We start from the raw sequence: 144,179 nt of genomic DNA, 5'->3' as shown, positions 1-144,179 counted from the left end.
TCTGATTCACAGTAAGTACATTCAATGTTTTTATGTTCTGATCGAATGGTCATACATTTTATATTTCCATTCGTCACACCGGCTAATTTTATGATTTCGTTGGCGAGTCATAACGTGTTTCAGCAACTTCAGTTGTTACTGTTACTGTAAGTTAACCTATTATTACTGCTCTTGGTAGTGGTAGCGTTACGCCTATGTGTATGTGCTTCAGTAGCACAGTGTAATATTATTACATGATGAAGAGTGGTGTGGTCCCTTTAAGGGGTGGAGCAGTGCGTGTGTGTGTAGAGTCTGTGTGTGTGTAGTGAAGCGAGCAGCAGGTGAAGTTGGAGCAGACATTAGCAGAGCAGAGAAAGAGTTTAGCCGTGCATGTACAGTTCAGTATGTGGCCAAATAAACGCACAAGCTTCTCCAGACCAATAATGTCTCTCCTATTGTTTTACCAACTGCTGTCTGGCAGCGAAGTGAAGTGAAGGGTGTTAGCCCTGAAGCTAACCGGCTTCAGCCCAGGAGGAAAACGTACTCCCCTGCCCTCTCCCACTACGGTCTGGGAGCCGAACAGGAAAGGTTAACACGTGTTTACCTGTTCACGTTCAGTGTTCATTTGTTTTGCTCAGTACACTTGTACAGTCTACTGATTTAGCCTACTGTACATGTTAACCGGTCGTCAAGAATCTGACCATGGACTGTACACTGAGTGTCTCATTCCAGGCTGAATAGATTTCAGATTGAGAAATGCCCCATGCAGGCCCGTGGACAGACCACCCTCTTTAGAGGGTCCATGGCGTCTAGTTGTGGATTTTACACTGTTAAGGTGAGCTTTAGAAAAATTACATCTCACATGTCTGTTTACATTGCTGTTATGCTGTTGCTGTTACAGCACATACCCCAAAACTCACCAAACTTGAAATATACGTCACACTTGGCGAAAAATTTTATAATCTGTCGTCGTTGTGAATTTCCACCACTAGGTGGCGCTATAATCAAGGAAAGTGCGTTTTGCCTTGTAACTCCCATATACTTTGTCGCACATTCAAAAACCTTATATCCACACGTTCAGTGCATTGTGCTGAATCTCCTGATATAGGCCATTTCTGCCTACCATGTTTTTTTGCAAATTCAAGAAATGTCACAAACCTACTTTTTCGAACTCCTCCCAGGCAATTTCACCAATTTGCACGAAACTTTGCACACATTATCTGTGGGCCATCCGGACTAAAAGTTATTAAAAGAATTTTGACATGCCAAACAATACTGAAGTTATTAAATAACAACTTCCTGTAGATTCGGGTCAAAACAGGAAGTGTTGAATATCTCCACATTGGTGTGTCCAAATGACATGAAACTCATGAGCCCCTAAGGCTCTGTGCTAAACTTTGGCCGATGACCACTAGGTGGCGGCCTTTAAATTGAAGTAGTTTATGTCTCGACATTCTTTGGTCAGATTAACACAAAATTTGGTACATTCATTGCCAGTGCCCTCCGGAGGCTAGTTGACGAAGGTCTTACCGATCCCACACTAGGTGGCGCTCTGGTGGCATTCTAATTTTATATTTGGCACTGTGCCCACACCATAACACTTATGGATATGAAATTCATAGGGGTGGTATAGACTGGCCCCTGTAACTCACACACCAAAAATGACCAACAGGTGGCGCTATTATCAACACAAAACCATTTTTGGCTGATAACTTTCACATAAAATGGAGCACATGGTTAAACCTTATATCTATGTGTTCCCTGCAATCAGCTGAATTGTGTGACTTTTGCGCTAAATTTCCTTTCACAAATTCACAGAATGTCACAAACCTACTTTTTCAATCTCCTCCTAGGCAATTTCTCCCATTTGCACCAAACTTTGCACACAGCATGTGCACTCTCCTGACAAAAACTTATTAAAAGAATTTTGATAGTCTAAAGAACGCCCAAAATATAAAACAACTATTTCCTGCACATTATGGTCAAACAGACAGTCTTGCATATTTTGACCAAATGCAGTCCGGTTAACACACGGACAGTTAAGACACGCATACACAATAATCGGCCAATGGGGCCAGATAAGCGCCACAACCCGACAGCAGCACGCCCCGACGCGCGTGGACTGCGAGGGCCCGTTCATCACTACTTGCAGTTTTATTTATTATTATTATTTGTTGTCTGCCGCTTGAGCTCAAATTCCCGTGAGCTGGTATGGGCCAGAAACTTGAAACTTGGCCCAATGATTGGAAATGATGTGCATCAACTTTTATTAAAATATGAGCCCAGTCGGCCAGATGGTGGCGCTACAATTAAGGCTTGAAAATGCGTTTTTCTGAAGGCCATGCCCCTCACACCGTAAGTCTGATTGACTTGAAATTTGACACACTAGTCCAGCTCAATGTGCTGTACAAAAAAGCCTCTTGGAGCATAAAGGTCGCCCTGACTAGATTTTTTGCTAATTTGCATAATGTGAAAAAAAGTAAAATGAATAAAACTTTTGAAAGATTGACCCTATCAACACTAAATTTGGTATACAGCCTCGGGGGATGAAAATACAAGTTTCTATCATAAATGAGCCAGATTGGTCAAAAGACATGGCCACCACGGACCAATGAATTTCCACAATGGGCGGAGCTTAGAAATGATTGGCCATAACTCCTACACCCTTTGCCCTATCATCACAAAACTTGGTGGGCACACAACGGGACTGGGAATCTGCCTACCAAAGCATTTTGAGCTCAACCTATAGGTGGCGCTATAAATGCCACACATGCGTATCTCAAAGACCATTGGACGGAATTTCACCAAATTTGGTATGTATGCTCTAGGGGTGACTATTAACTAATATCTTGGTGCCATGTTGATAGGTGAAAGTGGACGTGGCCTGTTTGTCATTAACCGTCATTGTTTGCGTTTTAATAATTTATGGCGAGCCGGAAGGACCTAGAGACACGAAACTTGGTACGTCAAGTATAAATGACATCCAAATAGGTAAAATTTGAATTTATATTTGAATGTTCAAATGGAGTCTCTATGTGAAAGTATAACACAAATGCCATTAGCATGTAGCTGAAAACCCAATTTGGAGAAATCTGGGGCTTATCATGGGTATGTGTTGCACAGATCTTTGAGGAACACGGCGGCCGATGTCATCAACTGCGGGGGATGAGGGTCAGGGTGGCTGGTTTGGGACGAAAGAGGCTAGAACCTGCAGAGAATAATGAGAATAATGTAATGTTCTATATTACAGACTGATAAATTCACATTAAAACACTATATACATATATGGTATACTAGTATGGTAGGACATTTCAATGTCATGTGGGTCTTTAACACGTCTTTCTTTGAAGTCTATACAACGTCCAGAAAAGACGTAATTTTTTGACATCCAAAGACAGCCAGAATGAAAGGTTTTTATACATCTTTAACACATCTTCAATTGACGTCTATACAATGTCCAGGTAAGATGTATAAAAAACTTTAATTCTGGCTCCTCGGAGGACGTCTTCTGGATGTCCATAAATGACGTCTTTTAGACGTCTTTAATTGACGTCTATACAACGTCCAGAAAAGATGTATAAAAAACTTTAATTCTGGCTCCCTGGAGGACGTCTTCTGGATGTCCATAAATGACGTCTTTTAGACGTCTTCTGGACGTTGTATAGACGTCAATCAAAAAGACGTATAAAAAACTTTCATTCTGGCTCCCCGGAGGACGTCTTTGGATGTCCATAAATGACGTCTAAAAGTTGTGATCTAGACCACTTTTTGCTCACTGCGACATTACAGATGGCAAGCATAGCTTCTCAGCTGTTAAACACACATTCATCCATGTATCCATCAAGCCAGCCAGCCAGCCAGCCTATCTGTCTGTCTGTCTGCCCCTTTCCACTACTTATTTGGATCTTGGTTGAAGAAATGGATTAAAACCATTCAAAAAAGCACAGCTTCAAACTGAGGCAGTGGGAACTTAAAGTGGATGCAAATTACATGTGGAAACATCAACCATCAGAGCAATAGTGGTAGTTTTTTTTTGTCATGGTTATGGACTTTGTGCAGTATTTTCTCTGTGTTTGGTTTTGGTCTGTGTGTCTGAGTTCCCTTGCAGAGGCTGGGCGTGGCTTCCTTGATTGATGGGAGCTCCTGCTGTTCACACACCTGCAGCTCATCTTCTCATCAGTGCCAGCTCAGAAGCCCTGGTCTTCTATGCACTGGCTGCCAGATTTTTTCACTCCACGTCGAGGTACTGATGGTTTCACTCTCTGCGTTATTTCTAGCAAACTTTCTTGTGATTAACTTTGTTCTTTCTGAGTCTAACATGTACCTCTCTTCGCCATTCCTAGAGCCTGCTTACTCCGAGCTCTAGCACCTCCACCAGCCTGCCACCAGCCTCTCTCAACTCAGCCAAACCATCTCACGGATCCCCCCTCGACTCACGCTCCCTCGAGCCTCCACCCGAGCTTCCACCTTAGTCTCCTTCTTCCAACACTTGTATCCCCAGCTAAGTCTGCAGCCAAGCCTAACACCAGCCTCTGCTACCCCTGATATCTGTGCTACAGTAATAAAATCCTTCTAACCTTATCCCTGCCTTTGGTCTTGGCTTTTGGGTCCTACTACAAACATTGCAAATTGTAACAGTCAAGTTGTAGCAGGAGGCCTTTCGAGCTTGGTTAGCCCCGGGAAGCCACAAAGCAACAGAGGTACTGGGAGACAACAAGGGCTGCAATTTCAGTGATTGTCAAACCAAAAGTTGGTTGTGTAAACAGTTTGGGAAGGAGGTGAACTGCTGCTGGTCTAATAGAGTTTCAGGAGAATTGCTGAGCTTGATTTGTGGTATTAGTAGACAGTGGAACACTTTGAGGAACTTCTGAACTGAGGTGAAACATCCTCTGGAAGGAAGGCAGGCAGAGTTGGGTGACTTGGGTAAGTCTTAGCCCTCTCCCTGGCAGAGGTTACAGAGCTGTGGTTACCTTGGTATGCTGACGGCTCTAGATGTCGTGTGGAGATAATACAGGGACACTACTTAAGTGGGCAGATAGAGTTGGTGCTTCATAATTTTTAAAAAGGGATCAGGATCCTGTCAGGATCAGGGTATCATTCTGCTCAGCTCACCCTGGAAAAGCCTTCAGGGCTCTGGAAAGAAGGATGTGGCTGTCAAATGTTAGATTCAGGGGAAAAAACTGGAGCAGATCGTTTCTCTTACAGAGATGCTTGAGGATTTGACCATGTGTTTTGTAGATTTGGGAATATGTGGTGTGATTATTACGAGGCATCCAGTCCTTGTATGATCAAAGTTCTTGGTAGGAAGTCGATCATGGTCTTGATAGGTGCCATGTCAGGATTCTGTTACTGACGTTCATGAACAGAATCTGTAAATGCAGCAGGTGGGTGGACAATGTCTAGTACAGTGGCTGTCTGAGGGCATGGCTCTGTGCTGGAAGATTGATTGCTCTCTCCAGGTTGAGATGGAGTTGCTGCCCCAAATGAAGGAGTTCAAGTGTCTTGGGGCCTTAAAGAGAAACTTTAAGCCACTATGTGTAAGAGGTTCCTCTGACCGGTGCCCTCAGTGGTAGCATCAGCAATGCAGCCTGCGTAAATCCAGCAACTTTCAAATGGTGTTAATTTGCACTTTATGTACTTGTGTTAGAAGCACATGACACCCTCAAAGTCACGATTAACTGGACTATGTCATAGTTTCCAAATTGTGACAGCTACTAAGAGTCAAGCTGGAAGCTCATTCTATCAGTGACCAAAGTGTGCTTGAAGGTATGATTAATGTTCAAGGGTTAAATGGACAGTTTTCTACACCAGTTTACTGACCGCTTAAACTTGTCACATTTACCCATTCGCACACTGATGGCAGTGGCTGCCAACTGTTCATCAGGAGCAATTTGGGGATCAGTATCTCGCTCAAAGATGCGTCAGCATGTAGCTGGGGGAGCCAGGGAATCGAACCAGCGACCTTTCAATTACTAGACAACCCGATCTCCTCCTGAGCTACAGCCGCCTCAGCCACTCAGCCTTACTGGCTCCACTTTCTTCCTTCAGCTTCTCTTTCAGAATGCCACCAACAACACAAACTGTTTAAATGTCCAACCAACCTCTGTCGCAAATATGAGGCTTACCTTAAACCTCAATGTTTAAAACAGTGCACCATATTGTTTAATCTATTTGTTAGAGAAGTGAGATGTGTGTGTGAGGTCGTCTTAGTGTTTTCCTGGTCAGCTAGTTAACTGGTGACTAACAATAACTGGTGACTAACTGGTAACAAATCTAATTTTAAATTGAGATAAAAAAAAAGTTGACATGGACCGGTTCTGTTGTCGAAGAGTGACAACAGAACCGGCTATAAACCTTACTGTAATCTAGACTAATCTTAAAACACACACAAGGACAAAACACAAAAAAGGCAAAACCAAACACAACAGAAAATTGCTCCAAAAGGGAGGAAAAAGAAAAAGGCTGAAACTAATCTACTATAACAAATTTACCAAATGAAAGCGCTCCAAAGGAGGGAAAAAAGCAGAGGCTATAAAATTAAACTACACTACACGACTGAGCTGTGAAAAATTATGAACAAAAAATCACTCCAACAGAGGGAGGACAAAAAGGCTATGGAATTAAACTTAAACTTCAAAAACTGAGCTGAGAAAACTTACAACAAAAAATCACTCTTCTTAAGAGGAAACAAGGAATCAGAAATACAAACGTGGAAGCTCTGGACAAGATCAGGACAAGGGCTGTGGTCATAGGGCTGGAGGTACACGCACAAACGAAATACTGTGGCACAGGACAAAGGGAGACGCGGACTATAAGACACATGAGGGTAATGGGAAACAGGTGGAAACAGTCAGGGATCAGGGGAGACGTCAGACCGGTGACACAAGAGGAAGGGCAAGTGACCTGAAACGAGAGGAGAGTTACTTTTCAAAATAAAACATGAAATTCACAAGACAAAAAATCCCAGGACGAGACACCCCTCACCGCGGTGTGACACTGATATGTCTCTTCGATCGTACAATATGCCTACAGCTCTGCAAACAGGAAGATGCTTCGAGAGTAAAATGTAATCATGTCTGCAGGGAACATAGCAGCAGATATGTGTAATTCAGGCTCTGATAAGATGCTGGCTTTAACAACAGTGGTAAATTCAGAGCCATACCTGAAGGACTTCAGCCCTAAATCATTGGCAGAGCAGCCAGTCACGCCTGGGGAGCCTGCCAGTGTGGGCCATTACTCAGCTGTCATCTCACCTGGAAAATGGATGACCTTTCCAGAGCCGAGACTGCTGAGGTGATTTTGCATCATCATAAAACTGCCAACATTCAGAAACGTCTGCAGTTTAAGCATCGGGGAAAGATTCAGTCCATTTGCAGACATCCTGTTGACCTTTAAATGGTCAGATTCCATCTTTGAAATTCAGTAATTTGACCCAATCTGCGGTGAAGTCACAATGCTGAACATAACACTGTAGAGAAGAGTAGAAATTAATGAAGATAAAAGAGCAAAATGAAAAGATAAAGTCAGAGGGTGCTGGCATTCATATGGCAAAATATGGACCAAACAGCACGATGGAGTGATGAAGAGAGAGTAGACTGATGAAAGGATGGGTCACATACAGCTCCACTTCATTTCACATCCAATTAGATGTTTGACAAGCAGCTATCACTGACACTGCATCTTCATCATCGAGTCATCTGTGACACAATGGATCATGGGAGAAAACAACCTTTACTTCCCAGGAAGTCTCTTGAAAAGCACCATGTAATTTTTAAGTGCATATAGAGAGACACTTCCAGTTAATTAAATAAAATTAAAGCAACATTATGTGACTGTTTTACTTTGTAATAACAGAATCATTTTGATGGTACAGTGTCTTGTAACAAGGTGACTGGTGTCTGTCACTTGTTTCTGCACTATGTCACTTCAATGAAAAGGTAGGATCACAGAGCTAACACTTCACAGCAGAACACACACACACACACACACACACACACACACACACACACACAGAATCAGTGATTCTGGTGAAACAGGACCATGTTTTATGTCCTCTGGCTGCTCTGCCTCAACTCTTTATGGAGCTCTGCAATCCCAGTGGACTGGAGCCCTCGAGTCAGACAAGCATGACAGAGGTGAAGAGACCAGAGAGGACACTGATGGAGGATGCTACGGAGGAAAAAAGAGACAGTGACCGAGCGAGAGGCAAGAGACGTGTTAAATCTCAAGCAAATGATGCTTGAGATCCTTTATCATAGATAAATTAAGCTTTTATCATTAAAAAAGAGATTTTATGATTTTCTTGCTCTGTGGCTTTAGCATGGTGTTCTTCATTAGTGATATTGGTCGATTTTAAAGCTGCACTACACAATAGGTTTATATTAAAAATTCTCTTGTTGTGACAAACCCACAGACAATGATCGCAGTTCCTCTGTGAAGCTTTTACTCAGCTCTGTGGTTCATTGTGTGGGGAAGAGGACCCTGGAGAGAGCTCCAGGCAGAGAATAATGTCTCACACTCTTTCAATTTGTCAGTTAGACAGTGACTGACCGGTGCTTTCAGGATGTAATTGGCACTGTGATGGATGTCTCTCAGCAAAGTCAGCTGCCAAGGCCACCAGAAATGTTAGAAACTGCAGGAGAGGAATTGTGACATGCTTTCATTTAGGTGTTGTCTCAGCTCACATCATGTAACCGGTAGATTAACTTGATCGAAGTTTGATTTGTGTTTCTTTTTTGACAGTGCCCCACACATTGACATGAAACAATGCAGATAAACATGTAGCAGTGAGCAGAGGCAGCATATGTGGCATGGCAGTGAAAGAAGCATAAATCTCTCTCTTTTTTAATAGTTTTTAAAAAATTCTTTGTTATCTGCACAAAGACGACAACTTCAATATAGGCTGTGCTCCTGAAATGACAAATCTGGCATCTCCCTTCAGTCACAAAGGGATGTCACTTTAATCCGCAGGCAGTTCTCTCGGTTTTTGTGCATCAGCTGATTTCTCTCAAGTGTTTTTATGGCATTGATTGATGAGAAGGTCGACTCACATGTATAGGTGGAAGGGAACATTTTCAGTACATAAGACGCCAGTCTCTTGATCAAACTGTACTCCTCTGAGCATGCCACCCAAAAGTCATCCACAGACTGCACACTTTGGAGCCCATTGCTGGTCAGGGAAGCTGTTTGGAAATCAATAAACTCAAGTGCATGTGTAGGAGCCAAATTGAGCATTATGTTGATTATTATATTTTCTTTCTTCTTAGCAGTCTGTGAGTGTGTGTGTGTGTGTGTGCGTGTGTGTATGCGTGGGTGTGTGTATTTGTATATGAGAATGTGTGAGTGAATGGCAGTGCCGGCCCTGACCAATTTGGTGCCCTAGGCAAGATTTTGACTGGCGCCCCCTTGCATCGCAGTCAATTTTATAATTAATTTTCATACACTCACACAGAAACTACATGTATGTATTCTATTCGATTTTATTTCTTTTAAGTCAAAAATATCACACCAAATAAAAACTGAAAAAAGAAACAAGTGATAAATTAAGAATACAATATAAATAAGGTATTGCACAAACATATTAAAGAATATTCTATTTACATACAAAATAAAAACAGTCTGTATTCTTTGAGAGGAAACCTTTTGCAGCAGAAGCAGTGCAAGCTATCATTCTTTTTTGAGTACATCAGCCAGCTTCTTTTGATTTTTCCCCACTGACTCTGGTAAAAAAGTCATGTGGACACTTTCTCCCATCTTTGTTTTTGGGAAATGTGTAACTGTTTTTTATTTGAAATGGTCCTCTGTGAACTAACTCCTTTCTTACTTTGTCAGTTAGAAGAGATGGCCAGTCAGCAGGGTCTATTGGTGCAGCCTTTAGTCCTGATGCTGTGTCACTCTGGTGTGCTGAGGTAGAGGGGACAGGAGCACCTGATGCTCACTGGGGGTGGTGGTGAAATATTTTAAAAGTGCATCTGAAGAGAGAAGAGAAGTATAAGTGACCACTGGATGTTACAGTTTAATAAAAAACAGATGCTTGGTGTGTGCTATACATAAGACTAATATAGACTAATAATGAAAATACGATGAGATTCATTCAACTTTATCGTCATTGCAATGCAATTCAGTCTAACCAGAGTGCAAAAAGCAGTAAAGTGCAGTGCAGTGATATATATATACATACATATATATATATATATATATATATATATATATATGTACACACACACATACATATATATACATATACACACACATATGTATATATATATACACATATATGTACACATATATATACACACACACACACACATATATATATATATATATACACATATATACACATATATACACACACACATATATATATATATATATATATATATATATATATATATATATATATATATATATATATATATATATACATACACATATGTAGCCTATGAATGATATGGGAAAGTAGTATTAGCATTAATACACTTTAACAAACATAAACTGTGAGACAATAAACCAAAGGCTTACAACTGCCCTATTACTTATACAGTGGATGGAAATCTAATAGCATTTTAACTGATATACAAGCAGGAAAACACAGCCAACAGGTTAAAATAACACCTGAACAGGCCTAACGTTAACTTTCCAAATGTCCCTGATGAATTTAAGGTGGAGTAACATTAACTTACATCGACTCAGCTATTTACTGATTATTAAACAATGCTACCGAATTGTCCGAAGTAAGCTAGCAAGTTAACACTCTGCTCCAACAACGTAACTACGATCATTAAACTATTAATTTCATTCACTTCATCACATTGACGTTACTGTACCTCTTTCTTTTTCATGTTTTGCTTCCTCTGCTTTCCTTCTTCTCCTTCCCTGGGCGCCGGATGGTTTTAGCCTTTTGGACATTGTGGTTCCGCTACGGTACTGATAAACCTCTCTTGGTCTTTGGGTCACGGTCCGGTCAGATTCAGGCAGCTCGCCTCTCGACCCCGCCCCCACCCTCACAGAGGGGCACAGTGCAACGAGCCAGGAACCCAGAAAAAAGGCCTCTCCATTATTTAATAGGCTTTGCAATAAGGTTATGTTGCTGTGGGCTTATATAATATTTCGAAATAATATTAGTAATAGCACTGGTAAAAAATAGTTTTTTTTTTTTTTTTTTTCTTCCCCGTTTGCGGCGCCCCCCGTGGATGACGGCGCCCTTAGCATTCGCCTATACTGCCTATGCCCAGGGCCGGCCCTGGTGAATGGTTGAGTGAGTGATTGTGTGACCACAGGTCTGTCCCCACATAGAGGTCGCTTGGGAGGCAAATGATCAGAATATTGTTGGCACATACCTTCATGTTTTTTGGGAATGCCCCTCTGTGTCTGGCCTCTGGTCCAAGGTGCGTAGTTGCCTTGAAAATATTTTGGGATTTCTTAGTGGCAATACCAGATTGGCACATAGGAAAGTCATATTTGCAGGATTGACTGCTGCTAAAAAGACTATAATACATTCTTGGTTTTCCCCAGACATTCCATCGGCAAAAGAATGGCTAAACCATTTTAGAGACATTGCTCTTTTAGAAAGGTCATTGGCTGTTATACATAAAGCGCGAGCATCTACTGTGCAGGCCTGGGATGATCTTATCGGTTCTCTTTCTGACATAACTTTGCTTGCTCGCATATAAGGTGTTACTGTGAAATATGTTGTCTGACTGCAAGACTCTTCTCACATAGGTCATCTAATGCAATGGGCTCCCACTGGTGGGTCAGGAATTTTTTTTTTTTTTTTTTGCTTACTTTATCTTTGATGGATTTGAATCTTTGATGGCAGGGCGATGGCACTATGTTTTGTAATTTAATGTTCAAAATGTTCAATAAAAAGTTTGTCACAAAAAAAAAAAAAATGCATTCAATCTGCCAGGTTCTTCTTTTTTCTTTTACTTACATATAAGATCAGCACTTAAGGCACATGGTGTCCCTTGGCAAAACCGTTTACCTACTCACCCTGTCCAGAACTTGTTAACAGTTCAGACTAAGACTAAGGGTATGGTCTCTAAGATCTATCAGTTTTTGGTTATCCCTGACCTCTTCTCACTCCCTGTGGAGCAGGTCTGAGAGCAAGTCTGCCCAGAACTAGACCAGGAATTTGATTGGCATGAGGTGTGGTCTGACGTTTCCCTAGTTTCGCGTTATCCAGACCACAAGCAAATCCATTATAACTTTATACATTGATTGATTACATTCACTGTTGCAGATCTCCTCACCTCTGGATCATCTTCAAAAAGTTTCACCCTGTCATTGTGATGTTATCTGCTTTGAAAGGTAAGTTGATGCAGTAGTGACCCTCTTTTACTTTAACAGATTCATTGGCAATGTTCAGGAATTTCTTGTCCTCCACTGACATTTCACTTTTTTCTTCATAGGCTTTCTCGTTGAAATAAGTGTTATATTGACTCACCAGAAGTTCTTGCAGGTTGACCAAGGAGATCCTATTTGCTGTCACTGTAGCCATTTCCACACCTTTGCCGCATCCTCCTAATGGTCCGTTTATCACCCAGCCTAACAGGGTTCTTACAGCATAGGGTCCATGTTCTTGTGAGTTGATCACCTGCCAGGGTTCCATCACGTTTGCTGCATTCATTCCAATGAGTAGGTCAATGTCAGAATCTATCTGAGCTATATGGACTTCACACTTAGGTAAGGCCATTCCTTTAAATCCTCCTGTGTTGGGATGTTGTCTTTTGTCACTGGCATGGACTTTTGTGTGTAGTCTTCAGGTATAGGCATGAATTTGCTACTTTTCAGCTCACTCACTTCTAGTCCTGACAGCAGCACACTCGACAGGTCTTTCATACGACAATGTTCTCAGCAACACAGTGGTTGGTTTCTCTTCCAGGCTCAACTTCTGCACCAGCCTTTCAGTGCAGAATGTGGTTGAATTGCCTGGATCAAGAAAAGCATAAGTTTGAATAATCTTGTTTCCTTTGACAGACTTAACTTGAACAGGTAAGATTGATAGTGTACATTTAGAGTTCCCTGCCCTGTTATGCCTACAGACATTTGATGACACAGTTGGGATGGACTGTGCTGGCTCTGCTGAATTGGAGGTCTCACCTTTGACCTGAAAGTTGATGTGAAGCACACTGGGATGCTTTCGGTTCTAGATGTTGCATGACAGACGGTCCTTGCAGTCTTTGCTTATGTGCCTTTTACACAAACAACCAAAGCGAGTCCTTTTTCTTTTAAAAGGTTTAAAGGGATAGTTCGGATTTTTTGACATGAAGTTGTATGACATCCTCACCATCAGTGTCTTGCATCAGCAGTGACTTTCCCCCCACTGCGTCCTGTGAGCCGAGGTCTGTCCCGCTGTTGTTGCTGAAGAAAGTAATTACGGCTAGTTTGCGGGGTCACTAAGATAAAGCGTTTTGCTTCAAAAAACAATATCCGTTCAAAAGAGTAAAACATTTGCATCACAAAATCGTTTACGACAAAAAAGTCAGACCTCACGATCACCTGGCACTATTTCCCCTCCCTTCGTATCACTGCGCGCTTCCGCCTGTTGACACACAGCACTGCTCCATCAGCTGTTTCACGGTGTTTACATGCTCGGATGGTAAACGTAAATATGTCTGACTACGTAACGAGTGATGAAGACATTCCTTTTACCACAGAGCCAAAGGGATATCTTTATGAACCCGAATACACAGACACCGAGCTTCGTCAAATGGAGTTAGAACGGGCAGAGAGAGAGGAGAGAGACAGAGAAGCGGTCCAAGCTGAAGTTGGACCTGTACAGACAGTACATAGTTGCTGACAATAATAATAACAGTCATCATATAAAAAGGCACTGTCTTTAGCTTGTAGATAGTTGTTCTTACCTGGGGTCGTGGCACAGCAGCGCTCTTCAAAACATGTTTCTTCCTCTTTCCTGGGCGTGTAGGAACATAATCGTCCTTGCTGAAGTGTGCACTACACACACGAAGCTTTTTCACCCTTGGCAGTCTCGCTTCAATGTTCAAGCCTATGGCAAGAAGCCAAAGTTGCCTAATAGCAATGTCCGTGACAGGAAAGCGGTGAAATATATACGGCGACTTGGTGTGATCTTTGTTGTTGCAACCCGGATAATCGCAAATCCGCACCATTTTTATATATCCTCTTGTCTAATAATCTCGCTAGTACTCACGTTAGCTCTCTCGCACATCCGAGCATGTAAACACCGTGAAACAGCTGACGGAGCGGTGCCGTGTGTCAACAGGCGGAAGCGCGCAGTGATACGAAGGGAGGGGAAATAGTGCCAGGTGATCGTGAGGTCTGACTTTTTTGTCATAAACGATTTTGTGATGCAAATGTTTTACTCTTTTGAACGGATATTGTTTTTTGAAGCAAAATGCTTTATCTTTGTGACCCCGCAAACTAGCCGTAACTACTTTCTTCAGCAACAACAGCGGGACAGACCTCGGCTCACAGGACGCAGTGGGGGGAAAGTCACTGCTGATGCACGACACTGATGGTGAGGATGTCATACAACTTCATGTCAAAAAATCCGAACTATCCCTTTAACTTCTCCCTGTGTGTTTTCTTCTTGAGGTCAGAGCAGTGCTCCAAACTGTGAGCACCTTCACAGCAGATGCATTTGGGCATCGGATCATCGCTGTTCATGCTTTAAGCCACTAGAGTGTTCAGTGTTGACACAATAGTTGCATAAGACGACTTGGGCCTAGAGATGGACTTACTAACATTGGGCCTTTTCCTGCTTGCAACTAACTCTTGTATGTCTCCAAATATTGGGTTGGAACATATCTTTGCCTGTTTCTCAATGAACTGAACTAGATCTGTGAATGTGATACTGCTGTTGCCCTCCTCCAACTTTTCTTGAGCTTTAGTCCGCCATTTATCCCGCATCTTGTAAGGCAATTTCATGATGGTAGCTTTCAAGGCAGAGGCTACATTCAGTTCTTTCATGTAATCCAGCTTTGCCATGGCATTACAGCATCCTTTGAGATACAAGGCATAGTCATTTAAGGCTTTTGAGTCTTCAGACTTTATGGTATGCCAATTAAGTGCTTTCTCCATGTAAGCAGTGGAAATCTTATACTCATTGCCAAAATGTTCATGCAACAAGCATTTGGCTCTGAGATAGCCTTGATTTCCATCCATATGCTGGCAACTTCTTACTAACTGTCTAGCTTGGCCCTTTGTGTATTGCTCAAGGTAAAACAATCTGTTGTGAGCATTATCTGTTTTCATCTCAATGCTGTGCTCAAAAGATGTCATAAATGACCTAAACTGTAAGATGTCCCCATCAAAGATGGTAACACCTTTAGGTGGCAATAAAGACAATCATTGCTGCTTGACTAGCAAAGATATGATTTCATTTGTCTATTCAATATGGTAATCAGATTACTAGAAGCTGCACTGTCTTGTACTGGCCTGCACTGTTCCTGTCCTTGTTGTGTTATCACAGGACCTGCTGTGTCTGCATGTGATTTTAAAATAACATCATCAGCCAGCTGTCTGTATTCTGTACTGAGCTCAATTCTTTCTGTGTGATCCTGAGATTTCTCTACAATAGGTTGCAACAGAACATTACCTCTTTGAGTTGCCTGCACTGACTGTGGCCTTTGAGCTGCACCTATAGCCTCTTGGGTGCCTGGAGTAGCCAGTGTCCTTTGTGGTCACCCTGGGAATCTGCTTGCCTGCTGCGTGGTTGGAACAAGGATATATGCTGCACTCCATGCCTGGGTCGAACAGTCCTTCCCTCAAGCATGTTGGTTGGTTGAGATCCTGCGTACAAAGTATCCATACTGGCGAGATCCAAGTTGCTCTCCTCTAGGTACTTGTTCATGCCATCAACCGGAGTGGAAGCCACTTGCTCTTCAGCACCACCCAACACTGCAAGCTTGGCATTTGCAGCAGCTAGCTCAGCTTCAAAGTCCAGAGTCTCCTTTTGCCTCCTTAATTCCTCTTTTTCTTTTGTTAAACTCTCTTCCTTTTCTTCTAAAGCATGTCTTTCTTTCAAAGCAGCAGCCTTGGCTAAAAGAGCGGCCTTCTCAGCCTCTGCCACCAGACGAGCTGATGCTGTGCTTACGTGTGTGACTTTGCTTGACACCTGAGTTACAACAGAGATGCTGTCTTGAGGACAAACTTCCTCTTCTCTCACAGGCAATGGTAAAACTGGACAAGATTTAATCCACTTTTCGACCTTGGTCTTAAAATGTTCAGTGTTTATCCTCTCCGGCTCGTACCACTGCTCTGTGTCTGTAACACACTCATCCTTTGACAATAAAGCTTGATAGTGTTTGTGCAAGTTGTTAAATTCCTCCAGCATTTTTATGTATTTCTGTAGATTTTCCATTACTTTCTCCATGTTTGCTTGATCAGACATGAGTTCATTCATCTTATTCATTTTACGAGTCAATGTACCACTTTTATTCTTTCTAGCAGCTTTTGCATCTCAGTTGCTCTAATAACTTGGACGGTTCAACCAGCTCTTCTGTTTCAACAGGTGAAGAAGCTGTGGCATTGATATCCATATTGATAACTGAAGCTCTTTGTTCAAATTGACAAACTTAGAAGTTCTGTTTCTCTCAAAAATATTACTCAGTATTCCTCAAAACTAATTCTTCTTAAGATACTAAACAAGATTCCTTTCAAAGTTTCTTCATTAACATACCGATTGATTGGATTCACTTTGGGCCTTTAAACAATCCAGAGTGGCACTCATACTTCCTTTGTTCCAGTTTCCAGTTCCATGCATCCAATGTCATCGAATGTTCCTTTGTTCCAAGAATCCATCCATCCAGAGCAGTTTTTTGACTAAAATGTAGTAGCGTTTTCTGCTCTCTTTTTGTTCCCTGAAAGCTACCACTTTGTGGCTGAGTTGTTTTTTTGATGCGTGCAAGTTAAAGATGAGGAGAGGAGTGGTTCAGGTTGGTCCCTATGACCATTTATTGTAACCAGTTTGTTTTACAAAAAACTTGTAAATAGAAATAAAATAAACTGAGAAAGGCCTTCAATATCACAGTTCACACGGTATCACACATGGTCAAAAAACTGTACGCTCTCTCAGCCATGCCCAGATGCTGTGGCTTCCAGTTCTTAAGACCTTCCCCCTGTTGGGATCATCTGTCAGTTTCATTATAAAGCGTCTGTATGGTGTGGCATAAAATTTGTGCACAAACTTGTAATGAATAAGTTGATGTGCTGGATTCTTTGATGAGATGGGTATGTTGGTCCAAATATTGTCCCAGTCCAGGTCATAACCCTGACCCTCAAGTTCACGGTTCCAAGAACTGATCACTCCCAAAGGTTTAACACCTTTAGAGAGCAGGTCATTGTAGATAACGGACACTAATCCAGTAGAGGGTGTTCGAGAGGAAATCCAAGTCTCCAACGGGTGAGAGGGTAAAGGTGAATCCCATGGGACTCCATGGGCACGGATTGCAGATCTCAGCTGGAAATACAAAAACCAAGGAAATGCAGGGAGAGAATAACGTTCTTTGAGCTCCTGGAGTGAAATCATGCCATTTCTGTCATACAAGTCTTGGAGAGTGTGAATTCCTCCAGAAGCCCAACTGTCATTAAAATAGGGACCAGAATGCTGTAATAAATTGTTGTTATACCAAACAGGAGAACGGTCACAGAGCTTTATGTTACATCCAATATGTTTCTGAACAGCAAACCAAATTTTCAAGGAATTGCCTATGATTGGCCCAAACTTTCTACACACAAATCTAGATTTTAACCCACAAAATAGTATATCTGTCATCCTATGTGGTTTTACCATCTCTTTCTCTATCTGACACCAGGGTGTGACAACATTCTCATTGCACCAAGTTGTCAATTGCTTTATTTGAAATGCCCAGTAGTATAATTTAAAATCAGGTACTGCCAAGCCTCCAGAACGCCTTGGTTGCTGTAATGTGCGTAGGCGAATACGAGCTCTTTTATCATTCCATATGAATTTAGTGGTCAGGGACTGTAGTTCCTCAAAGTACTTAGGTGGCGGAGGCATAGGGATCATAGAGAACAGGAAATTCAGTCAGCCGAGTACATTCATTTTCAGTATTGCGATTCTGTCTTGCAGTGACATCTTGAGATCAGACCACATCTGAATGTCCGATGCAATCTCTGTTTTAAGTTTATTGTAATTTGCTTGTGATATATCTGAGAAATTGGTTACAATTATGCCTAGATATGTAAATGCGGAGTTATGCCATTGAATATGTTGAATGACTGGTAAAGTGAGGTGTTTTGCAGGGGCATTTAAAGGATTGAGCAGGGATTTATCCCAATTAATTTTATAACCAGAAAATAGACTGAACCGCATGAAGACTTTGAGTATTTGAGGTAGAGAATCAGAAATGTTGGTAAAAAAGAGTAATACATCGTCCGCGTAAAGCGAAATTTTATGTTGTGTACCTTGTACACTGACGGGTGAGATGTACGGGTCTAATCTAATTATCTGGGCTAACGGTTCGAGTGACAAAGCAAAAAGGAGCGGGGACAGTGGGCAACCTTGCCGAGTTCTACGCTGCAGAGGGAATGTTTTAGACAGAATATTGTTTGTTTGTACAACTGCACAAGGGTTGGTGTATAATGTTTTGATCATTGATATAAAATTTTTGCCAATTCCAAAATTCTCCAAAACCTGCCACAGATATATCCAGCTCACTCGATCGAAGGCTTTTAGCGCATCCAAGCTGAATATAGCTGCGGGGTGTGTATCCGATTCTGACGCATGTATTATATGCAAAAGGCGTTGGACATTGTCTGATGCAAGTCTCCCCTTTAAAAACCCTGTTTGGTCACGGTGAATTAATTTACCTACACATGGCTCCAGTCTTCTGACTAACACTTTGGCAAAAAGCTTCAGTTCTGTTGTGATAAGTGATATTGGCCTGTAACTGCCGCATCTCAAAGGTGGTTTACCTTTTTTGAGTAGGACTGATATGAGAGATGTATTCTGGTCACGATGGAAGAAACCAATGTCTAAAGCATAGTTAAGAGAACTTAAAAGCAATGGCCCAACGATATCCCACAGTTCCAAAAACAGCTCTGGAGGCAGCCCGTCAAGGCCAGGCGATTTCCCTTTTTGCATTGATCTCAGTGCCTCTTTAAGTTCTAGAAGAGTCAGTGGTGTTTCAAGGGATTCTGCATCATTGTCAGTCAGTGACGGTAATGTAAGCTCTGACAGATACAATTTAAGGTCAGCCAAGTCAGGAGCTGGGTCTGCTGTATAGAGATGGGAATAAAAGTCTGCAAAAGTATTATTTATTTCACCTGGGTCATAGGTAATAGATCCAGATGATGTTTGGATTGCGCTAATAGTGGAAAAGGATTCATTTTGTTTTAATCTGGCAGCTAAAAGCTTGCTTGATCTTTCGCTCTGATCATAATATGTGATTCTCGTACGATGAATTATAAACTCAGCTTTAGCCTTGAGCAAATTATTCAGTTCAAATTTCAGGGCAGAGAGAGCTGAATGGTTTTGTTCAGAAAACTGCTGTTTTAGGCCAGATTCCAAAGTTTGTATCTCATCTTCTAATTGCGTAACCCTGCGCCTCCTGGTCGCCTTCAGATGGGAGGCAAAGACAAGGCCTCTCCCCTTATAAAGCATTTAGTTTTTCCCAAAGTATTTGGGGTGAGGCTGCTGTCTCTTAATTTCTAAAAACACTTTCAAATTATTTCTCAGTTTTTTCAAAAAATCTGCATTCTGGAGTAATGTTGTATTGAAACGCCCACCTGTGTGTATCTTTACTGTGGGTCCGTAGGAATTTAAAGTTATATAGTACAGGGGCATGATCTGATATTACAATAGGAAGGATATCAGTGGAATTGATACAATGATTCAGGGAGGCAGAAATAATAATAATAATAATAATACATTTTATTTGCACAGCGCTTTTAAAAACTCTCAAAGACACTTTACAAGAATAGAATACATACAAGAATACATAAAATCAAGTGCATGGTGCATAAACTCAGTGCATGGTGCGATAGAGGAGAAATATGTAGTAAAAAGAACAGTGTATGAGGATATGGATCTGTGTAGGTTTTTTGGGAGAACAGGTTGAGTACAGCAAACAGGTGCAGATGAAAAGCGAGTTTGAAGAGGTGGGTTTTGAGTAATGACTTGAAGGTGGATGAGTCTGGCAGTCACGGATGTGTTTGGGGAGGGAGTTCCAGAGGGAGGGGGCAGCAATGGAGAAGGCTCTATCCCCCCAGGTACGGTGCTTGGGCCTGAGGGGGGGTGAGAGAAGGTTAGCGTCTGAGGATCTGAGGTTTCGAGAAGGAGTGTGGTGGTGGAGCATGTCTGTGAGGTAGGGAGGGGCCTGGTTGTGGAGGGCTTTATGGGTGAGTAGGAGGAGCTTGAAGTTGATTCGGTGTGGGACAGGGAGCCAGTGAAGGTTTTGGAGTACGGGGGTGATATGTTCACGGGAGTGGGTGTGGGTGAGGAGGCGGGCAGCAGAGTTTTGGATGTATTGAAGTTTATTGAGGACTTTGAAAGATGAGCCATAGAGGATGCTGTTGCAGTAGTCCAGTCTTGAAGTGATAAATGCGTGGATGAGAGTCTCAGCTGCAGAGAAGGAGAGTAGTGGGCGGAGGCGGGCAATGTTTTTTAGATGGAAGAAAGCAGTTTGGGTGAGGCGGCTGATGTGCTGTTCGAATGAAAGAGTACTGTCCAGGATGATGCCAAGGTTACGGATGGAGGGAGAGGGAGACAGGTTGATGTTGTCAAAGCTGAGGGTGAAGTTCTGGGTCGATGTGGTGAGATGTTTTGGGCCAATGAGTATGATTTCAGATTTGTCACTGTTTAGTTTGAGAAAGTTTTTTTGCAGCCATGATTGTAGTTCTGACAGGCAGTTTGTGAGGGTAGAGTGGGTGGCAGGGGTGATGGATTTTGTGGAGATGTGGAGTTGGATGTCGTCGGCATAGCAGTGAAAACGGAGACCATGCCGACGGATGATGGAGCCAAGGGGGAGTAGATAGATGATGAAGAGGAGTGGACCAAGCACTGAGCCCTGGGGGACGCCTTGAAGCAGGGGGGCAGTGGAGGAGGAGCAGTTGTTGACATGGATGAACTGTTGTCTGTCTGAGAGGTAGGATTTGAGCCAGGAAAGAGCGGAGCCGGTGATGTTGAGAAATGTTTGTAGGCGGGACAGGAGGATGGAGTGGTTGATGGTGTCGAAGGCTGCAGTGAGGTCAAGGAGGATGAGTATACTGAGGTGGCCGGAGTCTGCAGAGAGGAGGAGGTCGTTGGTAATTTTCAGGAGAGCGGTTTCGGTGCTGTGTTTGGGGCGAAATCCAGATTGAAAAGGTTTGTACAGTTCATGAGAGTGGAGGTGGGTTTGGATTTGTGAGGCGACAACACGTTCCAGAATCTTTGACAGGAAAGGGAGGTTTGAGATAGGACGGAAGTTTGAGATGATGTCAGGATCCAGGCCGGGTTTTTTGAGGATGGGGGTGACAGCGGCCAGTTTGAGGGATTCGGGACAGAGCCAGAGGAGAGGGAGGAGTTAATAATGATGGCGATTAATGGGGAGATTGTAGGGAGGCAGGATTTCACGATGGAGGATGGGATAGGGTCCAGAACAGAAGTCGAGTTTTTTATCTTGGTGATAATGGGGAGGAGTTCCAGGGGAGAGACAGGGGTAAACTGTGACAGAGGTTGAGTAGTGGTGGTGGGTGATGGGGGGGGGGGGGGGGGGGGGGGGGGCGGGGGGGGGGGGGGGGGGGGGGGAGAGGTGGAGAGGCTGTAATGGGGGGGGAAGTGCTTAGTTGATTGTAGATAGTGTCGATCTTAGACTGAAAGGATGCCAGGAAGGAGTTGCATTTGTTGACTGTGAAGGAGGTGAGGGTGTTGTCGCAGGGTTTGAGGAGTTTGTTGATGGTGGAGAAGAGAGTCTTGGGGTTGTTGGAGCCAGAGTGAATAAGCTGAGAGTAGTAGGTGGACCGTGCATCGGTGAGGGCGTTTTTGTAGTCTGAGAGGTGGTCTGTGTAAATGTTGAGATGGACTGTGAGACCGGTTTTCTTGTAGAGTCTTTCAAGCTGGCGCTTACAGATTTTCATTTGAGTTGGGGAGTGTACCAGGGAGCTGAGTGGGTGAAAGAGACTGATTTGGTTTTGAGGGGGGCCAGGTTATTGAGGCAGAGGGACAGTGTGTCATTGTAATGGTTGACCAGGTCAGTGGGGTTAAAAGTTAAAGGGGGGGTGGACAGTGTGTTGGCCAGCAAGTCAGAAAAAGCTGAGGGGGAGATGGATTTAATGTTCCTGAAGGTAATGTTGCGTTTGAGTTTTGGGGGACGCCGGGGGGTGATGAAATCCATGATGATGGCCAGGTGATCAGAGATCTGTAGGTTGAGGCTGGAGAGTTTATGAAGGGTGAAACCGGCAGAGCAGACTAGGTCCAGGATGTGGCCGTGACAGTGGGTGGGGAAGTTGACATGCTGGGTGAATTGAAGGCAATGAAGCAGTTCCAGGAGGTCTGTTGCACTTTTGGAGTTAGGGTCATCGATATGGATATTGAAATCACCCAGCAGCAGAATTGAGGGGGATATGGCGGATAGCTGGGTGAGGAATTCGGCGAGGTCTGAGAGGAAGGAGTGGTTTGGTTTGGGGGGACGGTAGATGATGGTGATGACCAGGGGGGTGGGACCAGGCAGTTTGAGGGCAATATGTTCGAAAGACTGAGCAGGAGGGATGGAGATAGTGGATGCAAGGAAATTTTTCTTGAAGATGGCAGCAACGCCACCACCCCGTCCGTCAGGGCGTGGTTTGTCAATGTAGGTGTAGCCAGTGGGTGTGGTCTGATTTAGGGAGAGGTAATCTAGAGGTTTGTGCCAGGTTTCGGTTAGACAGAGGAGGTCGAGTTTATTGTCAGTGATTAGTTCATGTAGGATGGCACTTTTGTTGGTCAGAGAGCGGGTGTTGAGTAGGACCAGTTTGAGGTGTTTTTGGATCTGAGTCGAGGAGGGGGTGGCAGGAGTGCAGTGTATGGGGAGCAAGTTGTTTTTCTTCATAGTCCTGGATGTACAGCATGGGCGGGGTGGTCTCTGTGTTATGATGGATTGTATGGGGAATGTTTCAGGTGGGAGGGATAATGACTGGTTGGGTCGTACGGGGGCGCTAGTGAGCTGGACAGTGGTCTGTGCCTCTGCTGGCGAGGGATGAGGAATAGTGTCGGTGAAGGGGGTGTGTGGTGTAAATAGTCAGTCTCGTGGAGCAAAATGTACAGTGTGTTGTATGTTGGCTGCAAGCATGCGACTACCTGTGGTGTTTGGGTGAATGCCGTTGGGCTTGAAGAAGGAGGGGCGGTTCCAAAACAGATTAAAATTGTCCGCGAAGTTGAAACCTCGAGCGTAGCAGGCATGCTTGAGCCAGGAGTCCAGCTGGAGCAATCTGGAGAAGCGCGCGTCCCCGCGACCAAGTGAAGATGAAGATGTAATCAATTCTCGAATATGTCTTGTGTCTGGCCGTGAAAAAGGTATAATTCTTAACTAGAGGGTTCCTTAAGCGCCATGGATCAATAATATTAAGCTCAGAAATAAAGGTGTTAATCCCACGAGGGGAGTCCTGAGTTGAACTTGAATTTACCGATCTGTCTAAGTTCGTGTCACACACCTGGTTAAAGTCACCCCCGACTATAAGCTGATGACCTGGAAAGTCTAAGAGAATATTAGAAATTGTGCTTAAGAAGTTTGGGCCATATATTGATGCAAGACAAATTTTAGTATTGTTAATCGTAACACAGGCGTAAGTCAGTCTGCCAATATCATCACTGCCGGATTTTTCCACCTTCACCCCTAACTTCCTACTGAATAACATAGCCACTCCCCTTGTCCTACTTGTCGCAGAAGAGTGAGAAACACACTTATAAAATTTATTCTGAAACCTATGAATATCAATTGTTTTCAGATGTGTTTCTTGGATCAGAGCAATGGAGATCTCTTTACGTTTAAGGAATTCTAGGCATTTGGTGCGTTTTACTGGAGAATTTAGGCCCCGTACATTCCACAACATTACATTAAAGGAGTTATTCGTATTCAAGTTTGTGCGATCTTATCAACTAGAGGATATCACATGTAGGTCTGCACAAAATAGTACTCCTCAATCGTGAAGCAGACAAATAAAAAGAAAATGTATAATAATCTCTACATAAATGGCAAGGCTTTGGCAGCAAACACAGAACAATTACAACAAAACATTCCATCCGCAAGAGATGATAAATGGTCTCTTAGGATGGAGAAGAAAATAATTTAAAAAAAAGAGAAATAAAAAGGGACTTTCTTATTGACTAACTGTGGCTTTCAACAGTGATATATGTCCCTGTCCGAGTCCGTATGGGTATCAGAAACATTATCCTTCCGCTTGTAAAGCAAAATTGGAGTCTCTAATCAGGTTATCTCAAAACTATAGTTTATCACAGTGTCCACAGTGTCCTGTAATGGCATTTATAAAACATCAATTATACGGCCATAAACCTGTAAAGTCCTGTACACATTACCTCTTAAGTAAACGTAGGTCAAATACTCCAGTGCAGTCCAGAAGAGGGTAAGCAGCATGACACCTTCAGTAATCCTCTGTTTGGGTCAAGTTGGAGCGGGAGAAGTATCCGCCGAGGGTTCCTCGTCGTCCGGTATGATGGGGAAAGAGACGTGGTATCGTTGCTGTAGTCAGGAAAAAACAGCAGTCTGGATGTCGATGTCCGCCCCTCGCTGGAAATCTGGTGTATAGGCGCGGTGTTTAGGGCTCTGGCTCCGTTGAGAATTTTCTCCCTGTCCTGGTAACGAAGTAGCTGGAAGATGAGTGTCCGCGGACGGTTGGTCCTGTCCTTGGTGGTGAATATACGATGAGCCCGTTGAATTTCAATCTTCTCCCCGGCCAGGGAGGGGATCCACACGGACAAGTTATCTTGTAAGAATTGGATGGCATTTTCACCCTCCGCTGACTCTGGCAGGCCGACAAGTCGGAGGTTAGACCTCCGTGATCTGTCCTCCATCTCAGTGACTTTCTGGCGGAGGTTTAGCAGCTCTTTCTGGAGGTCACCGACATTGTGTTTCACCGCTCTGATGTTAGCCGATGTAGCGTCTAGCCTCCCCTGCAGCTTCTTACCGACCTCTGCTTGTTGTGTGATCTCCTCGCTGAGTTTTTTCACTGCCGAGTTGGAGGCTTCCTGTTAGCCTTTCTTCTTGCTCACGCAATGCTAACAAGATGGCTGCGTTTGAAGTATCCTCCGGTTCTTGGTCCGAACCTTTCTTTTTGCCCGCTGTCTCGTCTGTGGACGATTTATTCCTCGCTCCTCTCCCGCTCGACATATTGTAGTGATACTTAGACGTAATTTAAACTAGAGTAGTTTCTGAATTGTAGGATATTTCGTGTATTATCGGACTTGTGAGACGGAGCTCAGAACTACACACGCATCACGCTTGGGCAGCCACCGGAAGTCCTTCATTGAATGCATTTTTGATATCAGAGAAAGAAAGTAGTCCATAATTATTAAAAATGTCCTGTAAATAATGGACTCCCCTTTGTTCCCACTGTGGAGCTGATATAGGCCTCCCACCTATCAGAAGAGCTTTATTATTGCATATTGGAGAAAAGGTATGCCATTTGCATGTGATCTTACAGCGTGCTTCAATGATTCTCCAAGTTCTGATTAGATGAGAAGTGATGGGGCCAAAGCGTAGTTGGCACTGTTTTTTAGAGATATTGACAAAAAGCACATCATGGAGAGACCAAGGCTCTACTATGCTGCTCTCTAAAGAACGCCAGGAAACTGAGATGGACAGGTTAAACCAGGTAAGCAGAGGCCTCAGAACAAATGACAAACAGTAGTAGTACCAAAAGTTTAAAATTGGGAACAGAAAGGCCGCCGTCTTTCCTCCGTCTTTGAAGAATGGACATCTTTAAATGGGGCCGCTTTCTTTTCCACACAAATTTAGAGACTGCAGATTGAAGATTACTCCAATAATCAGATGGAGGAGAGAGAGGGATCATGGAACTGACAAAATTTATCCTAGGCAAGATATTCATTTTTATGATAGAAATACAGGCTTGAATAGACATAGGAAGACTGGTCCATCCGTCCATATCCTTCAAAACATTAGTAAGAGCGACTGAATAGTTGTGCTTAAAAATCTGGTTTAAGGTGGGGAAGATCTCAATTCCTAAATATTTAAACTGCCCAACTAGGGGTACATTAACAGGGATGACTGATTTCTTGGCGTTTTCATTTAAGTGCAGGAGCACAGACTCGGACCAGTTAATTTTAAACCCTGATAAATCCTCATACTCCTCACAGATAGATAAGAGGTGAGGTAGACACTGGGCAGAATTTTCTAGAAACACCATCACATCATCTGCAAATAATGAAAGCTGATGTTGTGTATCACGAATACATACAGGTGAGACCATGTTGGAGAGACGAATAGCCTGGGCTAAGGGCTCAAGAGATAGGACAAATAGTGCAGGGCTCAATGGACATCCCTGGCGTGAGGACCTACAAACTGGAAGTAAAGAGGAAAGAGTTCGACCTGTTAACACCCGTGCTGAGGGGTTTGAGTATAGAACTTTTCCAATTCTTTCCATTCCAATGAAAGTGGGGCCAAAGCCCATTACTTCCAGGACAGACCAGAGGAATGGCCATTCCAATCCGTCAAAGGCTTTCATTGCGTCAAGTGATAGGAGTGACATTGGCGTCTTGCTGTCTGTTGCAGCATCAATAATATGCAGGAGACGTCTGACATTATCAGCAGCTATCCTTGATTTTATAAAGCCTGTTTGGTCAGAGCTCACTAATTCTGGCATGTGAGGCTCAAGGCAAAGTGCAAGGAGATTTGCGAAGATCTTTACGTCAGAGTTTAGAAGACTAAGGGGGCGATAGCTAGAACAGTCAGTGGGACTCTTGTCCTTTTTCAGAAGTAAAGAAATCAGAGCAGTGTGAACATCCCTAGAGAATCCACCATTTTCAATAGAGAAAATAATCATGTGAAGAAGGAAAGGACTCAGCTGCTCCCAAAAAGCTACATAAAACTCCAGCAGGGGCTGGCTCAATTTGTGGCAGCGGCACCTAGCTGCGGCATCTCTTGTGGCACCCTCAGATGCCGCAGCTAGGTGCCGCTAGCAGTCGCGGCGGGTGCCACTTTTTGGTGGAGGTGCCACTGCGGGTGCCACTGTTTGGTGGAGGTGCCACGGCGGGTGCCACGGCGGGTGCCACTGCGTGTGCCACTGTTTGGTGGAGGTGCCACTGCGGGTGCCACTGTTTGGTGGAGGTGCCACTGCGTGTGCCACTGTTTGGTGGAGGTGCCACTGTGTGTGCCACTGTTTGGTGGAGGTGCCACTGCGGGTGCCACTGTTTGGTGGAGGTGCCACTGCGTGTGCCACTGTTTGGTGGAGGTGCCACTGCGAGTGCCACTGCGTGTGCCACTGTTTGGTGGAGGTGCCACTGCTTATTCATGCCGCTGTTCGGCGGAGGTGTCACTGTTTATGCTGCTGCAGCAAGACAAGAGGGTCTGGCTGCAGACCTCCAGCGTGGGGTTGCTTCCGGGCTACTGCAGTAATCTCAGCACACATAGAGGGCAGGAGTACTATAGCCTACTTGAAACCATCAATCAACTTAACATAATTAATCCAAGCTTTTTCTCATAGCCTCAGCAACTCATGTATACCATTTATGTAGGCTTAGTTAAATATATTATTTTGCATTGCATTAGATGATTCCACCTAAGTCTTTTACATGATATAGCCTAGTCTACTTGACGTCTGAAGATCTTTAGAAGACATAGCGGCCAATCAGAATTTTAACTATGTTTAAATAACAGTTTGAGCAAGTGTGGAGGAGAGAAATAATGGGAAACAAAATCATCTTCAATTCTCTCCACAAAAAAAGAGTTTATTTTTATTTTCATTAACTGACTAAAACTATACTTTGCAACTTATTTTGTTGTCTGTGTACTTGCTTGTATGATTATCACAGCCTTTACCAAGAGTGGGTTACAACTGCCACAGATGCCTGATGACGCTGTTTGGGGGAGATGCCAAGGCAGATGTCGCTCTTTGGGAAGGCTGCTATTGAGATGCCGAGGTTTAGTTTATGAATGTTAACAATTGTCAAAGCTGAATTAGACTAGCTACAGGTAGCATTTCCATGACATGTTTTTCATTACTTTGCAAGGTTTCCTTGATTAATCTCTCAATATTTCGTATTGATTCATATCACCGTTTGTTCATTAATTTCATTGCCATTTATGATTTTATTTCGAACATGTAAATAGGATTACGTGAACAAAACCTACATAAATAATATGTTATGTAGCAATGCTGTGGAAAGAAAGAAAATGAATAGCTTACATTTAGGTTAGGCTATTATCTTTCTTTATATTTAAAATGATGTCTAATACGACTGTGTTGCAGGTTTTCCATCTTCATATTGTTTTTTTCTTTCTTTCTTTTTTTTTTAGAGGAATATGAAGTCGTTACTGCTTCCACTTAGTCTGACTATAGGCTACTGTATATTTTCTTGTACAGTTTATCTTAAATATCTGTCAGTTATGCACTTTCCCCCAGAAGAGACATCAGATCGAGAGACGTAGGATACTGCTCACAATGTCAATACATCGGACCAACTTGGAACCCACCCTCTGTGTTTTTGGACTCAAACTGTTCAATACTGTATAATCCGTCTGGATCTGAAGACAGAAACATCATATGACGCTTTTAACCACTGATTTGCAACTCAACAGATAAAGACTTTTAACTTTTTTCCCGATTTTTAAAAAAAAATCCAGATCCATAATATACTACATGGATTTCATTTGATTGTGAAAGACCTACTTATTTTTGACTGTCACACCGCGGTGAGGTTTGTCTTGTCTTGGGGTTTTGTCTCGTAACTTCCTGTTTTATTTTGAAACCTAACTCTCCTCTCGTTTCAGGTCACTTGCCCTTCCTCATGTGTCACCGGTCTGATTGTCTCACCTGATCCCTGATTGTTTCCACCTGCTCCCCATTTCCCTCATGTGCTTATAGTCTGCGTTCCCCCTTTGTCTTGTGCCAGAGTGTTTGTGTTCGTCCCGCACCCCAGCCCTCGTCCACAGCCTAGATCCAAGCCACAAATTAAGAGTTTGTATTACTTGACTTTTGCCTCTTAAATGAGTGATTTTTTTGTTTGATAATTATTTTTCTGAATAGTCCAAGATAATTTCATAGCCTGTTGTTTGCCTCCGGTGGAGTGCCTCTTTTGTTTCCTTCGTTTTTATAGATAGTCGCTAGAGTAGTTTGTGTTTATAGCCTTTTTTCTTTTCCTCCTATTGGAGTGATTTTTTGTTACAAGTTTTTATAGCCGTTTGTGCCAGAGTAGTTTAGTTCTTTGTACTTTATCTGCGCCTCGTTTAGAGTGATTTTTGGTTTCATTAGTCCTTTTCTTTGGGGTCGTTTTTGCCTCGAGTTATTGTAGTCTTGTTTCCCGTTTTCATAGCCTATAGATAATATCGTTTCATAGCCTGTTTGTTTGTCACATGATTTAAGAGCTTAAGTGGAGAAATCAAATCTCTAATAAAAACCTGCTTGTATTGCTCTAATTCTGCTCCTGAGTCCTCCTTCCTTGTCCAGGCCTGACATTGGCATTTTGCATGTCAACCAGCATCAATTTTGCTGATGTTGGTGTGTTCTCTGATATTGTTTATATCTTCAGAGAGGATTGTATATTGCACAAAATCTTCATGACATATCTGTTATTCCAAATCTTTTGATTGCATTTTAATGATTCATGTTATGTATATTTGTAGTTGGTTTAATGCATAAGTGCTTTGCGTTGCCCTGTTGTGCCACATAGGCCTACATTACTTTTCCATTGGGTTACAATAAATCATCTGAATACAGTATCTTACATAAGACTGCATTTAAAATCATTTATATATGAATGTGAAGTGGTTTCAGACTTAAGATGGCAACCATTTACAGACATGTCAGCAGATGGCTGCTGGTCCACGAGGTAGAAAAAAAATCAAATGATGTTTTGATGTCACTTAAAGAATAAATATGTAGCTTAAATGGTTGCCATGTTTGTGTTTTTCCTGTCACTTTGGGTAATAAAATGCTCATCTGTGATTAAAACACTCAGGCGACATTGTTTTGTGTTGTTTGAAAGGTGATGTTTCCCCCCCCTTACTTTATCCATTACAACTTGAACGAAAATGCCAATTGGAAGTGTACAGAGGCAACACTTATGATAGGGTTTATGACACTTTATGACACAAGGGGACTGCGGGGAATGGTCATTCTAAAGGTCACATTTTGAAAGTCGGCTTTATATTAGGCGATAATTACTCATAACCCCATTGGAATAGCGCTACAGAGGAAAATATGCAGATTTTTCTTTAACCTCCTATTTTGTTATCGCTTGAGAGAGAGATGCGGCAGGAGAGAAGGATGATGAATGGCAAGGTAGCCTACTAAATTAGCCTACTTAATCTTTGTCAGAGATGTTTTCAAATTATGGGAAATAGTTAGGCTACCACATCACGATGTAAATAACATAACCCACTTTTGGATTGAAGCTCCAATACTTGAAGTGACCTCTCACACCTGGCAACCCGACAGAGCGTCAAATCAGAGTGATGACTGCCCACCTATTTGTCACTACAACTTACGACACGCTGGTCCTGTGGATGTGTAAACTCAAAAGTGATTAAAACACTGGATGACTGGAGAAACATTGGTAGGTAATCAAATTTAGTCACACACACACACACACACACACACAACCAAATCTCATATTAAAATTTTAAAATGTTATAAAATGTTTGTTTACTTTTATTCTGTCCATCTTGAATGGTTGCATTTGTCAATAAATGTTGATGAAAACTATTTCAATGGAAAGCTGGAAATAAGAAAATTATGCAAAATAGAAAAATACATTTTATAGCAATTTTTTCAAGGATATTTTTGCTCCCAATCAATTTGAGTGTTGGTAAAATTAAGATGGTCCCTGGTTGGTGGTTAATCAAGAAAACCTTGCAAAATAATGGTAAAATCCCGATAGCATATAGTGACACCTCCGCCCAGTGGCACTGGTAGCGGCACCCGCAGTTGCACCTCCACCAAACAGTGGCACCCGCAGTGGCACCTCCACCAAACAGTGGCACCCGCAGTGGCACCTCCACCAAACAGTGGCACCTGCAGTGGCACCTCCACTAAACAGTGGCACACGCAGTGGCACCCGCAGTTGCACCTCCACCAAACAGTGGCACCCGCAGTGGCACCTCCACCAAACAGTGGCACACGCAGTGGCACCTCCACTAAACAGTGGCACACGCAGTGGCACCCGCAGTGGCACCTCCACCAAACAGTGGCACACGCAGTGGCACCTCCACCAAACAGTGGCACCCGCAGTGGCACCTCCACCAAACAGTGGCACCTGCAGTGGCACCTCCACCAAACAGTGGCACACGCAGTGGCACCCGCAGTGGCACCTCCACCAAACAGTGGCACCCACAGTGGCACCTCCACCAAACAGTGGCACCCGCAGTGGCACCTCCACCAAACAGTGGCACCCGCCGTGACTGCTAGCGGCACCTAGCTGCGGCATCTGAGGGTGCCACAAGAGATGCCGCAGCTAGGTGCCGCTGCCACAAATTGAGCTTGCTCTTTCTCCAAAACTCTGGGGGGATCCCATCAATGCCTGGCGATTTACCCCTCTGCATGCACTGCCCCTCTCAACTCCTCTAAGGAGATCGATTTATCTAGGTTGGTTGAGTCCCTACTGTCATGGTTCGGTCTGTTTTCAGTTCCCTTATGTGTTGCATCCTACTTGTCACTTCCTCCTGTGTGTTTTACCGTTAATTCCCTCACCTGTCCGTGTCCGTCATCACTCCACCTGTACCTCATCCCGTCATTAGTGTCTCTGTGTATATAGCCTTTGTTCTCCCTCCTGTTTTTTTGTCAGATCGTTTCGTTTCCCCGTGTTGGTCCATCTCCCTCTTTGATGTCCTGTTCCCGACCCTACCTGCATTAGCCCGTGTTAGCCTAGCCTGTGTTGTCCTGGTCTGTCTTGCTCCGTGTTTCGTCCGTGTTCCCCCATGAAGTTTCTCTTTGTTCTCCACCAGCTTCCTCCCTTGTGTCTCCTCCTGTGACTCCTCATGTCTTCCGGTTTTGGTTTGTTTGTAGTTTGGTTTCTCTTTTGATTTGTACTTTGCTTAGCCCTTTGTTGCTACTTTGGTTTTTGTCTTCTTTTGTCCTCTTTTAGTTTTTCTGCATTTTTCCTTGTGTAGTTCAGCTTGTTAATTAAAAGCTCGCTTTTAGTTTCCCCCTATAAACTGCCTCCTGTGTGTGTTTGCCTACCAGAGAGCTGGGGTAGGTCCAGTCGGTTTAGCCATGAGTCACATCTACTTTTGACTGCAGTGACTTCTGATTGGTACAGGTCAGACTAAAAGGTTTGAAATGTTTTATTTATCTCTTTAGGATCAGTGGTGATGTTACCATCCACAGCTTTGATGGCAGGTATATCTGAGAAATACTCACTAGACCTAATCCTCATGGCAAGTAGATGGCTAGGTCTAGCGCCATGGAAATAGTATTGCTGTCTTGTCCTGTGAATTTGAAATTCAGATTTTTGCTTCAGGATGTTGTTAATTTCTTTTCGGACCAATGCATGCTCCAAAGCTACTTGTTCTGAGAATTTAAGTTGCAAAGCAGAATCTAGCCTGGTGAATTTTGCTTCCAGGTTATTTAATTGTAGAGACCTGGCTTTCCGTGTATTAGAACAGAACAGTATAGCATTACTCCTTATGAAACCCTTTAATGCATCCCATAAAATTCTGGGGTCATTTACCAAACCATTATTCATGTCTATAGAAATCTTGAATTCTGAAATAAATTGAGTGATAAAGGATTAATTTTTCAATAAAGATGCATTAAAGCGCCATCTGGCTGCACATTGGGACAAACTACCAAGTGTAGCTGAGCAGAGCACACCTTTATGGTCAGATAATGCAATTGGGAGCAGGGCTGCCTTATCAATACTATGAAAAAGTTGCGGGGATGCAAAAAGAAAATCAATTCTAGAGAAAGATTTGTGTCTTTCTGAAAAAAAAGGTAAAATCTTTCAAGGAGGGGTTGACTGTTCGCCAGATGTCCACAAGTCCCACTGGCCCACGATTTAAGAGCATTTGTGGTCTGGCGTTGCTCCCCTGAAGCTGTTGCATTCAATCTATCAACAACTGGGTCCCACACAGCATTGAAAGCCGCGCCAACGATTAAAGAGTAATCAGTTTATTCTAACATTTTGGTTGTGAGGGTGTTATAGAAAATACCATTAAAAAAACATTAGGGGCAAATGCTGAGACAAGCGCAATTTTTCTAGCATGAAACTCTATTTTAGTGACCACAATCCTGCCTGCATCATCTGCCCAGGATGACAATTCCTTAAAAGGAAGAGTCTGTTTGGCTACAATGGACACACCCTTCGTTTTTGTAGTGGCAGAAGAAAATGCTATTGTATGATAGAATCTATTTGCTAGCTGCCAGTATCTGCACATAAGAGGTGCGTTTCCTGCAGCAACGCAATGTCAACTTTCCTACTCTTCAGTAAACTCAGAGTGCTTGCTTGTTTATGTGGAGCATTCAATCCGCCACAGTTCCAAACTAAAAATGTAAGCTCACCCATTATCAAAAACGGTTGATTCTGCATGTTGGCATATTAATGAAAATATGTCATGATCGCCTTCCACTTAATTAAAATTTAACAAAGTTGCATCCAAAGTTAAGTCCCTCATTACACAAAAAAACATGTAAGACGTAGACACAGTACACACTAAAATGACAATACGTAATAGGGAGGGGAGGGGAAAGAACATAGCCAGAGGCAAAAACACGCATAGGTCTGTGATCAAAGATAGATATGGGGCAGTGAAAGGCACAGACCAGCCCAAAGTAATACTGCAAGCAGAAATTAGTTTTGGTTCATGAATCGGTTAACAAATTATGAAGATCAAAACACTATGTCAAAAATCTATATAAAGTATTAGGAAATAAGGGGCAAATCACTTTTTACGCAGTCAAACGTAACAGACAAGCTCTTCACCTAGTGAACAGCACTGTAAATATTAGAACAGGCTTACCGCTATAGGATAGCAACTCTTGGGCAAAAGGCCCTCTGAGCAGGACCAATTTCCAAACAACCAGAAGATCCTGAGTTCGGTGGGAAGCAAAAGAAAAAAACCCTTAAGTGGGTGGCAATAGAGAACAAACCAGTGGCCCACATAGGTAGAGGTCCCAAACAAGCAATCAATGCGAGGTGTTGTCATCAAGCTCAGCGGATCTCAGAGAGATCCACTCGAGCCTTGTTGTGGGGGGATCCGACGTGCCGGTGACTGCCGCTGGGGCCACTGGGCGGGCAGTAGCAGAATTCACGTAGTCTTCCACATCCTTGGGTGATAAGAATGATCTGTATTGTGTGCCCTCCTTGATTTTCAATGTTGCTGGATAAAGTAGGAAAAAGTCCAAACATTTATCCCGGGCTGTATCCATGGCTTGATGGAGAGCTTGACGGCGCTTGACTGTAAAGTTGCTGTAATCCGGGGAGAAATGGACTTTCCGACCCTCAATGGAGAGAGGGGAGTTTTTTGCAGCACGCAAAATAGCTTGCTTGGTTGTGTAGTGGAGAACATTGAAGATCAGTGTGCGGTTAGCACCCTGCTTAGTGTCACTGTAGACTCGATGAGCTGTCATTATTTCAATGCGGACGTCTGCGAGGGTAGGAAACCATTCAGGGAGAGAGCGTGTGAGATATTGGATGGCGTTGGATCCTTCTAGCCCCTCTATTAAACCAATGACATGGATATTGCATCTTCTGCTTCTATCCTCCATATCTGCCAGCTTCAACTCTATTTCCCAAAAAGCATGCTCATGGTTATCAAGAGTGCTGGAGTTACTCTCCACTTTAGTTTTAAGTTCCTCCACCTTCAATCTAACAGTGCCGACGTTAGCAGCCAGTGAGGCTAGCTCTGCTTGAATAGCACTTAGCTTCTTGTTGTTCTCCATCCCAACCTGTTGAATCTGGGCAAGGCGTGGCTCAGTAGCTTCGTTGTTTCTCCTTTAAAGTTTTGGCGATAGAATCCGGTTTAGAAATTTTGCCCTTCGTAGCCATTGTGAGTTTAGTGACTTTGCTAAGCACAGAAAGGTTTAATCCTGAAACTATTTACTTAAATAAATCAACAATTGGCAAGGTTGGGCTAGGAGCTAGGGACCTAGGTTGCCATCTTGTCCAGCTGATCATGTGACTCCTTCAGGTTGTCATCTTGTAATTTTAAAACCAATGTCTGTTTGTCTCAACACATCTGGCTGTCTGACTGTAGGTCAGAGCTCAGTGTGTGTTTGGGTCTGTTCGTTGGGCCTGGAGAACCCCTCACGCTGACTTTATCAACAGACATCATTGGTTCATCTTTTTCTTGTTTTGTGGCGAATTGGACAGCATTGGTCGAGTGCAGTGACGCTATTATCGTCATTGTTGTTGTGTGGAACAAAGTGTCGGCTGTTTGGGCTGAATTTTCTACTTGCACACATGCTCCTGGTGCCATTTTGTTCACACACATCTAGTTTTAGTAAAGCAAATGTGAGTAAACGCATCAAGGCCTGAAATGTCTAAGAACGAGCGGACCTTCATTATGTATGTTGATGAATGTTATCACGTTGTTGAGTTGTGTATGTACATTATCCTGAATGTCTCTAATGTTCAACTAGGACTGTCAGATTTTCACTGATTTTCACAAAACCTAGTTGCTCCGATTTGCTTTTCCATCACCAGACCTCCTCCAGAGTCGGGCCAAGCCACGGCCATGACCATGAGTCGGGCGCGTGCATGCAGGCCGCAGTGACGTGTCACAACTGTGGCCAACCCGTCACAAGCACTCGCCTCCCCCTCAAATGTGTGTGTTGCAAATCCATACTTGACTCATGTCTGTGCAGGAAACCTGAGAGAAAGACGTTTTTAAAAGTCAGTGTGTTCAGCAGTCAATCAGTACTTCTAAGTTTCTAGCTTCTTCTAGCTTCTTCTAGCTTCTAAGTGAATCTCTTTAGTTTCTCTCGTCCAGTTTGTTTCAAACATCTGCTGTGTTTAACTGTTTCATCATGTTCACAGCTGTTTCAGGAGTCATGTTTAGTTACTGCTGCTGAAAACACATTTCCTGTGATGCTGCTTCATAATAAAAGCTTTAAATGACTAAATGATGGGGGGCTCTTATTGTGAAGAGGCGGTGATTCTTCGATAGTACTGTGGGGATCGGGAAGTGTGTCATTGGGTTTAGACACACCTTTAAGCAGTCAGCCCAGTTGTGGTGGAAATGCCGAGTCGAAACAAGTAAAGCCAAGCCGGCAGATGTGTTTAAGTTGGTCACCTGCTGCTGTAACTTCTGGTAAAACATCTGATGGTACGTCAGAGAGTGAAGAAGGAAGGCTACATGTTATGTTAATTTTTCTTTTGGAGAACTTATTGCCTGACTCTTGTCACATAAATTTTCATCAGCAAGAGTGGTTGTTTAACAATGAAGACAGCAACCCCCATGATTCCACACTACTTCAAGACATCAACTGCTTAAGTTTTGAATAAGGGGGAGCCCTGGTTGCAGAAGTTACATCATGTGTGTTTAATGAACCTTTCACAGACTTCAGGTAAATCATCAATACCATTACCAATAAGTCTGACAGTAGAAATAGATCGTAAAGCGGCTCTGATCCCTTCAACCCTGACAGCTTCGTCAATGTTGTCATGAAATTTACTGTGGCACAGGAATCATGACACGAAACAGGAACGCTGCAGCTTCAATTACTAGTTTATTTGTTAAAGGAATAGTTCACTCTAGAACGAAATTCAGTCATTATTGACTCACCCTCATGCTGATGAGAAGTCCGGTGTAGTTTCTTATTCCTCAAAGTGCAGCTGGAGACCCGGGTACCCTCCGGCAACAATAATCCATATAACGAGTGTCAATTGTGCCCGAGAGGAAAAGGTCCATAAAACTACACAAAAACTTTGTAATATTCCTCCATACTGCTCGTCCGCTGCAATCCAAATGTCCTGAAGTGGCGACATCCAGAGTTTACTCGAAACAACGTCATTTAGTAAATTTTTCTAGCCTAAACAGTCACTATACTATGTTTACCTGGAGGCACACTCTGCGTTCACGCAAGTCTCCCTCACAGCGTTTGCACTACGGAAGCCGCGCCAGACAAGATCAACGAGACTCGCGATAGATACACACTGGTATTTATATCCTGCTGTGAGTGTCAAAGTTTCAAATCACTAGTGCAGGCCGATCCCTCTTGTGTTTGTGTGTCGCTTGGTCGCTCAAAGCAGGAAGTAAATACCAGTGTGTATCTATCGCAAGTCTCATTCATCTTGTCCAGCACGGCTTCCATAGTGCAATCGGCTGTGAGGGAGACTCGCGTGAACGCGGAGCATGCCTCCAGGCAGATATAGCATAGTGACTGTTTAGGCTATAAAAATGTACTATGTACTACTGTAAATGTACTACTATAAAATGTACAGAGCCAAAACACTCCACTGCAGCAAGCCTTAATGACTTCCGCCCAGTTGCACTCACCCCCATCATCACAGAGTGCTTCAAGAGGCTGGTCCTGGCTGGACCCCCTTCCAATTCACCTACCACCAGAACAGGAGTACGGAAGATGCCGCCTTCTCTCACCTTGACAACTGTAACACCTATGTAAGAATGCTGTTCATCGACTTCAGTTCAGCATTCAACACCATCATCCCCTCCAAACTGATCACCAAACTCAGTGACCTGGGCATCAATACCTCCCTCTGCAACTGGATTCTGGACTTCCTAACCAACGGACCACAGTCTGTTAGATTAGATAACCACACCTCCTCAACCCTCACCCTGAGCACTGGCATTCCACAAGGATGTGTGCTGAGCCCCCTCCTTTACTCCCTCTTCACCTACGACTGCACACCTGTACATGGTTCAAACACCATTGTTAATTAAGTTTGCAGACGACACAACGGTGATTGGTCTCATTAGCAACAACGATGAGTCGGCCTACAGGGAGGAGGTCCAGCACCTAACAGCGTGGTGCGCCAGCAACAACTTGGCTCTCAACACCAAGAAGACCGAAGAGCTCATTGTGGACTACAGAAAGTCAAATGGTGGCACACACCCCCCCATCCATATCAACGGGATGGAGGTTGAGCGTGTCACCAGCTTCAAGTTTCTGGGTGTCCACATTTCCAAGGACCTCTCTTGGACCCTCAACTCCTCCGCCCTGATCAAGAAGGCTCACCAGCGTCTCTTCTTCCTGAGGAGACTTAAGAAGGTCCATCTGTCTCCTCAGATTCTGGTGAACTTCTACCGCTGCACCATCGAGAGCATCCTTACCAACTGTGTCACAGTATGGTATGGCAACTGCTCTGCCTCTGACTGGAAAGCACTGCAGAAGGTGGTGAAAACTGCCCAACGTATCACCGGTTCCTCAATCCCCTCCATCGAGGCTCTCCAGAACAAGCAATGTCTGCGAAAGGGGCAAGGACTACTCTCACCCCAACCACAGACTGTTCACCCTCCTCCCCTCCGGGAGGCGCTACAGGTCTCTCTGCACCTGGACCAGTAGGTTCAGGGGAAGCTTTTTCCCTGCGTCTGTCACCCTACTGAACTCTACACCCCGGTGACGACCAACTTCACCCCCCTGCAAAACGCTAACTGCATTTCTTTGTCTCTGTACTTGTACTGTGCACAATGACAATAAAGTTGAATCTAATCTAATCTAATCTAATCTAATCTAATCTCCTCTCTGTCTCTAATGCTGTGTTCAGTGGCGCCTTGCAAAGTGAAGAACAGTATTGATTTGTCCTTGATTACAAAGGCAGGAAGACAGGAGCGCTGAGTTTACTCAGTCACTTCAAATCAGTTTTGTTTTCTCAGCAGAGAAAGTCGCTGTTTCCTGTGCAGCCACATTGAGACCAGAGTCACTTCTGATAAATATCACAACTGTAGTGTGGGAAGTGGATGAAATGAATACTGATTCATCGTGGTTTGTATCATTTTAATTTTGACCAAGGTGAAGTTGCTTATTTGAAACAAAAAGACATTCATGTCTTTAAATTAGAAAAAAGACAGTTAATGTTTACCTAATTAAGCATAGACCAGTTCACCATGGAAGTTGATTTAAAGATTGTATCTATGCAACTCACCACTATTTTCATCATTGGTTGAATCAAGTAGTGTTGTCGAAAACATCAATATATATCCATACATATTGATTCTGAATATTTGTTTCAATACTTATTTTTCAGTCTCGAAACACAAAATCTAAAATTTTAAGCCCTCAGTGTTGCATCAGTTCTTCCCTGTGGTATCGAAAATGATATGAATTATAAATATTTTTCCATGTATTGTCTTGAAGTTAGAAATTCCAGTATTGTGACAACACGATCATGAAGTCTATAAAATGTCACAAAAGAAGGTTAGTTTTGTCTGAGCAGAAGATTTCAGCCTCATATTGAACCTTTCTGAGGTAAAGATGGAGCGAATCAAACACTGGGATTCCTACATTCAGCAGAACGCTTCTCATTCTATGCTGAATGACAGCTGACGATTCAGGACCTGCTAACTTTTAAAGACAGAAACTAGTTTGGTTTGTGCCTTTCTTTAAATCTGAATGATCTGAACAGTTTTATCTCTTAATGACATCAAGAAACAGATCCACCAGAACTTCCTGACGTTGAATATTGAGCACTCTTTCACTCACAAAAGTCCAGTTTCCTCTGGGTTCTTTATCAATCAAGAATCCAGAATCCTGATTGATGTCTTCGTTGTTTGAACAGTCGCATCACAAGATAGAGTTAAGATATGCTTCCTTCTGCTCAAGTAACTGCATCCGTCTTTTACTTAATAAAACTGAAGAGTTATCCATGTCTCTGTGACTTCTAGCTGAGACTAATGTGACATATTTCCTCTGGCACATCTAAATGATTGTTTAATCAACTCCATTCTGTCAGACTTCTAAAGACACAGCCTGCTCACATTACTGTGGTGACTGTTTGATCAGCCATGCAGTTTGTCTCAGACCTGATCTGATCCTTTTCATCACCTCTCAAGCATTATATGACAAAGCCTTGCGTCATTGAATTAAAGATGATACAAGCTCACCACAGACTTCAACCAGGGCCACCAGGTGCTGTGTGATTATGTTCTGAAGGCCTGGTAATAATGTAGTTACAGCTGCTTCATCACTTCTTCACAAACTGGGTATACGTACATACAGTGATCACACATCACCAGTCTGAGAAACCATCCTTTGCTTTCACTGTGAGCACACTGTGCATTCACAGACACTGCATGTGTGATTCACCTGTAGCCTCTGATTACAGTACATTATTAATCAGTGTTTTTACTACACTTCTGTTTTAAATTACAAAGTTTCTCTCTTTTTTTCCTACTTGTACTTTCATTTTGTTGCACTGGACCCCACACCACAATAAATTCCTTGCATGCATGTGCTTGAAGATCTTATTACATTCTGAGTAATTGCACATATGCTTCTTGAAAGAATCACTGTACTGTAACATCAAATTGCACACTGAAGTGTTCTATTCTGGCTCTGACCTCAGGGTTTCAGTCTTGTTATCGTTGTTCTTTGTCGTTTTCTATTTGCTATTCCTTTAAGTTCCTCTGTTTAGCTCTCAGTTGTCACTATAAGACAAAAACACCCCCAAATACTACATATTAACAAACCATCTCTCTACAGATGTTAATCTGACTTTAAAAGCCACCATCTCTGCCTTGTCTGCATAATGGACATCCTGAACTCCCAGACAGCATTACTTTCCCACTTGAAGAAGCAAATCTGCACTCTGCTCTCTATTTGCTGAGCCATTTTCACGAAATACTGCTGTGTCTTGAAAAGCTGAACAAAGGTTTTAAAATGAGGTGCATATGACTGATTACCACATGATTTATATTCTCCCCTGCCCAAAACTTATATATAATATAATGTATTACATTGCCTCCACTGTGATATGAAAAAATGTACATGCTGTCATTGTCTACTTACAGGTCTGACTAGAACAATTCTGATACAACCCCGATTCCAAAGAAGCTGGGACATAAATAAAAACTGAATGCAATCATTTGCAAAGGAACAGATTTTAAAAGTGTTCCTGAGCCTATGTAGTAATCATCTAATAAAATAAAGTGGTGTCAGTAAACTTTTTCAGTAAATTTCTTCTTTCGGTGAAGAATGAGAACAATCTTGTCACAGCAGCTTCAGCTGTGCTGTGTTCAGTCCTGTGCACTAACTGCTGTTCAGGAAAGGTTTTGAATGCTGCACTTTATTGTTCTATCATCACCACGATAGAGCTCGAAAATATGGGCGAATGTTAAATCTTTGCGGTCCCGGGGTAACGTTAAACTTTGGAACAGCTGATTTTACCAGAGGCTGACAAGTGTGGCATTCAGGTCATATCTAGTCTCTCATAGCCAGACCTCCCTCATCTGACCCTTTTTCAGTTTATCTAGTCTCGAATATATAACGCAACACCATCACCTTGTCCATGATAGGGACAGGGCACTGAAGGCAGCCAGGCAGGCAGGAACAGAAACTAACATTCTGTTAATGTTATGTTACTTAATACTGTACTTACGTGGCTGGATCATTATTATTATTATTATTATTACAAGCAACAGAAGTAATCCTGGACAGTTCAGCCACAGAACAGCTCATCGTCATTGTAAATAGAACAGATTCCAACGATGTAATCCACTAAATCACATGTTTCCAGATCTTGTGTCTTGATATCAAACAGATAGCTACTGCTAGCTTTTCAACTTGAATTAAAGACTGTCCTGCACATCTCTAAAGTTACTCTACTTAACTATCGTTACAAAGCTAGAGTTTCACTGTAACTTTTCACCAAGAGATGTTCAGTTCAACAGTTCAGATAAAGTTAAGCTGGCGTGGTCGATTGTGAGCCATCGTTGGCCCAGTGGTCGCACGAACCCCTTTGGCTGTCACAGCTGCAGTGTCTCTGGGCTCGAGGGTAGAGCAAACAGGCTGGGTGGAGGAGCAGCGGCGGCCAGAGCCAGCCTGTCCTCTCTACATCACTATCCTGGAGACACTCCGGCAAAGAAGAGCAGCTCCGGAGGATGCGTGGAACCGAGAGGAGCAGCAGAAGACCAGGACAGAGGCTGAAGGGGTCGGTGTTTTTGGGGCTTGTAGGCCACAATATCAGACTGCAAAAAAAGCAGACATTACTACTGTGTGAGTTAACAATTGTGTGACAACATACTCTTCTGTTGTTGTCACTCACATACCGGTGGTGCAACCAAACTACACACCTGTTAAATGATTGGCTGTTTGCATGTCACTCTTAGCACACTCCATTATCAAGGAACATGATAGGCTGATCATAAACCAGGGCGTATTCGCTGTGTGCTGTCATGTTGGTTTGCATTTAACACAGACACATGAAACTATCGAACATTTTATCAAACCATTTTCTTTATCCTATCGAAGACGTGTCTATCGCTGACACATATTGCTATTGTTTTATCACCCAGGCCCATGTGTACACTCAAAAAAATGATTCAAGCCCTTCTTAGACGTGACACAATTAAATATCATTTGCTTTATTTAATATATATCTATTCACAAATATATGTATATATATTTAATGGGTGTAACATAATATGTGGTAATACTCTCAGCAATGAGATTTATTTACGTTGGATCGCAAGATAACAATTTAATTGGGGAGCACCCTTTGCGCATGTGTGAGATTATGCGCTCCCTCTCTGCGGCCATGGAAGCCAACACTGAAGTACATTCCTTGGTAAGTATTCTTGTTTGTAGTCGTTTAGAATGTAACTCGCCGTCCAATACCGAAATATGTGCAACAGCTGTAATAACGTTAAGCGAGGCTCGTCTTCATTCAAGTCCAAGTTTGCAGGCTAGCTAGGTAGCCAACGCGGTTAACATTACGGACCTGACATGACCGGAGATGTACACTTTGCTGCTAGCAGCTCCGAGCAGGTCATTGTCAGCGGATTTCGCCGCGAGGGGTGGGCGGTCCAATGCTGTGGCGACATCGAAGGCAGAAGAACAATGGCGTCTATAGCCTGTTATTTCCTCCACCACGGACATTATTCAGCGGTTATACTACAGACGCAGCATTGACTGCTTCGGTCATCATATGATATGATTATATCTTGTTTAAAGCTTAAGTTTTGTATCTTATTTACTTTTATTGACTTTTTTTTATTGTAAAGAACTTTTAACTTTGTTTTTGAAAGGTGCTATATAAAGTTATTATTCATGCATCATGTAAAAGCAGGCAAAGTATGCAGTTTGGAACTATCTGGTAGATATCTGTTGTTACAACATTTCAGGCAAACTCATGGGCATTTTTAGGGGAAGTTTTCGGTATCCATGTCCATACATAGATTGCCCTTGTACATTTAATACATGGAATAAGCTTTTAAACCATACATACAGAACACATGGTAAACAGCAAACTCCAAAGCCAGTAGAAGGATTGACATTTCAGCTAACAACGGAGAGAGCATTTTTTCAACAAATAAATGGACATCTCAGGCATGATGAAACTGTTCAATGTGTGTTTTTAGGATGCAGATTTAAAACAAACATTTACAGTACATTCAATACACACAAAAACAAGAAACACAACCAACATTCATTAAAAGACTTTAAAACTAATGTTGTTAAGGCCACTTACATGAGTTAGACAATTCTGCAGGTGGGCCAACAGAGTCTGTGGATACAGGTCATGAAAGTGATAGACTAAATTGTGGTGATTCTGCAGAATTGCACCTGCCAAATTTTACTGAAAATTGCTTGCATTTTATTGAAGTTGGAAAATGTTGTTCATATTCCAAAGGCAGTAATTGATGAGGTCCTTTCTGAACTTCACTACATATTAAGTACAGAATCTTTGCCTTTCACAAAAGCTATTGTTTCTGATGTATTCCAAAGTCACAAACTACAAATTTTAGAGTCACTAGTTGATGAGCTTTCCATTGTTCTATGCAAATCTAATCCATTGGGCATAGCTATTGCAAAGGATGGCCCTCTTGCCACTGCGTATAAACGTACACAGTACTATACCTCTCATTCTGGTGTTTTAGAGCCAGTTGAGAACATACTAGATGCCTAGAGAAACAGGACATTTCAGTACATCCCTATATTGGAATCTTTGCAACAATTGCTTTCTCATGAAGGTTTCCTTGAATATCTTGATACTCCAAGAATACAAGACCAGTCATTGGCTGGTCTCCAGGAGTACAAAACCATAAGAGATGGTGAATACTATAAACAAAATCCTTTTCTGTCTGAAGGTTTAAGAAAAGCAGTACATCCTTACGTTGATGATTTTGAGATTTGTAACCCTCTTGGAACATCTCGTAAGAAACATAATCTCTGTGGTGTCTATTGGGTTTTGGGTAATCTGCCACCAGGTTCCCATTCAACACTTACTTCAATCTATTTAGCTGTTCTATGCAAATCTGATGATGTCAAGGCCTATGGCTATGAAAAAGTGTTGGAGCTTCTCTTGCAAGACTTAAAAATATTAGAACAGCACGTTCTTTTTATTTCTCAGCTTGGTCAGTTTGTTAAAGGTACTGTCCAGTGTGTAATAGCAGACAATCTTGGAGCCAATGGGCTAGGTGGATTTGTTGAGAGTTTTTCTGGTGGGTCATTTTGCAGGTTTTGTACTGGAGATAAATCAGAATTGCAAACTAAAGATTTCAGATCAGGTGCTTTCCAACTCTGAACTAAAGACCTCCATGATGTTCATGTCCAGTCTGCTCAGGAGAATGCAACTATTTGCTGTGGTGTCAAAAAACACTGTGTTTTAACACAGCAGCTTTCGCATTTTCATGTTAGCACTGTCTATCCTCCTGACATTATGCATGATCTTTGTGAGGGTGTTATTTCGGTTGAACTTGCAGGTTGTATTGCTTTATTGATTTCCAAAAAATTCTTGATAGCCTTAACACATTGATCCAGATATTTCCATACAAATGGGGGGACAAAACCAATCGCCCCCATGCCATACCACACTCTTTCATATCTAGCAAAACTATAGGTGGGAACGCGCATGAAAATTGGACCTTGCTAAGATTTCTTCCCTTTATGACTGGGCAAATTTTACCAGAAGGTGAGCCAGCATGGCAGGTGATTCTGGATCTTAAGGACATAGTTGAGTTGGTTGTGGCTCCTGTTCACACAGAAGAGACCATTGCGTATCTTGAGGCCAGGATCTATGATCACAGACAGCGCTAACTTGAACTCTTTCCGCATATCAAGCTCCTTCCAAAACACCACTATTTAGAGCACTATCCGCAAATGATTTGTTGCTTTGGACCTTTAAATGCACTGTGGACGATGAGATTTGAGGCTAAACATAGCTCCTTCAAGAAGGTTGCTCGGTATACTAATTGCTTTAAGAATATACTTTGTTCACTAGCTATTAAACACCAGTTCATGCTTGCCTATCACACACATTCCTCTAATCTCAAGAAGTCATCCTTAGACACCGCAGATGTCTCAATCATGCCTGTTGATGTCCTTAATGAGGGAGTAATGTCTACTCAAAAGCAGAGATTCCAAGATTTGACTGAGGTTCATATGGCAAAAAATGTGTCTTGCAGTGGTATACGTTACAGTGAGGGGATGCTTATTATACATAGATCTATTGATGGACTGCCTAAATTTAATGAGATCATTAAACTGTGCATTCTTGAAGAGAAGTTGTGTTTTCTAGTGAAATATGTATGTGCTTGGTATAGGGGGCATTATGGTGGATTTGACCTGTCTGCCTCATCCACTAGAGAGGTTGCCCTAATTGAGTTTGGTGACTTGGTAGACCCATATCCCCTTGTGGAATACATGGTTGGGGGTTTGAGTATGGTAATGTTGAAAAGATTCGTCCTCGTCAAAGGTTAGTGTCATTGTTAAACCCAAATAAGAATTTTTATTTTAATCTCCAATATAAACCTAATGTATTGGTTTCTTCTTCTCCTAATCCCTTGTTTTTCTACTCTAGATTAAAGGCGTTCGATAAAGGCAGGTCCAGCTGTTCTGCGGATCATCTTTGGTGAGGAATCTGACTCAAGAAAACTAACCCTGGATTCTGGAATTACAGCAACAGTGGAAGAACTACATACAGTAATAAAGACATTCTTTCACGTCAGTGTTTGAAATTCAACATAAAAGCACACTGAAAGTAATTTACATTCCTATCTCCTCACCTGTGGAGCCCTGCATCACTTTGTACACAGTAGACTTATTTGATGAGACCTCGAGTGCCACTTGCCCAGAGCCCGAAACCCCTGCTTCGTCATTAGCCTCATCCTGCAGTAATGACACACTGTACACATCAACCTTGCATTTATCTCCATAAACTCAGCCCTCACGATTGTCCCCATGGCCCAAGGTTTTTCAGGTCCCTAAATTCGCCTATGAGGCTGAATTTGAGCTACACCAAAAGAATACGCAATTTGAAACAAATGGAACTTACTTCAATCCTGGCCCAAAGCTGAAAGGAGTTATCCTTGATGGTCTAGCCCAAGAAATTATGAAAGACACAAAATATCCAAAAGACTATCAGTGTGAAGAGGTAGCGGCAGCTTTGACAAGGGCCCATCCTTGTCTGGGGCAGCTAGGATCCAAGACAGGATTTTGGTGGTCACTTAAGTATAAAATGCAAAACTATCGAATGAAGCTCAGGCGACTCTGACATCCTGAAATCCTGTAAACTCCTTGAAGCACAAACGGGAAGGCCAAGGAAAAGCTGCAGGCAACATCAAGAAACCTAGAAAGGCTGAAGTGAACTACATTCCGCTGCAACCAAAAGGTGAAACAACAGAAAGCTTGGAGAATGAGAGTACTGCCCTATTGTCAGAACTGAAAAAGTGAGACAATGAAGTGGTGATCAAGGTGAAAATGGAAAAAACCTTCTCCCACCGACGACAAGAGATCGTGGTGGTGGTTTTTTGTCCGAGCTGCTCTTATGCCTCACATTTTGGCTGTTCTTCGAATAATAATTTTTCGATAATTTTGTTTGTGCTCATGTCTAACATTCAGCTCCTTAATCCATTTAAACGTATTAAAAAAGTCATGTTTGATCTCATGGCCATTACAGTGTAAAATCATGCATTCTATTATATCAGACTGTCAATCTAAACCGCTGGTTTCAAAACTGTTGTTTTTACTATTTTCCAATAGAACCATTTTCTCATGTTTGGCCTATGGAGTAATGACACTGAAACTGACACTGACTCTTGCACTCTGGCACTCAAACTCATCACCGCCCTTGATATCTTTGCATTACATTAATGCAGAATTTGTACATCTTCTATTTTTAATATTTTTTAAAAATATTTTTTCTTTTTAATATTTATTATAGTCACTGTTTGTTTAATGTTTATTGTCTTCAATGTATGCACCTTATTCACCTAGACAAATTCCTTGTTGGTGTAAAATCCTTCTTGGCAATAAATCTGTTTCTGATTCTGATTCTGATGGGGCAAATGTTACACTGTAAAAACCCATGCTTTGTTCTCTTCAATTGGACACATATATATCAAGTATAATTTAATTAATATAAATGGTTTATCGTGTATAACCACTTTTTTACTTTCTCAATAAGTAATATAAATGGGTAACCATTTATTAACATTTGTTTTACGTTCTCAATAATTAAACAGACATAAAATACATCCAACTCAGTATTCTTGTTTAAATCCTAAACATTTTGTTCCCCCTACGGCATGTCGTAATGACTTAATATAACTCGTAAAATTAGGTAATTCCTCCTGCCATTTGAAGCCGCAGGACACTGGACCAGCGACAGCCATTTTCTCTGGAGGTAAGTAATTTGAAACGTAATGGCAGCTAATCATTAATATATTATTACATGCAGCTAATAGGAAAAAGTGTGCAGTATAGTTTGGTAGTAGTTATTCATTAAATGAAATGCCTGATGCTATGCTTTCTACACGTGGTTAGCAACTCCTGATATGGCGTGGATATCAGACCAATTAAATCTAGGTTAGAGTTGTAGTAGAGCCTTAGTAACGTATTTAATGTGGCGTTTGTTTTAGTTGTGGTGCAGGACGTTTATGTTAGTTTAACCGCTTTGGCTACATAATGTAAACAGACCGCACCGGGGCTAAAGTGCTTCTTTCGTCGAATACACTTGCAGCGGACATGCACAACTTGAAGCTAGATGCTAATGTACCAGGGTGGCCTGCAATTTAGTTTATGATAATGTAGCTGAGTCAATATGTATTATAACATTTTGTTTATACTTGTGAACTTCGTCAAAACCTGAGTGTGGTATTCCATTATTGTAGAGTTTGATTTTTTGCGCATTGTTCTATATCAGTTGCGAATTGTTGAGAGTTTTTAAAGTTCCGGTTCACCTGTTGTAGTATGGGGGGGTTAATTAGTGAAACACACAAAGAATGCATCAGTTACGTCAGTCCAAAATCCCGGTAAAACCACGACAGCTATCGTGCAGGTAAGACGTGTATTGTATGCTCTCTGTTAAGCTAGCACTTTAAGAGTCAGTTGTTCTGACCGAAACTGCATGTAACGTTACAGTAGACCTTTATTAACATATTCATGTGTTTTGCCGTTGTATTTTGTCGCCAAAAAAACGGCTGTAACTATTTAAATTTAAGACTCGCTGCAGGAGACAGAGACAGACGCCGCTGCAGTGTGTGTGTGTGTGTGTGTGTGTGTGCGTGCGCGCGCACGCTCTGACTGTGCCCTGTGCTGCTCCTAGGTGCTTTCTGATATTAAAATGTTTTTTGTAATGTTTTATGCACTGCGTGTGTGTGTACTGACTACCCTTTAGAGTAAACACCCTAATCCTGATTCCTGATAATGTGAATGCTATATAGAAAAAACACGTTCCTAATCATGAATTATTAATTATACATTTCAAATATTTTCCCATAATTGTATATGAGTTAGTGAATTAGAAATAAACTTGTACATCATACCATAAGTAGTCCACATTGCTGAGTAGGATTAACACTGTTCTGACAATGAGGTCATATTTTCTGTCTTAAGTTTTTTTTTTCCCCCTAGGAAACTTAAAGAGTGACACAAGATTGGTGCTTGCAGAGTGGCTTCTTCTGTAACGAGGACAGGTAATGACACTAATGAATGTTTATCGTTCACTAACAAAAAACAGTGATACCCAGAATGTAAATTATAAACTTGCGTGTTTCAGCTGCAATGATAGTATCTGATGATGGGGGGGGGGACTTAATCATTATCATTTATTACAATTAGAAGGTATGTTTTTGAGGCAATTTGAGGCAAGAAGCGTTGTCCACTCACGTTATGTACCCAGTGTAGCCAAAGCGGTTATCCTGCACCTCAACTAAAACAAAGTCACATTAAATAACGTTACTAAATATATGTTTAAATTATTGCCCATTATTGGTAATTACATTTTTTTTTTAGGTGTCAGATGGCCGTGTAAAGTGTGCAGTGCTGTTTTGCTTACTAAGGGGGATCTCCTGAAACATTACAGACTTCAGCATGGGACATTTGGACATGGCCATTCCCTTCCTTGCCTACATATAGATTGCCCTTGCTCTTTCAAATCCTGGAATGCCCTTCGCACCCATGTATCAAGGTACCACATAGAAGTTGATTCACCAAGCCCAGACACAGCCCTTTCTTTTAAATGCCAAGTGTGTGGCAGACTCGGATTTTCCACTGAGAAGGATTATTTTGAACATCTTGGGCATCATCTGAAAAATAATGAAACTGTAGAATGTGTATTTGAAGGTTGTAATCACCAAACAAACATATATGGAACATTTGCAGCACACAAAAGCCGAAAGCACACTCCACATTCTTTAAGGAGTTTCAAAGCGGCTGTGCTTTCAGCAAGACAAGTTGGACAACAAAACGAAGGACTTATTAACTTTGAAGTTCCTGGGGAGGAAGACAACAATGATGATAGTGGAGAAGGCACAAGTTCAGGTGTAGAATGTCATCAAGAACAAGAAGATCCTAACAACACAATTGTTGAACATCTAGCCTCTTTCTTCTTGAAATTGGAAAGTGTACATAATGTTTCAAACAGATGCATAGCTGAATTAGTGGAAGAGCTGCAGTTTGTGTCATGTTCAGCATCCTTTGCCGTTGTCAGAGAAATTGTTGCTTCACATCTGAAGAGGAATAACTGTACCACTGATGACAGTGTTATTACTTCATTAGCAGAGGAAATATGCAAGTCAAATCCCATAAGTACGGCACTAAGAGAGGAAGGGCCCCTCGCATCAGCATTCAAGAGACGGCAATATTTCAAACATACTTTTAAAGTTGTTGAGCCAGTGGAGTATGTCCTTGATTTGAATGAAAATAGGACTTTTCAGTACGTTCCTATTCTTCAGTCCTTGTTGCAAATTTTGGGTAATAAGGATGTTTTGGAAGAGGCCTTCACACGTATAAGACCTCTAGGTACTTCTACAAAATATGAGTCATTCTATGATGGTAATATTTTCAGGCAAAATCCCTTTTTTTCTGAAGAATTAAGACTCTCTATAGTTCTGTATGTTGATGATTTTGAAGTCTGTAACCCATTAGGAACTTCTCGAAAAAAACATAAAATAACAGCTGTGTACTGGGTACTGGCAAATGTACCAGCTAGATATCGGTCTGATCTCACATCAGTCTACCTGGCGCTTCTTTGCAAAGCTGATGATATTAAACGATTTGGCTATAGAGAAGTTCTTGAGCCTCTATTGAAAGACATTGTTATTTTGGAACAAGAAGGGATTTTCATTTCTAGTGTGGGTAAATATATTAAAGGGACAGTTAATTGTGTTGTAGCAGATAATCTTGGTGCACACTCGATCGCTGGACTCGTTGAAAGTTTCTCAGGGGAATACATTTGTAGGTTCTGCCTCGGACAACGTTCTTTGTTCCAGGAAAAGGAAGTGAGGTCAGGAACGTTTCCACCACGGACAAAAGAGGATCACGCAAGGCATATTAAAACTGTACTGGACAACCCTGCATTGACACATTGCTTTGGTGTTAAAAAAGCTTGTCCACTGACTGAGAAACTGAGCCACTTTCATTTCATTACAGGCTATCCACCTGACTTACTGCATGACCTTTTCGAAGGTGTCGTTCCTTTGGAGCTAGCGCTGTGCCTAAGTGTTTTTATCCGCAAAAAGTTCTTCACTTTAACTGAGCTTAACAACTCAGTTAAAGAGTTTCCTTACAAATGGACAGATAAAACTGACTGTCCTCAGTCAGTCCCTGTAACCTTTTCTACTCGCAGAAGTATTGGGGGAAATGCTCATGAAAACTGGGCCCTTATAAGGTTGTTGCCGTTTATCATAGGGTCCAGAGTACCTTTGGATGATGAAGCATGGCAGATTCTTATGTGTTTAAAGGACATTGTTGAACTTGTTGTAGCTCCACTCCACACTGAGGAAAGTATTTGCTATCTTGAGTCAAAAATCTCTGAACACCGTCACAGATTCTTAGAACTTTTCCCTCATGAGAAATTGATCCCCAAGCACCATTTCCTGGAACACTATCCAGCATTGATCAAAGCTTTTGGACCTGTTGTTGAGTTTTGGACAATGCGATTTGAGGCCAAACACAGTTTCTTTAAGAGAATTGTGAGACATACAGGAAACTTCAAAAACATTATGCTGTTCCTTGCTGTCAAACATCAGCTAATGATTTCACACCACTTGCATTCAACTGCAGTCACACCTGCCTTGTGTGTCACTAAAGTATCTTCAGTGCCGTTAGAAGTCTTGCATGTCGATGTACAGGAAGCAGTCAGAAGTGCATCTCCAAGTCAGACAAGTGTGCAGCTGTGTAATTCTGCGTCTCTTCATGGAACCAGGTACTGTAAGGGGATGATCCTTGCCCATGGCTCAACTGCAGGACTGCCTGACTTTGTGGAGATTCTCCAGATTGTCATCCTTGGAGACAGTTTACATTTCATTGTAAAAACAAACATTTCCTGGTATGATGAGCACATGAGGGCATTTCAGCTGGAGAGTACTGGGCGTGTGAACCTTGTCGAGCAGCGGAACCTCTGCGATGTGTACCCATTGGCTGCATACAGTATTGGAGGAAAGCGCATGGTGACATTGAAGCGCCACATCTGTCTGTCGTGTTAGGTATCTGATTTACCATTGTAAGTATGTATGATTGTAGTATTTGAGCAAATCAAAACATTTGCCTGTAGGACCAGAACACTGTTTTATCTCATTTTTGAAGGGGCATTTCACATTGGAATCCTTGTAAAACCAGAAAAAAAAGTTTTTGTAGTATTGTATAGTTCAGTGAAATATGTTGATAAACAGACGTTTCTATAGAATACAACGTAATGGCAGTGTTAAAAAAGGCAACTGTTTGGCCAGTGGAGATGGGCAACACTCCCAGAATTTGATTTTCCCAAAAAGTATTATCTTTTCCTGTATTGTGAATATAGATTTTTGAACCTTTTAGACGTTGATTCAGAAAAAAGGGGAATATGTTTGCTGTGGATTGTTTCATGGACCTCAGGCATATGAAAGCTATTTAAAGGTCAAATCTGTAATTCATTTGACCAAATAATTTTGGCTGTTTGCACAGATTACTTTTTATTGTAGGTGGAAAATAAGTCTTATCAAAACTTTAAAATGTAGGAGACAAACTTTCAGCTGTTTTTAAACGGTTTCAAATTTTAAAAACCTATAGGATAACAATGCATTGAAAACTTGAGTCAAAACTAGGATATAGAGTAAAAGAACAAAGTTCCCTACAATCCAAATCCTTAAGCGAATTTAAGTCCTTAAAATTTGTACCGAATGCAGTATGTGAGTGAAAGTACAAATGGGTTGCCAATTCTTAAGATTGTGCTGTTTTGTAAAATGTGTGTGCTGTTTTTTCTGTCTTTCAGGATGGCTGAAAATATGGATCAAACCGTGAAGTTTAGAGTTGTCATTGACCATGTGATAAAAAAACTGGTTCTTCCGAATGGTATACCATCCAGAGTGGAAGATCTACATGCAGAAGTTAAAAAAGCCTTTGACCTCACAGGAGAATTTAGCCTTCAGTACAAAGATTCAGAATTCGACGACTTCTTTACATTAACCTCGACAGCAGAGATCAAAGATAAGGACACACTGAAGACTGTGTGTGTTTCTCCCCCTATAATAATGTTTCAAGGAGAGTTGCCAGGGGATGACATTGGCCACATTTCAGAGTCAACACCGAATCTCTCAACAGCTGATGATACACTGTCTTCTGTCTCACTAGACACTGTCTCAAGTGTCTCACTAGACACTGGCTCAAGTGTCTCACTAGACACTGTCTCACTAGACACAGTGATACTCAGTCCTTCTGAGAGGCAGGACCCATGGCCTGTAGTTTTTCCTGTGCCCACATTTTCACTCACTACTGAGATGCAACTAGCAACAGCGAATGAAGAGTACCTGAAGAATGGCACCCTCATGACTTCACCACATGTCAAGAGTGACATCCTTGAACGCCTGGCAGAGACTATGTATTCTTACACTGCATATCCAAATGATGCTCAGAGGCTGGACGTAGTAGAAGCTCTCATAAAGAAGCACCCATGTCTGAAAGATCCAGGCTCTTTCTCTGGACACTACGGATGGCAGCAGAGCCTGAAATATAAGATGGGAAACTATAGAACAAAACTCCGATCTACCGGCACTCCTGAGCTCCTTGTTAACGCACTCAAACACAAGCGTGCAGATGACAAGAAACCTGCAAAAAATGTAAAAAAACCAAGAAAGGCTGAGGTCAATTACCTTCCTGCATACCCACCTGGAGAATCTGCAGAAAGCATGGAAATTGTGAGGCTGGATTTGATTGGTGAGATGAAGAAGAGGGGCAATGAGAGGGTGAAAAGCGAGATGATGACAAAGACTTACAGCCATAGAAGACAGGAAGTCATAGGGAAGAGTCCAAGTGTTGAAGATTTAAAGGAAAAATGGCCTGCTCTGTTTGAGGCCTCTCAGGTGAGTCATTTGGAGTCATCCAAGGGGCACTGCCTTAAATGTTTTGTTTTTTTGTGATACAGAAATGGCATTTTTCAGCAATGCTAGTGTAAGTGATTGGGGTCTGTTGTTACAGATAAATGAAGAATTTTTTCGGTGCAACACTGTACATCTGGAGCCAACGTTCATGCAGCAGTTGGACAGGCACACTCCAAAGCTGTTGACACTGTTCAATGAGAAGGGAGGAGCTGTTGGTCAGAGGATTAAGACCCTCATGTCCAGATTTATCCAGGTAAGACGTACATAAAAATATACATCTACTAGTAATTAACATAATTGTCATGTTAAAATTGGTTATGTGGTTTCTGCATGCATGCAATATCAGTGTACTACCAAATGTAAACATATTGACACTTAGAGAGCACATTGTGCTTAACCCTGGGGTTAATCGTAATAGCATACAATATTCAAAATAAAGTGGCAATGCTGCAAATGCAGGAAAAAATTCACAATGGACACTAGGTGGTATTTCGAAAGGTTATGTCAATTGGGGTATGTGTATAATTTTGACCATGGGAGATGGAAGTCTGAACAGGGTGGTTAGGGTCATTTGCACTGTTGTTGTCAAGGATTCATCTTTACTACATCTTTTTACTGAAGGATCCATGTTGCCCAATCAATATGAAGAGAGAGGTTGTCCTGCGGTGCTTGGTGGAGTACAATGGAGAAAGAGAAGAGGAACTTATCAAGGAATACCATGTAAGTATTATTTTAATAAATCAGGGCTGATGATTATTTATTCAGTTTATCATGTCATTTGGTGGTGGATTTTGTTGATCCTGGAGCCAGTAGCCCATAAATTCTACAAGTCAGATTGGCAGAGTGTGGAGGAGATATAGTTGTTCATACCAAACAATAAACAATGTACATAAGATGCAAGTTTCATAACCAAAATAAACATAAAGTTCACATTTAGTTGTTTAAAGGGTTGTTGAAATGGAAAACATACACCAAAAATAAATGCAGAGACTGCAAACTAATACCTAAATGCAAACTATTGCTATTGTAATCTGCTGTTTGCTAATCCTTATTTGTGATGTAGGTTGCTGACTCCATAGGTAATAAAGCTTAGCCAACATCAACAAAAAAAATGAAAGCTGGTTGATTGGTTGGAAATTGGTTGACCAAGATATTTTGCCTCTAATAGTTGGTCTGTTTTTGTGACTTCCTAGGGGACTGAAGAAGCTGACATCCAAGAGGATCTCAAAGACTTCTCCATGAAGATATACGTGGGTCGTGAGCCTGACTCAATCGGGATCATCCTTGAAGGACTTCCAGTGCTGACAGGTCTGAGTAGTGTGGCAAGGGCTTGCTGCCTTCTTCTCGGCTTAATCTATGCAGTCAATCTTGAGTATCCTGTAAAACTGCGGCACACCTTTGAGGTCTTCCAGAGGCTGTTCATGGGGTTGGACCCCAAACGTCCAAAACAATCCCCAAAATACATTACCCTGAAGAACAAGCTCCTGGCTTAAGGCACCCTGTCAAAGCCATAAACCCATGTGAGTTTTTATTTTCATTTGTTAAAGTTTCTCATTAGGGGGCTTCAAGGTGATTACTGTAAGCATGTTCAGTCAAAGTTTATACAAGTTGTTGAATGTTGGCAATTTGGGAGGTCCTGTCCTCACTGATACCTCACTGTTCTTCAAAAGTTACATTCCCATTTACAAATTGAAAACCATTGAGCTGGTGTTACAAGTTGGAAATAGAAATAGAATAAAAAGAATTTAAATTTTTTATAACATATGTTGTGGAGTGATAATTGTGTACACTTTGTTTATTTAAGAAAAAAATCCAGAAAAGAAGCGCAATGAAGGGAGAAATTTTATTTAATTTGTTCTCGAGTGATAATTTTGTGCACTTTGTTTATTTAAGAAACAAATCCAGACATGACAGTGTATTGTATTGTTACTGTTCTTTTGTTTCTGAACAAAAACTTTTATTATGATAATAAGGAATTTTCTATTTACCTATAAACTTTACCCACATTCTGTCCTGGGTTTTAACTAATTAATAATCCAAAGGAAAAATCATAAAAACACTTAAAAGTCATGAAAATTCATTCAGATTTAGCAATTTGATGATGCATCCACCTTAATTATTAAAAAGTATCGGTATCGGTATCGGCGATACTAGCCCTGTATTTACTTGGTATTGGATCGATACCAAATCTTGCAGAATCACACACCACTAGTACCAACCCGTTGCCTATCTCTGTTGCCTGCAATTCAGCAGATCTTGGAGTGTTGGCCTGCCCTGAAGTGTTTTTGTCACTGGGAAAGGAGGACTGTCCTGACATTATTTGGAAGGTTATGTGCAAAAGTGATGCTGATGCTGCCGCCAACAGCAGCGATGAGGATGAAGTGACAATGTCATGCAAGAGTTTCACTGCACAATTCTGAAGCTGGAAAATGCTACTCTACTGGATGTTCATGAAGTGATGAGTCGACTGCGCAGCCAATTAATCTTGCGCTGTGAAGACAAGTTCTATGGTCAAACAAAGCAAGCAACCCGAAAACACTGGCTGACTGCTTCTTTTAAAAGGCTGCTCTGTACCTTGAGGCTAACTTTGATTCTGATGATCCAGTTTTGTCTCACACTAGCTGTCTGTGGCTAAGTGGTCCAATGAAGTGGGATGCACTCGAGGGATTGGTCAACAAACTAGCTCTTGACATAGATGAAGACAAACTGTACCAGGACTACACTGTACTGAACAGTGTCTTTGAATACATCCCAGAAGACCTGGCACCAGACAAAAAATGGGTGTTTTTTTTTTCAAGAAGGAGAAAGCTGCAACTGAACTGCTGAAAGTGGTATCTTTTGTTTTCTCTGTACCTGTCAGTAACACCTATGCTGAGCGTGTGTTTAGCCTCATGGAGGATGTCTGGTCAGACAAAAGGAACAGGATGTCAGTGGGGTTGGTCAAAGCAGAACTTCAAGTCAGACTAAACTTTAAGGTATCATGCCTAGAGTTTAAAGCATTCATCTTGGGACAGCATGGACTACTGAAGGCAGCAAAAGGGGATGCCAAATACACATGGAAAAATAGGTGAGTGGTTGCCCAAATTCATTAAGTTAAAATGTTGATTATAATGTGTCAGGTTCAGGCAACCTAAAACATTATTGAAACACACAAAGAGAGTCAGACAAGGCATTCAATTTCTTGCTCGCGAGGAGAACAGACAGAGATATGCTCAGTTACAAATCTCCAGCCGGTTCTGAGCACACTCCTTCGTTTCCTCTCTTTTTATTAGAAGTTGGATGTCTCTTAGTTACATGGGAATTGCTGCCTTGACGTTTAACAGCTGCGTGCAGCAATGCGATAACAAAATGTGAGCATGAAAAACAGCACCATACAAGGATGCAAACACAGACAACAGGTGCTTCGCTTCTCTGTGGTTGAGACATATCTTGCCTCAAAACTGTTTCGCAAGTGGGTGTGCAGCCCCCACTTCCTCAGAACACAGGATACAGGACGGATTGCCAAGCGACCTTGGATGGGACAGAGACTGTAAGCAGGTCAATAAAAAGTTATAAGAGTACATAATGATATAAACTGTAACTTACATATAAGCAAACTCTATCATAATGCATTATAATACAAATACATCCAATCATGTTTTCATCTGTATTTTTTAAAATCCGTATTCAATCTAGAAAGGGACAGCAGCAGACAAATGAGTCCAGAGTGAGTGCAGGGTCAAGTGCACCTTTGTCAGGGTCAAGAGCATCTCTATCAGGGAGAGAATCAGTGTCAGGACGACAAATGGGTAAGCAAGGAAACAGGGAGTCTTACAACTGTCAACCTAGTATATTTGCACATCCAATCGTGTGTTAATCTGTATTTCAGATCTATATTTAATGTACAAGATGGCAGCAGCAGACCAAGGAGCCCATCCAGAGTCAATGCAACAGTCAAGAACATCTGTGTCAGAGAGACAACCTGTGTCACAACAAAGAGGTAAGCAAAGAAATAGGGAGTCCTTCAACTGTGAACTTAGTATATTTGCACACCCAGTGATGTTTGAATCTGTATTTTTTCCATTTATATTTAATGTAGAAGGGGGCAGCAGCAGACCGAGGAGTCCATCCAGAGTCAACATAACAGAGTCAAGAGCATCTGTGTCAGAGAGAGAGACTGTGTCACAACAAAGAGATAAGAGGGCCTGTGGGAAGTCCTAACAGTTCACTTAGTATATTTGCACATCCAATCACTAATGATGTTTTCATCTGTATTTTGTAATCTATTAATGCAGAACGGAGTAGCAGCAGCAAGCAGCAGACCAAGGAGTCCTTTCAGAATCAGTGCAACAGGGTCAAGAGCATCTGTGTCAGAGAGACAACCTGTGTCAAGAGGAAAACAAAGGTACTGTAAGAGAGGCAACAGGGAGTCCTACAACTTAGTATAGCCTGGATAGTAGTCAACTTAGTATAGTTAACTTAGTATTTGCAATGCAAATATGCCCCTGTCATATCCTCCACCGCCAGTGCCTCACTCTCCTGTGATGTCTCCCTCTGTGCTCTAGTGTGTTGGCATGGCTGCTGGACTCAGATGTGTCAAGGCTGGGGTGACTCATCAAGATTATCAGATGGTGTACATCCACCCTAGTGAGATTCCCTGGCTTGCCTAGCAGTCAGCATCAGGGGTGTGTGTGTGCGTGCGTGCGTGCGTGCGTGCGTGCGTGCGCAATTGAATTGAAAGTCTCAAAACTACTTGTTCAATCTTCACATCATTGTGTCACTTGTGCACATCAAAAAAGCAGTTTTCATTTCTTTGAACAAGTTGCAAATGCTTTGGTACATCCATGCAAATGATTATGTACAATTCTCTGCTGTTTCCTACATTATCAATTGCTAATGTCATGTTGATCAAAATGTATTATAATGGGTCTCTGTTGAATAGTCTCACCCCCCACAACATTTATGTATTAGTTCATCGCATAAGTCTTTACATGCAAAATGGTTGAACAAGTTGTCATAATATGTCAAGCATATTTCTATACATTTCCATTAGACTTTTTTTCTAAATCTGTCCTGAATTGGCAAATTACTCCCAGGTGAATCTTGACTTTCTCTAACGAAGGGAAATGTGTGAAGCATTAGATCAACCAATGATCAACCAGTTTTCTGAAATAGCTCAGGTGCATCTCATGAACCATCAACTGGCAAGTATATATATAGCTGGAGCACCACACAATGTTACAATGTCTGACAATGGAAGGACAAGGAATTGGATGGGGTCAACAGCCAGAGAGAAGAGGAAGAGGAAGAGGAGTGAGGCTGCGTGACGGAGGAGCTGGGAGGCAAAACAGAGGAAGAGGCAGAAGAGGCTGAGGACATATGCGCGTTCCTGATGAGATAAGAGCCATACTTGTAGACCACGTTCTCAATCATGGGCTTACAATGGCCGAGGCTAGTCGAAGGGTGCAGCCAAATGTTGGGAGAACAACTGTGTCGTCAATCATTCAGACTTTTTGTCGACAGAAGAGGTATGTAATCTAACAATAGGCACTGTAGTGTAATACTGTATACTTTCTGTAATGCTTCATACAATATACAGTATTCCACTTGCATTTTACAATATACAGTAAGTATACTTTATACAGTGACATTTTATCTTACTCAATTTTGTGTTTTGCATTACTATATTTTTTCCACATAGGACTGCAAGACAACTTCACAGGGGTGGCAGGGGGCCCCTTTTCACACCTGAACAGGAGGAGGCTATTTGCACCATGGTTGTAGAAAACAATGCCATAAGACTAAGGGAGATAAAGAGTGCCATTATAGAGGACAACAACACCTTTGAAAACATCCAAACAGTCAGCATCTCAACCATTGACAGGGTGCTGAAAAGACACCAAATGAATATGAAGCAGCTGTACACTGTTCCATTTGAAAGAAATGGTGAAAGAGTGAAGGAGCTGCGCTACCAGTATGTACAGGTAAAACATGTATGAGCATGCAGTAACTGTACCTCACAGTAAACAGTATAACATCGTATAGTGATATACAGTACAGTAAGTGTGACCTTTACACATTTGCTATGGCTGTAGAAAAGAAGATGCAATATGTGCTGTATACATTTGATGTAACTGTATCTTGTCCAAAATGAAAATGCATGTAATTCATAAAACTCATTTTGTGTCTTCTGGATATAGCGTATAATGCAACTGGAAGCAAGTAAACCACTGCACAACTTCATCTACATGGATGAGGCTGGCTTCAACCTAACGAAACGCAGAAGGCATGGTCGAAATATCATCGGCCACAGAGCTACAGTTGATGTGCCAGGCCTACGGGGTGGGAACATAACCATGGGTGCTGCTATCTCTGAGAATGGTGTGCTAACGCATATTCCCATTATTGGGCCATACAATTCAGAGTGTCTTGTCACTTTTGTAGACACTCTCTACAGGGATCTCATTCCTGAACAAGAGAGGGGTCAGATTAGAGATGACTTGCCAAAGTATGTGATAGTTTGGGACAATGTCAGTTTCCATCGCTCCAACATCATCAGGCAATGGTTTGCGACCCACAACAGGATACTGATGGAGTACCTCTCACCCTACTCCCAATTCCTTAACCCCATTGAGGATTTTTTCTCAGCATGGAGATGGAAAGTATATGATCACCAGCCACATACACAGATGACCCTTCTGGCTGCCATGGATGCAGCGTGTGACATCACAGCCTGCAGAGGCTGGATAAGACACTCTTAAAGATTCTTTCCATGCTGCAAGAGAAGATATTCGTTGATGTGGATGAGAATTTGTGGCCCAACAGACAGGAACGTCAGGAGGTGTAGGAAAACTGCACTGTAATTCCTACAGCACTGTATGTACAGTTTTCCCTAAGGAGATTGTCCTACGTTCACATTTCTACTTTTGTTTTTTTCTTTGTGCTATGCAGTGCTGTCTTTTCCTTTCTGTATCGCAAGGACATGGTCTGTCAACAAATTACAGTACAAACAGTAAAAGCGTAAGTCCAGTCTCTTGCAATCAATCTCCCACATACACTAAGGTGTAACTTACAATTTACAATAATTGTCATCAGAACTTTATCTATAGTTTACATCAGAACACCCCTCCAGAGTACACTGTTATATTGACAACATGACTAAGCAATTTGACTGTCTTATCTGTACACAATGACACAAGGACTTGTCATTGTGATGGCACTGACATGTTCATTGACACAAATATTTACTTTTGAGAGATGAACTAAGGATTTTGAGCAACAGACTGGCTTTTGCAGGTATTCCTTGATGTTTTGCAATTTGTATGAATTGTGTTGAGAAATGCACTTACTGTTTTGCAAATGTCGAGGATGATTCGAGAAATGTACCAAAGCGACTGAGAAAAACTGTAATACAACAAATTGGTTATTATTCTCTTTATGAATAAATGTATTAACACATGATTAAAATTACTGTGTGTCTGTCTCCTCACGTTGATTGGTCAGTCTGAACTGGTAAAAATGGCCAATACTGCACATATAAACACAGAAATGCTAAGCTAGCTCCAGGTTATTATAACAAAAATACCTGCTGAAGAATAACATTTTCCACAGACAGATTTAGGTAGGCCACTACATATCTGCAGACTTCATGTGAAGTAACTTCATATTGTTAAAAAAAAACATTTTCAGCTCTTATACTATAATAGTTTGTCCCGTCGTTGTTCAATCATTAATTCCCAGCCATGTTACTTTCACTTCCATGCAGTACTGTTGGAAAACAAAGAGCTGAAGCATTATATTGATGACCTCATGATATGACAGGTAATCTTTAAATATGCGTGCGCTCTCTAAACTCCTGTGTGTTCAGTTTAGTGACCATAATAATCATACTGAGATTATTTTGGTCACCTGTGTGTGTGTGTGTAGAGCGACTGTTCTTCCTCTTTTGTTCTTCCACTTCAAACTTGAAGTTCAAACTGAAACACAGAACCCTCCTCCAGGTTTACAGACCACTGAAATTATCTTCACTCCATCTTTGACAGTTTGTTCCAGCAGCCGAGACTCACATTCACAAAACACTGCAGCCAGCTCATCACTCTCATCAACAGAGCCATCCACCTCCTGCTTCAGCCAGAACCACACACAGTTGTGTAGAATATTGTGATCATTACTTATTAAGTATGGAAAAAAACACATTTATCTGACTCTGGTCACACTGCCACACAGTGAAGGTGTCATGTCACAGTTAACTGCAGGGTGAAGATAAAAATGTATTCATTGTTTTTCGAAATAATTGAATCACAGCAAAGAGAGTGGCGATGTTATTACACCAGTGTGAGGCAGCAATGCTCCAACTGTGCCCAGTCTGCTGAGGAGAGCAAGAAGAGGAGGAGGAGGAAGAAGAAGAGGAAGAAGAATGAAAAGAGAAAAAAAATGAAAAGAAGAAAGAGGAAAGTAAAAGGCAGAAGAAGAGGCGGGTGTGTGAGCATGTGCAGTAGCCAACGTTCAGTCCTTGTGAGTCCTCAGGTCAGATGGATCTTATGAATCGGCCTCTTCTTCAAAGATTGTGACCCAAAATGAGACCAGAGGTCCCAGTTCTGCTTTGTTCTGAAAATAATCTACTACAGGAACTCTGAAATTGTGAAACAAACCAATAACACAACTTTAATCAAAGATCCTCTGTCAGTTGTTGTAAAAGGAAGGACAATAATATAAAACACCTATGCAAGGGCTGTGGTGGCCTACAGGTGAGAACATACTAACCCTCTGACCTCTGGACTGCTGTTGTGTGCAATGTGAATGTATATGATGATGCTTTACTCCTGTAAAGGGTTAACTAACCCAGCAGTAGTCATGTATTTATGGCCTCTGGCTCGGCTGTGATGTGAACACGCTAATTTACTTTCCTTTTCAGGCGATGCTGTGACGTGAGTGAAGTTAAAGCTGCTGGGTGGTTAATATCGTTCCATCCGTCTCTGTCAAGCAGCTTCAACATTGTTCAGTCGGCGCTGAGTTTCCAAGAGAGACTAAAGGGAAAGATTTAACAAAGTGCTTCCCTGTGGTCTGAGCCGTCAGCTGTATGAGATCAGAGAGAAGCAAGATGTCTCACTTCTCAGTAACTTCTGTTATCCGGTCCAGAAAAAAACGATGCGTCTAATTCAGAATATCATTGATGAAGACTTTTTCTAACAAGTTGAGCATCTTCTGGAAATATATTCTGATGAGCTATATCATCTGCTGCTTTCTACTGTGATGACGAACGGGACCCACAAGGGAAAAAAAACAACCGAAAGACAAACTTGCCTCCTGGCCAAGAAAAAGAGTCAATATCTTAGTTTTCTCAGGTTGACCTGCATTTATGAAACCTGCATATACACAAGTTATGAGAACTCTGCTCCTCCCTCATTACCAGCAACCACAACCCAGCTTTATCTCCTACTCATTCTCTCTTTATCTATCTCCTGCACACACATACGCACACACACACACACGCACACGCACGCACACACACACACACACACACACACACACACACACACACACACACACACGCATAGTGACACAGTGCACCCACTCTTCAATTCTCCAGCCAATTCATGAAGCATTACTGAATCTAGCACATCCTGAGAAGTGACAATGACCATTCAGCTTTACTTCTTACCTTCTTGACCTCATGACAAGATCCAAACACAGACACACAAGCAGACACAGACAGACAGACAGACACACAGACCGACAGACTGAGCGACAGACAGACAGCCAGATGGTCGGACAGACGGACAGACAGATGGTCAGACAGACGGACAGACAGACGGTAAGACTGACAGACAGAGAACCAGATGGTCAGACAGACAGACAGATGGTCAGACAGACATACAGACAGACAGCTGGATGGTCAGACTGGCAGACAGTAGGGGTGGGCAATATATATATCGTTTGCGATAATATCGTCATTGTTGTTTTGACGATGTGCAAATTTCCATTATTGAGTATTTAAATTACTTCGCCAAAAATATTGAAACGCACGTGGAAACTCCTCACATCCACTTAATACACGGTGCAGCAACGCTCTCTACAGCATGGCAGGATTCGCCCCACCCCTCGACCTCTTGCCTTCGACCTCTGAACCCCGCGACGTCTCATAACAACAACAACAACAATGGTGGACTACATGCTTGTGTTCGTGTTTCTTGCAACTTACTCTTACAACAACTCCGTCTCTTCTTCTCCATTTTTGGTGAATTTCAAGTGCCACCTATAGGCCTGGAATATGAACTACAGCGTTTTCAGTCGTTTTTCAGTGGATCGGTCTGGACGCAAATATTCTTGAAACGATGCTGAGGAAGACGGAGAACAAAAAAGATCATTTCCATAGACACAAGCCCTAACTCAGACAATTCCACTCACATTTTAAAGGATAGTGACTGATTATCGTTATCACCAAAATCCCAAAAAATATTGAGATATTATTTTTTGCCCATATTGCCGACCCCTAGCAGACAGACAGACAGACAGATGGTCAGACTGACAGACGGAATGACTCAGCTAAATCAAACATGAGACAGCTCAGAATCCGTCCAAACACATAGAAACATAGTCGGTTGGACCACATGATAATAATCTAAATTAAAACTGCAAGCAGTGATGAACGGGCCCTCGCAGTCCACGCGCGTTGGGGCGTGCTGCTGTCGGGGCATGGCGCTTATCCGGCCCCATTGGCCGATTACTGTGTATGTGTGTCTTAACTGTCCGTGTGTTAACCGGACTGTAATGGTCAAGATATGCAAGACTGTCTGTTTGACCACAATGTGCAGGAAATTGTTGTTTTATATTTTGGGTGTTCTTTAGACTATCACAATTCTTTTAATATGCTGTGTGCAAAGTTTGGTGCAAATTGGAGAAATTGCCTGGGAGGACTTCAAAAAAGTAGGTTTGCGCCATCTTGCGAATTTGCGAATGGAAATTTAATGTGAAAGTGGGCATGGCCTACATCAAACAATTCAGCTGTATGCAGGGAACACGTAGATATAAGGTTTAACAATGGGCACCATATTATGTGGGAGTTATTAGCCAAAAACGGTTTTGTGTTGATAATAGCACCACCTGCTGGTCATTTTTGGTGTTTGAGTTACAGGGGCCAGTCTATACCACCCCTATGAATTTCATATCCATAAGTGTTATGGTGTGGGCACAGTGCCAAATATAAAATGAGACTGCCACCAGAGCGCCACCTAGTGTCAGATCGGTAAGACGTTCGTCAGCTATCCTCAGGAGGGCCTTGGCAATGAGTGTGCCAAATTTTGTGTTAATCCAACAAACCAATTTTGAGATACAAAATACTTCAATTTAAAGAGCGCCACCTAGTGGTCATCCGTTGAAATTTAGCACAGAGCCTTGGGGCCTTATGGGGAAGTAGTACCCTGAGTTTCATGTCATTCAGACACACTAATGTGGAGATATGCAACACTTCCTGTTTGGAACAAAATCTACAGGAAGTTGTTATTTAATAACTTGAGTATTCTTTGGAATATCAAAATTCTTTTAATAACTTTTTGTCAGAAGGGTCCACAGATTCTGTGTGCAAAGTTTGGTGCAAATTGGTGAAATTGCCTGGGAGGAGTTCGAAAAAGTAGGTTTGCGACATTTGGCGAATTTGCAAAAAAAAAAAAAAAAAAACGGTAGGCGGAAATGGACATGGTCTACATCAGAAGATTCAGCACAATACACTGAACACGTGGATATAAGGTTTTTGAATGTGCGACAAAGTATATGGGAGTTATAAGCCAAAACGCACTTTCCTTGTTTATAGCGCCATCTAATGGTGGAAATTCACAACAACAACAGATTATAAAATTTTTTGCCAGGTGTGATGTATATTCCAAGTTTGGTGAGTTTTGGGGTATGTTCAGGCAGTGAAAAATGCAATCATTTGTGAGAAAGAAAAAAAACAAAATAAAAGAATCACTACAAAAACAATAGGGTCCTTGCAGGTTCCCTGCTCGGGCCCTAATGATGTTCTGTCAGCTATGAAATAACAAACAATAGAAATTGTTCTTAAAAGAAATCATCATCAATCAGTCATGGCTCCCATTTCAGGTTGTGCTTCAGGAAGGTAAAAGGCAAACGATGGACACTGAGGTCATACTGGGCTTTTAGAAAAGGTTTGAAAACTGAACGCTCAGAAGTCAAATACAACTATAAACTGATTCAACTGAATATGAAAAAGAATTAAGTTATACTAGATACTCTTCTTCTAGTGGTGGTCCTGGCTGTACTAGTGACTAATATCTGATGTCAGCTTATGATAACAGGAGTGTGTAAAAGCAATAAAGAAGCACTTCAGTGCTGTGAAGATGGTCCTGTATAAAAGTGTCAAATATCTTTTTAAATCAATTGTTGCTACATGAGCAGAGAAAACAGAGCAAAAGGGCTGTTGTACTCCTTTTGATTAAAAGATAGAACACCTACAACAACCAGAATGCACTGCTCTGCTCTGAACCAATAAACGCTCTGCTGATGGTGACGTACTGCGAGCTGGGCGGAGCTTGGTTCTGGTTCGTCGTCAGTAACACACAACATGTTTTCCATGTGAACGGTCACTTAAGTGAGTCTGTGAGAACATTTGAGGAGAGAAACAGACGATGGACAGGATGCTGCTTCACATCTGTGATCTGGAGCTTCTTCAGCCTCTGTTTTCACTCTACAGGAACAAGATGGAACCAACTTCCTGTTCAGGAACAATATGGAGGCCACTTCCTGTTCAGGAACAATATGGAGCCTACTTCCTGTTCAGGAACAGTCTCCAACATGAACATGACCAACATGAATCAAACTGTTTACAGTTATTTCTTTTATGATCTACTAATTAATTAAATTGATGAATAAAGTGTTGATTCATTAAATGTTACCTGAGCCTTACAGTCCTGACACCAGCACAGTTTACCATCAGTCACATGATCATCAGCAGAGTAATCCATTACACACTTTGTAACGGGATACTTACAGCCTAGTTGAGGCTGTTAGTGGAGCTATGATGTAATGGTGGTGGCTGTAACACAGAGTAATATCAGCTGACTGTCACCTCCACAGAGCAGATAGGATGAACTCACACCTGTGGCAGCACACAGCTTCTACTACACTCACAGAGAGCTTCACTTCACTTCACTTCACTTCACTTCACTTCACTCACCACAGATGCAGCTCTCTGCGCTCCAGCCTCCTCTCATGCTTTGTCTTCAGAACAGTTAAAGTGGACGAGATGTGTCATGCTCGTGTTGCAGCTGCAGCTCCTCCTCCTCTCTCCTGACATCATGCTCCAACAACACATGGAGAAAAAACATGTATGACACCGTGTGCGTTAATCCAGTCATCTGTCATTCTTGTTGTCTGAGAGAAACGGGACAACTTCATGAGCCAGTTTCCTTCAGCGCTCTGCTGCTGCTGTCTGTCTCTCCTCCTCCTGTTGCTGCTGTCCTTCTCTCCCCGTCCTCCAACTGCTGCTGCTGCTGCTGATGCCTTCAGGTGCTGTCGGGAATGTTTCTGACTCGTGCCTACATAATGACTCGACAGCAGAGCAGAGTTAAAAGCCTCCAACTGGCGTGTCCATTGAAATACACAGCTTAGAGTCAGGTCCTGTTTGTGTAACTGCAGCTGTTGGTATTGTTGTGAGTTTCACTTTTTTTTTTTTTTAACACTGTCTCTGTGTTAAGGTGGCGACCATTTTGGTGTTGATGAGACGATGTAGGTGACTGAGCGGTTTGACACTAAACTAAATGTTATTTCACCATCTTGCTAACTGCGATCAGTAAAATAATCTTTAAAACTGAACAACATCGTGTGTGTTTACGGCACAAATCCAGAGGGCCAGAGACATGCAACCATTTAAATATAATGACAGACACCATGATCAGACCTCACTGGGCCTGGACCTGACAGCTCACACACATTACTGTTAAACATGAATGTGTGACGGCCTGACACACATACACAACCACACAGCAGCATTATATCTGAGCCCATGTGGCCAAAAGGCATCATTATCATCATCATCACAGGATATAAAGAGCTTCTGTGATGGCTGCATGTCAGCACTGAAATTATTTTATTATAGTCGAATGATTTAGTCCCTTGTGTGTGTCATCACCAGGTTTTTTGTGAAGGTGTAGAAGAGTGATAGCACTGTGCAGTGATGTCCTGCAGGACATGGTTCATCGGGGGAATATATCACAGGAGCATAATGTTACATCCAGTCAGGGGTGGACTGGGACAAAAATTCAGCTCTGGCATTTTCTGTCCAGACCAGCCCACTACATTATCAGTGGACACCACGTAGAAGTCCACAAATCTCGTGGTGTCCTTTCTCACACATACTACAAAGGAGAGTCATATTCCTTGATAGCAGTTAACAAATAAAGCACGTAGCTATGAACTCAAGGACTAAAACTGACAGCTATAGCAATCAACCAATCAATCTTTGTTCATTATAGTGTCAAATCACAACAGAAGTTATGTCATGACCAGGGGTGGGACGAGACTAACGGGAAGAACCCAAAACCAGACTCGGGGTGGAGTTTTTCTCACATCATTACTTACATTTGCACAACAGTTGGTGCATTTCTCAAAACAATTAGTACAAACTGCAAAACCTTGTTGATAACCTGCAAAAGCATGTCACATGTTCAAAATAGAGGTCATTCCTCAAAACCAAGTATTCCTATCAATGAAAGTGTGTGTGTCATAAAAAAAAGTCCTGACACCATCATTTATGAACAAGATAGTCAAATGGCTTTGTCTTGTTTTCATTAGGACACTTTACTTAAAAAAGCCAGATCTTTGTGACCCGAAAATGCTCAAGACTATACACTAACACTATACACAGCCATTTGAAAACTACAGTAAAAGTAACACATTTACACACAAATTAAAGTTACACACAAATTATACCTATTAGATAGTTATGACCTCAGTAAACAATAAATTAATTGAAAGATTACAATAAATTCAATGGCAAATATTGCAAATTTAACTTATTATTTCCTATAGGTTTACTTGTGTTTTGTATCTCAGCTTGATTTTGCATCCATTTACAGCTCATCAGGCCACGTGAGTGTTTACTGTTGCTATGGCAACAAGAGACCGCTGACGTTAGCATCTGTTAGCTAGCTTAGCTAAATCATCTGAACAATAATAACCCATACTATCACAATTCGGCATATTTGAACAAAATCAACCACAGCTACCAACAGTCACAGCCCTTTAACTCTGGGCTAATATGCTGCCACATGTTAGATTGTCAAAGTTAGAACAATAACGGTTTCAGTCCCTGAGCAGCTGCGTTAGCATTAGCGGCAGCTGCGTTAGCATTAGCGGCAGCTACGTTAGCATTAGCGGCAGCTGCGTTAGCATTAGCGGCAGCTGCATTCATCAGTATGTTAGTGAGGTCACATCACATTGAATGTAAAAACGTCTTTTACTTTGTTTTGGACATGTCTCAAACATTTAGCCTAGCCAGCCCCAGGCTAACGTTACTCACCCTGTCTGCCTCCACTCGCTCATCATCATTAGGTCCTCCACCCTCGTCTCCCGGCGCAGCAGCACCTGTGGCTGCTGGCGGGTCGGTGTTACTGGTCCCGGCACCAAAAAGCTCCGTCAACTTCGCACATTTAGAAGCCTCCACCTCCAGAGACTTCGACTTTTTAATCGCTGTTTCTCAGCTGTTTCTTCCTCTTATCCATTTCAAGTAGCGGACACAGTTTGGAAGACGCTCACTACTACCACTCACTAACGTTACTACTGGCTCAGCAGCAGCCCGTCCCGCCCATCGAGGTCCGCGCCACCCTGGTTCGTGTAGTGATTGACAGCACTGTCAGGGCTCTCTGAGCCTGTCAGCCCATGATTGATTGACAATGACAAACAATAGACCAATTATATGTGTCGATGCTGGGAACACACTGCTAGCCCTCTGTAGCCAATTGGAGGGAATTTAGAGAAGAAGAAAAAACTAAAAAAAAAAAAAAACATAGTGGACCGGACCGGACCAGCCCACATTGGGTCAACGGCCCACCGGGACGATGCCCGGTATGCCAGATGGCCAGTCCACCCCTGCATCCAGTCCTTCATGAAGTGATGGAGGAGCCCTCTCCTGTGAACTGTCCATTAACCCTCTGGACAGTAACACCATATGTGTAAGGATGCTGCTGTCAGCTGATTTCAGGGCTGACTCAGCAGCTCACAGCCCTGATATGTTTGATATTTTATTTCATATAAAGCAGCAGCAAATATTCACATTTGAGAAGCTGGAAAAGGTGATTTTTGCCATGATGACATTTAATTGAATTCAAAATCCTTCCCATGTACACAAGGGAGTATGTTTGATTTTGAGATTGGTGGGGACACAAAAGTGCTTCAAGGCAGCACTCCTGAAAGTTGATGTTTTTTTGCATTAGCAATCATAATTTGCTGCTCTCCCTGCCACTCTCCCTGCTGCTCTCTCCAGGTGGATCAGTTTCCTTAGGAATAAACCACAATATAAATTTGACAACTGTATAGCAACTACTGTAAACACATACACACTAGTAATACATTATGAGACCTCTTAGAACGCCAGACTTGATATAAAGCTCTGATTTTAAAGCCACATGGGTGAAGCATTGTTATTCAGATCATCATCACTAACATTTGTCACACTGCTGAATCTCATGACTAACATATCCATCATTATTTAACCTCACCTGTGAATTTTCAGCCTCTCTTTCAGCTTCTCCTCCTCCATCTCCTCCAGCTTCTCCTTCTCTACCTCCTCCTGCCTCTCTTCCTTCATCTGCTCCAGCCTCTCCTTCTCTACCTCCTCCTGCCTCTCTTCCTCTACCTTCTCTGGCCTCTTCTCCTCCATCTCCTCCAGCCTCTCTGCTGTCTGTCACCTTACAAAAATATGTTGATGCATGACATGAACAGATACATTAGGGATACAATGATCATAGAGCTTGATGGTACAGTTATTGCCTGAGCAAAAAAGGCTTTTACTAAATATTAAGATTACTTAATATTAATTAATTATATTTTATAATTATAAAATCACATGATCATCTAGAATCTGAGGTTTTATTGTATTTCCACCACAAATTTTCTTTGTGTTTTTAAACTGTTGCTCTCTTCTACACAAATACATGAAAATAAGAATGAAAAATAACTTTAAAAAAGTGTATCTGGCATTAAATATTCTCTTTTATTCAATATCTGTATTGTTGAGCCTCTACCTATACACCCTTGAAGTAACTTACACTTTGACTCCTAAAGAAGTCTCTTATATCCAGTTTTCTTTTCTTTGACATCCTTCAAATCCTATACAGCGCACACACGTACACGCACGCACGCAAACAGACACAAACACAAATATAAATGACACCACTGATATTAAAATCCATCTAGCTGACGTGACCCAGGAAGAACAAATGCCGAACATGTTGACAACTTATACTCGCAGTTGCAGATCATGCACTGCCTCTCGTCAGGTCCAACTAGCAGGTTGCAGGTAGTTTTTACAAGCAGAAGGAGTGACAGTGGGGACAGCCAATCACATGTAAGTTAGCGAGAAACCGGCAGTCGATCAGGGAGCGGTATTTAGGTTAGAGGCGGGACTTCTAGCAGAGACCGACATTTAACCCTTTGTGTGCCATAATCATTGACTAGACACTATGGACAACGGTTGTATTGATAGTGACTACACAGTAGCGGCTGAATATTGGTAGGGACGTGTCCCTAGCGTCCCTACCCAATTCTACGCCCTTGCATGTACAGCCTGTTGCCTCAGAGCAGAGGGCTGAAAGTCACTTCATCCTCAGGTTAGCATGTGGCATCCCTGGTGACTTCATGAAACAGTTTTCAGCAGCTTTCAATGAAGATAGGTGGAAACACTGTTGCCATCTGTGAGCATTGTTGCCAACAAACTTCATATGATCACAAAGCCTAAAGAGCAGAGCAGCTGACAGTCAACATACACAGAGTCACATCCACGAGACGAACAGGCCGGTTCTATAAAGCACCATGTACACAATGAAGAAAGAACCACTGAAGGTTTGATGTAAAGCTCGGTGAGGTGGTATTTTTGTGTTCTCTGTTAAAAACTACAAAAGAAATTACCACACTTAAAAACAGACAACACATATTCTTTTATAGAGTTATAGATGTCAGTTATAGACAAGTACTTTTCCAGATAAGTAACCTGAAGAGACCTGTCAAATAATTAGAGAGAGAAGATTTCAGACCATGGTGCTGTGTGAAGCTCACTGCCACTTCATCTACCTAAACAAGTTAGCTCATGTTGTGATCCTGCTGGCTAACTCGTAACATACTAGAGCTAGAAATTAATGATAGTCACTATAATAATGATAATAATAATGATAATAAAAATAATAATAACGATAATAATAATAATAGTCCAGTGGTCACTTGTTTCCTGCCAGTCAGCATCTCTCAAGTGAAGCAGTTGATGCTCCTGTTCTTTATGTTATGTAAATAATGTTATGATATAATGAGTCAGTGGGTAAAGACAAGTATTAGTATAGTATAAGTGTCAGTATAGTATTAGTATTAGAACAACTAGAACAGTCTGGTGAGCTCAGGAAATAACATCACTTTCCTGTAACGAGCCTTTAAAACCAGGAAAAGCCAACAGTTGTGCCATATCACAATGTAACAACACCCATAATCTAACACCATATAGAGTCTCATATCAGGGGTAACCCTAACCCTAACCCAGCTCGCTAGGGGAAAGGAAGCAACATAAAATCAGATGTTATGGTCAAAATATAAATAATTTATTTGCCAAAGTTTAAACCAAATGAGAATAATACAAAATGGAGGGGAAAGGGGAAAAAAGGCCGGTGGATGCTGCTCAAATCAACAAATAAAAATTGTCATGTCTCGCTCTGTGTTATAGTTTGTTTTCCACTGTCTGTTTTATTTTGTAGTATTTACCTTTCCTCTCGTTTCAGATCCCCTTTCCCTGCCCTTGTGGGTTCTCCCTCCACCGTGATTGTCTTCCCCTGCCCTGATTACTTTCACCTGTTCCCTATTACCTGTTCCCTCAGTGTGTATATATAGTCCCTGTGTTTCCCCTGTCCGTTGCCAGTTCGTCTTTTGTCTCTTTACTAAGTGTTCCAGCCTTGTTACTAGTGATTCAGTGTTTTATGGTTTTTGACTCCTGTCTGTTTTTCCTCGACCCCGTCTCTTCGCTGACTGACCTCCTGTGTACCAAACCTTACTAAGTAAAAGACTTTTTACTTTATCTACTGGAACCGGAGACGAGGAAGGAGCCTGATCTGGAGCCGGAGAGCAGCTGAGCAGGAGAGGGAGACCAAAAAAGGGACAAAACACATACACACATCATACACACACATGCAGGGCCGTGACATCAAGATAATGATATATTCACATATTGTGCAGTATTACCATGATGGTTTGCAATTGGCCAATGTGAATTAGTAATCCTGTCTGAATTAGTACCACGAATTTGCAACAGTACATTTTGAGACAAACTTCACGCTGCCCTGATTGTTTTATTTTTTAGTCAACATTATGAGGAAACATTATCCAACTGCCCTGGCACAAAATGTTCATCCTGATCAGATCTGTTAAGTGTTCACTGCACCAAGATATTAATTATTATAAATCATTTTCAAAGTCTGTTTGTGGAAGGTTCAGGAACCTGGAAGTCAATTAACAAAATAACATTAACCATGTTATTTTGTTAACTGACTTCCAGGTTCCTGAACCTTCCACAAACAGACTTTGAAAATGATTTATAATAATTAATATGGTTTGCAATTGGCCAATGTGAATTAGTAATCCTGTCTGAATTAGTACCACGAATTTGCAACAGTACATTTTGAGACAAACTTCACGCTGCCCTGATTGTTTTATTTTTTAGTCAACATTATGAGGAAACATTATCCAACTGCCCTGGCACAAAATGTTCATCCTGATCAGATCTGTTAAGTGTTCACTGCACCAAGATATTAATTATTATAAATCATTTTCAAAGTCTGTTTGTGGAAGGTTCAGGAACCTGGAAGTCAATTAACAAAATAACATTAACCATGTTATTTTGTTAATTGACCAAAATAACATTAACCATGTTATTTTGTTAATTGACTTCCAGGTTCTAACCATGTTGGGGCGGCTGTAGCTCAGTGGGTAGAGCAGGTGACCAGTGACCAGAAGGTCGCTGGTTCGAACCCCGGCTCCCCTGGGCGGAACTGAGCTACATGCCGAAGTATCCTTGAGCAAGATACTGAACCCCAAAACTCTGAGGGAACTCCAGCAAACAGAACTGATATCGATTTCAATAAATTGGACTCATTTCCCCAAACTGCAGAGAGCAAATCCACTTTACCAGGTTCTTCTGCTGAGATTTTCAATTGCAGCTGTGATGGACTGAAGTTCATAAGGCAGTAAAAAAGTCATTCAAATCCTCGTTTGAAACAGTCATAGTGATGAGAAGTCACTGAATGAATGAATGAATGAATGAATAGGTCAGCTATAATTGTAAATGTATTCAATCCTTTCAGTGGGCGGCAGGAGCACGTTAAGTATCCATATGACACATTATGTGCATTTAACACAGAGCATAATGCTGCAAACGTGTTTGTGTGTAGTTCATTACAAATGAACAGCTGTTCAAGAAACATTAGATCAGAAACGAGGTGTTGTGTTTGTACCAGATAATTTAGTCAGACCCAAAAGCAGACATCAAGACAGGGAGATAGTTAAAGGAGTTTATTGTAAATGCAGAGTTGGCAGGCAGTGGCAGATGATCTGGCTCAGGCTCAGGAAGCCGGCACAGCAGGTGGCTCGGCTGGCGTAGTGAGGCTTGGGCTCAGGCAGGTTGTAACGCTGGTAGTCTTTTGTATGTGAGGTGGTGGAGACTCACAGTGGTGTGGGCTGAGGTAAAGGTGCAGGCTCAGGAGGGTATAACACCGAGGATCCACAGTAGAGTGCAGGCAGGTTGCAGAGGTGCTGGAGGCTGGGTGGTAGGGCGGCCAGGAAGCTGGAAGCTGGCAGCTAGACGATCACTGGAGAGATTTAGGAGAGACAAAGTTAACAAGTTAACAAACAAAGTAACACAAGAGAGGAGTTTCACTGAAGAAGCACAAACGAGGAGGCCGTGTACCACATCTGAGAGATGAAATAATCTGGCAGCGAGTAGAGAGAAGAGCAGGGTATTTAAATTGGCGCTGATGATCAGATGAGCTGCTGGTGTGAGAGAGTGGGAAGCTCCAGCCAGCAGGAAGCCACAGCCAGCCCCTGCAGAGCACCTCTGACAAAAGACAAGCACCAACAACACATGACACAGTCACACCAAAAGTCCCAATCATGACACGAGAAATAAAACAGACACAGCAACAAAGTTTGACATACAGTATTTTGTTTATTCCCATTGCAGTTAAGTTGGATAATGGATAATGCTAGAATGATAGAAATGCAAATATATTTACCTGTTTACTTACCTGTTAAAGGGCAGAAGAAAATCAGAGTGGAACATGGACCTGGAGAAAATACATATTCTTGTATATTGTAATGTAAAAATATGTGTTGTACTTCCTGTTAGACTTTGAAACAGTGTATTCTCAATGAAGCTACCAGAAAGGAAGCATTGTGTCCAAGCATCTTTACTGATATTTCAACATCTAACCTTGAGTCTGCTTGAAGCGTCTGTGCACAAATGATTGTGTGATCAGTCATGTATGATGTCATATGTAAATGCACATCCAGAGTAGCTGTCAATGGGGTGGACTGCAGCTGCTTACTGGATACAGGCTCGCAAGTCACCACCATATCCATGACCTTCTACCCATTTCAGACCTTCTTGAGGTTGAGGGAGCAAATGGCCAGACCGTCCCATATCTCGGATATGTGGAGACCAACATAAAGTTTCCAAAAAACTTCCTAGAAACCGAACCTGAAATACTCACCTTGGCCCTAATTGTCCCTGATCTCCGTTCAAACAGTGATATCCCCCTGTTAATTGGCACAAACACTCTTGACCCCTTGTATGACCTACATTACATAAAATAAAGTTATTATTACATTGTGAGTCCTTACCTCATTGTCAGTCCATTCCATATGGCTATCAGCAGGTCCTGAAAACACTTGAGATCAGAAAGAAACAAGCTGGAAATGGCAAGATTGGTTGGGTGAAACTTAAAGGTCGAACTCAAGATGTCCTACCTGCAAACCAGAAGGCACTGTTTGAGGGTTTTGTGTGCTCCAACCAAGCAGAGCCAGAACAATGGGCATTACTTCAACAGCCGACTAGCTCTTCTTTGCCAGGTGGTGTCTTTGTTGATTGCTGCCTTATTACTCTGCCAAAGCATGGTCCCTACAAAGTTCCAGACAAATCATGACATCACACTCCCCACCAATTGTGTGATTGCTGAGCTGGTTGCCCCTGATCGCATCATCCCAAATCCTTTGCCCAGAGAGAAAAGTGACCAACCAATCACTGTTAATTGTTCTGTCCAGCAGCAGAATACGGACACAGAGTCTTCCCTGAACTTCGAATTTGGTGCATCATCACTTCCTGAGGGATGGAAGCACAGAATTACACAAACATTAAACACTTTCTCCGATGTCTTCTCTCACAGTGACCTTGATTTTGGTCATGCGACCAAGGTTCAACATCACATCAACCTCAAAGACGACACTCCCTTTAAACAGAGGTCACGACCCATTCACCCTCATGATTTCGAGGCAGTCAAAAAACATCTTAGAGCACTCTTAGATGCTGGTGTCATTAAAGAGTCTGAATCCCCGTTTTCCTGACCTATTGTTGTAGTGCGGAAAAAGAATGGTGATGTGAAGTTATGTGTGGATTATCGGAAACTAAATCTGCAGACCATCCGTGACGCTTATGCATTGCCGAATTTAGAGGAGTCTTTTTCAGCCCTTGCTGGGTCACAATGGTTTTCGGTGATGGACCTCAAGTCGGGGTATTACCAAATCGAGATGTGTGAGGCAGATAAACCAAAGACAGCTTTTGTGTGTCCCTTTGGGTTTTATGAATTTAATCGTATGCCACAGGGAATTACAAATGCTCCGAGCACTTTTCAAAGGCTCATGGAGAAATGTATGACAGATATCAACTTGAAAGAGGTTCTCGTCTTCTTGGATGATTTAATCGTGTTTTCCAGTACACTTGAAGAGCATGAGACCCGGCTCATTCATGTCCTTGCACGCCTGAGAGAATATGGGCTCAAGCTCTCACCAGACAAGTGTAGGTTCTTTCAGACCTCCGTTCGTTATCGAAGACACATCGTATCCAGGGAGGGAGTGAAAACCGATCCCAAGAAGGTTGAATCATTAAAAACCTGGCCAAGACCACAAACCTTGAAAGAACTCCAGTTATTCCTTGGGTTTACTGGTTATTACCGGCGGTTCGTGAAGGACTATTCGAAAATAGTAAAACCACTTACCTCTCTCACCGCTGGCTATCCACCTCGGCGGAAGGGCTGCAAAGCCGGTCCAAATGATGGTAAATACCTAGACCCCAAGCAACCTTTCGGAGAACGTTGGAGTGACGCTTGTCAGCAAGCCTTTGAAGGAATAATTGAGAAACTCACCTCTGCACCCGTGCTCGGCTACGCTGATCCAAAGCTGCCCTACTTCCTTCATACAGACGCTAGCACCACAGGGTTGGGAGCCGCCCTGTATCAGGAACAGGGGGGAGCCACACGTGTGGTTGCATATGCGAGCCGAGGTTTATCTAGAAGTGAGTCCAGATACCCGGCTCATAAATTTGAGTTTTTGGCCCTTAAATGGGCCATAACAGACAAATTTCATGATTATCTGTACGGCAATACTTTCACTGTTGTTACAGATAATAATCCTTTAACGTACCTGCTCACCTCAGCAAAGTTAGATGCCGCTAGCTACCGCTGGCTTGCAGCGTTGTCAACCTACACCTTCGACATCAAATACAGAGCTAGCAGACAGAATTTAGATGCGGATGGCCTATCCAGACGGCCTCACGGGGCACTTGTGGAAGATGTGGCTTCTCAGGAGGAGTGCCAACGTATTGAGAAGTTCAGGTCTCATCTTCTGTCATCTGTAAGGGATGCTGAGCCTCACATTCTCCTTGCTGACACTGTCACTGCAGCCTGTCAGAGGCATACAGCTTTGTTAGATGATGCACCACCTTTTGGCCTTGTGCAGTCTCTTGCTATGTCCTCCGCGGCCATTCCTACTGTCTTTGAGGAGGAAGATCTAAACAACGGTCTTCTAACAATTCCCAAGTACAGTCATTCTGATCTCATGCAGGCACAAAGAGACGATTCTATCATCGGCAAAGTCATCAGCCTATTAGAATCAGGAAGTAACTTACCTGCTGGCTTCAAAGCCGACTCCTCTGACCTCCATTTGATCTTGAAGGAATGGAAGCGTCTTGAGCTTAAAGATGACCTTCTTTACCGGAAGCGTTTTTCTGGAACCGAAACAATCATGCAGTTTGTTCTCCCTGAGGCCCTCAGGTCCACTGTGTTGCAAAATCTTCATGATAATATGGGCCATCTAGGGATGGAGCGGACGGTAGAGCTTGTAAGGTCTCGTTTCTATTGGCCGAGGATGGCCTCAGACGTCGAAAGAAAGGTAAAGATGTGTGAGAGATGTGTCCGCAGAAAAACTCCACCTGATAAGGCGGCGCTGCTTGTAAACATCCAGACCACCAGGCCCTTGGAGCTTGTATGCATGGACTTCCTCTCATTAGAGCCTGATAGCAAGAACACAAAAGACATATTAGTGATCACGGATCACTTTACTAAGTACGCTGTGGCCATCCCCACAAGAGATCAAAAGGCTAGCACTGTAGCGAGGTGCCTGTGGGAACATTTCCTTGTGCACTATGGGTTCCCAGAGAGGCTCCACAGTGACCAAGGGAGAGATTTCAAGTCGCATACCATCCGAGAACTGTGCTCCCTTCTAGGCATACGAAAGGTGAGAACCAGCCCGTATCACCCGAGAGGGAACCCGGTAGAGCGCTACAACCGAACTCTACTTAGTATGTTGGGTACATTGAAGGACAGAGAAAAAACCCACTGGTGTGACTTTGTGAAGCCCCTCACACACGCTTATAACTGCACAAAAAATGATGTTACAGGCTTTTCCCCGTACGAGCTAATGTTTGGAAGACAGCCACGGCTGCCTGTGGATATTGCTTTTGGACTACCAGTTACCAACAAACAGACCCTCTCACATTCACAGTCACAGCAGATGAGCCGCCTGGTAGTGAGGAAACTGACCATGAGGCAGGAGACAGCCTCTTTAACCAGCCTCCATCCATGCCAGATAACACCTTGGCAGATGGGTCAGATCTACCTGGAATGAGCTCCATGCAGACAGAAAGTCAAAACGTGGCTGAAACAGAGATGAGAGACCAGGTTGCAGTGACTGTGACTCAAAGCAATGACTCAGACCTTTCTCAGTCCATACGGAGATCTGAGAGACTTCGTCAGCCATCAAAAAGACTTGACTATTCTCAGTTAGGCAACCCATTAGTCACAGTCGTTCGATCACTATTCCAAGGGTTAAGTGAAGCTTTTATTGATTCCCTGAATGATGACAATAATTGGTCCCAGAGTCAAGCTTTTGAAATGACCACTCCTATTGTAGAATAGTAACATGCAACGGGACGTACATGGGAATTAAAAGGGGAGGGTGTAACCCAGTAGATAACAGATAATATTGTTGTTTCCCTTAAGCTCTTTAGTTTATTATTCTGTCAATAATATTAATTTTGCACACACTCAGTCCTTAATTGTTAATAAATAATTGCATTATAAAAAGTAGAAGCATGATTTGTAAGAGAAAGTAGTCCCACCCTCTCTCGCGAGAGTTACAGTGCGGAGTGAGAGAGCGAGGGTTAGTGCTGTGCGAAGTCAGAGCAGATGAGAAACACGCAAGAGAAAGTCAATAAGAAGTCACGAAAACGGCGGTTGTTAACTCACTTATCAACACAGAATAACCTTGGAAAGTGTACCTACCTGAAGCAGAGAGGTGGTCGAGGACCCGTGAGTTATTGTTTTCGGCAGAGACTTGGTGAGTTGCTCGAGCTAACTAGCGCTAGCGCATGCTAACCGTAGTAGCCACATCGTGATTCAGCACGTGAGAGGGCAGAAAACTTGTTGACACATGAACGTGACTTGCCGCTACTGTTTACTGTGTGTTTTAAGAGTTAAAGCTGCATATATTGCTCTGATAATCTGATGAAAACAAATGGTGTGCTATTTATTTTCCTGTGTGTGTGTGTATTCATTTTGAGATGCACTGTTTAGGGTGTGTGTCTTGTTAAATACTGCTAAACATGTTCATTTATCAGAAAGGCAGAAACTCTAAAGCCCCGAATTGATATTCTGATGTGTGAAATGGTTAAAGCATTAAAATGAACAATATTTCATGTGGGAAAATGAGTTAAAATTATCATAATTCATGGTTAAATAGCTAAAGTAATTAATGTTGATTTAAAATGTGTGGAAATACTTACCTTGAGAAAAAAGAAAACTGTACAGTTAAAAATATAATTCATTTAATCACTATTGTGTTTCAGTAGTGTGTTGAGATTTATGTATTGAATATGGCCATAAGAGAAGTTTGATGATTTTGTGTAGTGATAGCCCTGTCTTTATACAGGCTAGGTTTTTTGAGAACCTTCAGAAACCTTTAGATGTGGATCTGGATTCTCCTGGTTGATGGAGATGGCGAGCTAGTGAAACTCTCCTTACCCAAAGGAGTAGAGAACCAGAACCTGAGCCTGAAGAGGACATCCAGCCCCTTCTTCACCTTAACTGAGTGTGTCTGTGGTAGGACCACCACACACACACCTGACTCCTGACTCTTTCAACTTCCCCCTGACTGGACTTACACACATTTGACTGAAGCGTGCTGACATTCAACAGATGAAGGAACACTTCACATTACTCAGTTTATGTTGGACTGAAGCACATCAGAGCAAAAATGAGCTTTGTTATGCCAAGTAAATTCACCCTGTTTCTAAATTTATCAATACTGTATCTTAAATAAAATATAACTATTTTGGAAACTATTACATTTTAAATTTAAGTCAGTTAATGACCTTTTTGTATTTTACACTGAGCACACACACACACACACTTTTTACACTTGATGTATTAAAGAAACTAATTGTTGACTAATGTTAAGTTTCAGCCACACACAAATGTGTTGTAGATGTATTTATACGCATTCTGTGTAGTTATCATACAAAGATTACAGTTTAATCTTTACTGAAAATATTGAGTTTAACAAGCACACACAAACATATGGCTTGACTTTAAAGTATGAGTTTAGCCTTTGTTAATCTGGTGGCATTAATAAAGGTCAAAATGGTTTGATTTTATCAAATTTTTATATCGATATTGAACAGTGGCTGTAATGTAAAATGTAAAAACCCCTTCTCCCCTACACACAGCACCATTTTGTCTATCATGTCAGAGGACTTGTTGTGGACCTCCAGAACGTTCTACAGTGAAAGTCAAAAAGTAGATGGTCTGTTAATAAACAGTGTTTCTATGAAGCTGTTGTACCGTGTATCCGCCAACTTGAGCTAGTTAATTCTGATGCAGATGTTAGCTTTTACTCTCCATGCTACCATTACAGTGTTCATTTCATTAATGAAAACTGAGGAAAAATGATCATCAACAACCTTTTTCTCATGACTCAGATGAGACAAGGACTGTTAAGGTGAGGTTATATCTTAGGACCCAAATGCAGACATACACACACAGGAGGCAGGAAATGGGGGAAACAAAAGCGAATTTTATTAACAAAAGCTGACTAAATACAAAAACCAAGGGATCCTAGACCCACAAGCAAACAAGACAAAATGCAAAGTAGCAACTAAAAGGCTCAAAAGCAAAGTGCAAAGAAAAAACAAAATTCAAATCAAAACAAGAAGTAGGAAACCAAAAACATACCAAATGGGAGACACAAGGAACGACAGACCAAGACGGGGTAACCAGGAACAGACAGAGTAACAGGGGACATCACAGACCACAGATGACGGAACGAACTGACAAAGACAAGAGGGAGGACAAGGACTATATACAGACATACTAATGACAAGACGAGGAACAGGTGAGGAGGGAAGAGGACAGGTGAGGTAACGAAGGGAAAAACACAGAGGGAAGAACACACAGGAGAAATTGAAAAGGAAGAAGAGACACACTAGGGCCTGATTTAAAAATAAAACACAACAAAAAGACACTGAATCATAACAAGGACGAGCACAAAGAGATATTTGATGATAAAAAACTGACACAATGTATGTTTTGTTTTTGTTGATAAGACTGGACTTAAGTGTTAGGGATGTTCAAACAATTAATGATTTTTTCCCACAAGTGAGCCACATGCTTTATAATCCAGCAAAAAAGAAAACACGGTGCAATGAAGGGAGACCGAGAGACGCCCTGCGGCAACGACCTGAAGACAGCTGAAGGTGTTTCACCCTGATATTAATGCCACGGTGAGTTAATGTTAGCTAAGTTAACTGAACTGTATGTTAACTAAGCATACCTTTACTAAGGTTAAGTCATCGTTACTGAGCGGTCAGCTGTGTCAAACCATGCTGCTCAGCCTGGCTGGAGACCAGTTTTTCTGGTGAAAAAGGTTTTCAGTTTGCAGTAACAAAATCATGAATGAATGTTAGCTGGGCTAATGTTTTAGCTGGTGTCAGTGCGCTTGCTTCAAAGCTTGTGAGTGAAACATGCAGAGCTTTACAATTAATGTTATGTTATTCTGGCACAACTATGCGTTCTTGTTCAGACAAATTAATTGCTTTATCGCATACTGTCCTGTTGTTTGAGTGAAATTTGACTAAAACTGTTAGAGAAAATCTAAATTAACATTTTACATTTTATAGCCTGGGAGCTTATTTATAAGAGGACAAGCAGCTTGTAGTTATCAATCTGTTTTCACTTTCTTGCTGAAAAAGCATGACGGCAGCTCTGAAAAAGGCATTGCAGTTACTATCTAGTCAAAGTGTGTTTCTAAGATGACACAGCATGAGTTGTGTGAGATTTCTGAGCTCTGATGCAGGTTGGAATATTAATCAACTCATTGTTTCAGCACCAGTGTGATTTTAACGGGAGTATTTGAAAGTACAACCTGCACAGCAGCCTGATCAAACAGTCTGATATGACTGAAACAGTTGACTAAAATGTTTTGGGTTTTTGTCACCTAAAAACTAGAGACAGACTAAAACTATGATAAAATGACTAAAATGAATAAGCATTTTGTCTAAAGGCTAATGCCGGTTTTCCACTAGCACTTTTGGTCACGTGTTGAACTGCGACGAGCCACACTGTGCTGGCGATGGACCTGCTCTGGAGTAGGGCCAAGCCGCGGCCGCCCCACCTTCAATCAAACGCACCGTGATGACGTCTCGCAACTGCAGCCAACTAGTGACAAGCACCCGTCTCCCCCTAAAATCAATACTCAACTCATGTCTGTGACTGAATCTCTTTAGTTCTCTCATCCTTTTAAACATCTGCTGTGTTTTATTGTTTCATCTTGTTCACTTTAAGCTGTTTCAGGAGTCATGTTTAGTTACTGCTAGTGAAAACAACGGTTCCTGTAATGCTGGTTCATGATCAAAGCTTTCAAATGACTAGATAATGGGGGGCTTTTATTGTGAAGAAATTATAGTAAATAAAACGTGTTTGTAACTAAATTAGTGGAGCCACTTTGTTAGTGGTGATTCTTCAATAGTACGGTGGGGCTTGAGACAAGCGTGTCATCGCTTTAAGACACACCTTCAAGCAGGTAGACCAGCTGTGATGGAAAAGCAAAACCCCGCTGCAGCCTCACAGTTAGAGCAGCAGGTTGTGATTTGCAGGCAGACTGCTAAATTAATGTGCTTACTCCCTGCTGCACTCCATTGTTTCTCTCTAATGCATTTGTATTATTATTGTGTTAGTATTGAATGAATAATAATCGTTTCATTCCACTTAATATCACATTTTTGCTTCCCTGTTATAGCGGCCATTTGTCTTCTCTCCCTGAGGGGTTTCATTCAAGTATGGGACAACAATAAAAATTGATGGCTTTAAAATAATTCACCAAGCCTGCTCAAAGAAACAGCGCAAGGAACAAGTGTTGTGGACTATTGTTATTGTGACATTATCATTAAAGTTCAGGTTCCTCAGTTTGTTGGGGAGCTGATCAGTTATTATAATGAATCCTTATAGTCCCACATTGTTTTACTGTTTCGCCCAACAAGTCCTGAAACCTCAACAAAACAGCTAATTTCTCACCGCCTTCCAATTTGACCCATATGACAAGTGGAAAAGATATTTTATTTTATTAGGTGCAGTGTATAGAATTTTAACCCAGTTAATAAAAGACTTCCCAAAGTCAAATCTTTGCAAAATTTGCATTGTGTGTGTAAGAAATGACCAGTTTACTCTGTTGAAGGCTTTTCCTGCATCTAATGAGATGATGATAGTTCCTGTTTGTTGTAGTGATGAATAATCCTTTACACTAAAAAAAGTCTGCGTGTGTTACTGGATGGATGTCTACCTTTAAAGCCAGTTTGGTCTGGGTGGATTGTGGATGAAATGATTTTTTCAATTCAGTGAGTGATTGTTTTAGTGATGATTTTAGTGTCCACATAGAGCAGAGAAATAGGGAGGTAACTAGATGCGTCAAATATTTGTTGGGTTTTAGAAGCAGTGAAATTGTGGCTGTGTTCATGTTTGCTGGCATTCTTGAATTTAGTTTTATTTCAGTTAAAAGTATGTTGAATAGTGGAGCTAAAATAGGCCAGAAGTGTTTATAGAACTCAGCAGAGAAGCCATCAGGTCCTGGTGGATGATCTGTTTTTGTTCCAGTTCAGCTCCTTGTTCTCTTTCATTCTTTTTTTTTTATGAGCAGAGAATGAAATTATTATACCTCTTATAACTGCCATAAAAGAGCCGGTGATGACTTTGGGAAATCATTTATTTCTAGGAAGGATGCCCACTCCTTTTTAATGAGGCTGTCAAACTCTGGATCTTTGTGAAGAGATGAATTAAAGTGCCATCTGATGTTGGGTTTTTAATAATAATAATAATAAATTTTATTTGGAAGGCGCCTTTCTGGACACTCAAGGACACCGTACACAAATGAGATAAAAGAATACATCTAGAATAAACATCAATATCAATAAATGAAAAAATAAATAAAAAACACACAAAATAAGAACAATTACAATAGATTTTTGTGGACTGACTTTCTTCCATGTGAATGTTATAAGTGTGTGGTCACTGATCTTTGAATCTGAATAAATGTTATATGTAATTGAATTTCTGGTGAGGAACAAGTAAATGTGTGAGTATGAGTGGTAAGCCAGAGAGAAGAATGAATATTCTCTTGCAGATGGGTGTTGAAGTCACCAACTATTGCCAAGACCAAGTGTTACTCTGTCGACTGATGGGTTAATAATTGCATTGAAGTCGACTCCTACTATGACAGGCCATTGGCATTGACAGAGATGGAGGAAAAACAGTTGTAAAAAAGGATGGGTTGTCAGTGTGGTAAGGATGATTCTAAGGGCCCAGGACTGACAGGGGGCCCCAAAAATTAGGTAAAAATAACAAAACAATATTAAATGATTAACCCTAATTAATATAATATTTTTTTCAAAATATAGTAATCAAACTAATGGCCTCTTGGTCTTTACTTGTTTTTGTCAAAAAATAAACATCCATATTGACTGCCTCCCTGTATCTGCATTATGCTCCTGCCAGAGCGGTGCTTGTAGCAGATAGGAGTTGCACAGTAAGCCCCAAGAGGAGCACCGCAGCCATGCTCCCTAAAAAGAAATGTGGTTTCCAAAAAGGGAAAGAAAAAAAGGAATGCCAGGAGAGAGAAAAGAGAGGGCGACAGTATGTCACCCAGTTTTTCTTGGCGAAAGGTGGATGTAGTCTGTGAGTGTTGAAATGAACCTGTTAGCTTGATGTCCACAGTGAAATAAGCTACGTTTCAGTTACATTTAACTCTTTTCTAACCTACAGTTAATCAGTGCACGTTAGCGTTTAGCAAGCTTACGATACTAAATCAGTTGTCCCCGCCTCTCCTACCAGACTATTTTTCCACATAATGATAATAATATGAGACAAAAACAGTCTTCAGTTTGTGTTGGATGCAGCTGGACAGTTTGAAGCATTGAGTGACTCAGTCTGTATTAAAGTGACAGCCAATACTAAAATAATACCTTAAAGTCAGATGCTTTGATGCAGACTGAATTATGGCTGTTTAAGGACATCTACAGGTATAGACTTTATCAATCCCACGAGGGGCAATTTGTTTGAGTAGCTTGTTGAACACATAACTAAAACTAAAACACAGTGATATGCGAACAAATACACCAGGGAGGTAAAATTAGCCCAAATCAATAAATATTCTAAATAAATAAATAAACACAATAAAATATCTTATAGAGTGTATTAGTCTTGCATCAAATAGTGGATCCACTGTATACAGACTGTTGCATGTGTGACGGTTTCAGGGGTAACGGTTTTATTGTGTTTTTTTATTTTATTACCTGGGGTGCCAGTCAGGGCTCAGCCTGACAATTTTTAAAACCAGATCCCTCTCAAGTAAACCACACAAAGGGTGCATAAATTCAAAACAAAATTCATACAACCTTAGAACAAAGGTGAACAAACCAAAAAAACACCACTTTCTTTTTTCTTTTAACACTGTATTTCCCACAACAAGGAAAACAACAAACAATGTCCGCTTCTCCAGCTCAGTTCAGTTCAGTTTAGTTCAATTACCAAAAAAACAAACAAAAAAAACCCCAACACAAAACAACTGGCTTTTCTTTCAGTTTATACCCAGCGAAAAAAAATAGTTATTCTTCTTTCAACCAAAAAAAACCTTTTTTATTCCATGGGCTAGGCCAACCCAAAAAGAAAAAAAAACTATCTTCCACAGATTAGGTCTCACTAGCCTGTAACCTGGGACTCCTCCTCCGACATGGGGAAACGACAGCGTCCTTAATCCCGTGCTCCAGCCAATGGTAGTTTTAGCCCGCTACGGCAGGCGATCACGGTCGAAAGTCAAGGGAATAACTACCTGATACTTTTTGCCCTGCTCTGCCGCAGTTTGTGGTCTAAAAACTCCGAACTGTATTTGCATTTGAATGTACTCTCCTGTTTTCCGTGCCGATCCGTCCATCCGAGAAATGCCGGTAGCTGGCTTAACATCTGAATTTTATAAAACATTTGCTGAAAAACTTGCCCCCTTCCTCCATGGTGTATTCACCGAAACCATGTATAATCAGACTCTTCCTCCTACCTTAAACCAAGGGCTCCTAACACTGATCCCTAAGCCCAATAAGGACCCACTCCTCATAGATAACTGGAGACCAATTTGTCTCCTCAACAATGATTATAAAATTTTAGCTGGAATTTTTGCCAAAAGACTAAAAGCAGTACTGGATTACATCATTGATGAAACACAAACAGGATTTATGAAAGGCAGACACATATCCAACAACATAAGACTAGTCCTGGATCTTATTGACTATGCTGACTACTGCTCTGATAGTTTTATTTTATTTCTGGATTTTCGCAAAGCATTTGATACTATTGAACACAAATTTATGTTTCAGGCATTACAGAAACTTGGTTTTGGTAAGTACTTTTGTTCAGCAATTGAAACTATGTATAAGAAAGCAAACTGTTCAATCAAAATGCAGACAGGTACCTCTCTACGTTTTGACTTAACCTGTGGGATCAGGCAGGGATGTCCTGTGTCACCATATTTGTTTTTGATTTGTGTTCAGTTGCTCTCTGACTTTATCAAGCAGAGCCCCATCAAAGGGATATCCATAGCAGGCAAGGAAATCATCATTAGTCAACTAGCAGATGACACTTCCTTATTCCTAAAAAATGCCTCACAAGTTTCTGTTGCTATTGACCGAATTTCAGTTTTTTCCAGTGCATCCGGTCTTCACCTGAATCTAAGTAAGTGTGAACTGTTACCACTGAAAAACTGCATCCTTTTATCTATCTCCAACATACCTGTAAAAGAGTCTGTCACTTATTTAGGAATCACCATCAACAAAAATACAAACAACAGATGTTCTCTGAACTTTAGCCACATTATAGAAAAAACACAAAAGAAATTCAACTCTTGGCTTCAGAGAGATCTGTCCCTTCAGGGCAGAATCCTATTGTCTAAAGCAGAGGGCTTATCCCGGCTAACATACACTACAATATCTCTGGAAGTAAATAAACAAACCACCACTGCCATCGATAAAATTCTTTATAACTTTGTATGGAAAAACAAAATCCATTATATTAAAAAATCAACTTTAATGAATTCTTATGAGAAAGGAGGTTTTAATTTCTTAGATTTCTCCACTCTCAATAACACATTTAAAATCAACTGGATCAAACAATTCATTAGAAACCCAACCTCAATCTGGAACTTCATTCCCAACTATATATTTTCCAAAGTTGGTGGCCTTAATTTTCTGTTACTCTGCACCTACAATATTGATAAACTTCCCATAAAACTAGCCAACTTTCATAAACAGATGCTTCATAACTTTACACCCCATAGATATTATATTTGGAATAACAGGGACATACTGTACAAACACAAATCACTTTTTTTAGAGAACTGGTTCACCCACGGCATTATTTTGGTCAGTCAGCTCTTTAACTCTAACGGCACACTCTTATCATACTCAGAATTTTTAAATAAATACACACTCCCTATTCCACCGAAAGAATATGCAATAGTATTTGATGCGATACCCTCTGGAGTGATTATGTTATTTAAAAATGTTCTGTTACCTGAGTCTGACCCCTTACCTCTGGAGCCTGTACAGACTGAAACTGGTCGAATCTGCTTCTCAGCCAAAAATAACCGTACTGTACGTATACTATTTCAAAAAGAAAACGTCAGTACCCCCAACGCTGTTTCATACTGGAATCATTTATTCCCAAATCTGATATGGAAAAATATATGGTCCCTCCCCTACAAATATTTTATCACAAATAAAATCAAAGAAGTATCCCTTAAACTCATCCATCGCATCTACCCTTCCAACCTATTCATGCAGAGATACAAAAAAGACATTAATGAACTCTGCTCATTCTGTAAACAGGCTCCAGAAGATTCTCAGCATCTTTTTTGGTCATGTCCTCATCTGCAGTCCTTTTGGAAAAATTTAACCCTTTTTATCCGTCAACATTTCAACAAAAACTTTGTTTTGGAGTATCAAAATGTATTGTTTGGTTTCCTTTCAGTCACGGCTTCCAAATTAAATCAATACTATATAATTAACTTGATTTTATTTTTAGCCAAAGCCCATATTCACAACCGCAAATTTACAAATCAAATACTTTGCACTGACCGTTTCAAGAACGAAATCAAACAATACATCAACATCATCAGTCAATCTGAAAACAAGAAAGCCATAAAAACCATAACATTATTTTCTCTATTTCCATGTTTTTGAATATCTGCGCTGAATGAACTGTATGAAACATGAAAAAAACAAAACATGAGATGTACCTGTTCTCTGTTCTCCCCTGCTTTTCATGATATTATGTAACTGAAACTGTTATACATTTGTTTGTAACCCCCTCCTCCCTCATTTCACTCTGTACCCTTATTGTACTTACAATAAAAAAAAAAAAAAGAAATGCCGGTAGCGCGCCGCCATGTTGGTTTTTTATGTCACATTTAAAGGACGGTCGCGTACCTGTCTCCAGGCAACCGGTGACGTCAGATGAGGGAGGCGGTTTTCCAAAAAGCTCATCTCCCTCAGCTCGTTACACATGTATCACTGCAGTGTTATATTTGAACAGCCCACTGGCAGTAAATCAGAATCAGAATCAGAAATACTTTCTTATCCCCGAGGGGAAATTGTTTATGTTACAGCTGCTCCCATTCAAAGTTCAGAATATTCAGAAATAATAATAATAATAATAATAATAATGTCTTTGTATAAACAAGAACAAGAACAACAAAAACAAAACAAAAATACAAGAAATGTACACTCCACTAGAATAACACTCAGAGCGAGGAGTTGAACAGTTTGATGGCCACAGGCAGGAATGATTTCCTGTGGTGCTCTAAACATCATACTGTAAGTATTGGACTACAACAGACAAGACAGTTGCAAAGGTAGAGTTATGTAAAGCTTTGAATGGGTCGATTGGGTCCTGGAGATGTGGTTACAGCAGTTGTGCAGGGTTCGCATGATCTGTGGTGATGGGGCTCAATGTGATATTTTTTCATGGGACCCAAAATCCCTGGCGGCGCCCCTGAGTGTCCATATCAAAAGTGTCTGCTTGTGTTTGATTAGGATATCATCTAGTATTAGATATCACTTCACTTCCTCTCACTGACAAACTAGTATTACTCTCAGAAGCTCTGTAGTCTAAACAGCACACACACAGTTAAGTTGAGTCTGTAGTTAATTTTAACAAGTTTGATGAGCTTGATGAGGGTTGATTCTAATATATTAGGTGACTGCTTGACTTCTCTATAGCGCCACAATAAAGCCAATGTCTCAGTTTTTTAACAAATGCATCAAGATCAAAATCTACTGCTAAGGCTAGAAAGAGGGACTATAGTTGCTTGTAAATGTTGAACTGTAACCACCAAATTTACTGGGATTCAAGCCACACTGACACAGCAATGTCTCAGTCTACGGGGGTTGAGAGTCTAAGGATAGAGGGTGTCATAAAGATTGTAAGGGGACTTTAGTGATATTAGATTATATAAATAACACTGATTCAGTGGTGTCATTAGGCCTATTTTAGGGGGGCTGAAGCCCCCCTAAAATATTCTTAAGCCCCCCTAAATAATTTGGTGTTTTTATTAAAAAAAAAAAAAGTTTTTTTTTTTACAAAAATGTGCTGACAAATTTAATATACAGTGGCCAGAATATGAGTTTAAATAAATAATCATATAACCTGTCATTATTCACTTAAATATGGTGATAAATCTGTCAGTTTCCCTTCACTTCAGGGGCGTCACTAGGTTTTTAGGACAGGGGAGGCTTAGCCCCCAAGAGATGCACAGGATGTGAGCGAATGTGAGCACAAAATTTCACAAACAGCTAACAAAGACTGAGAAATTATTTATTATTATTATTTCAGTCTGTTTTTTGAATACAGTACAAGAACAAACACAGGTTTGCACACTAACAGTATGTTTACAGCATTAACAACAAAAGTAAGCCAAGTACACCATTTTTAAATAACATGGCTACAATTGCGAGTTACTTGGTGGGTGGAAGCATCAAAGAATGCCGTCTGTTTTTAAGGGTGGCAAATCGGTCTATCACTCTGTTGTGACTCAGATGCTGAAGTGTGTCTTTTTCAATTGACATGACTGCAAGACTGTGAAGCCTTTTCTGACCCATTGTTTGACGCAGCCAGGAGTGCAGCCGACGCAGTGCAGCCGACGCAGTGCACTAAAGGACCTTTCACATGAGCAGCTGCTTATAGGCACTGAGGGAAACATGTCTGAATCAAGGAGGTTGTGTACAGACAACATATCTTTGGGTGAATATCCAGCCTCTGTTTTCCGGGCAAGAAAGTTTCTGGCCACCAGAACCTCTTCTGTTTTAAGGTCAATGCTGTAGTGTTTTGCAAGTTCATTCAAGTGTGATTCACTCAAGAAGTTCTCACATTTAGGACTGCATGCTTTTCAGCTTGTTGGAGTGTGTGTACTCTTTCTTCAGCACCTCCCTAGTGAATCATCATAAGTTCATGGAGGCTCAGACAAGGCTTGGATTGACAACAATTGAGCTTGTGCAACTTTCAAACACTCGCTGGGCATGTCAGTTGCTATCAATCAGTGCAGTTCTTGAGGCATTGTCTGCCATTTTGGAGTGCCTTTCTGCCATTGGATCCCCCATACTGTTGGTCTCCGAGCTAAGTTCTCAGCAGTCAATGCACTACTGATGTTTCAGTCACTTCTGTCTGTAACCGAAGGACTCCACAAGCTCCTTCAGAAAGAGACTTTAGACCTGGCAGAGGCTTTGATCTGCAAACAAGCAGTGTGTGACACACTTAAGGGCAAACGCACAGATGCATTTGCCACGGAGCTGTATGAGAGAACCAAAGCCCTGTGCCACACCCACAGTATCCCTGAACCAGGTGCCAAGACAAGGAATAAACAGAGGAAAATGGAGGATTTTGTGCTGGAGGCAACTGCAGGTTCACACACTGAATAGAACAACTCAGACACATTGAAAAGAGAGTTACTTTTCCCTTGTGTGGATAGGATGGTTGGCGAGCTTGAGCAAAGATTTTCAGTGTAGATGCGGGGCTACTAAAAGGCATCCAGGCATGCGGTCCTAAATGTGAGAACTTCTTGAGTGAATCACACTTGAATGAACTTGCAAAACATTACAGCATTGACCTGAAAACAGAAGAGGCCAGAAACTTTCTTGCCCGGAAAACAGAGGCTTGATGTTCACCCAAAGATATGTTGTCTGTGCACAACCTCCTTGATTCAGACATGTTTCCCTCTCTGAAGGCAACCATCCAAGTTGCCCTAACAGTGCCTGTAAGCAGCTGCTCATGTGAAAGGTCCTTTAGTGCACTGCGTCGGCTGCACTCCTGGCTGCGTCAAACAATGGGTCAGAAAAGGCTTCACAGTCTTGCAGTCATGTCAATTGAAAAAGACACACTTCAGCATCTGAGTCACAACAGAGTGATAGACCGATTTGCCACCCTTAAAAACAGACGGCATTCTTTGATGCTTCCACCCACCAAGTAACTCGCAATTGTAGCCATGTTATTTAAAAATGGTGTACTTGGCTTACTTTTGTTGTTAATGCTGTAAACATACTGTTAGTGTGCAAACCTGTGTTTGTTCTTGTACTGTATTCAAAAAACAGACTGAAATAATAATAATAAATAATTTCTCAGTCTTTGTTAGCTGTTTGTGAAATTTTGTGCTCACACGCTACGTTCGCTCACATCCTCTGCATCTCTTGGGGGCTAAGCCTCCCCTGTCCTAATAACCTAGTGACCCATAGGGATTATATTTATATTGTATAACTCTGCATCTCATGATTTACATCTGATGCCAATAATCATTGCCAGTGCACCCACCCAGCCACAGTCTGTTCACCCTGCTGCGGCCCTGTTTTTACTTGCAGACAGCTGCTGTATTTTACTGTTTCACTGTGTTTGTTTTCAGCCAGTTCAGGAGTTGTGTTCAGTTACTGTTCGTAAAAACTTGACTTTTTAGCTGCTTCATAATAAAATAAATGTTTTTAAATAACTAAAATACAGGGGACTTTCATTGTGAAGAATTTATAGGAAATGAAACATGGTTAACGCTGATTGGGTAATGCCAACAATATGAGTTTTTTTTCACACCATTTTATATCACAGGGTAGGCAGCAGTGTAGCAGCGAGGTTGCAGAGCTTGTTACTTACTGTAGGAAGGTAAACAGAGGCAGTGGAGAAGCTTGATAGAGCCACCACTAGCTCAGTTCCCCAGTCAGTCATGCCATCCTGCTCTTTCACACTAAAGCAGACCCTGTAGAGTCTCCTGAAGTGATGCTGCTGTTCACTACCCATATTTTCTTTGTAGAGGAAGGACGCATCTGTTGCCTTTTGATGGGCAGCTAGAGATAACAGGAAGTTAGGTGACATACAGGATGTTGTGTAGAGTTTTATCTTGAAGTGGCAATGTACCAAATGACAATGTAAAACAATGTGACCATGTAGAAAAGGTTGCTAAGAGTGATGAACCTACAGGGAATTAGCAGCTGATGCTCCCCTCAGCTTTACTGAGCTTTAGAGTGAGTTTCAGATCATTGTTTAGCTGCTTTACATGCTCCACATTTATCCCAGTACCACAGAAACTAGGGGTGTAACAAATTACTGATATAATTTGGAAATTAGTTTTCAAGTTAAAAATAACCCATACACGGACCTCTGGATCAATCTATGTCCTGTCAACTGGTTGATGGCCGATTTTACAGTTATGATAAGATAAATGTGCAGCATGAACATGCGCTCATAAGCACATGCACCAAAATGAAACTGTCGCTTTCCAGCAACCAGTAATTAAAGTTGTCAAAACAATGCAGTGGAGTAGAAGTATATAGTAATTTAATTTTTTAATTTAAGATCCCATCTAGTCCCACAATGGGGAAATTCTCTTTATCACTCACATTACACACACACACACAGTGTATAGAGGAGATGAGTGAAGGGGCTGCCACATGCATGGACTGAGCTATAGTACAGTGATGATTCTACTGTTGGTTACAACTATTGAATAAATACTGCATTGTCAAACCTCATTCTCTTCTGTACAGGTCTACTTATTTTCATTCTGTCAGATGGAGCATGCTGTTTTAAAGGAGGGAGGATTGTAGTGTGAGCACTGGCCTGTCAGGTAGGAGGGCCCCTGTCACACAGCTGACCTGGGTACAGACTTTATGCTGTTGTTCACTAGTGATCTCAGCATAAACATGCTATTGCACAGTACAGTCCTGACCATACTCATTCTTTATAGACCCCCTCCAATGAAATTCAAGTTTTTAACCTTGTTGACGTCCAAATGGTGTTTTTATATTGAGCAAAATAATAGTAGAATAGTTTAACTAAAGTGGGCCTGTAAAGACTGAGTAGATGTGAGTAGATGAGTCTATGTGTTCGCTGTGATGACGTTTAATTTCCCCGACGACCTCTGTAGTCTCATTTAGACACTAGTTAGCAACCGCTAACCATTTTTAACACATGGAAGAGCTTTATAATTAAACTGGGGGACAGTTAATGATGGATTTTATTTTGGAGAACAAAATGTGTAAATGTCTTCAGCCTGTGGTAACAACAGACCGTATTTAACACATTTAACTGAAAACACGTTCAAAGAACTCACAGACTTTTAACTTGCATAAAGGAAGAAACTGGATGTGCAAAAACGCTAACTGTTTATAGGGTTTTAGGACTACAGACTACACCACTTTACTGCAGTTTAGAGAATGTGACCAAACTGTACAGATGTCAGTGCAATGCTTTTTGTCTGCATTTACATCTGTATGATGTCATGAAACTTTATAAATAATAAACTTTTTAAGATAGTTGTTTCACCTTCTGTGCCCAGATCTCCCTGGGAATGCCAAAGTCATTTGAAAGCTGACTGCTCAGTCCCTTTGTATCAGACCCGGCTGCAGAAAAAAAATTCTAGGGGGGCATTACATTTAAGGGGGGGCATTACATTTTTTCAGGGGGGCAAACTTTTTCAACCTACATTTTATTTGCTTCAGGCTGAACAATGGCTCTGTGACCACTCCTACAGTGCGGAGAAATAATTTTCCTCTTACTAAAAAGGGGCAGTTCATCCCAAAATCTAAAAAACAAACAAACAAAATAGTGTAGTGCTGTGTCCATTTATTCAACTCAAGCATTTATTCAAGAAGACCAGCAACAAGGGTTGTGGCATGCAGATAGCACCATACAGCTTCACTTCTACTGGAAACAGAAGCACTGATGTCAACCTGAACACTGAAGTAAACATTCATATTAGGAGAGGTAGCTACAGCAGCTAGGGAGCACAAGGAGCAGAACAAAGCAGTGTTACCCTTCTGCCTACAAGTAACCTAAGTTTGTGTATCTGTGAGGTGTGTGTGTGTGTGTGTGTGTGTGTGTGTGTGTGTAAATATGTGTTTGTGTGTGTGTGTGTGTGTGAGGGAGAGAGAGAGAGAGAGAGAGAGAGAGACAGAGAGAGAGACACACAAAGGTTTAACCACTTTTAGTAGAGTGGCAGGCGGCATCTGTGGACTGTGTGAAACCTTCTTAAAACAATGTCCTTCCACTCATTCCTAAATTTTCGAGTCAAATCCTTCTCAAATGCCAACTGAATCAGGTTGGCCTTGCATTGATGAAGCATGGTTTGGCGATGCTCTGTGAATACATTTTTAAGAGTCGAAAATGAATTTTCACAGGACGCGGTGCTTGCTCCGAAAGTCAGGCCATGTTTAAATGCTGTCAGACGGTAGGCATTGCTTCCAGTGGCCTCTGGAACTATTTCAAAATCTGTGAGGATGGAGAAATAAGGTTGAAATCAATATCATTACAACCATAATGATTCCCCAGATAACAATATAATGCAACATCATGTTGAACAATGGTAACACTTTACAATAAGGTACACAAAAATACAGTAGTTTGAACAATCAAATAAATTCTCATCTCATTGAACCAAATCATGTTAGGTGTGATGTGTGATCTGTTTGACTGCTTGATGAAGCCCTGATGCTGAAAAATATCAGTTTGTTTTAAAGGTCACCAAATGACCATGCCATGACAATATAGGCTATTTAATAATTCTAAAGGAGCCTTGTAGCTTTTTAAGATTTTTGAATACAATACGGTGGAGAAGACTCTTGCATTTGTGTCCTGAGGAAGTTGCGGGCCACCTCGAATTCAGAGTCCAGAGCAGGTGTCTTGGTGAGGTCAAGTAAAGGCTTCACTTTGCTGACATCCAAGAATGTGGCTTGCACAGGATCCAGGGCATTCAGTGCCTCCATCAGTTCACAGTTGTGTTTCCCGAAGCGATTTTTCATTTTCCCACATACTGAGTCAATGCAACTATAATAAATCCTGCGTAGTTCTGTTTCATCATTACAATCTACATGTGTGCTGATTTCCTCAACAACGTAGTCAGCAAAGGCAGTGTTTTGTGAGCGTTTTCTTTTTGATGGCCTTTTTGTGACACTGTCACAATGTGCTAGGATTGCCTGGAATTCAGTCTCAGTGCGGATATTCTCAAGACAGGTGCATGCACTGCGGATGAGCTGCAAACCTAGAAGAAAATAAAAAAAAACCTTATTGTTACAACTTAAAGTGCAGCATTGCATGAAAAGACACAGAGAAATGAAACAAAACAAACAAATTCAGCTATAAGTTCTAAAATATTGTGTAACATACATATCAAAACAATTGTTCCTGTGGGGATGCCCACAACAATTTAAAGTGATTATTTTTTTAGAAGATACTATAAGTGATCAATTAACAAAATTAACTGAGTGATTTTAAAGATTATTTAAAATTGATTGAATTTTAAGAGACCTCTAAAATGGAGTTTATTGCAAATCCTTTAAAAATGGGTTAATGAGTTTATCTCAAACTGCTTCTACTGAACCAGAAATAGAGCTGAAGCTATGTGTTTTATTTTTACTCTTTTTTTGTTATTTTCATCAATCTCTTTTTAACATGTTTTATGTTCATTGTGAAGCTCCTAGTGCATGTAGCTCTTTGTTGTAAAGAGCTGCATTTCTTGCATGGAAGGATCAATACAAATAGTTTATTATTATTATTATTATTATTATTATTATTATTTTGCTCAGAAGTAGGTATACTTTTTTCACCATCTACATTAATAATTTCACCTGTAAGCAGATCCATGACTTCAGACTGCAATATCTTGTTTGGGGGATCAAGATATACAAGGATCTTATGCACCATCTCAGCAATGAACTTAAAGCTGGGCTCAGACATGCTCTGCCACAATCCTGTTGCTTCAATGCGCAGATCTGCTCCAAATGCCCGGTTGCTGGTGATCTCTCTGAGCAGTGTGGATAGGTCATCAAATGATTTCAGAATGACTGAGACTGTAGAATAGAGAAAATAAATCTTAATATCTTCAGGTGGGGGAGTCATTCACACAATACAGCATCATCATTATCAGCTTAATCAGTCCAAATTAACATACCTGTAGCAGAATGTCCAGTCCAGCGTTGGTCCAATAGGCGCTTGAGTGTCTCTCCTTTGTAGAGAATGGCAACAGTTGGTTTTCTGCAGAACTTGTACAGCATGTTACACACACTGAAGAAGTCCATCACGGCCTTTTCAACTGCCCGGGCATGGGTGACCACTAAATGCAGCTGATGATTATAACAGTGGACATATGGTATCTCTCTGTCCAGTTTTTGCTGCAGCAGTTTCTGTACCCCTCCATGTTTACCCGACATGAGCGAGGCCCCAGCATACACCTGACTGATGATTTTCTCAGGGCTCAGGCCAGCTGTGGTCAGTTCTCCTAAGATGGTGTCAGTCAATGTAACTGCATCTCCCTGGTCAGCAGTGGCTATTGTTAGGAGGCGCTCAGTTGGTTCGCACAGTTCGTCCAGAAAGCGGAGAACTATGGATATATTCTCTCTCCTTGTTGGGTCTCTGGTTCCGTCCACTTTTAACATGTAGATGATTCACCAACTTCTTTCACAATGTGCTCTCTTACTAAAGCACTCATCACATATATTAAGTTATTTTGAATTTCATGACTTGTGTATGTTGCATTGCGAGGAATAGTTTTTGCTATGTTTGCTAATTCAGCATCTTTCCTTAGTGCAAACTCAAATAGAGACAAAAATAGCCCACATCCATCCTCATTCATAGCACTGTATGTATCGTGGTCACCTCTAAAGGGCAGTTGGTTCACAGCAGGGAACTCCATAACATCAATAATTGCAGACAGATAATATCTGTTGCGCTGCAGTTGATCAGTGTTAATTAGTGTTGAGATTTCCTTACTTGTGTGAATCCGTCTTTCCTTGTCCCTCCACATGGCCTCACAAGTCAGGTGCTCTTTGGATGCAGCATGCCTGTCTAGTCCCTTTCCGTTTTCCATTGCATGCTTCCAGTCGTGGAAACCAGTTACACTGAAAGTTTGATCACTGTGTCTGGGTCCCTGAAACATTCTGCATGGGTAGCAGTATGCAGCATCTGCTTGAACTGAGTACTCCAGCCAGGGAAAGCTTCCAAACCAGGAATTGCAGAATGACCTTTTTTTTCCCCTGAGAAAAGGCGCGAAGGAAAGCTCTGCATGAGTGGTCTTTGGGGCTCTTCCGTGCCAAGGTCAGTAGGCTGCAATGGCCTGTTGCTGTTCCTCGCAGCTGTAATGTTACTATGAAACTCTGTGTTGTTGTTGTTGTTGTTGTCGACATCGTTACCCTCTCATGAGTATGACTCAGTGACCCGCCCCCCCCACCACCTGTAATTGGCCAGCACGTTGCCTTCATTCGTTGGTTGGATTGGTTGAATTGTATGATCGACAAAACCGAGATAGGAATAATAGAGCGTTGGCAACTCCGGGGTAAAAAACAAACCCCAAATAAAATAAACAGCTTCCAGCCCAGGGCGGGCACGGCTGACTCTGTGGGGGGGCACGGCCCGCCAATGCCCGCCCATGCCGCCGGGACTGCTTTGTATACGCTGTTCTGATAGCCTGAACATTATTAGTGCAGGCTGAGTTACCATGCTAACGTACCTGCTTGAAAGTGAGCCACTGAGAACCAGAAATACCAGACTTAAGCCAACAAGCCTGAGTTGATGAGATTGGCTTCTGGCCAATCAATCTCTGCTAAATACTATTGATCAGCAGCCCCATCAGTCACACAGATACAGTGTTATGGTCACTTTGTGCTGCTGTAGAAAAACATTCCTTATTGCTTTTTTAGCCAGACATACATTATAACATGTTACTGAAAGCAGTGGTAGAAGAGTTCTCTGATAAATCGATAAAATCATGTGAAAATACTCCATTACAAGAAATAGTCTTACATTTAAAATCCTACTCAAGTATAAACAGTATTAACATTTATATAAACTGTGCTGGGAGCAGCGTGCAGAGCTCTTAGGTTCTGTGGAGACATGCTGTGCAATGGTTCGTTAAGTCCATTAACTGGAGCAGGTGCATTGATTGAGCTGAAAGTCTGAAGGAGTCCTGCTGCTCCGGTTTATACAACGACTTCACTCATCCCTTCATTCGACCATAAACATTTGTATGCCATGTCAGCAGGTAACTGCATGAGGCTCCCACTTCAATGTGTATGAGGTACACATGAGAAATGCCTCCACGTATAACATGACATCATTGACAGATTTGTGTAGATTTGTTGTTGTTTGACCTGCCTTTCTTATTAGGAAAAATGTTTTGAGTGTAAATGAAAGTTTTGAGCTCAGAGACAATAGTCTGTGTTATTCTATATTCTCCTATCATTGTCAATCCCATGTGGTGCAAAATCAACTGTGTCTGTGGTTATGTGTTTGTAATAGAAGGCTTTTAAACGCACAGTAATAGGTAGGGTATATTCTAGTGACTTATTATATCATTTTTGGATCTCATATTTGAAAGTTTCACCTTTTATGTCTTTCTTTTGGTTTCCATACCAGGCAAAGTCGAGGCTCTGCCGTCCTGCAGACAACCCAGCTGGTTTAACCGGTAAACAGTTTTTGGCAGGTGGACCCGTGCTTTTCAGCCAGTCAATTACCATGTCTTGTGTTTCTTGTGAGTAGGCCCTGATCTCATTGGGTATTGGTCCGATACTGTGCACATGTACTCGTAATCATAATCATGAAACAACTGGGATACAACCATACCCAATACTACTTTATGGCAGTGTGACATTAACCTCTCAGTTGAGCAGGCACGCTGTGGGGGAGGTACAATGTCAGCAGTTTGGGGATTTAAAAAAAAAAAATTTTTTGGCCTTTGTATGGCTTTATTGATAAGACAGCTTCAGAGAGATGACAGGGTGACATGCAGCAAAGACCCCAGGACAAAGCTTCTGCACATGGGACGCCCACTCTACCAACTGAGCTAACGGGCACCCCAGTTTGGGGACTTTTGATGATGATAACAGTAAAGCAGACTGCTATATGCTATGCTCTGCTAAATTGTCAAGAGGAGGGGCAAAAACTGGTCCTTCAACAAAAGCAATTTGATAAAACATCCAAAGAACCAACACAACACAGAGTTCAAGGAGTGTGCTGATGCTGGTAGCCGGAAACAGCAACAACCCACTTTGCAGCAAAGCACGAGCAAGTGAAATGAGATGTACTGACGTCTGTTTCTGATGAAGGCTGCAGCTGATCACAGCTGGATCAGCTGTCAATCAGCTTTAACAGCTGTAGAGACGTCAGATGAATTTATGCCAAAAATGACATTATCTATAATTCTTTAAATAATAACACAGAACTAAAACTTGTGGAAAGATTTAAATAATCAATAAAGTTAAACTGATGTGCCGTGTGTGTGTCGCAGATGTGTCATTTCTTATAGTGCAGGTATGTGATGTTTTCCTCTTTAATGACATGTATTATTTAATTAATCACAATGTTTAGTTTTATGACCTTGACCACCCCAATACACAGATTTCCCACGGTGTCCATGGATAGGCCTACCTGTGATCCCTGCATCATCACCGTGAAAAAATCAAACGTGTGTCTGCATTTTAAGAGTAATCAGTAGTCTGTGTCCTACATTATCACCAATCCTGTCCTTTATAGCTGTTTAAATATCTGTGTACTGTGTATTCATACTGTGTACTGTGTATTCATACTGTGTACTGTGTATTTATAATGTGAACTGTGTATTCATACTGCGTGCAGTGTCTGCTGGGAGGCACAGGAACCATTTCAACTTGAGAATGTGTTTATATATTTATTCAGTACTGCCTCTGTATTCATTGATATTCTGATTGTGAAATCATCATTTAATAACCTAAAATGTGATTATGGTGTCTTTTGAACACTGGAAACTATTTAGGCTATTAAGGCTGTTAACCAGCTGCATCTGTGTCACTGCCCTGTGTGACAGTTGGTCCAGTCTTCTGTTCAGCTCCAGAACTGACTGAACTGGTATTAGGACAAAAATTCTGCAGCATCATAAAAGTCATCTGGTTCGATTCTGCCCTTCATTTTATGCCAGTAACTTGATTAATCTGTTTAGCTGTGTTAAAAGTTAAACCTCCTCCAGTGTAAGGTTAAAGTTAAAACTGGATCACAGTTTAAAGTTTCGGTGCCACAGAATTTAAACTTTAGTGATTATTTAATTAGGTTTAAAAGTCTATCCTTGTTGGTACAATCCAGCCTTAATAGTGGGAAATAACATGTTTATCATTGTTTCTCCAGAAAGCAAAACCTGAAGTACAGGGGTCGCAGGTTGGGAACTAACAAAACACTGCACAAATCACAAAAAAAGGGTCAAAGCAAATTGGTCCATTGGTGTCTAAAAGGTGGCAATGGGAATAAAACACACAGCCACCCACTGTTTCTACTGAAATGACAGACGAACAAAAGCATTGGACACAAAAACCAAAGGTGAAGTGGGAGTCACTGGACAGGGGAGAAACAAAATGTATGGAAACTGGCCAAAAGAAAAATCTCAAACACACTCAACTCAGACTTTCAGTCAAACAGAAAACACAGACAGCCAACTGATGATGTCGACTCCCTGGAGACACAAAACTGACAGCAAATCTCAGGTGCACCCAATAGCTCCTGATGACCTGTGACCTAGACCTTGGGAAATCTCTGTTCACAGCAGGACCTTGGGGGAATCTCTGATCACTGTCTATAAGAATCATCAACAAAAAGTCAAACAAGGATTGGACGTTAATACTGGAAATGTGCTGCAAATCCGTCTCCATGTATAGCACAGTGCTCCTAAATTAGCACAGAACATTGACCCTGTGTGTGAAGAGGTGCAGAATCATCAAAAATGGACAGAACTCCTCAGAGGCCAGGCGGGCTGAACGAGATTAGAATAGTAATGATATAAGAGGAGAAGAAGGAGATTCTAGTAACACTCAGTTTGAGATGCTGTCATTGACAATATTGATGCCTGATGTCTGCTGGTTACATATTCCCTTAAATCTGCATCATGCACCCAGTACTTAAATCGTTTTCATCAGCAGGTTGTGAAAGGGAGTCCTGCTCTCTTCTCCTGTAAAGACCTCCGCACAGATCATTCATTATTTTTAAATGAGCTCCTTCTGAACTCTATGAACATTTGACCTGTATGATTAATCTACGGACTTGTTTCCTCTTTGCTCTCTTCCTCTAGTTGAGAGTTGTGGCTCATTAGCCCCTGGCAGCCTCTCACAGCAAATGTCCTTGATAAAGATTCCATTAGGCTTTCCAGCTACCCCCGGGCTTCACAGCTGCTCTCCAATCAACACTAACTCACAGTCATCACCTTCAATCCTCCACTCTTCCAGACAGGTAAACACATCAAGGTGGGACACATCATTAAAGTAGCTGCATCACAGAAGCCAGAGTTGCCGATGGATGAGGTTTGGTTTGATGGCTGATGCACTTCATTCTATGACTGACAACTTGGCCCTGGTTTGGTACATTACATTAATTCACAGGTTCAGTCGTCCTGCCAGTGCTAAAGAATGCAACAACATATGGTTTATATACAACAGTTATAAACATCTTAGGATTATGTACTGTCATTTCTGTCTCGAGGGGTCTCTCAATTAAAAAAACAAAAGAAAGGATGCAAGGAGCATATTGTTTTCATCTTCAATCACTCAATCACTATTGCTGATGAAAAATCTCATGTTCACCTGCAAGTTTGTGTTTCTTAAATTTTACTCATGTAATGTTTGTCTCTCTCCTGGAAGTTACAGCAACAGACGACCAAAAAAAAGGAAAAAAAACAACAACAAAAAATTAAAATAAAAAGCACCAGAAACACACTGCTATCTTGTGTGGGTTTCTGTTGTTTGAACACAGAGCAGACACATACAGGAGAATTAAGAGGAATCAAAATTCTGAAAATAGAAACAATCTACTAGAGATGGGGTAATTTATTCTTTTTAACCATCAATAGACAAATACAAATGTGAAGCAGGAAGTGGATCAACTGGTAATAATTTGCCTTAAGTTTCTCTTCCAAATAAGTTTGTCTAACCTGGAGGTTTGTTTCCAACTGCACTACCTGCATGTCCAAAGACTGCAGCAGACCCTTGCTTTGCTGGAGGGCACTGAACCTGTCCCAGCAGGGAGTCTTGACTCACCTGGTAAAAGGTGGAGCTAGGGTGGTGGTGGGTGTCTACAAGATGAGCAACACAGAGAAAATGGAAATAGCTAATGAACGGGAACAGGTGAGTTTGAGGTGAGTTTCTACATAACTTCACTGAAGTTATGTAGACACAGAGACACCATTCACCCTATGACAAGTCACTGTTACGTTAACATGATTCTGAAGCTGTTACATGATGTTGCTTTAAATAACTTGCAGACACTGTTTGGTTAACTCGTCGATCCATCCCCACCCTCCTCCCAATGTGGACCTAAGTGTTGCTTTTCATACCACCTCACCAGACTCCCTCCTTTGCTGCCATAATAATTACTAAGATGACTAGAGGTCGGTAAGAAGAAGCGTAAATATGTGTCGTAATAAACTGTTTTTACAGTCTCCCTACCCAAATAGCACACAGATGTCTTGCAGACATTGATGCGAGTTAAGTTGGAAAGACGTAGTAGGGGCAGCATTTGATAATTAGGAGGACATTGGCAAGATGCCGACCAAATGCTGATGCCTCGTTACATCTTGACCTTAAGTTTCCAACATAACTTCTATTTGTCTCCAACACGTATGTGTGCTACCTGGCTAAATGGTAATTTTTCTGGTGAGGACAAAGCAGACACATATGGAATCAGAATGTGGGTAGGCAGGTCATTCTGTTAATTAATCAGATGTTAACAATAAATGCGTTAAAGGAATAGTTCGGATTTTTTGACATGAAGTTGTATGACATCCTCACCATCAGTGTCGTGCATCAGCAGTGACTTTCCCCCCACTGCGTCCTGTGAGCCGAGGTCTGTCCCGCTGTTGTTGCTGAAGAAAGCAGTTCTGGCTAGTTTGCGGGGTCACGAAGATAAAGCGTTTTGCTTCAAAAAACAATATCCGTTCAAAAGAGTAAAACATTTGCATCACAAAATCGTTAACGACAAAAAAGTCAGACCTCACGATCACCTGGCACTACTTTCCCTCCCTTCGTATCACTGCGCGCTTCCGCCTGTTGACACACGGCACCGCTCTGTCAGCTGTTTCACGGTGTTTACATGCTCGGATGTGCGAGAGAGCTAACGTGAGTACTAGCGAGATTATTAGACAAGAGGATATATAAAAATGGTGCGGATTTGCGATTATCCTGGTTGCAACAACAAAGATCACACCAAGTCGCCGTATATATTTCACCGCTTTCCTGTCATGGACATTGCTATTAGGCAACTTTGGCTTCTTGCCATAGGCTTGAACATTGAAGCGAGACTGCCAAGGGTGAAAAAGCTTCGTGTGTGTAGTGCACACTTCAGCAAGGATGATTATGTTCCTACACGCCCAGGAAAGAGGAAGAAACATGTTTTGAAGAGCGCTGCTGTGCCACGACCCCAGGTAAGAACAACTACCTACAAGCTAAAGATGGTGCCTTTTTATATGATGACTGTTATTATTATTGTCAGCAACTATGTACTGTCTGTACAGGTCCAACTTCAGCTTGGACCGCTTCTCTGTCTCTCTCCTCTCTCTCTGCCCGTTCTAACTCCATTTGACGAAGCTCGGTGTCTGTGTATTCGGGTTCATAAAGATATCCCTTTGGCTCTGTGGTAAAAGGAATGTCTTCATCACTCGTTTCGTAGTCAGACATATTTACGTTTACCATCCGAGCATGTAAACACCGTGAAACAGCTGACGGAGCGGTGCCGTGTGTCAACAGGCGGAAGCGCGCAGTGATACGAAGGGAGGGGAAATAGTGCCAGGTGATCGTGAGGTCTGACTTTTTTCTCGTAAACGATTTTGTGATGCAAATGTTTTACTCTTTTGAACGGATATTGTTTTTTGAAGCAAAACGCTTTATCTTCGTGACCCCGCAAACTAGCCGTAACTACTTTCTTCAGCAACAACAGCGGGACAGACTTCGGCTCACAGGACGCAGTGGGGGGAAAGTCACTGCTGATGCACGACACTGATGGTGAGGATGTCATACAACTTCATGTCAAAAAATCCGAACTATCCCTTTAAGGTAATCAATAAACATATTTAAAGTGTAAACCACTTCAACTAAAAATCTTTTATTCATTGTCAAACGTTGCTCACATAATATTCAGTTAATTTTGTCGGGAGGGCTGGCTGAGCATCAGTGTATGGGTGAACAGCTTGGCTGTTAGATGAAGCAATTAGCCAAGCACTTGTAATTACATCATCTCCAGCCACTGCAATTATTTCTCTAAACATGGAAAATACTGTTCTTTAACAGACCTTGTCCTCTGTCAGGAGGCTTGTGCTGGGTCTTGTGGTGGGCAAGCTTCTCTTACATAACTGTGGAGCATGTACACTGGCAACAAAGGTATGCAGTGGAGCAGTGGAGAGTGTAAATTATGCCTCATTGTGAACAGTAGTAGAATACATTGGTTTACATTTTCTGACATACAGCAGGATGATTCATAGAATCTTCCACCATTATTTTTCAGCCAATTTAGAGCTGAATCAGCCGAACGCTTTTTCGGTACCAGTGTTAAACAACTCATTAGCTCAACCACTTTCTGTTTGTAATAGACTAACTAACTTAATTGTCATCAAGAGCAGTCCTCTCTTGCCCTGAGGCTGGTTAAAGCTGCTGTAAGAAGTGCTACAGCTAATAAACAGTTTTAATAGGAATACATCATCAGACCGTTTATTTACTGTGACAAATTGACAGAACAGCTCCTCATCTTTATAAGCCCGTTAGATAAAAGGCCACCTATCCTATCGACCTACAGTACTGTGTGAATGGGTTAGTGTCATGAGTGCCCAGGGCTAATGAGCTCTGCTGGGTCATGGAATCAGTGGCAACATGCCACAGTCATTTTAAATGAGCTATATCTGGCTCCAAACCTGCTGCATGTTGAGATTATAAAAGAAGAAAGTCAATTAAAATCGCATCTAGGCAAACCTTTGCAAGTTGTAAGAGGATTATGACTGTTTTCCACTACTCAGACAATCTACTGAAGAGGAAAAGATGAATTGAAATAAAGCTGCTGGCAGGAATTCCAACACAAACACACGTTTTTTAAATCACGTTTGGGGTATGGCTGTCATTGTAATGAACAATAATAATAATAATAATAATACATTTATTTCATACAGCGCTTTTCAAGGTACTCAAAGACATTTTACAGGTTAAAAAGTAGAATAATAAAAACAACACACAGAAGTTATATAATAAAAGCCAATCAGAGCTGTACTTACATTATCCTTTTTATTTCCAACAATGTTCAAGGAAATACAGGGAAATCTACAAGTTTACTTAGGGTAACGGTGCATTTCATCTGGTTTCCTGTGGCTATAACTTATGTGCCAATGAACATTTGTACCTGAGTCACATCATAAGATGTCTTCACCAGCAGCAAAGCAAATTTTCACCCTGCATTACTCACACAAGGTTGAACATGGTATCAGGCCTGGACTGGGACAAAAATTCGGCCCTGGACTCTTTGGTCCAGACCGGCCCACGACAATCCGCACACAGATGCTGTGCCAACTCAGTTCATGTGAAAGCATGTTTTTGAATGTCAATAAATTAACCTTGAACCTTGAACCTTGAACTCGCCCTGTTGAGGTACATATAAACACACAAGCCCTTAATAACAGTAGTATACTGAACAATATCCCTTATATTCTGGAGCCTTGAATAAAAGAAATGATGATTACACAGTATGTTGCTCACTTGCTCTTCTAAATGATACTGGAGAAAGGATTTAAGATTCAAGAGTGTGTATTTATCGATCACTCAAACAAATTAAGGCCTGTGAGTGAGAGAGAGAGCATGGAATGGGACATAATGATTGAGTCACATCACAGTATCTTCAAACAGAGATGATTGGATAATAGTCATTAAACAATTAATAATAATAACCATAATAATAATAATAATAATAATAATAATAATGATAATAATAATAATAATTACAATATTAATAATTAAATTGTTTTACCTTATTAGATGAGCAGTTTGGTCAGCGGTGCAGTCTTTTCTGCTACCCTGTTGATCACAGTGTCTGTGTCCAGGTGCATGAGGATGTCCTTCTCAGTAGCCATCAACATGAAATCCTCCAAGTGGTCCTGTGAGAGTGTGCTCCTGAGTCTGCTTTTGATGAACCTCAGAGTTGAAAATGTACATTCACAGGCCACCTGGGTGATGGACAGAGTGAGCAGAAACTTGTATGCAAGTCCAATGAGATAGTATGCATCTGTTAGTAGGTTGAACTGGCTAAATATCTGGTAGCAACAAAGTGGACAGTTTTTGCAGGAAGTGCAGCTTTTGTGCAGTATTTTAACCTCCTCCTCATCCTCTTCATCAGATTTATCCCTCACTGTCCTGTACATGTACTCTTCCAGTGGTGAAGCCTTCAGCCTGTCCCACTGTCTAGCTAGATTTTTCAGCTCACACTGCAAGTTGTCTACAGTTGCTTTGTTGTTAAACTTGAGTAGACACTTGCTGACCTCTTGGAGGGCAGACTGAGGAAGATCATTGGTTCTGATCTCTGGGGAGTTTCTGGGGTCCAGAATTGCCAGGTCATTATACAGAGTGCCATGAGAGAGAAACCTCCTGTGGATGACCTCAACTGCTGTGTCCATGATCTGATTATGCACATGTACCTCATATGCTCTCTCAGCGTTAGACAGTGTCTCATCATGAGCCATCTCTCCAGGCATGTTTTTAACCTTTCTTCTCCTCTTCAGTGGCAGTGCAGCCTCAACTGCAAAGTCTGTGTCTTTGTCATATTCCTTGAACTTCTCATTTGCCCATTTAACAAATCCGTCTGCAGCTGCCTTAACTGACTTGAAGTCTCTTGCCATTTCTTTCAAACTGTCCTGTGTTGTCACAACCATTGCATGGGCCTTGAGGATGTCCATCCCTTTCGTTTGCAGATATTTTGACAAAATTGTTGTATGCTCAAATATTCTGAGGAATAGCTGAGCTGTCACTATGGTCTCATACCTGAGCAGGCCCTCTATGTAGCCTCTGGCTTTGACCGGTACTGTTGACTTCATGGTGTCATCTTCTTTTATGGCTGACAGTGTGAGCACCACATTGATGAAGAGAGCATTGTAAGCATTGCTAAAGGATCCAAAGAAGTTCTTCAAGGCTTCATGTTTAGCCGACCACCGTGTCTCTCCAATTGCATTGAGCCGTCTGTGTCTCTTGCTCTGGCTTTCATTCTCCCACAGATTCATCCTTTTGTATGACTCTCTGATGAACACAGCAATGTCATTGAGGAGAGTGAACAGTGAGCCACTTTCAATTACGGTCTGGGTTGTGTCAGACAGCACCAGATTCAGGACATGTGCATAGCACCACACATGCATGTGGTTTAGGGACTGTGAGGACAACAGACTGGAGAATCCTTTACATGGACTTTGCATATTAGATGCCCCATCTGTCGCACTTCCAATGCACCAGGTCATGTCCAATTTCAGTTTGTCCATCACCTCTGTCAGCAAATCGACAAAGTACTGTCCAGTAGACTTCTCGCACTTGACCACAGCGATAAGCCTCTCATTAACAACATCAGTAACATATCTCAGAATAACTGAGCATTGATCGTGAGAGGTGATGTCCTGTGTTGTGTCAATCTGGACAGAGAACATGCCAGCTTCCTGAATCTCACAAGAAATGGACTCTTGAATAAGTAGCTTAACTGTATCTATCACTGAATTGACTGTGGTTTTGGACAAAAATGTGACGAGGGACCCTCTACCTTTTGCCCCAGACTGATGCAATTGCTTGCTCTGCTCAATGCAATTACTGAGATGCTCTTTCAGGATGACATCATATTTTCCAAGGAGAAGAATGATCTCTAAGAAGTTGCCATGATCTAGAGTGGTGTCTTCAAGAGTGTATGCAGCCTCATTCTCATGGTGCCTGTAGCTGAGCCCCCTCTTGCCTATTACCTTAACTACATCCACTATACGCTCCAGAACCTGGCTTCTCTTTCTGACTTGGTTTCTGTGAGCAGACATCTGGTTGCCACCAAGCAAACTCTTTAAATCAGCTTTGCAAGCCTGTAGCATATAGGCTTCTGCACAATCCTTGTGTGCCTTGCTGCCATTATGCTCATCTATGCGCTGGCCCCAATGCTTCCAATCTGCCATTCCAGTAATAAATTGACTTTTATCAGTGGACTTTGCAAATACCATGCAAATAAAGCAAAACAGTGCATGGTGTTCTTCACTGTATGACAGCCACTTTCTAATGGTGCCATCCTCACAGTAGAAAACTCTCTGCCATTTGGGGTTCTTTGTAGTTTGTTGAGGGTGATGATTTAAAAACAGCTGAAGGGTGTCTGGGTTGGGACGGGTGAAATAATCTATGGGTGGGCTCACTGGGCTGTTTGGGGTCTCTGGTGAGATCATCTCCACAGGAGATGATGTACTGGGCCTGCTGCCTATCACAAACCTGGACATGAAAAGAGGTGTGGAATAGTGTGGAATAAGTTTGAACAAAATTACATGCAAAAAAATGAGTCTGCATGCAGTCAGAACTTTGGCTAGTTGGCTAAAGTATGGAAAACAATAGTATAATGATCTGAACAATTGACAAGCTCCACATAGACAATAAAGCATGACATAAGAGGAAATACTTGTAATTTGTGTACTGCATCATGAGTAATACGTATGCAGATGTTTTATTATAACAGTAGTTAATCAGTGTATTTATTAGTTTTAACTGTATAATGTGAAAGGGCAATAAACCATAAACACTGACTGAAAAAAATATGTAAAGCATAGGCTACATATGTGTTATGTTGTTAGATCAACGTGCCCTCTTGTGTTTTTTTCCAGTGCCTTCCCAAGGAAACCACCCACAGCTCTCTTCCCCTCACGACCACCCCCACGCCTCCTTTCCCTGGATCATCACATTTTGCCATTTCTACAATAAACCTCCTTATTTGTTCACTCATTCTGGTCTCTGCTCCTGAGTCTATAACCACCGAACATAACAGTAGACTCTGGCCATCATGGACTCAGCGGAACCAGACCCCATCAGAAACGCTCTAGCCCATCAAGGACAACGCCTGGGCCATCACGAGAATCTACTTATGGAAATTATGACTTCTCTGCAGAATCTCAGCACCCAGGTCTCCACTCTCTCCGAACAGTTCCATGTCTCCACTCAGCCTCCAGCCACTCCCCCTGAATCAGCCTCGGTGAGTCAGAACTCCGTTAGCTCCCCTGTGTTAGCTTCCCCTTCTTATTCCCCTGTTAGAGAGCCGTTCGTGCCTCCACCTGAGTTTTTCGCCAGTGAGATTGGTTCAGCCGGTAGTTTTGTGTTAAAGTGTTCACTTGTGTTTGATCAACAACCCCTTAGTTATCCTTCTGATCGTTCTAAGAACGCTTATGTGATAAACCTTCTCCGAGGCAGGGCATCACAGTGGGCCGCGAGTTTGTGGGAGAAAGAATCCCCGTGTTTAGTGTCTTTTTCAGCCTTCTCCCAGGAACTCCTTCAGGTGTTCGATCATCCTCTTAAGGGTCAGGAGGCTGCTAAAAGACTGTTTTCTCTCTCCCAGGGCTCGCAGTCAGTTGCTAATTTTTCTATTGAGTTTCGAATCACAGCTTCAGAGAGTGGTTGGGGGGAACAAGAACTTAAGGGGATCTTTTTACGTAGTCTCTCAGAGGAGCTTAAGGATGAGCTTGCCACTCGTGACGAGCCTGAATCTCTAGAGGCTCTGATCACTTTAGCTATCCGCATAGATAATAGGATGAGAGAGAGACAGAGAGAGAAGAGGCGGACCAAGTCCCGTTCCCTAGCCTCCCCCTCAGGTCCATTGCCGGCTTACTCTCCTCCACTTCCCAAAGTTAACGTCTCTCCACCTAAATCCCCTGCTGACGAACCCATGCAAATAGGTTGTGCCAAATTAAGCCCCAGCAAGCGACAGCGCAGAATGTCTTGTAAACTCTGTACTTACTGTGGTCAAGCCGGCCATTTTCTAGTTGCCTGTCCTCTTGTGCCAAAAGACGAGGCTTACTAACGGCGGAGAGCGCGTCAGTAAGCCAGACCTCTTCCTCCTCGAGCTCTCCATCTCGCATAGTGGTTCCTGCCTGTCTTCTGTGGGAACGTAATTCGTTACCCCTTCAAGTTCTTGTTGATTCTGGTGCAGACGACAATTTTATTCAGGACGAACTCGCTCGTCAAACGCGCCTGCCGCTTGTTCTTTTAGAGACTCCCAAAGTCGTTACAGCCCTAGATGGTCGCGTCATTGCCGAGGTAACTCACCGCACGGTTCCCCTCACGTTGATTATCTCTGGTAATCATCGTGAGGACCTATCTTTTTTTGTCATTCCTTCTCCCCAGTCACCTATAGTCCTCGGTCTTCCCTGGCTAAAGCTCCACAACCCCCAAATTAATTGGCAGACAGCCTCCATCTCCAACTGGAGCACCTACTGCCATTCTCACTGCCTCCGTTCGGCTAATCCTCCCTCCGCTCGCTCCTTTGTCGCTCCCAGTTCCCCCGATTTGTCTAGCGTCCCTAGTGAGTACCACGATCTTGCACTGGTTTTCAGCAAGGACTTGGCTGTTTCTCTGCCTCCGCACCGTCCCTATGACTGTGCTATAGATCTGCTCCCTGGCGCCCCTCTCCCTAGTAGCCGGCTTTACAACTTGTCTCGACCTGAGAGGGAGGCTATGGAGAAGTACATCCAAGAGTCTTTAGCTACCGGTCTCATTCGTCCTTCATCCTCCCCGCTTGGTGCGTGATTCTTCTTTGTTAAAAAAGATTCCACCCTTCGCCCTTGCATTGATTTCTGTGGTCTTAATGACGTAACTGTTAAGAACAAATACTCCCTTCCCCTCATTGACCCTTCATTCGAGCCCTTGTGCTGTGCTAAAATGTTCACTAAACTTGACCTTCGTAACGCTTATCACCTGATCCGCATCAAGCAGGGGGACGAATGGAAGACCGCGTTTAACACCCCACTAGGCCATTTTGAGTACCAGGTCATGCCTTTTGGTCTTACTAATGCCCCTGCAGTGTTCCAGGCCCTTATTAATGATGTAGTTCAAAGTCGACTTTATTGTCAAAACTGCAATATGTACAAGACATACAGAGAATTGAAATTGTGTTTCCCTCTATCCAGACAGAAATAAGAAATATAAGAATATAAAATAAAATAGAAATATAGATCTAAAAATAAAAATAAAAATAAAATATGTACAGCTAAGAGATGTACTTCGAGACATGTGGAACCGGTTCGTGTTCGTCTACCTCAACGACATTTTGATTTTCTCTCGCACCCCTCTAGAGCATTCCCAGCATGTTCGTCTTGTCCTTCAAAGATTACTTGAGAACAGGTTGTTTGTTAAGCCAGAGAAGTGTGAGTTCCACTCTGAGTCTGTCAGTTTCTTGGGCTACACAATCACCCGAGGTCAGCTACAACCAGACCCAGCTAAGATTCAGGCTGTTACTGAATGGTCCACTCCCACTTCTCGGAAAGAACTCCAAAGATTTTTGGGCTTTGCCAACTTCTATCGTAGGTTTATTAGAGACTACAGCAAGGTAGCAGCACCCCTCACCTGTCTCACCTCCACCAGTTTCCCCTTTAAGTGGTCTCCGGAGGCTGAGGTAGCATTCTCTAGGCTTAAGACACTGTTCACCACAGCACCTATTTTGAGACATCCTGATCCTAAACTGACCGTGGTCCCCGTTCAGCTCCGCTGTTTGGAAAGCTTTCAGTCAGGAGTTGGGCGCAACAGCCAGCCTCTCATCTGGTTATCACCCCCAGACCAATGGCCAGACAGAGCGGGCCAACCAGAGCCTGGAGGCGGCCCTTCGCTGTGTTGCTGCTCATCACCCGGTTACCTGGAGTCTTCAGTTACCCTGGATCGAATACGCGCACAACTCACTTTCAGTCTCTGCTACCGGTATGTCCCCCTTCCAGTGTTGTTACGGTTATCAACCACCTCTCTTTCCAGAGCAGGAACACTCGGTTGCCGTCCCCTCGCTCCAACACCACCTCCGGAGAGTCCGAGAGGTTTGGAGAGCTGCCAGAGCCACCCTTTCTCGCTCCGTTGAAAAGAACGAGCAACTGGCTGACGCTCATCGCTCGCCATCTCCGGAGTACCAGATTGGGCAGCAGGTCTGGCTGTCGGCTCGCGACCTGCCTCTGGACGTGGAGTCGAAGAAGCTCGCCCCACGGTTTGTTGGTCCTTTTGAAGTGGTGAGAATCATTAATCCTTCTGCTGTGACTCTCAGGTTACCGGAGACGTGGAGAATCCACCCCACTTTCCATGTTTCGCTTCTGAAACCCGTGTCCACCAGCGACCTGAGCCCTCCGGCCGTCGCCCCTCCACCCCCCCGGATCATTGACAACCATCCTGCATATACGGTCTCCAGGATTCTGGATGTGCGGCCGCGGGGACGCGGTTTTCAGTACCTGGTGGACTGGGAGGGTTACGGTCCAGAGGAGCGCTCCTGGATTTCCAGATCCCTGATTCTGGATGAGGATTTGTTGCGGGACTTCTACGTGGCCCACCCGGACAAGCCAGGAAGGACGCCAGGAGGCGTCCGTTGAGAGGGGGGTACTGTGGTGTTTTGGTCTTTGTTTGGTTTTATTTTGGTTGGACTTCCCGTTTGGTTCTTCACTTCCTGTGTTTTCCCCCGTGCATTTTGGTCAACTTCACTTACACACCTGTTTTGAGTTTTCCCTCGTCAAGGCGCAGCAGAGAGCCACACCTGTGTCTTATCAGCCAATCTGATCTTCCTACAAGAGGCCTGGAGATGCTCTCTACTGTGCCAGAGTCTTGTTTGCTACACATCGTGGTAATTCAGCTCCAGGCCCCTCGTGTAACTTTAGAGAAAAATCTGAACTTTATCTCTGTGTTTTGGATGTATTTGGTGTTTGTTTCTCACGTGCCCTCTTGTGTTTTTTTCCAGTGCCTTCCCGAGGAAACCACCCACAGCTCTCTTCCCCTCACGACCACCCCCACGCCTCCTTTCCCTGGATCATCACATTTTGCCATTTCTACAATAAACCTCCTTATTTGTTCACTCATTCTGGTCTCTGCTCCTGAGTCTAAAACCACCGAACATAACAATGGTTATTGTTTTCCAATACTTTAGGCCTAGTTGTAACACACCACACTATGCAGAGTTTGCTATTTATTATGTCAAGTAAAGTTCATAGACAGTTAAGTAACCGTTCTGAACATTTAATGAGTGTTTATCCACACCATGCTGGCAGGCACACACCTGCTTAAGTCTTCCTCCACCTGCTCCTCCTGCACCACCACCATGGCAGCGGGAGCCTCACTTGCCTCACTGTCCAACTGACCCACTGCTGAAGCAGCAGCATCACTGCTGCTAGCTCCGGCCACGCTGGCCCCCGCAGCAAACATTTCATAAATTTTTTTGCTCTTAGTAGTCAGTCGCGAGAGCTTTTTTTTCTTGTCTCTTTGTTTTTCAGCTCCACCTTTCCGTTTTTTACCCACATTCTCCATTTCATAATTCTCGTTTTTTTCATGTGCTGGTGTTTTTTGTTTCTCTCACAGCAAAAAATAAATAAACAAATAATAAAAAAAAAAAAAACGGGCAGTCTTCGGCCCATTATTGATCGGCCCACCGGGAAAAGTCCCGGTACTCCCAATGGCCAATCCGCCCTTACGTGGTATCATTTGTGTATATTTGTGTGACTTGCATGTTTATTCAAACAACCAGATTACTTGCCTGTACATAAGTTGTATGCCTGTGACCAACGGCATGCACCGAGAGCTAGGGTTGGGTACCGTTCACATTTGATCAATACCGGTTCTGATACCAGTACCTAGAATTTGATACAGGACCCAGTGGTACCTTGTTACAGTATTTTACTCTCTCTGTATAACAAAAAATGTAATTTCAGTTCTTACCAGTTAAATCATTCACTATAGACGACTCATCATGTGATGTCAAGTCATATCTCTGGCAACAATGTACATCACATGTCAGTTGTTGTATTTCAGTAGCATCTTGCAGTACTTTTTAAGTGCTGTATCATAGGCAACTGGATGTGTTTCAGTTTGTTGAAGACGTTTCCTCTGTTCAAAGTTCAGTTTGACATAGATGGATTCCTTCACTCCTCTTTCAAACTATCTGTCTTCTCTGGACAAGATGTTTACATTGTTGTCCTCAAAGGAATGATTTGTCTCCTTCAGATGTAAGTGGACAGCAGAGTCTTGACCTGAGGAGTTGAACAGCATCAACTACATTACTCTGTTTATGCCTGGGTGTTTTGTCCTTAGGATGGACAAGTTTCTGCCTCAGTGTGTTGGTAGGTTTATAGTGAACCAGGATATGATGTTTATTAAAGATCCTCCTGAGTTTCTCAGATGTTCCTGCGACATAGGGAGTTTGGAGTTTGAATCCATAGGTTGGAGATTGTCTGGGTTTCAGGTGACTGAACCTGATAGGAATTCCAAGGGTCAGGCTTTGGATGTTTGCCTCCCTCTATGATACAACTTTAACTTCTGCCTCACCCTCCTTGACACAAATTGTCCTCATGGGCAGAATCTCCCTTTGTTGCCCAGCATATTGTTGGACCGACTTCAAAGAGGTAATGGTTCCCTCTATGGGAAGCCATTGGTCAGTGGCTGGCTTGAGACCCTTTAGGGCCACTGATACGGGCCCCTAAAATTAGCTCCCCCAGGTTTTCATACAAGATGAATTTCATTGCTGTCTTGCCATCTGAAATGGCGGCCACCATGTTTACATGCATTTGCATTGGCCGTACTCCTTCCTCAGTGAAGTCCAATCTTTGAACTTTGCTTTCTTTTACAGAAACGACCTTGACGATTAGGGTGGGCAGCATATATACTCCAGCCTCGCACACACTCATTGCCAGTCTGTTCTTCGCCTTCATGCAAGACTCTCCAGCACCTTTCCTCGGACTTATTCCCTGTCACCGACCCTGCCTCTCTCTGATCTACGGTAAACTCACCTGCCTTCTGTCTGTCCACTATCAAGTGAGTCTCCCATTCTCCTCTTCTGTGGCTTTCTTTGTCTTGGAAGCTTTCACGGCGTCACGACATGGACTAAAAAATGGAAAAATGGACTAAATGACGTTGTTTCGAGTAAACTCTGGATGTCGCCACTTCAGGACACTTGGATTGCAGTGGACAAGCAGTATGGAGGAATATTACAAAGTTTTTGTGTAGTTTTATGGACCTTTTCGTCTCAGACGCCATTTACGCTCGTTATATGGATTATTGCTGCCGGAGGGTACCCCCACAGGTCTCCAGCTGCACTTTGAGGAATAAGAAACTACACGGGACTTCTCATCAGCATGAGGGTAAGTCGATAATAAACTATTCCTTTAAGTCTGTGATGTGGTTTTCTTATGAGCGATGTTCTGTGTACGTGAAATGAGAAAGGCGGGCATGAAGCGTGGTGAGGTTTATATTGACACATGATGGGAAGGGGAGTGATTGAGGTGTGATCCTGCTCCCGAACTTCAGCTAAAACTTTTATCTCCATTTTTTTTAAACCTTTATTTAATCTCGAGAATCATTGAGAGCAAGCCCTCATTTTCAATGATGTCGAGAGTACAAGTCAGATATTTACAACACAAAAATACAAATAAGACAACAACACAGCACAAGTTAAAGTAGGAAAGAACACAGAACAGTTTCATACATTAAAAACAGTTACATTCATAGACAGAGGAGTTTGTTATCATAGTTTTAAACTGACCCAGAGACACAAGTATCTGTAGTTTTAATGTTAGTTGTAAATGATTCCAGGTGGATGCTGCAAAGAAACTAAAAGCAGTTCTACCAAATGAGGTGTTTGTCCGTGGAATTTTGAGTGTCAACCAATTACTCTAGCGAGTTGAGAATGGAGTATGAGACTGACTTAGCAAGGAAGTAATATATGATGGCATTTTTCCAATTAAAGCTGTCACACCGCGGTGAAGTTTGTCTTGTCTTGGGGTTTTGTCTCGTAACTTCCTGTTTTATTTTGAAACCTAACTCTCCTCTCGTTTCAGGTCACTTGCCCTTCCTCATGTGTCACCGGTCTGATTGTCTCACCTGAGCCCTGATTGTTTGCACCTGCTCCCCATTTCCCTCATGTGCTTATAGTCTGCGTTCTCCCTTTGTCTTGTGCCAGAGTGTTTGTGTTCGTCCCGCACCCCAGCCCTCGTCCACAGCCTAGATCCAAGCCACGAAATTAAGAGTTTGTATTACTTGACTTTTGCCTCTTAAATGAGTGATTTTCTGTTTGATAATTTTTCTGAATAGTCCTAGATAATTTCATAGCCTGTTGTTTGCCTCCGGTGGAGTGCCTCTTTTGTTTCCTTCGTTTTTATAGATAGTCGCTAGAGTAGTTTGTGTTTATAGCCCTTTTTCTTTCCCTCTGATTGGAGTGATTTTTTTGTTACAAGTTTTTATAGCCGGTTGTGCCAGAGTAGTTTAGTTCTTTGTACTTTTTCTGCGCCTCGTTTAGAGAGATTTTCGGTTTCATTAGTCCTTTTCTTTGGGGTCATTTTGCCTCGAGTTTTTGTAGTCTTGTTTCCCGTTTTCATAGCCTATAGATAATATCGTTTCATAGCCTGTTTGTTTATCACCTGGTTTAAGAGCTTAAGTGGAGAAATCAAATCTCTAATAAAGACCTGCTTGTATTGCTCCATTTCTGCTCCTGAGTCCTCCTTCCTTGTCCAGGCCTGACAAAAGCTTTATAAGTAAATAAGAGCCAATGCCTGTCCCATCTTAAAGCTAGAGGGGCCCAGCCCACCTTCTCATATAAAAAAACCACAATGATTTAAGAGCCTGTTATTTAAATTATACTTTAAATTAAATGCCCACAACCCAACGAGTATTAATCAACACGAACGGTTTCATCCAAGATTGAAGCTATCAAACATCCATTAAAACACACAAACCACACAAATCCAAATATTAACAGTCTGCTTCAGATTGAACTCACCTTCAGAAATGAAAAAATGCATCCTGGTCAATTACTCCATGTCACCAGGTGCCCAGTAGGCTCATCAACTGCTAACTAGTTGGCTAACTGAAAATGAGGAGGAAACATCAGTGTCATGGAAAGCAAGGAGTGAATTTATGAAACAAAATGTGACATGAAAAGTGTCTGGTTTAAGTAGTTTAATGAAATAACACTTTGAGAAGGGGCATTTAGAAGTAAGATGATTCAAATTGAATAAAAAGGAACTCCTTTCAAATTGATGATAATGTTAAGAATGATTAGATTACATTCCACAATAACAAGTCTTAATATAATATTCCTTATTTGTATGATTGCTCATTTAATTTATTAATTTCTCAAAAACACTTTGGGATAAGATGAAATTATGCTAAATAACATTCCCTGCTTACACTAGCTGCAGCACAGATCTCATCAATGACCAGTGATGAAATGTAACTAAGTATATTTACTCAAATACTGTACTTAAGCACAGTTTTCAGGTTCTTATACTTTACTTGAGTACTTCCCTTTTCTGCAACTTTATACTTTTCACTCCACTACGTTCTGGAGGCAAATATTATACTTTTTTGTCACTGTGTGTAACGTGTCAGTCGAGGTTACCTTCTCAGTCTGGGGCCCTGTCAGACACAGGCACCGATGGAGCTGACTGGCTCTATACTGTGACTCAGGGAAAGGCTGACTCATGTCCTAAGGAATTAAATTGGACACATCACTAATAATTTCTGTAGTCTGATGAGATTAAACACCAGGTTGTTAGCAGCCTACCTCTCAAGCATGGGCCTACAGTGCATTCAAACTGGACCGAGAGGAAACTGCTGCACCACGGTTCTGTATAAGGATACTGGTCAAAATCCCCAAAATACCAAATAAAGTTCTCCTTCTGCACAGTTCTCTTACCTGCACAGACAAGACAGTCCCACCACACATCTACCAGGCCTCAAACGAAGAGGCACTAATGGCTCACACCTGTCCTTATGAAGAGGGGGAGCATTCTCTAGCCCTACCTACAAGGGGCAGTGCTCCTAATCCAGGTGCCAGCCCTCACCCTCATGAACAGTAAGAGAGTGTGTGTGTGTGTGTGTCTCTCTCTAAGGTGCCTGCCCTCACACTTACATTAACCCCCATATTCCACAGGGCACGTTTGCATCGTGTTTCGGCTGTGAATTGGCCGCCTGAGCTGATCATGGCTGTTCTACATGATGTTCAGCATCCGTCAAAAAGATAAGAAAGAAACTTTGACTGTGTAGCCTACTCACCCATGCTGGAAGAACTAAAATCAAGGAATATTAATGAAATAAACACAATCTGAGCAGGTCGACAGGCATGACCTCCACTTCTGAAACACTCTGTGAGATCTATAAAGCTTCGTGGAGAATGGAACAAATGCCACATGCACAAGGTCATCAAGACGCAGTAGGAGGAATCCAGGTGTAACTCCTGGTTTCCATCGGGCGTGTGTCTATGACGTTATGTGTGCGGCGCTATTTTGCTCCATTCTCCACACGACTGCATATCCATGTTACAGAAGCAGAGCGTGCTGCCGGCTGATACAGAAGACCTCCTGAGATTTCACTTATTTTGTCACATTCTCCTTGATTTTTGTGCTTCTACCATGGGTGAGTAGGCCACATACTTAAAAATCCTTCTATGCCAAATGTCGATGTAGTGAAGTGAAACATGATCCCAAAATGGTACAGGGTGTTTTTATTTTGAAAATTGACCGGCTGCACTATGCTGTTCCTGTGTGTGACTTCCTGCCCGGCATGGTCTGCTCTGTTCAGTTTGATGCGACTGCGGTCCGTCTTCATCAAATATAGACTCGCCGTGTATTCTCTGTGGAGCAGAGTGGGGAGCCGCTTCTGGGACGCTGCTGAGACGTGCCATGGCGCAGCTGGTGGAAACACAAGCATTGACTAGAACGGCCGCGATCAGCCCCGGCGGCCGTGACAGTCCAGGTAGAATCTAGGGGTAACACCCTATATCATAATGACATAATGCACTTAAAATGTCAGGCTGTCATCTGTTAAGTTAATGTGTGTTGTTAACTCATCAGTGCAGGCAGAAGTCATGCTGCATTATCAGTCCCACAGTGTAGCGTTCCAGAGTTGATCCTCATGAACATTATCATATTCAGCCTGTAATTAGCATAGTCAGATTTGATCTGAGCCCACCTGTTACCAGCTTATTCCTTTGTAGTGCTTCAAATGCATGATTACAGTGACACTCAGCCCATGGAAATTAATTTGATATGTTTTGTATCACAGCCATAACAACAATCAGGCCAACTAAATTAATGTTCTTCATATTATTCCACTGTTGTATTTCTGCCCCCACATCAGTGAAGCAGACTGGGTTAAGTTAACAAGTAAAGACAAAGAGGCCATTAGTTTGTTTACTATATTTTGAATAGAATATTATTGTTTTGTTTTTTTTTACCAAATTTTTGGGGGCCCCCTGTCAGTCATGGGCCCTCAGAATCATCCTTACTCCTCCTCCTTTTTTTCCTGTGTACTTTCTTTCTCTTTTTCTCGCTCTTTCAACAGGATAAATCATGTCATCATATTTATTAATAATAATCGAAGTCAAACTCCATGTAAACAGATAGGACAGGCAACGCAGCCATCACGTACTAAACAAGCATCCTGTGTGGCCAGCCTGTAAGGATAGCTGCTGTATCCAGCACAAAGGCATTTAGTGTTACTGGTAACTTGTCCTAAAAAAAAAAAAAGATTATGTTTCGTCTCATAAAACCTGGTTCTGTTGCCAGAAACACAGCTGAAAAATGTCCCGATGTCCAATACAAAACATCCAGTGGTTTCACACTTATTCTGGCAGCTGGGCTGGGGCATGACCTTCAAGAGCCAGCTTCCTCCCAAATGTCTGGTGGCGTAGAAGGAAGACAAAGCATTGTCTTACAAAGCATTAATGAAATTATACTGGAAGTGAGAAAACTATGGATGTAAAAATGAACCGATATGAATCGGAAATTGGTTTTAAAGTTAAAGATACAACTACACCCATACATGGACCTCTGGATCGATCTAAATGTACTTTCAACCGGTTGATAGTCCGATTTTAAAGTTATCGGTTGAGTGAAGCTGCTATGCTGCTACTTCCTCACAGCATCGTCAAACTCTCATAAAAGTTCAAAGATCAGTGCGAGACTCTCGCGAGATGCGGCACAAAACATTAGTGTAGTGCTGCCAAAGAAACAAAATCAACATGTCCTACAACAGCGACAAGATTTACAATGCACTATCAAATCTAAAATCAACCCTGTGCAGAGTGCGCTGTGCTGCACTCAAAACACAGCTGGTGGGTGTTTTTTGGATGAGGGAGCATGAAGCAAAAGTGCAGTGGAGCTGTTAAATATGTGTTACATGCGCTACATGTGTTATATGTGCTAATGTGTTATATGTGTTACATGTGCTACATGTGTTATATGTGCTACATGTTAAATATGTGTTACATGTGCTACATGTGTTGTATGTGCTACATTTTATGTGTTACATGTGCTACATGTGTTATATGTGCTACATGTTATGTGTTACATGTGCTACATGTGTTATATGTGCTACATGTTATATATGTGTTACATGTGCTACATGTGTTGTATATGTGTTACATGTGTTACATATGTATGACATGTGCTACATGTGTTGTATGTGTTATATATGTGTTTCATGTGCTACATGTGTTTGTTTTACATGTGTTATATATGTTACATGTGTTATATATGTGTTACATGTGCTACATGTGTTATATATGTGTTACATGTGTTATATACGTGTTGCATGTCTTATATATGTGTTGCATGTGTTATATGTGTTACATGTGCTACATGTGTTGTATATGTGTTACATATGTTGTATATGTGTTACATGTGCTACATGTGTTATGTATGTGTTACATGTGTTCTTAGTTTAGTCCTTAGTTTATTTCTCATACCATCCTTTCATTCACTCCTCTCACTCGTCCTTACTCACTATTGTCTTTCATTACCTGGGGCTGTCAATAGATGTCAGCTGCTCACATCAGCCGGGCACATCTATCTAATAGCACAGCGACACACCTTCGTGGTTAGCGTATCATCTTGCTGCTGACTTTTTAAATATGATCATCTCCTGCCTTTAGTTCTGCTGTGTAGCTGCCATTTTGTGTGCGCCCTCCGCCTTTCCATCCCCGCCCAGACTTTGCAGATTCACCATCTTCATCAGCTTCATCGTTTCATCAGCCTATCTGTCTCAGAGGAGCCGTCAGCCACCACCACCACCAGTGTCTGGACTCCATTGGGGGATTCTTCTTGCTGCTTCAGGGCAGACGCCCTTCAATCTCAAAATCTCCCTGTAGAGTCTAAGTGCCAAAGACTTTCTGACAAGACTCATTATCACTTGTCATCTGCTGTGATTTATCACATATCATCTGCTGTAATCAACCTTTTCTTGATCTCATTCACTAGTCTCTCCTGATTGAACTAACAGAAGTGATTTTGACATTTTTTCCAGGCATTGATATGGCTGTCTGTCTGTGGTCAGATTTTTGTCAGCACAATAGTGTCACAGGATACAGTCACGAAGCTTTACAGGTGTATGGCTGAGATTAAAATGAAGGCCACATTGGAAGATGGGTGTGGTCTGATCCATTAGTTCTGAGTAGTCATGAGTTAGAACACTGTAAAAAAAAAAAATAGTTCAACTTAAAATAATTTGTAACCTGGCTGCCTTAAAATTTTGAGTTAGGCAAGCCTTAAAATGAGTTGTATGAATGTTATGCAAGCTAAGAAACTTCAGTTGTTTGAAAATATATCTGAGTTCTGTAAACCTAGAATAAGTAGTTGGGGTAACAAAGGTGAAGCTGACAAATTAGTCCCATCAACTTTATATTTTAAGTTTAATCAGCAAGTTTTTTTTATACCAACAAGGTATTTCAAGTTGTACAAACCTAAATCCTAGTTGAGACGACATAGAATGATTAGTAAAACCCACAAAATTGTATCGATATCTTGAGTTGTACAAACATAAAAATAAAAGTTGTTTAAGCATGTTGTAGAATCAATTTATAATTTCTAGTTGTGTAAATATAATAATAAAACTTGGCCCAACTAAGCGTTTTGTTGAATTAACGTATATTTTTAAGGCAGCCGGGTTACTTTTTCCAGTAATAGTCCAACTAAGTTGCAATATTAAGTTCATTCAAAAAATTGAACTGCATTATTTTCCCACACAACTGAAGTCTATTTTCTAAAAGTACTACATAAAAAATATTCTTCAACCTCAAAGAACATTCAGAATGCCATTTTTATTTTAAGATTCAGTGATTATGGTATGAATCTACTTAATAATAAAACATAACCATGAGGTAGAGATGAACATTATGACAAATGCCACATATTTAACATGTTTCTGAAGTTATTAACATTTATCTAATAGAACTGTATGCAAAATAGTCTTAGAACTGTGCTTTTACTTTGCAAGAAGTAAACATATAAACATAGAAATTGTAAAATATAAAAGCTTACTGCTTAAAGGTTTGTGCAATTTAACTACAGCACTACTCACATCATCTCTTAACTGAACAAATAACATATGACAACAGTCAACATCGCCATTAAGTATTTTCAGTGACTTTTACAGGTCTCTTTTGATAGGCTTTATGTTGAGTGTTCTGGCCATGTAATGTGTATGTAGGAATGGTGCTGTGTTTGTTGTGTGAGGTTGAGTGTGAGTTTTATCATATAAACATTTGTTTCTCAACAGTGATAGCTGCAATCAACTTGGCCAACTTGCCAGTACTCTTTTCCTTTAAGCATCTTGTTTCTGATTCCATGAACTTTGGCTGAACAATTGTCACTTCCGATGCCCATGAACACTTTTTGTATCAGCTCGAATGTGTACCTCAGTCCTTTGGGATAGTCTATGTTAAGGCAGTAAAGAAGACCCATCAGTGTTGCAAATGCATTAGCAACATCTCTTAGATCGTGCAGAATGATGTGCTCCTCCAGTACAACAGCAACATCGACAATCTCTTTTGCCAGCAACTCCAGCTTGCTTCCACCTTCCTCTGCAACAATGTCCACTCCTTGTGTAGCTTCCTCTTCCGAACTCCCAGTCTAAAGAAAATAAAGTATTCAGTAATTAAGCATGTACCGTAACTATACCAAACTTCATTTACTACCCTATGTTGGTAAGACACAATGACAACAAACACCAACAGATGTGATGACAGTTTACCTAAATAAGAAAATTCTTCTTTGAGGCACCTAAATGTAAGTTATTAGACAATAGATATTTGTGTAATGTAATCTATTGTAAGTCTAGTATTAGGCTGTATCCCTGTTCCCAAAACCAGACCAATTGAGATTGAAACACATGCCTAGTTTTGTACTTGGCTTTAAGGGATAAGACCATAAGGCATAATTATTTTATTTCAACAAATCGATAAAATATTTTTTCACTGGGTGGCATTTTCCTTCATTGTAGTAACCATGACCAGAGGAGTTTATTCTGTTCCCCTCCCCTTTAATTATTACAGCGACTCTCAGCGATCTCTGCAGAATAGCTCTGTGTTTGGCAGAGTATGATCAGGACATTGTTTTATGTTTATACTGCTGCTAGTTTTATAGCATGACAAGCTGAGAGAAATAAACTGTACTGGCCATTTTCATTTCAACACAGTAATACATCCCACACTTAGTGGTATATATTTTTAATGTTTAGCAGGTGAGTATGTTGGCACAAATGCATAAGCTATAACAGGCTTTAGCTGTACAGAACACTGTACTCGTTAGTAGCATATAAATAATTTTCTTAAAGTCACAAACCTTGTATTGTAGAGGTGATCTTAAAAATTTCCAAAATACCAAATAGGATAGACTGAATTTGGTAGTTAATGTATATACATGTATGCATAAGACAACCATAATAGATATAAAAACATTGTCTTCATTGTGTTGAATATTTCCCTTAGTGTAATCATCCTATAGCTTGAGACAGACATACTAGATGTGATCAGTGTTAAAATCTTTTTTTCTTTTGAAATCCACTCACATACCTCACAGACACAGAGGAAACTGTTGGGATCCTCCTTCAGGTAAAACGGAAGTCCAAGCAAAGCAGCTGCTCTTATCTTCTGGTTTGAAGTCTCAACACACAACAAAAACAACAGAAGACAAACAATCACAATTGTTTCAGTCAAGTATGTCCATGTGAATTCTGACACTGGGGCTGCTGCTGTGTTGCTTAGCATTTGATAAGCTAAACTGTGGTTTAGAACAGATTTAGCTACATCACAATCAGGTACATGCTAAATGGGACATGGCTGCTCAGTCCAGCTATCCTGGATACATGACATAGTAGCATTATAAAACCCACTACGTCATAACACAATATAGTAAAAATCTTAACTGTAAAACAATATTACCAGTATTACTTAAAGAGAGAAGAGCTGTTTGATTTGATAGGAGGGGGAAATTATCCTTAGTTGTACATCAAAGGGCTGAAGCAGATTGCGCAGGTCAGAACTGCTGGTACTTCGCACTCTGTACATTTCTAGCAGTTTTGGGGCATACTTGTCGAGTCCATCAAAGAAAAACTGGTGGAGATCGGTAGAAACCAGGTGCATAAACTCTACACTGATCTGTAAGGACAAAAACAAATGACTTGTCAGTGGTTTCCTTACAACATAAAATACATTGAAAGATGAGAGCAAAGAGGTTGGCATGGGGTTGGATTTGGCTCTTACAGGTCATTAAAATGTAAAATTCTGCAGTTGGGAAAATTGACTAAAACTGAAAAAGCAAAAAGAAAATCTAATTCCCAATCAATGAACGCTGATATTGAAAACTCAAAACGCAAATTCAAATCCAGCAAAGCCTGATATTTGTAAAAATGAAAGTTTTCTACAAAATTATTACCTGTCTTTCTGAGAACAGTGCTGGCCATCTGTCTTCGATTTCAGACACAGGAGGCTCACCCTCAACAATCTCCTTCCTTCGCAAGGCAAAGGTGCTCTCCATCAGAGTATCCATTTCTTGTCTCTCTTCTTTTTCTTCATTTCCTCTATCAGAAATATTCTCTCACTGTCAAGGCAGTCTGGAGACTTCCCTTCAGGAATATCTGGCAAGAAGTTGATCTCAGATCGTTTCGCTTTCTTCAGTTTCCTGTTCCCTGTTGATGTGTTTGACCTCTTTTGATTGACTGTAAGCTCTGGGCAACCAGCGATGCAGTACTTCTGATGGCGGTTACCCATCTTAAAAGTGAGGCTGAACTTCCAGCAGTACCATCCATGTGAAGACTCTGGCTCTCTCAAACAGGGATGCTTTTCAACTAGGGCTTTAGCAACATCCTCAATTTGTTTTGATGTTGGATATGCACTGTACTCATAAATAGCACTTCCTACTCTGTCAAGTATGTCTCTTTTCATAGCAGCAGTCACAGTAAGTAGGGAACCATCTTTTTCATAAGCCTCATTTCCTTTTCTGAGCCTAAGTTCAACATCATAAGTGAAAGTGGGTATGATGAAATTGTCAGGCCAGTGCTTGGAATGAGTGGTTGATGGTGAACATACTGAGGATGCTGAGGACATACTGGCTGTGTCAGAAGAACCAGTGTCCAATGAGGATACAGAAGGGGGCATAATGGGTGGTGCCTTTAGTATTACTTTCAGCCTTGGTCTCTCTGTGGGCTTGCAAGTTGCATAGCTCATTGTTGAACTCTGGATCTTGAAACTGGATCACAATATCACCCTCTAGATTGAGCTTGCTCTTGAGTGTAGTTTTCAATCCGTCCACTGTCACTGGAAGAGTTTCAATCTGGACCCTCCGGATGTCATCATCCGCAAGAATGATGTGAATCAACATGTTGGCTGCTTAAAAGAAGAAGAGTAGAGAAAAGGAGTACTATTAGAACAAAAATTGGTTGAGTTCAACTCTGTTTTAACTAGTCCAATTCAGGTATTTAATTAACTGGGATAGTTCTGGTTATTTGAAGTGGGGTTGTATTAGGTACTTTATCCAAAGTCTGTGTATTATCTACAGAAGTTGGCAGTCGGCACACTCCCAGTTTGGAGAGGCAGACAGGAGGACCAGCATGGAAGCTAAGCAATGTACTGCTGTGGACAGGGGCAACAACAAAATGTTTTTTTTTTTTTTTACACAAAAATAGGCAAATCTAAAGAAATGAATATCATTCTAAGTGTATGCTATATTTAGAATATTTTCACCCCTTTATCTTGTCATCAGACAGCACTTTCTGACAGAAAACTGAAGCGTTTATATTGCAGCAACTTATGTGTTCTGCGATATAAACGCTTCAGTTTCCGGTCAGAAAGGGTTATTTGATGGCAAGGCAAAGCAGTGAAAATATTCTTAATATAACATAAACTTAGACTGATGTTTCCTTTTTTTATGTGTCTAAACTATGTTTGTTTTTGCCCCGGTCCACAGCAGTACATTGCTTAGCTTCCATGCTGGTCCTCCTCTCTGCTTCTCCAAACTTGGGGTGTGCTGACTGCCGTCTACTGTGGGTAATACACTGACTATGGGTAAGTACCTCATACAGCCATACTTCTAATAAACCAGAACTATCCTTTTATGGCCAGTTCTGGTTTGGGCCCTATTTTGTAGTTTTGGCCACCGTTTATTTCAGTTATGATAAAATTGTAGTCATAAGTTAATTGATGAGATCTGGGAACATGACAATATTGCTGTCAGATGACATAATATGGAGAGTATTTGTTCCTTTATTATTCAATCAAATAGAACAGATTTGAAACCAAAAAAGAGATTTGAGAGCAAAAGAGAGTAAGTGGCAATCAATTATTATTTTTTTGAGATCGAAACAGAACAGGTTGCAATTGAAAAAAAAAATATGAGAGCATATTTCTTCAACTTCAATCAAAACTAATGTTAAAAAAACATACGACCGTTTTGCTTATAAATCAGTCCTCTTTGCTTTCAAGTTAAAAACCTTTGTTTGCAAATCAGTCCTCTTTGCTTGCGAGTTATAAAGTTTTGTTTGCAAATCAGTCCTCTTTGCTTGCAAGTTCTAAAGTTTTGCTTGCTAATTCAACTGCACTTGATGGGCGGGGCCTACGCTGGTGGATGAGAGAAGAGTTTCTATTGGTTGGTTTGACCTGGCTCCAGTGCCAGCTACGCCTTCCGCATTACACCCACTTCTCCCTTGTACTGTGCTGCTTGGAGGTAAGTTGATAGCCTGTTGCTCTTGAAGCGTTTCCCATAAGTAATGAATTGCGCTATATATCGTTGGCTACAGCCTGCCGTACATTCACAACAACAACACCAACAACAACAACACAAGTAATGAATTATAACGCCCTGCTGCTGCAAGCACACTGATTAGCAGCAACATGGTTGTCTCTGCTAGTCACGACCTGAGCAGAGTAGCCTAATGAGTGAGTGAATTACAGGGAGGCATATACAACGTAGGGCTGTGATTTAAACATTTAGTGTTGCATGGTACTCGTGGTGCCAAAACGTCACGGTTCCTTCACAACAGTACTGCCGTGGATTATCAAACTATCGCTGAACGCGGTGCCAGTTTCCACTGTGTAGCGGGCTGCCGCTACTCCTCCCGGCTCCCGTTCTCACTACAGCTGTTCTAATGTCAACAAACACACGTGGCGAATAATTTAACAAATTCACGCACATTACCAAACTCAGATTTATGTGTCTGTAATATTATGGAACGGATCTACAGATTCACTGGGAACACTACATTGATCTTCATTCGCTGTTGTTTTTTATTGACCATGACTTTTATTGTTATGCAATGTTACATAAATACTGTCAAAATAATACGTCCGTTTTTCTTTTAATGCCAGAATGGAAAACCAACAGCAGTCACAAGCTAAGGTAAGTCATTGCTTAATTTGTTTCTGTACAGCCTTAGTGACAGTAATGCATTGTACTGTAATGTACTGATGTCCTTTTACCAATGTCCACACATGTGAAATCCCTTTCCAGTATGATGCACGTGAAGCCACAGAGATGGCCAGACACCTCCTGTCTCTGATTTCAAGGGCAATGCCGAATGAAAGTCAGGGACAGGGACAGGGACAGAGTCAGCGACTCTCAGTCCAGACTGAAATGGCCAGGTAGACAGTTTTGCACCCATGTAAATTGACCACCTAAATGTGTCATGTAAATGCACATTTTCACGTTACATGTATTTTATCAGGATCAGTCTCTTCTCGTCATGTGGAGAGAACATGACCAAGTTAGGCTTTTAACACTGTACATTTTTACTACTTTTACTACATTATTTCTACTGTAGACATTATACTGTACCTGCAATTTCACCATTAATGGTATGGGATTATTCAGGTAAAATAAATTACATCACTCTGGCTTTGCCATGATGGTAGCGCAATGATGGAGCTGCTGATTTAGGTTGTGTGGTTTAATTTGTGTATCTGTATTATTTTCTCTGGTACTTGGATGTGGTGCATGTGGCTTGACAGTCGGCTTACTGTCAAACAACTGTACTTGTTTGACAGTCTCCAAGATTTGACTTGCTTTGTTCTGGATTATAGCAATGGTGGCTGGGATAGAAAAAAAGACTTTTTGATGATGGTGAAAAGGGAAAGATGCCCAAATACTCGCTCAATGACCTGGATGATGAGCTCTTCAGGTGCATATATATATACATATGATTCTGATTGTGAAACAGAACTGAGACTTCCCCTTGTACTTACGTTGTTTAAACCATCCTGTTCTTGTTTGTAGGGCTGCAGGGGAAATTTTTGCAGTGAACATAACACAAGGAGGACCAGCACCACGGTACTTGCAAAAATGGTGTTACGACTTCCTTGTTTCTGGCAATCTTTCTGCTGATGATGTCTATGATACCACTCACTCACCACTGATACAAGCGGTAAGTTGATCTTGAGGCACTCTGCTCCTGTTAAAATGTTGAACGTTTGTTTTGTGTTAATATAGGAATACAAGGAAATAGTATTGCCCACATATAGTAGCAAAGCCTTTTTCATGGCGTTATTCTTGAGCTTGCTGCCATAACGTCAGTGGTGGAACGTAACTAAAATTTACCTTTCATCAAGTACTGCACTTCAGTACAATTTGAAGGTACTTGTACTTCACCTAAGTATTTCCATTTTTATGATAGTTTAATATTGTACTTTTTATTCTTTAACTACAAAAAGCTGATAATACTTATTTACTTTTACTGTAGTAGGAGTTTTCGTGCAGGATCTTTTCTTGTAACAATTCGACTTCATGTGACGACAAAACGCATGCCCATGCTCCAACAACTACGTGAGGGCCTGAAAGTGTATAACCTCATCAAAGTGATACAGACAAGGCCAGAAGTGTGTCGCAGCCTCTTCATCGCCGGAGACAATGATTTGGTATGCTATTGTACAGTATAGCTTTGAGGTTTTTACAAGATGGATTTACTACATGGTATTTCCTTAGCTTACCCCTTGCTTCTTAAGCGGGTAATTATCAGGGAATCTCAGATTACCTTTTTTTTTTTTTTTTTTATCTAGGTGGACTCACATTACATCCTTTCCCATCTGGCCCTGAACTTCAGCTCAAGTGGTTCAAGTAAGCATGTGAAAGAATGGAAAATCTTGGAGTACTTTCAGGACTTCTTTCTTGAACTTGAAGGTATGTACAACCTTCAATTTAAAGTAAGTAGTAGAATGCCATATCACCCCCATCTTGTTTTCTCTGCACTGGCTTCCAGTTTATTTCAGGATTCATTTTAAAATATCACCTATCAGGCCATTCATGGACAAGCTCCCACCTACATTTCTGAACTCTTTGAAAGATTTACCCTCTAAACATCCCATACTTGTGTACTTATTTACTTAGCCGAACTGTTTTTTGCTGAGAAGATAGCTCACAGATGTTTACCTTTTTTAACTAGTAGTGCAGTTTAGAGTTTATCCACTCAAATCTGTATTTGTTTTTATGTGGATGAGAAATCAAAGTTACTTGGCTGCTTCTCTTTCATATTAAAATATTTCAGCTGACAAATAAACAGGAGGCTTTTATTGTGTCAATTTAACAGGAATGGAAATGTGTTTATTGTTTTGCCTTTTGGCAGAGCTTTGGCAGTGCTACTATTTAATTTTCAATATAACAAGCTACAAAGAATAACATCAGGATATATTTGTAACTATTCAGTGGATCAGCTAAAACAGTGTAGGAAGAAAGAAACGCACAAACGGCCACAATGAAATTTGAGTTATCCTGACTGACTTCTGTTACAATCCACATCATACTCACACAATGTTGGTGGGTGTTCTGGTTGCTGGATTTGTGGTGGAAACAACACATTGGGACAGCACAGATTACTATTTAAACCATGGAAATGTCCTTGACCATGCACTGTATGAAATGCTGTATCTCTTAATTTGGCCATAGAATGTTTGAGATAAAAACCCAAGTTTCAAATAAAGAGTAAAACATCTAGCTTTGGATACTAAGCTATGTTCGTGTTCCAAGGATGAGGCCGTGTTGTTATCAAGTAACTTATTTTTAATGACTCACTTTCTCAGTTACATACATGTGGCTTCATGCAGTCTTGCTCTACTCTCTTATATGGTACGGTAAGTTGACTACAAACCAGTATTGCCGCCCAGCAGTCAAACATGTAATAACATCCAATTATAACATCCCCCTTTTTCTAAGGCAAAATGTACTAACATGAACTATCACATCAGCTGTGTCAGTTATTTCAACCATTTCTCATTCAGCACAACCCTGCTACACATATGTAGTATAAACAGTATATATCAGATTGCATAACCCAAATCTAAGCCAACACTATTCCAGTTAGAACACATTCACAACATCAACCAATATACATTTTGTTCAACATGTTTAACATGTATATTGAATTTTCTTTATTTATAAGTTCAGTCTATCAGGCTTTCTGGTTTCTCTTGTGGACCTTCTTAACTCAGGTTCACTTGGAGTAGATGTGTGAGAGTCAGTGTTACAGTCCATATCAGGCATGGGAATTACCTGAGATTCACCACAGGTTACACTGAGCTCACCTACAGTCCCTTGAGGAGTTTTCAACAGACTGTGACGATTGCGTCTGAGGATTTGTCCATCATCAGTTCTCACCGTGTATGATCGTGGAGCAACTTCTTTCAGAACAGTCGCTTTTGTACTCCATCCATCAGCATCCTCAATCCTGACTGTGTTGTTGGTAGTCAGTGGAGGAAGATGCTTGGTTGTTCTGTCATAGAATGACTTTTGCATCATTTTCTGCTGTCGTAACTTATATTCAATCTTTGTGGGATTCTTTTGCTTTAATTTGTCGTTTGGATGACTCGGCAAGGTTGTTCGGAGCTTCCTCTTTATCAGCAGTTCAGCTGGTGATAGACCGCACTGAAGAGGTGATGCTCTGTAGCTCAATTGAGCCAGATACGGATCCGAGTCACTGTCAGCGGCTTTCTTTAGGAGTTGCTTGAGAATGTGAACTCCTTTTTCAGCTTGCCCGTTTGACTTTGCATAGTGTGGGCTTGATGTCACATGCTTGAAATCATATTGCACTGCAAACTTCTGCCATTCTTTGCTATTGAAGCAGGGGCCATTGTCACTCACCACAGTTTGTGGAATGCCATGCCTGGCGAAGATAGATTTTGCATGTGTTATGACACAGGTTGATGATGAGTTTGCCAGCAGGGCCATCTCAGGGAAGTTTGAGTAGTAATCCATTACCACTAAATAGTCTTTACCCCTGAGATGAAACAAGTACATTCCTACTTTATGCCATGGTGCTGTTGGCACCTCAGCTACCACCATAGGCTCTTTGCTCTGCTGGCATGTTTCACATTTACTTATAAGTGTTTCAATGTCTTTGTTAATTCCAGGCCAGAAAACCGACTCTCTCGCCCTCCTTTTGCACTTTTCGATGCCGAGATGGCCTTCATGTATCCTGTGCAACATGTCCATTTTGAAAGCCTGTGGAATGACAATCCTGCCCGTTTTCAACAGCAGACCATCCACAGTACTAAGCTCATCTCTGACATGGTAAAATCGTGGACATGAACCAGCTGGCCATCCCTCATCCATGTTTCCTCATGACATGCTGTAGCTCTGCATCCTTTGATGTAGCCTCAGCTATTTGTCTCGACTTTGTGTCAGACAAAGGCAGTGCAGCCGACACCATGTTCACGTGACACATGTCCTCGTCAGTTGCACTCACACTATCGCCTGTAGTTGCTCTGGATAGGGCATCAGCAAGGACTAGGTGTTTACCCGGATATATCAGTTCAAAATCATACCTTTGCATCTTCATCATTAACCGCTGAATCCGTGGAGACATCTCATTCAAATTCTTTTTGATGATGGCGACCAGTGGTCGATGATCAGTCTCGACTGTGAAAGACGGCAGGCCGTACACATAGCTATGAAACCGCTCCAAACCATACACCAGTTCCAAACATTCTTTTTCGATCTGAGCATATCGGCATTCAGATTTTGTCATAGCCCTAGATGCATAGGCTACTGGTTTCCAGTGCTCACCCTCAGCCTGGAGTAGAACGGCACCAATACCATCTTTGGAGGCATCTGTAGACAGTTTTATCCTCTTTGTGTGGTCATAAAATGACAACACAGGTGCTGTGGTCAGTGCGTTCTTGAGTTTTTGCCACTCATGCTCATGTTTCGCTGTCCATTTAAACTCACAGTCCCTGTGCAGAAGCTCCCGTATGCATGATGTCTTTGCTGTCAGATTGGGAATGAATTTACCTATGAAATTGACCATCCCCATGATGTGTAGCACACCTGTCTTGTCTGTGGGCCTTGGCATGTTCTGTATTGCATGTATTTTGTCTTGATCTGGTTGGAAACCACGTGCAGACAGCTTGTCTCCAAGGAAGAGGATCTCTTGAACGCCAAACTCACATTTACTCTTGTTGAGTTTCAGTCCATACTTTTGTATGCGCTCCATAACTCTGTTCAGCCTGTCATTGTGCTCTTGGGCTGTGGACCCCCATATGATGAGGTCATCATTGTAGACTCAAACTCCATCCAAGCCCTCGATGATCTGCTCCATCGCTCTGTGAAATATTTCAGGTGCTGACTTTATTCCAAAAGGCAGTCTGAGAAAACAGTATCTGCTGAAGGGAGTATTAAAGGTACAGTACCTTGTGCTGCTTTCATCCAGTTTCAGCTGCCAGAAGCCTTGTGAGGCGTCAAGCTTCGTGAAGTAGCTGGCACCTGACATTTCACTGATGATCTCTTCACGTGTGGATATTTGATAATGTTCACGCTTTATGCTCTCATTTAGGTCTTTAGGGTCCATACATATTCTCAACTCTCCATTCTTTTTCTTTGTGATGACCATTGAGTTGACCCAGTTTGTAGGCTCATTAACCTTTTTAATCACCCCTAGCATGATCATTCTGTCCAGTTCTTTCTTTAGGCAGTCTTTCAGTGGAGCAAGAACTCTGCGTGCTGCATGCACAACTGGTTGGGCACCTTCTTTCAACTGTATTTTATATGTGAAGGGCAAAACACCAAAACCCTTGAAAACAAATGAAAAGTTCTGGACTATTGTGTCCATAAAGTCATTTGTTGGGTTTATGGTTGGGACAATGCGATACACTCTTTTCACAAGCCCCAGTTCTTCACAGGCTCTGTCACCCAGAAATGATTGATGTCCCTCATTTACAACAAAGAAGAATAGGTGGTGCACTTTTCCTTTTACTGTGACACTCAACCTGCATGTGCCCAAACATTTAATTGGCTGCCCATTGTAGTCTTTCAGTCCAGATTCTTTCCTTTTTATTTGTGGCTTATTTTTCATTGCCTTTATATCACACATGCTTATGAGATTTGCTTTCGCACCAGTGTCCAATCTCATGGTGACTACAGTCCCATTTATCATTAGAGGAGCTATTCATTTATCTTCTCTAGTGACATCATCTACATTGTCTGGATTATTTATTTGTTCACTTTCACAATTCACCATACCAACAAAGAACGTGTCACTGAGATCAGGCTCCTCCACTAAGTTTACAGTTTTTCCTTTCTTCCCCTCTTTCCGTTTGGAGAAGCATTGTTTAGCAAAATGCCTTGGCAACTGGAGCATTGCTTACCAAACGCTGGACACTGTCTAGGCTTGTGCTGCGAGCCGCAGCACTTGCAGTTTATCATCACATCCTCCGACTGCTGTGCAGGCCGGGTCTGTATGCGCCGTCTCCGCTGATATGACACTGCTCCCACACAGAAGAGGTGCATTGCATTTGACAGGTCGATAAATCCCTCTTCCTCCAAACTGTGGAGCAAACGTCTCTCCACAGGCGTTCCACCCTAGAAACAAGCGACAAGGGGATACAGATAAGACAAGACTATATGAGGCTTTGCACTGAATTAAAACCTGTGTTTTTTTGTTTGTTTGTTTTTTACCCCAACAGGCTGACTTCTATGTATTCTAATTCTAAAACAGGTGAGCTCTGGTTTTCAGTTACCTCTGGTTGTGGACACTTTTCCCAGCGATAAAGTTGCCACGACCCGTTCCTCGCACACTAAACATGCATCTAGCAATGTCTAGGTTTTCTACCCCTTGATCACCTCTTATTCTGAAAGACAGACAAGATACAAAATAATACATTTTAATGTGTTGGAAATCAGGACAGTTTCATTTATGAAAGAAATATTCATAACCTTAACTTAAGCCAAACTCCCAATACAACAGTGTAAAAATACTGAATTTCAAGTAGAAGTCCTCTGTAGAAAAATGCTACAGTTAAAGTCCATAATTATCAGCTCACTTTATTGTGGTAAAAGTAGTGTTTTGATCCCTCTGACTGATACATTATTAATATGACATATTTAGATTTTTAATAGTGAAGCATTAGTGTTGGAACAGCATGTTACAGTTTTAGCTACTGGAGGTGGAACTTGTTTACACTTTATATGCACTAATTTTAGTCCAGTTGTTTACAACCTAAGTCCCATGCCACTCCAAAAGGCTAGCAGAGAAATTTGAGGGGTGGTGAGATGATTAATGGGAGAGGAATTACTTTTTTTTCTAACCTTTGACTTTAGGTGAAATATTTGATTATTTAAACATTTATTGACATGAAACCATGAAAGAAGTTTAGAATGAAAAATCATTTGCGGAGCTGTTAACAACTCAGACATCAGAAATGTAACCCTGAATACATGAGACAGAAAGGTTTCATATTTAACCATCAAATGTAGTGGCATAGAAAGTATTACATATTATGTATTACATATATGTAATGTGACATTGAGTAAAATGACATTGAACTGATGAGGAATAGTGATCAGTCAGTCACTCCAGCTGTTTGGAACATGGATTATTATTTTTCAGTTTACTACTGCTAACATCGTGTGTTGACAACAAAATCTTGTCACATTTCTTCTGAACAACTGCACTTACCTTGATGGCCATCCACATTTCTGAACTCCATCCATGAAGAATTGCAAAGCTGTCTCTGCTTTGTTGTTTCCTGCTGTGTCCAGATAAAATATCTGTAACAAAGTGTGTGTAGTGGTTCATGTAGTGGTTCAAAACAAAAAATGGTGAACAAGGTTGTGAAAAAAGATTACCTTCCTCGAGAAGCCATCAATTGCTCCATAAATCACAATGTTGTACCTACCAAAAAGTTGATTGTTAGTCAGCACTGATATTACAAGTGAGTGACATCAATTCACAATTGATTAGAAGAAGTTCAGTAGGCAAAAACACACCGGATTAACTTGTGATTTGTGTTGATGTGGACAAGTGACAGAGAAGCAGGAATGGAGTACATCCGTCTTGCAATGCAAGACAGCTGGACCATTCGAGCTACTACTCCTGCACCATCCACATGCTGCAAAGAACTTTTTACTCTTCTCCATGGAATCCGGTAACCCATTGATCTAAGGGATCCTTTGACTAGCCTGTAGTAGCCAGCATGGGGCAATCTTGCTTTCACTGACCTAACCTTTAAATCTAGAATATGATCAGGGATGTCTGAATACCCTTCTCTGACAGAGAGGTTATGCTCTTGCATTCGTCTGTAAAGGGTAGATCTTGAAATCCCATGGAGATTCGCAAGAGATGTCAGTGGTAACTCTGTACCAAGAAGATTCAGCACCGTTTGTCTGTCTATATTGAGGCGGGGTCACCCCACACTCCCACTCCATTCAACAACAGCCACATCATCAAACGGTGGAGGGGCCGTACTGTGTGATAGATGATTCCTGACAACTTCAGACAGCTGTTGTACATGGTCCAACACAGACTCAGGGATGTCAAGATAAGCTGCCCCAGCTCGAATGAATTGCAACTCCTGGGTGCACACCTAATGCAGATACTCGAAATTGATAGGATCTCTGCTGATTACAGAAGTCTGTCTGTCCCTGACTCTGTACAGAAGCTGCTGTCGCATAGATTCCTGCAACAAGAAAGACAAATTTAAAAAATAAAGTAACATAACAAAAAAGAGATGGTGGCATCACCTACACATACAAGCACTTCTGTATTTTTTGTATCATAACATAACATAAATTAAATATATTAGGCCTACATTATAACGGTCTCTATTAATTATGAAAGGAGGCTTAAAATCACAGGACATGTCTTTTGGTCTGATTATACAGATCAGTGGTGCTGAAATTTGCGTTTCTCTTCTATAGCCTACACATTCTACATCTTGGAGGTCAAAAGCATCATTCAGTGTCATTTAAGTTGGACCGTCTGACGCAGCTGCTCCTGTATAGACCTGTAATGCTGGCTGGTTAGAAATATGTGCGTGAATTTGTTAAATTATTCACCATGTGTGTTTGTTGACATTAGAACAGCTATAGTGAGAACGGGAGCCTGGAGGAGTAGTGGCAGCCTGCTACACAGTGGAAACTGGCACCGCGTTCAGCGATAGTTTAGTAATCCACGGTAGTATTGTTGTGTAGGAACCTGTTTTGGCACCGCGAGTACCACGCAACACTAAATGTTTAAATAACAGCCCTACGTTGTATACGCCTCTCTGTAATTCACTCACTCATTAGGCTACTCTGCTCAGGCCGTGACTAGCAGAGACAACCATGTTGCTGCTAATCAGTGTGCTTGCAGCAGCAGGGCATTATAATTCATTACTTGTGTTGTTGTTGTTGTGAATGTACGGCAGGCTGTAGCCAACGATATATAGCGCAATTCATTACTTATGGGAAACGTTTCAAGAGCAACAGGCTATCAACTTACCTCCAAGCAGCACAGCACAAGGGAGAAGTGGGTGTAATGCGGAAGGCATAGCTGGCGCTGGAGCCAGGTCAAACCAACCAATAGAAACTCTTCTCTCATCCACCAGCGTAGGCCCCGCCCATCAAGTGCAGTTGAATTCACAAGCAAAGCTTAAGAACTTGCAAGCAAAGAGGACTGATTTGCAAACAAAACTTTATAACTCGCAAGCAAAGAGGACTGATTTGCAAGCAAAGGTTTTTAACTTGAAAGCAAAGAGGACTGATTTATAAGCAAAATGGTCGTATGTTTTTACTTACAAACATTAGTTTTGATTGAAGTTGAAGAAATATGTTCTCTCATATTTTTTTTTCAATTGCAACCTGTTCTGTTTCAATCTCAAAAAAAATAAATTTTGATTGCCACTTACTCTCTTTTGCTCTCAAATCTCTTTTTTGGTTTCAAATCTATTCTATTTGATTGAATAATAAAGGAACAAAATTCTCTCCATAACATAACACATTGTGTAATAAAATGTGATTATTAATCAAAATTTAAAGTATCACTTAAATAGGTGAACACATTTCAATTTAGATATTTTCTGGCAAGAGATTTACTAAATCATGCAGCACTTTCACATAAATAGAGTTACCTTAGTGAAGTAAAAACACCTTGGGTGAGACCATTAGTCTTCCTCGCACCATGTAAGGGGCCAGTGGGCAGAAGTTGTTCAGTTCTTCTGGGTCTGCAACTTTAAGGTCTGTGGAAAGTTTCCTTGTCAGTTCATAGCATCGGAAGTGCTCTAAGTACCAAGCTGAAAAGCATTCAATGATGAATGATGCCTTGTTGCCCACAATCAGTACTTTGAGAATTTTGCCAAAATCAGGCGATGCGCTTGTGCTTCCAACAGAAACAAACATCCCCTCAGAGTATTTAGTGCCATGTAGAATGACACTTGTTGTAAGAGACACTGTCTTAACATCCTTGTATTTAAGTCTGATAGCCTGTTTGATAGAGTTATCCAAAATGTCCAGAGAAACCAGAGATACACAGACAACCTCCACTGGCGGCTTGAAAAGGCTGGGCATATCAAGGAAGTAAGCTAACATATGTTGGTGTCTTGTGGCTAATGTTAGCAAAATATTTTTTAAATTGTTCACATCACGCACAACTTTTTGAAAAAGCTGTGCTTTGCTTCAAAGCAAATAGTCCAACAGTCCAGCAAAGGTCCAAAGCAACTGATGAGGTAGGGATAGTGTTCTATGAAATGGTGTTTTGGCCTTAGTTTATGGTCAGGAAAGGCCTCCTGGAGCAATTGCCTATGGACTGAGATTTTATCTTCCAAATAACACAGTGATTGATTTGTGAAAGAGGATGATGCCAAGAGTTCTACTATGTCCTTCAATTCAAGAAGCACACCCCATGTTTTGTCATTCTCTGGGATTAGTTCACCAATGATCAATGGAAGCAGTCTTAACAAGGTCCAGTTCTCATGTCCGTTTCCACCAATTGATCCACTGATTCTGAAAGTCTGGGGTATTCTGTTGGGGCGGTTAGTCTTATCAGAAAATAAGTATTGGAACTTCTGAATAGCAGAGTTTAAGACATCCAAGGTGAAGTACTTATTTGAGATCAACTTGTTCAGACACAGGCACAATTCCTGAGGTCATGCAGAAAGTCAGGTGGGAACCCTGTAACTGTGTGAAAGTATGTCAACTTGTTCAAAACAGAATCACTTTAAACACCATTTACATTGTTTACATGCTGATTTTGTTTAACCTCCAGAACATTTGCTTCATGATTCAGTTTTGTCCTGAGGGTAAATAACCCACTCCTTACTTCAGTTGTTTGAATATTGCTACGGCTGGCTAAACAAAATCTGCAAAATGTATCAACAGTGAATGATTCCTGAAAGCCAGTGTCAGGCCTGGACTTAAAGAAGGACTCAGATGCAGAGGGTTATGCAGATCAAGCAGGTTTTATTTCTTTGAATTGCTTCACGGCTCTTAAGAAACGAGTGATAAACAAAACCGGCTATCAACTTCAACTTCTCTAGGTAATTAACAGGGAGAACAAAACAATAAATAACAGAAAATCACTCCGAAGAGGAAACAAAAACCTGAATAAACTAATCTACTCTTTCGAGGATTCTTAGCTATGAAATCTCAAACAACATAAAGCGCTCCACACAAGGGAGGTTCAGGAATTTACAAAACTTTATTCTACTCTAAATCTAGGAAACAAAAAATAAATACTATGAACAAAAAACCACTCAACAGAGGGAAAAGAAAAAGGCTATAAATCAAGGCTATCTTAATACTGCTTAGAAAAAAAACTACAACTCAAAATCACTCTTCTTAAGAGGGGGAAAGAAAAACAAGAATACCAACTTAGACTCTGTAGAAGAACACTTGACGTAGACATGGACCATGGGAGCTGGAGACACACGAACGAACATGATACTCTGGCACAGGACAACATGCAGACGCAGACTTTAAGCACAAGAGGGTAATTGGGGACCAGGTGAAAACAATCAGGGATCAGGGGAGACGTCAGACCGGTGACACAAGAGGAAGGGCAAGTGACCTGAAACGAGAGGAGAGTTACTTTTCAAAATAAAACATGAAATTCACAAGACAAAAATCCCCAGACGAGACACCCCTCACCGCGGTGTGACAGTACCCCTCCCTCTAGGGCCGACTCCTGACGGCCCAGACTGTTCAGAATGGTCTCTATGAAAATCATCAATGAGGGTGGGGTCCATGATGTGTCGAGAGGGGACCCACTGTCTCTCCTCCGGTCCGTAACCTACCCAGTCCACTAGGTACTGTCTGCCCCGGCCCCGGTTGCGTACCGCCAACAGCTGCTTAACCTTGTACACCGGGCCCCCATCGACTACCTCGGGTGGCGGGGGGGGCGTGGCGGCCGGAACCATAGGGCTTTCTTTGAATGGTTTCACCTGGCTGACATGGAAGGTCGGGTGTACGCGGAGGGACCGGGGCAGACGGAGGCGTACTGCTGCGGGGCCAATGACTCTGGTGACAGGAAACGGGCCCACGAACCGTGGTGCCAGCTTCTTGGAGGGAACCTTCAGGTGCAAGTCCTTGGCTGAAAGCCACACTCTCTGTCCAGGCTGATATGCGGGAGCTGGCCGTCTCTTTCGGTCTGCCGCCTTCTTGACCCGATCTCCCTGTCGGATCAGCACCTGGCGGGCTGCTGCCCAGATGCGGCGGCAACGTCGGACCATGGCATGGGCGGAGGGGACCGATACCTCCAACTCATTGTCTGGAAAGACTGGGGGTTGAAAACCATAAGCACATTTAAAGGGAGAGAAACCTGTGGCAGATGTTGGCAATGAATTATGTGCATACTCAACCCAGACCAGGTGTTTGCTCCATGTTGAGGGGTTCTGGGAGACCAGGCACCGGAGGCCGGTTTCCAGTTGTTGATTTAGGCGTTCGGTCTGGCCGTTGGCCTCCGGGTGGTAGCCCGAGGTCAGGCTGGCCTTAGCTCCAATGAGCCCGCAAAACTCCCTCCAGAACCGGGACACGAACTGGGGCCCCCGGTCAGAGACGATGTCCTTAGGGAATCCATGAACCCTGAAAACACTGGTCATCATGATTTCTGCCATCTCCTTGGCGGAGGGCAGCTTAGGCAGGGCAATGAATCTGACCATTTTGGTAAACCGGTCCACTACTGTGAGGACCGTGGTATTACCTTGGGATACCGGGAGCCCCGTGACGAAGTCCATGGATATGTCGGACCACGGTCTGGAGGGGATAGGGAGTGGCTGCAGTAGGCCCATGCGGGTCCCGGAGGACGTCTTGTTTCGAGCACAGACCGAACATGCCTCCACGTACTCCCGAACCTCCGGCTCCATGGATGGCCACCAGAACCGCCGAGAGATGGCGAACATCGTCCTCCGAACTCCCGGATGGCATGAAAGCAGTGAGGTATGAGCCCAGTGGATCACCTGTGGGCGCAACTCAACGGGGACAAACAAGCGATTATCTGGGCCCCCACTAGGTGACGGGTCTCCACCATTAGCCTGCTTCACCTCATCTTCTATCTGCCAAGTCACCGCTCCAACCACACGGGTTAGTGGAAGGATGGTCTCAGGCTCCTTGGCAACAGGCGCGGGGTCGAATAGTCGAGAGAGGACGTCTGGCTTGACGTTCCGGGACCCCGGCCTGTAAGAGAGGGAAAAGGAAAAGCGGTTAAAGAACAGCGCCCACCTGGCCTGGCGAGAATTGAGTCTCTTAGCTTTTCTGATATATTCTAAATTCTTATGGTCCGTCCAGACTATGAATGGATGGTTGGCCCCCTCCAGCCAATGTCTCCACTCCTCTAGGGCGAGTTTCACCGCCAACAGCTCCCGATTACCGACATCATAGTTCCGTTCAGCCTTGGACAGTCGACGCGACAGGAAGGCGCAGGGGTGCATCTTCCCATCCTGTTCCGAACGTTGAGAGAGAATGGCCCCAACCCCTTGATTGGAGGCGTCCACTTCTACTACAAACTGGCGTTGTGGATCTGGCATGGTGAGGATGGGAGCAGAAGTGAAACGCTTCTTGAGGTCCTGGAAAGCCCTCTCTGCCTCTGGCGACCAGCGGAACTGCACCTGGGTGGAGGTAAGAGCATGGAGGGGAGCAGCTATTGCGCTAAAGCCTCTGATAAACCGCCTGTAAAAGTTAGCAAATCCCAAGAACTGCTGAACCTTCTTGCGGCTATCTGGTGTAGGCCACTCAGCTACAGCGCTAATTTTAGCCGGGTCCATCTGTACTCTCCCAGGGGCTACAATGAAGCCCAGGAAGGAGACGGTGTCGGCATGAAACACACTTTTCTCTGCTTTGACATACAGATTGTTCTCTAACAGTCTTTTCAGAACTCTGGTCACGTGGTCTTGGTGTGTGTCAATGTCTGGGGAGTAAATTAAAATGTCGTCTAAATACACGTAGACAAAAAGGTCAAGGAAATCTCTCAATACATCATTAATCATGGCTTGAAAAACGGCAGGGGCGTTGGTGAGTCCGAATGGCATGACCAGATACTCATAGTGGCCACTAGGGGTGTTGAATCCAGTTTTCCACTCGTCCCCCTCTCTTATGCGAATCAGGTGATAGGCATTGCGGAGGTCTAACTTGGTGAACACCTTGGCCTGCTGGAGTTGGTCA

The sequence above is a fragment of the Pagrus major genome, chromosome 22 (genome assembly GCF_040436345.1).
Source record: "Pagrus major chromosome 22, Pma_NU_1.0".
Taxonomy (NCBI): domain Eukaryota; kingdom Metazoa; phylum Chordata; class Actinopteri; order Spariformes; family Sparidae; genus Pagrus; species Pagrus major.
The sequence above is the reverse complement of the archived record's forward strand: the minus strand, read 5'-3'. Positions refer to the sequence as shown.